At 39.6% G+C, this 124,723-nt stretch overlaps 1 protein-coding gene across 2 annotated transcripts; it reads left to right on the top strand.

The window, feature by feature from the left end:
* The first annotated feature begins 3,527 nt into the window (after window positions 1-3,527).
* On the top strand, window positions 3,528-109,451 carry xrn2 (5'-3' exoribonuclease 2). 2 transcript variants are annotated; one of them, XM_072265559.1, is made up of 30 exons: window positions 3,528-3,747; window positions 14,641-14,768; window positions 14,858-14,969; window positions 17,421-17,532; window positions 18,695-18,753; window positions 18,838-18,927; window positions 22,305-22,377; window positions 22,483-22,533; window positions 22,661-22,818; window positions 25,947-26,024; window positions 26,109-26,242; window positions 27,169-27,226; window positions 27,315-27,422; window positions 28,740-28,784; window positions 35,924-36,070; window positions 48,536-48,648; window positions 64,991-65,126; window positions 65,595-65,702; window positions 70,714-70,803; window positions 72,769-72,841; window positions 80,157-80,240; window positions 80,489-80,583; window positions 80,676-80,755; window positions 81,340-81,396; window positions 81,491-81,559; window positions 84,077-84,208; window positions 85,978-86,105; window positions 98,113-98,173; window positions 103,620-103,761; window positions 109,022-109,451. In XM_072265559.1, the coding sequence occupies exons 1-30, from the start codon at window positions 3,673-3,675 to the stop codon at window positions 109,079-109,081; spliced, it is 2,856 nt and encodes a 951-aa protein (XP_072121660.1). In that variant the 5' UTR covers window positions 3,528-3,672; the 3' UTR covers window positions 109,082-109,451. The 2 variants fall into 2 exon arrangements, with proteins under 2 accessions (XP_072121660.1, XP_072121661.1); XM_072265560.1 differs by lacking the exon at window positions 35,924-36,070.
* Window positions 109,452-124,723: the final 15,272 nt, after the last annotated feature.

The following is a 124,723-nucleotide window of genomic DNA, read 5'->3' as shown; positions in this document are numbered from 1 at the left end:
ACTACTGAGTTCAGGTATGCTCATGTGAAACATTCTAACACCAACCTCTATAAAGCATTAGTTAGGAAAATAATGAAATACTCTCTGCTTGCTGGGACAAGCACAAGAAACTCAACATCATCCAGGACAAAGCAGCCCGCTTGTTTGGCAATCTGTCTTGGACATTCATTCTCTCCACTCTTGGCATGCTGTTTCTCCAAACTGCATTGCGGTTATTTACCTAGGTTAACAAAATGTACTGTCACATGACTAGTTTTAGACCTTCCCCTCTACATGCAAGCCATGTTCCTGCATGCTTGAAAACGACCATGATCAGCAAATGTGAAAGCATGTGACTCATTCAATAGCTGTGGTTGTCAGAAGGGAAAGGGATGGCACTGACAGAGACATGGAATCAAGGAGAAACAGGCCCATCAAGTCTGTGCCAAACTGTTACTCTGCATAGGCTCATGGACTTGCACTTGGACTGTGGCCCTCTACTCCAAGCACTTATCCAAACTTCTGTTAAATTAATGAAATTAGAAGGCGGGAGAATGGGGTTGAGAGGAAGCCACGATGGAACGACAGAGCAGATTTGATGGACCAAGAGGCCTAATTCTGCTCCTGTGTCTTGTGGTCGAGATGAAGCAATCAAATCTGTTCCAAACACTCAGCACACTCTGAGTGAAGAAAATCCCCCTCAGTTCCCTTTCAAATATTTCCCTTTTCACTCTTAATGTATGACCTCTGGTCCAAGCCTCACCCAACCTCAATCCGGGTGTATTCTGCACCCTGGATTGACCTTTTCTCAAGGCGTATCATGGGAGGATTTTAGCCTTCAGGAACATGGCTTGCGTTCAGGCAGGAGGGCTGAAGTTGACAGTGCACTTGGAAGTGGGCCCAGACAGCCGACCCACACATATTACTGCAACACTGGGTGATCTTGAGAGGTGTAGTGCCTGTTAGCATTTCTCATTATCCAGTTAGGGTGGTATTAACACAGGTTGTGCCTGTGGTGACACCATTCAAAAGGAGCAGGTGCTGTCTTTGCAGCTCTGATTGAATTCCCATGGATCCGACTTTTCCCTGCGTAATAAACAAGCTCTGTTTCCACGGACATCCAAAAGGTCACTTCGCCCATCAGACTTTGAACTTAACAACATTATGGGAGCTTGTTCATTTATAGGGTCGTCCATAAGTCGGACGTTCATAACCCAGGGACAGCCTTTACAGAGTTGTCAGCTACAGTCGTTCGCAAGCAATCATGGCTCCAAGAATAAGGGCTTAAACTCTCTCCATGTGCAGCTGATGTACAATCACTCTGTCAGCAATCCAGATGCGTGCACAGGCTTTCTGAACCGCTTGCATATGCTGATTAAACCCACACCCCCAACCCATCAAAAATATCACATGTTGAAGGAGTGGCTGCTCAGGGGCAAATGAAATCATTCTGAGGATGCGTATCTGGATACCCCAGGCCAGATGGACATGAACTCATTGCAGTAAAGCTGTGATAACGTGCCATCTGATGATTTGGAAATTATGTGTTTCATGGTGCCGATTCATTCCAACATTCCCTTTAACACACCGTGGCCCAGTTCCTATGCTCTCTTTGTCACACTGAGCCCACATCTTTGCACTGCTGATAAACACACAAGGTTCTGTTTCCTATACTTCCTTAAAAGTCACCCGATTCTTCTTCCTATGCTGGCCTGAAACTATTTGTTCACGTTTCCCCACACTCACTTCAACTTTGTCGGGTTCATTGGAAAATTCTATTGAGTTACACCTAAAGGAAGTGAATTAAGGGTGCTTTGAAGTATTAATGACATGCATAGACTGGAAATGAGGTCACCTCTTTTTTCCCTTATGGGGGAGAGAGAGCCTGTGGTATGTCAAATTACCGGGTGAATGAGTAGTCTTTGGGGTTCTGCAAGTCAGTGTCTGAATTGATGCTTTGCTGCATGTTTGAGTACTCGGTGGAGGGTGCAGATTTTTTTTGCTGGTGGGGGAGGATTGTTGCCTTGCTGCTGCTTGTGGATGGGAGAGGAGGTGTGGGGGGGGTGCTTTGAGGTTCTAACATTTAACTGTCATTCATTCTTTGGAACACTCCTCTGATTTTGTGTATGTTTGCAAAGAAAAAGAATTTCAGAATGTGTATTGTATACATTTCCCTGACATTAAATATACTGTATCTATTGAATTTTGCTATTCTAGTACGACCTAAATTAATGTTGTTTTAATGCACTACTGTAATCAGGTAGGGCTCTGGTTAATGAGAAAAAGAGCGAGATATCTCATTTAAACCTGTAAAATTCTTCCCCAGCTGGGCTGTCTATGTAAAACTAAGAATTAGTCTCTAAGTTGCGGGTCAGATTTTCAGGACCAAAAATAAATCCCTTCATCTTGAGAGCATTGAATCTTTGGAATTGTCTCTCCAAAACTGTGGAGACTCAATGCTGAGTAAATTCAAGTTCAAGTTCATTGTTTTCATTGTACACATATAATCAACCAAACCATGCACCCACAATACAAAGGTCACACACAGCACATGAGATAAAATATTACCAGAAATAAGTTAATAACATACAATTCAAAATGCATGTGAAGTGAACAGCACAGGTGAACGTTAAACAGTAAACAGATGATTCAGCACAGACTAGATGGGCCGAATGACTCATTTCTGTGCTGTACTTCTCTATGGCTCTATGACTCAAAACAATGAATTGTCCTGGTGAAGAGACCTTGGTGGTGGCAGGGTATTCATTTATCTAACAGCCTGGGGGACGAAACTTCTATCCAGTTTGGCAGCCCTAGTCCCGATGCTCCTGTACCTCCTTCCGAACCATGGTGGGTCAAAGAGATTGTGGGTTGGGTGTATCCTCAACAATGCTTCAGGCCTTTCGTATACAACACGTAAAATGTCACAAATGGGGGAGGGGAGGCAGGAGACCCCAGTTTTTACTATCCTCTGTAGGGTCTTGCGGCCCAATGCCTTGCAGCTTCCGTGCTGATGCAGCCAGACGGGACGCTCTCGATGGTGGTCCTGCAGAATGGGGGCGTGGAGCCATGCACCGCCCCCATCTCCTCGGAAAATGCGGACGCTGCTGTGCCTTCTTGACTACTGAAAAAGTGTTGTGTGGATCCAGGTAAGATCGTCCGTTTTGTGCATACCAAGGAACTTTGTGCTCTTCACTATCTCCACGGCACAGTCATTGATCCGAAATGGCGAGTAGCCGGCCTACGCTTTCCTCAAGTCCACAATAATTTCTTTTACGAGTCAGTGAACAATATGTATTTTTATATGTTAAGGAAATCAAGATATAGTAATAGAGGAACGTAGTACTGATGTAAAGTTAACCCTATTGAATGTGGAGTTGGGACCGAGCACCATTTCATACGATCAAACATTCGCTGCACAGGCTTCAACATTGAGAGATGGCCGACTAGACAGGACCTTTATGACGTCACTAGAAAGCGCTCTATGTGGCCCGTTGCCGTTGCTGGGTTGCTCACGAATTTCTCGCTTCTCTATTGGTCGAGACAAGCCGGCCCAGAGTTCCTGGCATTCCTTGTCGTCTGAAGCCGCGGCGAGGACTTGGGTTTCGGTTGTCGATATCCCCCCACCATCTGTGGCCGACATTACTGCGTTCAGCGGCCGCGACCTGACTTAAATCGGGAGGGGGAAAGAAGATGGGAGTGCCAGCGTTTTTCCGCTGGCTCAGTCGGAAGTATCCGTCAATTGTGGTGCACTGCGTGGAGGAGAAGGTGCGTGTAGTGAGGCCTTGTTTCTTAGCCTGGGCCTATGTCAAGCTCCAACCGCTCTGCCGCTCCCCCCGCCTCCCCCAGCCACGAAGTCAGCGCTGTTGACTCTGGACTGAGACCACCTGGGTTGATGCTGTGTGTTGGAAACGGACCAGTTTCCAGGGGTGGGGGCTGTTTGGATTGTCTTGTGGTCGCCGATAAAATCGAGGAAACTCGAGTCACGTGGTAGGAAAGCCACTGGGGCTCCTCCTTCGTTTTGACACCGAGGTCCCCAAACTTTTCCTTGCTACCTTCAGTTATCAGTACCCCTTTGGTGATTTATAGTTTGAGTCCGCAGGTACAATTCTTATTTGTAGCTCTCCGTTCTTTTGTGCCTGCCACGAGTGCGTAGTTTCCTCCACCTTTCCGGTGGCTTATTTATCTCCTTTAAGTGAAACTCTGGCAAACTTGGTACCTCTTGTTCTGCAAAGCTCAAAGTATATATGTCATCTTATTCTACCTTGGTTCGTTTCCTTGTGGACATTCACAATAAATACAGAGAAATACAATAGAATCAATGATCAAGCGCACACAAGATGTGCAAATACAAAAAGAAAAACAAACAAACAAAATAATCGAGAACATGAGATGAAGTGCCCTTGAAAGTGAGTCTAGGGTTTGTGTGAACATTCAAGGGTTGGGGTGAGTGAAGTTTTCTGTCTGGTTCAAAAGCCTGATGATTCGGGGTAATAACTGTTCCTGAACCTAGTGGTGTGAGTTCTAAGGCTCTTGTACCTCTTTCCTGATGGCAACAGCGAGAATAGAGCATAGCCTGGATAGTTGGGGGTCTTTGATAATGGATGTTGCTTTCTTCCAACAGTGCTCCTTCTAGATGTACTTAGTGATGAAGAGGGCTTTATAGTAATAAACTATAAATAGTAATGGACTGGGCTGTATCCACTACTTTTTGTAGGCTTTTCTATTCAAGGGCATTGATTGTTTCCATACCAGGCTGTGATGCAACTAGTCTCCACTGTGCATCTATAGAAGCTTGTCAAAGTTTTAGGCCCTTTTAAACGTTATCAGGTCATCAAAAATGCTGTATTTTTTAAACATTGCTCACATGAAAATTGATGAAAGGTGATCAGCTGAGCATAATTTTTCTGACTTTCTTGGTAAGACTGTTTTAAGAGCATAGTGCACCTTGTGTTTTTTTAATGCAATTAATGGGGGAGAATATGGGATAATGAATATCAACATTTAGGGAAGCATAGGCAAATAAAAGTTTACCATAAATTTAGTGGAAGGTAGTGTCTGACTAGTTTTAAGCTCTTTTTAAGAATTAATAGTTTTAAGATCTTTTTAAGAGTTACTGTAACAGGATGATGAAGGTAGTGTATTTGATGTAGTCTTTGTGGATTTTCGGTGAGGAAATAATTGAAACTCCATCCAGCAGCTTTACAGAAAAGTAAAAACTTCTGCGATTTAAAGGTGAGTCATGAGTTGGGTTAAAATTGATTAGCTGTAAGAAAGGTCAGTGTGGTTGATTGAAATTTGCTTTTTATTATATGTGTTGACTTGGTCTCAAATGTAAGGTCCATGGTAAAGATGTTTGCTAGCGATTCCAACATTGGCATTGTAATGATTAAGGAAAGGTGAAGGTAACAATGGACTATTTGGGGGCAAATGGCACTTGGTCTTGGAAAGTCTGATGTAAAGCATTTGGAGAAGACACAAGATGAAGAAAACGTGATCTGTGGTTAAGCAGTGAGCAGCAAGGAACGGAATTTTACTTTCACTTTGAATTTTGGAATGTTTGTCACAGATCCTTAAAAGTAGTTGGGCTGAAAGGCATGGTGTTTAAAGAATGTAAGTGGGGTTCTCTAGTCACTGGGGGTGATGTTGAAAGAGTAAGGAAGTCCTGGAATTATTTGGAACTGATTCAGCCACAAGTGGAATACCATCTCCAGGTCTGGCTGTTGTAATAGAAAAGAAGAAAAAAAATATGCCACTGGAGAGGGTACAGAGGAGATTGAAGGATTGAAAAGTGACACCCTATTGGAGAGTTTGAGTTGGTTTCTTTGAAACAGAGGAAAAGGTCAAACTTACATCTGAGAGTTCTGTGGATAAACTTTGGCTAATGGGACAAAAAAAGAACTAAAGAGATTGGGTGCTTATTAATTGCTAGAAGGGTAGGCAGTCTGTTATTTGGGAGGAAAGGTTTTCAGATCAGTAGGAGTCTGAAATTTAGTACTTGAACAGATGCTGAAGGCCCAATCCCCCTTTACATTTGAATGGTGTATAAATAACCATTTGAACACCTGTAACCTAGAAGAGTACAAATGGAAAACTGGGAAGAAAGAGTGAGCCAATTTGTTTTTTGGCAGCAATGGATGTGATAATCTTAGCGGCCAGTTTTACCAAAAATTTCAATGCCTCTTGTCTATTGGTACGTGTTAGAAATTCTATCCTAAATAGTGTAGGAGGCCAGCATTTTTGGATTCACAGCTGATGGTAGTGACTTAAAGATTACAATGTAATTTGGTGTGTTTAATTAGATTCTCTATTCGACAGCTATTGACCTTGGACTTAAAACAAAAGAAAAACAAAATAAAGTTACTATATAAACAGTCTGTTGATATCAGGAATATTTCTACTCCAAGTTATTAGTGATCAAAAGGAAAATTGGATAATCAAAGGAAAAGGTATAGAGACAGCAATCTACTAAAACCCACCAACAACCAGAGCCAAATTGACTGATTTCTTTCTGCTCTACTTTTGTGTGAGGACACTCATTTCCTGTTTTGACTGTACCAACTCCTATGCTAGAACATCCTTTTCCTCATTTGGGAATTCCTTACCACCTCGGTCAATGGGACAATTACAGTATCTCCTCCAGTTCTTTTAATCCTTTTCTTTCATGAGTAACAGCTAGTTTCAGGTCTTCATCTTAAACCCTCTAATTGACAAATCACTGAAGTTCTAAGATTCAGGAATAAGGAAGTTGATAACAAAAAGAAAGGTTGAAACTTGGACTTTGATGCTGTCAATAAACATGTTTTCCCCTTTTGAAAGCATCTGGTTCTGAGGCAAGACTTGGGCTCATGTCTTGGTCGCCTCCAGTAGTTTCCCTTCCCATGGAATCTTCCTGTTCAGATGTAGGAGATGCAACATCTACCTTTTTACCTTTCCCTTCCCACTATGTGGGTTTCCAAATGCTTTCCAAACATATCAGCAGCTTTCTTGCATTTTCTGTTTGCTTTGGAATATTACCTATTCACAATGACATATTCTTTGCAATTGGGAAATGAAATAAGGATTGAGAATAATTGTGTAACACCTCTCCTCAATCTGTAAGTATGAGCCTGAAATTCTTGACTTTCCATCTCTGCCTAGCTCTCACTTCAGCCTCTGTCTTTGATAAATTGCTTATTCGTATTGAATGTTAATGCAAGCATGTGGAGAGCCTGTCATCTTTTGCTGGGGCTCATTATAGCCTGTTGCATTCAGATATCTCAGGTGGTTCTGCTCTTCCTGTTTAAACTTCCTCCCGACTCAATACTTACTTTAATTTGTGTCTCATGTTAATTTGCAGACCTTTTCTTTTGTTATCCATTCCCACATGTCTGAATCTTAAAACTTGTTTGCTCTTTTTTAATCCTATTTTAATGAAGCATCAACAACCTGGTATCCTAATTCTGTTTCTTTCTCCACAGATGCTGCCTGACTGCTGTATTTGCAGCATTTTCTGTTTTGATTTCAGATTTCTAGCATCTGCAATATTGTGTATTTTAGGAACATCATTGGATTGCTCTGGCAAGGTTCTAGTGCATTCAAGATGGGCTTAGTTATTCCACTATTTTGTAGGAAACAACATATGAATAACCTGTCTTCCATAATGTGACATCAATCTGTGAATGCACTGGTTCTGTCCTTTAGGTACTTTGTATTATTCATTGGTTTCAGTAATTCATTTATACTCATCTACAAACTTTATCTTGGTTTTTGAATCGGCATAGTTACTTTGAAATACCTGTATTGCTCGGGTTATTTGTCTAGCTTACATAACCATAGCTGCCAAACATAACCTGGTTGATTATTTTGAGACAGTTTGGTAATTTTATATCTGGAAATTTGTTCTTGCACTTTGTCACGGCAGTGACTACATTTCAAGATTGGTGATTCTTGAAACTAAGTATGCAGTCTATAAAATGGAAGTTCTTTTTAAATTTTAAGTTTGTAGTCAGTTGATTTTATTGTCGCTGACCTAGATTTTAAACAAATAAGAAATCACAATCAATTTAAACAAATCCGAGGTTACTGCTGGCATATGTGCCATTAATTGAATGGTTAGCTCTGCGTAGTTATTCTGTTGTATGTTATCAGAAGTTCATGGCACATTGCACTGTAGTATTTGAATGACTGGAATTGTGCAGTGTGGTTGAAGGTTATTAGCCCATTGAGCTTGTGTCCAGTGCTGTTTGGGTGCAAAGTAATATTGGACATGTGCCTGTCAAGTAGTTAATTGTTAGACTTGCAGCACATGTCAGGAGGTCCAGCTGGTTTTATAATCCAATTGTTTTGCAAGATGAAGGAAATGGCACCAGAAGGGAAAAGGAATTTTTACATGCAGTAAATGGTCCTATCAATAAAATATGTTTTGAGTGTCGGAGTAATTTGTTTTATTTGTTTTCAAGTTAGATTTTTTTTATTGCACTTTTGGCTTCATGACAGCAATCACTAATCACTCCTACTTGTAATTTTGAACTCTGAGACATTTTGATGCGGTCTGTGTGACATCATTCTCTGATGCAGCGATAAACCAGTATATATAGAGAAATGGGCTTGTACTGACCACAAGTGCAATGCATTGCAATGGCAGATTTAAAGGTTAACCACAAATCGCATGTAATTGAGAATGTTTGGTTCAGTATGGACATCCCATACAAAAAGACATGTTTATCAGAATGCTGATTTAGTTTTTAAACTGTGAAACAAGTGAGTCTGATCAAAGCTAAGTATATTGGGGTGGTGAGTTTGTTCCAGTCACCTGTGCGTGCACATTACAAAGCAAAAGTCTGAAATGAGCTGGAGGTTAAGTACCAATGTCCAAGGCCAAGTCACTGCAGCAGCTGGACAATGAGGCTAATTAAACCACTGGGCTACAGTAGTAGTGCAGGCAATGAGCCAGACTGTCAAAAATCGTAAATGTTTTTGTTGCATCTTTTGTGTATTATTGTAATTCTACAGTTGCAGATTTCTGAATTTATTCCTTCATTCTGACTTCCATTCACTTAAGCTACAGGACTATTGAAAATGTTCATCCCCGCAACTGTTTCTAGGTTCTGCCCATCATGATAGATATTGGTATCATTCTTATTTTAAACAGAAATGTCCCTATGATGAGCAGTGCCTCAGAAAATTAGGCAAGTTTGGTGGGGTGGGGGGAGGAAGGTTACAGAATAGTTGACATATAAAGCTTAACTTTTTAAACAATTGCTGATTTACATAGCATAACAATATTTGTCAAATGCATATTTGAGTTTACTTTGCTTGTGTAACAGTGTATTAAATTAGCAAATTTCTCAATAGTATCACTATCAGGGTTCTCACTTGTATCTCGATTATAAATGTTAACCTTAATTCTGGATGCATGCTTGTATTTGAGACAAAGGTTTCAAGTTCCACTTGAGAGACTTAAGAGTAAGAAATCTTCCAGTCGTTTCGAGAAAATGCTGGCCACTTTTTTCAAAACCCCATGAGAAAAATTAATTCTTATATATTTGAGATGTAACTAAGCGTTTTATCAATGTTTTGGGATACAATTGTCACTGGTTTAAACTGATTTCATGTAGTTATATCCAGCTCTTGGAAAATTAATTCTAGTCCACTACATTACCCATCCTCGAAATAAAATAGGAGCGCAGGAAAAAAAACAGGTTGTATTGTTTGTGCTAAATGATTGTCTCTATTCATTTTTGAGGTCCTTGCTATCAAAGAAGCTCATCTTCAATCATTTTGATTATTTTATGTGATAGCAAGAAGTAACCAAGTGAACTGGATACAACAAAGGTGTTGGCCTCTAACAGTACACTGCCTTGAGTCACATTGTTCCAGTACAGCCACAATGCCATCAGCTACTTAATAAAATGGAAGAATGAGCAGCAATGGGCTGTCCAAAGAAATAGGGCACCTCCACTCTGCCAATTACTGTCCCATCAGTCAGAAGAGTGATAGAAGGCATTGTCAACAGTGTTCATGGGCATCACTTAGTCTCTTGCTTAATAACTTGTTCTCTGCCCGTTTGGATTTCCCCAAGAGACATTTAGCTCCTGTCTGTTCTGCACTATTAGTCCAAAGACAGATTTGGCCTCAGTTCTAGAGATGAGAATTATTGTTCATATAAACTTACAAAGCAATATTTGACCAACATTGGGGTTGATGTATGACCATGGATAGAGGATTGGTTATCTAAAGAAAGGAGAGAGTTGGGATACAAGAGTGTTACTCTGGTTGGCAATCAGTGGTGAGCGGTGTGCTGCAGGGGTCGGTGCTGGGCCTGCAGCTGTTCATGGTATGCATTAACGATCTAGAAGAGGGGACCGAGTGTAAGGTATCTAAATTTACTGATGACACTAATTTGAGTGGAAATGCAAATTGTGTAGAGGATCTGGAAAGTCTGCAGAGAGATATAGATAGGTTAAGTGAGTGGGCAAAGGTCTGGCAGATGGAGTACAATGTTGATAAATGCGAGGTCATTCACTTTGGAAGGAAAACTGAAAGAACAGATTATCATTTAAATGGTAAAAGACTGCAGCATGCTGCTGTGCAGAGGGTCTTGGGAGTGCTTGTGGATGAATCACAGAAGTTTGGTTTGCAGGTGCAGCAGGCTGTCAAGAAGGCAAATGGAATGATGGCCATTGCTAGAGGGATTGAATTTAAGAGCAGGGGGGTTATGCTGGAACTGTGCAGGGTACTGGTGAGGCCACACCTGGAGTACCACGTGCAGTTGTGGTCTCCTTACTTGAGAAAGGATATACTACTGCCTTTGGAGGCGGAACAGAAAAGGTTCACTAGGTTGATTCCAGAGATGAGGGGCCAGACTATGAGGAGAGATTGAGCCACCTGGGACTGTACTGATTGAAATTCAGAAGAATGAGAGGAGATCTTATAGAAACATATAAAATTATGAAAGGGATAGATAAGATGGAAGCTGGAAAGCTGTTTCCACTGCTAGGGGAGACTAGAACAAGGGGACATAGCCTCAAGATTCAGAGGAGTAGATTTAGGACGGAGATGAGGAGGAACTGCTTTTCCCAGAGAGTGGTGAATCTGTGGAATTCTCTGCCCAATGAAGCACTGGGGGCTACTCAGGTAGGTGGAGATGAGTCCTTGGTCAGATCAGCAATGATCTTATTGAATGGTGGATCAGGCTTAACAGGCCAGATGGCCTACTCCTGCTCCTATTTCTTATGTTATGTTCTTAAAGGGGCGGCATGGTAGTGTAGTGGTTAGCGCAAAGCTTCACAGTACCAGCAACCTGGGTTCAATCCTGCTGCTGCCTATAAGGAGTTTGTTGGTTTTCTGCCACAGTCCAAAGACATACTGTTTGGTAAATTAATTAGTCATTGTAAGTTGTTCCATGCTTAGGCTAGGATTAAATTGGTGGATTTGCTAGGTGGTGTGACTCAAAGTGCCGGAAGGGCCTGTTTCACACTGTTGACAATATGTAAATAAATATGCTGATAAGAAATTATAATTAAAATTGAAGGACAAACAGAGATGAATTCTGTTAGCTGAATAACAGCAATTTAAATACAAGGGGTGATTGATAAGTTGGTGGCCTAAGGTAGAAGGAGTCAATTTTAGAAAACCTAGCACATTCATTTTTCCTACGTTTACACACCTAGTCCAGTGGTTTTAGAGCATACGGATCCCTCCTTTGTAGAAGTTGGCGTCTTGGACCTCCAGGAAGTGGTCCACAGCAGGGGTAATTCATAAGTTTGTGGCCTAAGGAGAAGGAGATGAGTTACTAACTTCAAACTTTCTGCATTTTCACTCAGAGTTGAACTGCATAGGCATGTAATGAGAGCGGTATAACTCATCCCGTTCTACCTTAGGCCATGAACTTATTAATCGCCCCTGCTTTGCACCACCTGGAGGTCCAAGATGCTCTCGTTACATGCACGTGCAGTTCAACTCTGAGTGATAATGCAGAAAGTTTGAAGTTAATAACTCATCTCCTTCTACCTTAGGCCACGGACTTATCAATCACCCCTGCTGTGGGTCGCTTCTACAAAGAAGGGATCAGTATGCTCCATGACCGCTGGACTAAGTGTGTACATGTAGGGGGGGGACTATGTTGAAAAATAAATGTTCTAGGTTTTCTAAAATTGACTCCTACCTTAGGCCACAAACTTATCAATCACCCCTCGTAATTCCATGTAGCCTAACATACCAAGGTGCCTATTGCAGCATTACCAAATCAAACCTTTCCTAGGCATCTGAAAACAGATAAACAAAGGCGTGTTTGAGGTGGCAGATTTTAAGCAGTGTTGGAAGGAGGAAATAAGTGGAAAGGTCCCTGGAAATATTGAGTGCTTGAGGCTTTACCTGTGGTGGAGTTAAATGTGGAGACCATTGTGAGATGAAATTGTTGGAAGACAGGAAGCTTGTGCTTTTGTAAGGCTGAAGTCAATTTGAGAGGGAAGAGTGAGAGCACAGTGATATGGGGGGAAAATAGCTAAATTGGATTTAGTTCCAGTTCAGACTTCAGCCATGTAATGCTGGATACTGAGCACAAATCAAGATGCTGGTTGGTACTGGTCATTTCACCCCATGGACACATCTGTAGGAGTTCCTTGGATAAACTTTACTTTCTACCAAATTAGAGGCAAAGACAGGAATGTGATTTGATCTTCTGTGCTTGCTACCTGAGTATAGCTGTAATAACTTCCCAGTTCAACACTCATCCTCAAAACTCATTCCTTTTCTTTTTTGTACACCAGCTATACTGCGTACAAGATGCAGTGCAGCAACCCCCAAACTGGAAATGTCTGACCTCTGCAAGGACAATGACACCAAAAGCATGCGATTACTATTAACTCATGTTCTCCTCCAAATCACATACTGTCAGTATTATAAAAGTACTGGTCGTTGTTGTTTAGAAGTTGGGAGTGGATGGTGGTGCCCAAGCAATACTATGGGATTGCCTTCGGTGTTCTGATTCCATTGTACAAATAGGCAACTCTCAATTTTCTCAAGGGTAGGTAAGAATGAGCAGTAATTGATTGGTTCGCCAATGATATCCACATCCTTTGAATTACTACAAGAACTAAAACAGCCTTTAATGGAAGTGCTTTTCGAGATCTGTTATTCTGTATGTGAAGAGATACTTGGCATCTTCACCCCTGGTTATCCAAACTCTAATTTTAAATTATTCCCCTAACAGAAGAAATAGTTTCTTCTGACCATTTTGGTTCATCTTTAGAAACATACTTTTGATATCATTCCTTAAGCTTCTACAAGCCCAGTGTATATATCTATTCAATTAACCCTAGAATCATTCTACTTTGTGCTGCTCTCTCAGAGGCAATGTCTACTGAGGTGTGTCCAGAACTGAAGGTCCATCTTTACATTACGCCCAAAGGGAGCTTTGCATAATTGTAATGTCATTTTGACGCCATAGCCAAGGCCATTTCAAATCAGTTAATTTTTTTCTATTAGATTTTGAGATACATAGCTCACTAAATTCTGACCTTTTTTGGTGATTAGCTTTATTTGAAGAATATTTCAAGAATACTCTAATCCATGTGTGTTAGGTTCAAGTTAATGACCTTGTTAACTCCCTATTTTGAATTCCAAGCTACCACCCAACTCAACCCAACAATGATCTATTGCAGGCCTTTTCCCTTCCAAGCCATTTACTTGGCATTAATGAATGACTTTAGTACACTTTGAGACAATATTTTGTGCAGATGATAGGCCAGGAGACGTTTCTTGCTTGTCTTGTATAAAAAGCCTGCCACTCGAAGTGGTTAGAAGCAGAACTCATCTTATTTCCTTGTCTATTAAAGAAAGCAAGATTATTAAATAGTGAGGGTTGTTATAATTTGGACAAGAAAGCCAGACATTTCCACTCAGCATCTGACATTCAGCTTGAAGAGAATTTGATTACTGACAGGGCACACCATAATCATTTCATGCTATATTTCAAGGGCTACAACTGCACCATAGGTAGGGTAGTCCATGAATGTGATGCACTGTAATCTTGCTGCATCATGTACACCTTTAACCTGACTTAAACAAAACCAAGCAGTCTGGTAGTTTTAAAATAGTTTAGGAAGTATGGCAATGGTTTTATTGAAGACTGGGATGAGTGTGCTAATGACTAAGTGGATGGGAAGTCTGCCCTCTAGTGTGAGGACCTTAAGAATTTAACTCCTGTGCATGATCTACACTCTTGGAATGTGGCTCAGTGCATCCTGGGCCAAGGATAGATAAAGTATTTGGTAATTGGGTGGGGAGAGGAATAATTTCTACATAAGTGCATAACTTTAGAAAAGATGATTAGAGGGGGAAAAGAACCTTGGAAAGGGCCAGACTGCAGATTCTTTGTGATGATCTAAGTGCCAAAACCAGTCTTTTAATAAAGTGTTACATCTTCAATTGTCTCTGCCTGTTTGACACTCTTGCCAGTTACCCACTGATGTTGCCAAGCTCGTTCTGCTCCTTAAATATTCATAATACCAATAATAGTTTGATGTCAGGAGCTGTCAGGATAATTTGTACTGATCATGATCTCTATTAAGGAGGTCTAATTTTAATTTAAATCAGTAGCTTTATTAAACTAAGGGGTAACTATGAAAATTTTCAAAACTTATTTTTATATTTATGATTTTATTCAATCTTGTGCAGGCAAAGGAAGTCAATGGAGTCAAAGTTCCAGTGGATTGCAGCAAGCCTAATCCAAATGAAGTGGAGTTTGATAATCTGTACTTGGACATGAATGGCATTATTCATCCTTGCACACATCCTGAAAACAAGTAATGTTAATGTTAGCTTTTATTTCTGTGCCTTTCCCTCTTTCTTTCCTTTTACAAAACTCTGATCTTTGTTTGAATGCATCTTGCAGGCCAGCTCCCAAGAATGAAGATGAAATGATGGTGGCCATATTTGAATATATTGATCGTTTATTTAACATCATTAGACCAAGGCGCTTGCTTTATATGGCAATAGATGGAGTTGTAAGTACTATGTTTCCATGTTTGAGAACTAAGTTAAATAAGGTTTATGGAAGTACCAACTGATATTTGACATTTTCATGCAAGGGTATTTTCTTCAATGTATTTGATGTGATGTACTTTAAAAGCAGACTGTACTGAAAGCATTAGACAAATTAATATTCATACAAAAATAACTTACTCCCATTGATCTAGATCTGTCTGGGTTTAAAAGTTCAGGCTCTAGCATGAAAGATTCCATGTTACAATCAATGTGTGACCTCTTTCATGCGTTAGTAGTAACATCAGAAATTTTCATTTTTATGATAAATTCACCTGAGTGGTTGAAGATGTAGAAACAGATATTTTATATCTTTTTTTATGTGTTAAAATGTGTCTGCATCTGTCACTTTGTCAATAAAGTCTGGAATGACAAGATATATAAAAAGTGTTTTGGAGTGCAAAACATTTTATAACACGTGTCACCTTTTACACATTATTATGCCAAAAATTATCTAGTCATGTTGTAAGAGAATGTGGATTAAGCTATACAACTGATCCTGTAATTGTTGTGGACATAATGCACAAAAGAGAAATTGTTGCTAAATTATAGGAAGTGGAGATGCAGTCAAGCATGCGTATGTATTGCTAGAAAAAATATGTAATCCAAACAATAGTACAACTACATTAATTAATAAATATAGTAGCCTTTAATTCACAAATTGTTTTTTTTTGTTTTGGTGGGGGATTTATTATTCAAACTTTAGACTTTTGGGTAGTTCAAATTGTGATGGTATTGGGTTTGCTTACCGTGAAGTTCTAAACACAAATGAAGATCTTAAGCCCTATCCAATATAGATAGATATGGCGTATCCTCGTTAAAGGGAAGTTGTACTGTAACTACCCAATCTTCAAAGGCTAGCTCACTTCCTTGTTTATCCTTTATGGGTGAGTTTAGCTGCCAATACCCATTAATTGAGTGTGGGTATCTCCCACCAAGGAGGAGATGCTTCCAGCTAACAATGTAGTTCATTTATTCTCAGTGATAAAAGTTTAAATCCAGTCAAAATTGTTAAAACACATTGAAAACTCAGAGGATTTCAACCTTAAAAGAGATTTCCAAATTACAAACCATTTCTAAGACAGAAAGAATTCCTGAAGCACAGGCATTGTTCCTGTAAGCTAAAAAGATGTACTAATGAATTAGTCGCATAAGTTGAAGACAGAGCTATGGATTCTACTCCACGCCATGTTTCTGTCATTCTTCATGATGTTCCTGGCCATTCCTAATAAACCTGACTGCACTCTGCATTTATTCTTTTTTTTCTCCCACTTGGATGACTTCCCACATGTGATATTTTTTCAGATACCTTTTCACACAGGTGGTCTAAAAGCTTCTGGAGACAGAGTTCCCCGGTACCACAATTAAAGCTTGAACGCTGACTCCATGAATACCCAAATCTTCCAACTATTAATAAATCAGTTACTTGATATGCTAAGTGATTATATCAATCTGGTCTGTAAATAACTTAGTCAGCCTTGATACAATCCCATTTAACATAACATTTTTGGCTTATACAGCTTCTCTTGAGTGTTTAGCCCAGGTGCTGTGGGCCAGCAAGTCTGCTGTATAGACAATACTGTTTGTAAAGCTGTCCTTTTAAATTCAATCTGATTATTGCTTGCTATTTACATTAAGAACTGAAAACTTGCTCCCATTTAGGACAGAAAGCTAAACAAAGAATACTTGGTTGGAGTTTTAACTTAAAGATGACACTTTTTTTTCTCTAGAAATGTCAGCTGCTCTGTTTAGAAAACTGAGCTTGGCAAAAAGAGACTAGACCCCCTAGCCCTGGACAGAGAATATCCATCTCAAAATTAAAAGCCCAAATCGGTTGAATGTTTAGTGGGTCACAAATTTCCATGGAAATGCTTTTTACGTTAAAGAGATCCTGAACTATTAATTAACAATTATAAATTGTATTTTGAACTTGTTGAACTTGATTTGACTGAACAGTTAATTTAGTTTCAAAAAGAATATTTCATACGTACTCAGTTGAATTGATTCTAAGTAATAGAAGCTATGGTGAAAATTAAATACTGAATACTATATTGTATACACTTTATGCTATATATCGCCATATCTAACTTCAATTATTTTGACTCTGAGCTTCTATCCCTGTGACCTTCTTATTTCTTAAGCATTAATCTATGTAACTAAGTTCTGGATTTACTTAATCTTCAGTCTTAATATACAACTAATAATACAGACAGTGCATGGCAATCATGCAGGCACACTGTATCTAAGGGATGTCAGAATATAAAGTTAATAGTAATCAAATAATTACAGCTAAAAGCTGCAAGTTATTCAGCATAAATATAATACAATAGCTTAAGTAAATAAACCTCTTTCCCCACCTTTTACTAGCTAGAAATGAATGTAACATATCTCTTAAAAATACATACGTGTTCTAGGCTCCCCGTGCCAAAATGAACCAACAGCGATCCAGACGTTTCCGTGCATCCAAAGAGGGAATGGAGCTAGCTGAGGAGAAGATAAAAATGAGGAAAGAAGTGCTTTCTAAAGGTATGCTGTAATTCTGTTATGAGCAATGAAATCTGGAATAGGCCATGTCCACAACATCTGCTCTGTCATTTAGTAAATGACGACTTGTCAATGATAATTTTAGCCTCAGCTTTGAACATCCATCATCTTCTGTAATAGAGATCTTGGCAGATTCCCAGTCAGATTGTTGAATTTCTCTTGAATGCATCTGGAATGGAATATTCCTTGTCTTTGTCACTGAATTGCAAGTTCTCTGTCCTGACTGTGTAGCTCATCAGCATCTAGACAAATGCTCTCAGATTCTGCTGACTTTCACGAGTTTGCCTTTTCTATGAATTCCAGTAGATCTCATACTTAATCTCTTCTCATAAGACAACTAACTCTCTTAAGCAAACTGCTCATCTGAATTGATCGTGGTATTTATGATTATGAGGACACGCAGTCCCCTTTTATTTATAGTGTTATTTCACTAACAATGCCCAACTAAATTGGAAATGCCCCATGTATTTCTACAGTGTGCTGCTCTTTAATTTGTTCCACACTCATACTGTGCACATGTGTATTCAAATCTACATACGTCTGTGCACCCGTGTGTGTGCTTGTATATACATCCACTTGCGTTTGTAAAGAGAGCAACAAATTAATGAATAAGCGTTCATGTGTTGGTTCATCGTCCATTCAGAAATCTGATGGCATAGGGGATGAAACTGTTGATAAAACATTTAGTGTGTGTTTTCAGGTTCCTATACTTCTTCCTTGGTAGTAATAAGAAGGGGGCATGTTATGGGTGATGGGGCTCTTTAATGATGAGTGCTGCCTTTTTGAGGGATCGCCTTTTGAAGATGTCCTCAATGCTGGGGAGACCAGTGCCCATGATGAAGTTGGCTGAGTTTGCATCCCTCTGCAACTCTTCCAATCCTGTGCGGTGACCCCTCCATATCAGATGGTGATGCAACCAGTTTCTTGTCAAAACCCTTGTAATCTGCTACTGATGGTTGCATGTATTTTTCTCCCCTGTTTGATACTGATCCCATTTGCAATGGCAACAGTTAATCAAGCTGTAAAGTGGAAATTAATGTGACGAAACTCCGAGTAGCAAAACAAAGTAACTAGATCATTCCATAGAATTTTAGGAAATAAATATTGAATACATACTGTGATTTATTTATTTTTGCATTTGCAGGTGGATATCTACCTCCAGAGACAGTAAAAGAAAGATTTGACAGCAACTGCATTACTCCCGTAGGTATTATTTATTGGAGAATGGACATGAAATTTCAGCATACATATGATTTTCAGATGTTAATGTTGAGATCTTCATTCTAGGGAACAGAATTCATGGACAACCTAGCACAATGCCTTAGATACTACGTTGCTGATCGCTTAAATAGTGATCCTGGTTGGAAAAACTTAACAGTAAGTGTTCACTCATTTTACTTTTAAAGTTGATTTATAAAATGCACTCGTGTAAGAAACCCATTCAGTTTACTTGTCGTACCAGTCAAATTCATCTATCATCTGGCGGCCTTCATTCTTCTTTACTTTGTATTTGTGATTCTCTTTAAATCAGAAAACCGACGATAAGTAGGAATAAGAATAAGCCATTCATCCCCTTGGCAGCTCTGCTATTCAGTAAGATGGCATTTATTGACCCATGATCACTGCTGAAAAGGCCTCTATCCTAGGTGCAAAATGTGTTATACATTGTTGTAACCTTTCTTCATTCTAACTTACATCCAAGTGTTCCGGGGGGGAAAAAAACAAAACGTGCAAACAATAAAAGTAAGCAAATAGCATTCAGAACTGAAGTGCAGAAAAGTGTGTCTGCACTTTGATAGGTACAAGCCACAGCTCGGTGCAGAGATGAGCAAACCTCGCGGAGAAGCGAACTGAAGTTCAGTGCAGAGTCGAGTAAAACTCATGGAGCAGTGATTGAACAGCTCTGGACACCCTGACCTTTTTCAGTCTGGCCCAGTGCTTAAACCATTCAAAACTCAGGTCATTCCTTGCTCTCGGACCTTGCGCTTTAATGTATCACACCTTGGGTCTTTCTTTGCTCTCACGCTTGGGCCTGGGCGCTGTCATCTTGACTCTGCATTGCCTCCGCTCTTCTCACCTCGGTTCTGCTGAATCGATTTGCCTCCCGGCCCACACCAGCCATTCCCCACTTTCTGGCTTGGACGTCGTAGCATTGATTCAGCCCGTACACCCCACACTGCAACCATTCTGCACCTTCAGGACTTCATTTCCCACTGCAAAAATGCCAGGCAGTTTAAAAGCTCAACTCCAACATGGAAGTTACGGTCTTTTGTTTGCAGTGATCGTTTACAACTAAATTTAATGAAGTATTTAGTTGTTTTAGTTGGCACCAGCAAGTACTCACTGGCGTTCACCCGCGCTATCTTAAACTGGTTATTGCATTATGATTGTTAGTTTGCCTGCTTTTGAGCCAAATGGTTGGCTTCACATTTACAGTCCGGAAAGTGAAGCACTGAGGTTTGTGGTGGCAGTTAGTGGACTGATGAGAATGTGCTGCTTTGTAGTTGACGCAAAAAGAACTTACGATAGCCTTTTTGCCTCTCAGGTAGTGACCTGTGACTTGGACAGGGAGTTATTCCAGGTCTCCTGGCCAGCATCTGTTGTGTTCAGCCAATGCCTGTTGAAAACCATTACCTGGTTATTATTAAATTGTGGTTTTGTTGATACTTGGTGTGTGCAAAGGTTGCTACATTTCCTGCATTATAACGAAAGCTTGCGTTTAGCTGAGGGGTCCATGTTAATGGGTTAATCGTTGGAGTCCATGGTATAAAAAGGTTGTGAACCTCTGTTTTATACCAATTCCATTGACGAAAATACTTCAGTTTGTACAAATCGCTGTACAGCTGCAAGTCTGATTGAAACTATCGTTACAGGTCCACAATTCCTTATCCGAAATCCTTGGGGCCAGTTGCATTTCGGAATTCAGAATTTTTCGGATTTCAGACACCGCCCCTCCCACCCCCCCCCCCCCCCGATACCAAAAAAACACATATGCTCAAGTCCCTTATTTAACCTGTCTCAGTGTGGTGAACTTTAGGACCCGGTGGCGTACCAAACCTACGCACATCCTCCCGTATACTTTAAATCATCTCTAGATTACTTATAACGCCTAATACAATGTAAATGCTATGTAAATAATTGTTATACTGTATTGTTTAGGAAATAATGACAAGAAAAAACTTTATTCCCAACAAAAACATTCAATAAAACATAAAAAGATACAGCTTCAAACGAACCAAATCAAACACATGGTAAATTATTTATTGGAATAAATGTAGAACGTCACTGTCACTGTCACTATAAAACTTCAGTAACTTGTCTTTCTGTTTATTTAAGTCATATACAGTGGTAGTTCCGACACTATTTTCTTCAGTAAGATGCCGCACAGACACACCATGATCAAGCTTCTGCAATAACTCTACTTGCTGCGTTATTGATAATGATAGATGCTTCCTTCTCTTTTTCTCATTGTTACCCATAGGGGTATCTGCAGCTGTTTTTGACATTTTCACAGTGAAATTAAACACAAAGTCAACAGTGAACACAAAATACCAGCGAACATCAAATGCACGTGTAACCAGTACGAGCAATGAACCACAACTGATGTCTGGCGGCCTCTGCTAGTGCTGCCACGTCACACCTGAGTGATGTCAGCTGTTGGCGAAAAAAAACCTTTGGTTTTTGGAGCTTTTTGGATTTCAGAATTTGGGATAAAGGAATGTGCATCTGTATTTTGTTGGCAAATAGCAGTGGAAATACCACATGACTATAGAGTCCTGCATTTCTAAATGATCAAGTTATCATTGGAGTTCATTTGGAAGCTATTTTATTTTTCCTAATAGGTTTTGCTCTGATACTACATCTTCTTCCATGTTTCCTTGAACTTCTATTTCCTTAAACTTAATAGCTTAATAACTATGTTAAACTTCCTCTTTGCACAATTGCCATGGCTTGCCTTTTTCTAATTGAGCTATAAAACCTGTGCACCTCATTCACTTCCCACCACACTGATAAGTTCCATAATTACACAAACCAAATAACTAAAATAGACTAGCACAATAATGAATTTCCATTATTGTGCTAGTCATTGCAAGATCCCACAAATGTCAATTTCAGTAAGCCAGTTTCACTATTTGTGTGGATTTTCATGCATTTGAGCTAGTTAGAGTGCAGAATCAGAATTGGGTTTCAGATCACTGTCATACAGTATGTTATGAACTCTGTTGTTTTGCGGCTGTAGTACAGTGCAGAACAAAAAATTATAAATTACAGTAAGAAATAAAAATTACATTGTGCAAAAAGAGAATGAAATTATTTAGGTAGTGTTTATAGTTTGATTTAATGTCCATTCAGAAATCTGATAGTGGAAGGGAAGAAGCTGTTCCCAAAATGCTGAATGTGTGTCTTCAGGCTCCTATATGTTCTGTCAGCTGCCATGTAGCATCTAAACAAATGATCTTGATTCAAAATCATTCTTTTTTTTTGTCTGCCTAGCCATTTTTAAACAGCCGGTACTAAATTTTGACTGGCTTTCAAAAATTACACTGAATTTTGATCAATACTGTTCATGTCTGTTTAAAAATTTTGCACGGTGCTTTCAGTGTTTTAAATTGTGCACTGCTTTAGAATGAAAACACCATTCTCAATGGTTATTTGTCTTTTACAATAAAATATCTTCTGTGGACTAGTAATCTAGCATTAATCTAGTTTTTGTTGGAGCGTAACTATTTAATTCCTTTTTAAAAATTTACTAGGTTATTTTGTCAGACGCCAGTGTTCCTGGTGAGGGTGAACACAAGATCATGGATTACATAAGAAGGCAACGAGGTATATATCTTACATTTTTGTCAGGGTTGTTAGCGTGGGAGGGACAGAGTGAAAAATGCAAGAATTGATATTATTTTATTACAACTTTTAATTTTTATCTTGCAGCTCAACCAAACCATGATCCAAACACTCGGCATTGCTTGTGTGGGGCTGATGGTCAGTAGTTCTGATTCACCTCATGTTGTGAACAATATTGATTTAATTCTGTTAAGGACCACATTTATTTCTCATACAAATAGCTAGTAAAACAATCCAAATCCTGTGTGGTTTTTTTTTCCCACAGCTGATCTTATCATGTTAGGATTGGCAACTCATGAAGTGAACTTCACCATAATCAGAGAAGAGTTCAAGCCAAACCAGCCAAAACCATGTCCTCTTTGTGGCCAGATAGGTCATGAAATCAACGAATGCCAGGGCTTGCCAAAAGAGAAGCAGGGAGAGGTACATTGCTGAATTTTTATGATAATTTGCTATCATTTGCACTTAATAAATAATCACTTTCAATATAATAGGTAGCTGGTGATAGGAAATGGTGGGTTTCTAAAATATGAGATGACTTCTTATTGAAGATATGGTGGATATTTGAGATTCTCTTTCTGTCTGCTATAGATTTCCAAGATTATGTTCATAGCTATTTCAAGATACTTTTTTTTTCAAAATTTCCAGATATTTGATCTTGCTCCCAGCCTTTAGGAATTGAGAAAATCTGCAGGATGTGTTACATACAGTTTTAATTACACATACTTATTCTTCCAAAGAGGGTCCATTCTTAAAATTGCAGAAAATAATGACTCTGTATATTTTTAGATTTGGTTAATTTTTCAATTAGAAGAACTTTCCCATCATTCTCCATCTTTGCCTTTTACAACATTGTTATATTTTTCAAACAAATCTCTATAATCTCTGCTCAGATAAAGGGTCTTCAACCTGTGTGAACTGTTTCTACAGATGTTCCTTGGGTAACTGTTTTGTGGCATGGTAGCATAGTGATTAGCACAACGCTTTGCGGTACAGGTGACCCAGGTTCAATTCCCACTGCTGTTTGTTAGGAGTTTCTACGTTCTCCCCGTGATCGCGTGGCTTTCCTCCCACAGTCCAAAGACCTACTGGTTGGTAGGTTGATTGGTCATTGTAAATTGTCCCTTGATTAGGCCAGGATTAAATAGGGGGATTGCTGGCCAGCGTGGCTGGAAGGGCCTGTATCTCAATAAAATAAAAAAAAGCATTTTCTGTTTTTGTTTCAGAATTCCAGCACCTGCCTTTTTAATTTTGTTTTCTTTTTCATTTAAAAACTTTATTCATTGCTATGTCTCTAACTTTAATCTTATAACTTGCTGCTACTTTCTTGGGCATTAAATATCGCTCATTGCAAGTCTGCTTGATTTTCACAGATTGTAAATGCCAAATAAGAACAAGCTAAGTATTATCAAGGAGTAACAGTTTCTCAAGCCAGTTTTGCCTTTCAGTAAGATCATGGAGTCTCTTACCTTTAGCTTCAGTCCCCTTTCCTTTCTGGTTTTCCCCATTCTTTGTGACTCCAAACATCTTTTTGTTCCCTAGTCTTGTGGAGAATAGCATGGGACTACAAAACAGTATGCACAGGTTAAATGAGCAGGCATAAATAGCAATGGGCTACATAATCCATTTGCTGTAATACAACATTAAAAGATGAGTTTTTCTGTACTTCCCAACAAAGTAGATAAGCAGAATATGATATAAATAGTGTAGTATTATTATTAAATGTCGCCATTATACAACCCACTGAGTTTGGAGTTCCATAGATGGACTACACTTTGGGGTGGGGAAGGAGTGTAGATTCCACTATGTGGTCTCAAGTAATTTTGTCCTCATGCTGAAATGTTGCCCTTTAATCCTAAAATGTGCTACCCTAGGGAATATCCTCATACCTAATCTTCAAGCACCTGATGAATAGTAAATTTTATTGTGAATACTGTTCCAATTTTTCTAAATTGAATATAAACCCCTATTTGATCTGTCCTGAGAAGACAAACATCTTATCCCAGATATCAGTGAGTCTTCACCTCATGACTTCCAAGGCGTGTAGCTCTACTGAACTGAGGATATCTAAACTCTTATCCTGTAGCATAATTGTGGCTTATTGAAACCCCAATAAATTCAAACAGTATCCCTGCAGGCTACTTGCATATTTCATGTATAGGGCTGTAGATATCTCAGTACACTATTTACTAATGTCTCACTGTTTGAATAATCTATTTATCCACTATGTTGGGAAGCATGGCAAACCTCATTCCTTGCTGTAACTTGTGTTCATATTGTTTTGCTGTTTCTTGCTCTTCTCATAGATTTCCATTTCTGTCTTTGTATATCAGCAAGTATGGATGTGTTTCATTCTGACCTTTATCCAGTTTATTAATATCAATTATAAAAACACTGATCCTTGAAATTTCATGAGCTTGCATATCTGAAAATGACCTTTCTAACCATACTGTATTGTTTGTCTATTAAATTCTCTCTTCATATTCATATTACACTCTGTCTCATGGGACTTTTTCTGTGGTATCTCATGGCTGTTTTTTGGAAATCAGATGTATTGCATCCATTACATCTTGGCTTCAAAGAGCACTGATAAAAATAGGTTAACATTATTTGTCTTTCGTAGAAGAGTGTTGACTAATACAGTTGAGCTTTGTGTTATAACTTCCTTGGTATTATTTATTCTTGTTAAACTATATGGCTGTAATTTCCTTTTTTTCCCCCACTCCTTGAACATCGATGTTAAGTTTGTTGTTTTTCAGTCCACTGGGATCTTCTCAGAATTTGGGAAACTTTGGAAGGTTACATTTAATGCAACCACCATTTCTCTTGTCCATTTAGAGCACAGGGTGCAGGATATTTATCAGCCTCCATTTGGTATTTTTAGTGATGTTATTTGTTTAATTCTTTAATTTTAATTTCCCCCTTTATCCAACTATGTGTGTTTCAGCTGTTTTTTGAACATACAATTTGAGCACATCCAATAGGTTTTCTCAGAATTGTGCTCAATTTAGCAGTTCGAAGAACTCTGCTATCTCTGAAAGGTCAAAGAACTACATTTAAGAAAAGCTGACTGTACTTAGTCTATTTTGCTATGAATTTGTTGCAGCATTTAGTGCAAAATGGTATTTCAAAAGGTGCATTAATTTATAGTCTATTTGTATTATTTGCTGCAAGTCATAGTAAAGGCCAGTTGGGCCATAAAATTCGTGCTAAAATGTGAAACCACATAAACTGTCTTTTATGTAATATCTAATGCTCCTATGAAGCATCTTGAAGACCTCTACAGATGGGTAAAATGTCAAATTGGGCTGTTAACAATCCATTGAGAGAAAGTAGAATTCAGCTGAAAGCTCTGCAATCAAAGTTTGAGACCATAGATGTCAATGAAAATTCAAGATGTGAGTGAGAGCAACCCTGAGAGATCAGCAGTTTGCACTTGGCAGTCTTCTAGTGGGTGGAGTAAAAATAGCTGAAATAACCTTGGTCTTTACTGGAGAAGTTTTTAAAGTGGACTTTTAGTTTCAAACACGTTTTCATTTGTTTCTCCTCAGTTTGATCAGTTTGCAGGCAGTGCTCCTTCTGGTTCAGAAGTTGAGTTCATATTTATCCGATTGACTGTATTGCGTGAGGTAAGTTAATTCAAGAATTATTTAAACTGTTCAAGTATTTGATGTTTGATATGGCACAGTGATTTTTTTACTTTGAATTACCAGTACTTGGAAAGAGAATTGACAATGGCAAGCCTCCCTTTTCCATTTGACTTTGAGAGGAGCATTGATGACTGGGTATTTATGTGCTTCTTTGTGGGAAATGATTTCCTGCCTCATCTGCCCTCACTGGAAATCAGGTATGATGACTTAAGTATGGAGTATCTCATGTCTGTTTTGCTGTTGAAATCGGTTATAAATAATCCCCAGCAACCAGGAAGGCAAACAGCAACAAGTGCATCTAGATCCTGGAGATCCAAGAGGATGGTAGGATTACTTTCAGCAGAAAGGTTATAGCATTTTAAGGGGATGGTCTTCCACTGTATGCTCAAGGGCAATAAGCTGTAAATGTTTCTCTTTCTGGCCATGCCAATATTTGAAGCAACAATAAATGAATTAAAACAAAAAGTCCTCATTATAAATTTATGATGTGGGGTTACCGATTTATAGCATCAATGGGAAGCCACAGTCGGAGACCAAAAGCTATGGCCAAGAACTAGTGCTTTTAAAAGCACAAATCTGCCTGAGCTATGATTCTCTGCTCACCATTTTGCTTTGAGATTTCCTGACCCCTGGGATATACCAAAATTTTAATCATGCTCCCATCTGTAAGAAGAGAAATTCGCATGCTCTGCTCTGAGTTACCAGAGGAATGGCAGTGTACTTTGTGCAAAGTTGACGAGTTTTCTTTGATTGTTAATTTCAACTTGATGGCTGCATGTTGTGGGAAGGGCTAATGTTAATAATAGTCTTGTGAATAATATGAACTGACATTTTCTTTTGCAATTAATGTTGAAATGTTACAAATTCAGTTAGTACATGGGACCCATGAGTACTGCAGTCACATTGAAATGTATTCTTCACATTTAAATGAAAAATGCTCTTGAACAACATTTCCATGCACTGTGAACACTTGAGTATTTCATGGATTGCATTGATTTACAGAGTGGGACAAAATTTTGGAAATGCAACAGTTCTGTAATCAGAGTTCAGATCCGGTAGCTAACATCTTGATCTTTAGCAACTAGTTCTTGAAACTGAACTGGGTACTCTACTTACTACTTAGGGAAGGTGCGATTGATCGGCTGGTTGGCATTTACAAGAATGTAGTACACAAGACTGGAGTAAGTAAAAACAAAAGTGTTGACGAACAGTGTATTTCATTCCAAAAACAAAAATCAGATAAAAGTCAAAGATTTCTCTTCTCTTCAGGGCTATCTTACAGAGAATGGTTTCGTAAATTTGGAACGAGTTCAGATGATTATGACTGCAGTTGGAGAGGCTGAGGATAACATTTTTAAGAAGAGAAGAGAGGATGATGTAAGTCATCTCAAGTTTTGAAATCTATTATATGTTAAGATATGATATTTAATAGTTGTATCTACAGTAAAATCACAAGTTATATCCAACCTAACTACTGCATATGGTAGAAATTATTCTGATATTCTGACATAGAATTGAACAGTAAATGCATGTTACCAATCAAAAGTTAGAAAATCTAATTGAAATAAGACTTCTAATGGATGTAATTGCAGTGGTGGATTCATGTCACAAACAAGAGAAAATCTGCAGATGGTGGAAATCTGAGCAACATACAAAATGCTGGAGGAACTTAGCAGGCCAGGCACCATCTAGGAAAACAGTACAGTGGACTGTATTCTCTGTTTTTCCCTAGATTATGCCTGGCCTGCTGAGTTGCTCCATCATTTTGTGTGTGTTGGTGGATTCATGTAGTGTTATTGGCTGTGTCATTGTCACTAAACTTGAATGTAAATTGTATGTCGATGCTTGAACAGTACAGGATAGATGAGATTGCTGCTTCCATGAGTCTAAGTTCTTTTTCGCTTTTCTGGATTTAGGCCATTCTAGTGTGAACACATTTTGAATTCAAATGCAAATTATAAGGCAAAGGAGCTTTGGAAGAATTAAGCTTCATTAAATAGCTGTTTTCAAATCAGCTGCAGAGATTCAGCATGCCATCCGAAGCTTTGACAAACTTCTATAAATGTGTAGTGGAGAGTATATTGACTGGCTGCATCATGGCCTGGCATGGAAACGCCAATGGTTTTGAACAGAAAATCCTACAAAAGATAGTGGATTTGGCCCAGTACATCATGGGTACTGGGTCAAATCAACTATTGAGCACATCTACATGAAATGCTTTCGTAGGAAAGCAGCATCCATCAACAGAGATCCCCACCACCCAGGTTATGTTCTCTTCTTGTTGCTGCCATCGGCCATCAGGTAGAAGGTACAAGGATGCTAGGACTTGCATCACCAGGTTCAAGAACAGTTACAGTACTGCCCCTCAAATATCAGCCTCTTGAATTAACTACACTCACTTGCCCCATCATTGAAATGTTCCCACAACCAATGATCTCACTTTAAGATCTCATTATCTCATATTCCTGTTATTTATTGCTATTTTTATTTGCATTTGCACAGTTTGTTGTCTTCTGCACTTTTTCCTTCATTGATCCTGTTGCAGTTATTTTGTAGATTTGCTGAGTATGCCCTCAAGAAAATGAATCTCAGGGTTGAATATGATGACATATATGTACCATAATAAAATTTACTTTGAAATTTAAAATTAGAGCTGTTGAACTTGCGAGTGTAACACTGGAAATCTTCTTGCAGGTGTCATTCAGAAAAAGGCAGAAGGAAAAGAATAAAAGGATGAAAGTAAGTCACTTCCAGATTCTGTCACAGAAGTACATGTTACAATTTGTTGGATTTCTAGAAGATTAATAAGATATCAAAAGACATAGATTTGAATGGCTAAAGGTTTCTCAGAACTACTGCTGATAATAGATGTTTTAATTTTGATTGGATATATTGAAAACATCCAAATATGTCCATCATTTGTTTAACTTCTGTTTTTTTTTCCTCGATTATAAGTTTTTAAGAATTCTTCAAGGCAGAGGTAGCTAGAGTCTGGATAAACAAGGAAATATAAGTTATTGGAGATGGGCAGGAATTTGGACTGTAATCATATTAAATGGTGGAGCAAGCTTGCAGAGTGCACTCATAATTTGTTTCTTCATAATCCCCACTTGCCTCACCAAGCAGCACATCACCTCAAGGATAATTGTAGTCTTCTCCTTTCGAACTCGCCCAGTGTCATGCTGACCATTGGGACTTCACTCTCTGACTAACTTATGAGGCTTTTGAAATTCATGCCATTATTGTGGATGGTTGTCTTGGAGTCATGACATTAATGGAAACTAGGCTGGCGAGCGAAATATTGGCCCCTCTTACCTTCCAGCTTATCAGCCTTCTCTGTCTTGCTCCAGCCAGAATTTTACATGGGAAATATACACCACATTATACCCTGATCTGGTTTGTATTTCTTTCTTTGAATATATGGTATTTCATCCTTTTTATTTAACTTTCCATTTGTTCATTCGCTACCTCTTACATTATACAAAAAAATGGTCTTCATGCTACCACTTGGCAACCTAATTGAAAATAACAGCCATGTTCCCCACATACTTGCTGATGACATCCAGCTCTACCTCACCATCCCTTTATTTGGCAAATGTCTGAACTTGAGCCAGCATGATATCATGGATAATGCTAAGATGAATTTTGGACTGCACCTCTCTGACCTCTTTCAACTCTAAACTTGACTCTTTCAGTGCAATCTTAGCTGGTCTTATTCTGTCCACCATGAACCCGAGGTCTTCCAAAACTATGCCACTCACTAATCCACCCAAACCCTGATGCACTTGTTAAACTATTGTTTGCTAACCCAGTTTAAAAAAATGATTCTATTTTAAGCTTTCCTTCTGTCTTTACAAATTTCTCCATTACTTTACCCTTTGGGTTAATGCAGTCTCCTCTGGTATGATCACCTTGAAGATATCCATGACTCGGATCATTTTATGAAGTCCATTGACTGAACCCTGCCACATCTCAATTGTCTCTGCTTAGGTTGCTTCTTAGAACCCAACTCTTCCCCACTATTTCATTGTTTTCCTCAATAGTATTCCGATGAAACCCCAATGTTTTAAAAATACTAAATGCAAGTTGCCTTATTGTGCAGTCTAGTGAGAACTTCTCATAAGTGTCTGTCTATACAGGTGAAATTTAGCAGTTTATTCAGGAGGCGCCAAGTTTTCTTGTAATGTTTTAACATCAGTAGAGTTGCAAAAACCGTGTTTGTAATCTAATGGGATTATCATGGGTTCAGATGTTAGTTTGGAAGTTGATCATTTTGGGAAAAACATGATTCAAACACTAAAAGGACTGAAAGTTTTTTTTTATTTGGCCTAAGACTGGCTGCACAAAGATTGCTTGGTTTGGTTTGTGCGTGTTTTATATATAATGCCTTGTAAAAATATTCAGCCCACAACCCTTTGTTCACATAAGTAAGTATTACAACCAGGAATTTTGATCAATTTAACTGATAACTTTTATTACATGTTCCTTTTTTCACAGCAGAGTCCCAAAAAATGGAAATTTGTAAAGCATGAAAAACTAAAAATTCAAAAACTTAAATGTCAGCAGTATAAAGTATTCATCCCCCTTTGCTCAGCGCTTAGTTGAACCACCTCTCGCAGCTATTAGAGTCAGTAGTCTTTTTGGATAAGTCGCTATCAGCTTTACACAATGCGATGGAACAAGATTTGCCCATTCCTCCTTGCAAAATTGCTCAAGCTGTGCCAGGTTAGTTGGGGAGTGGTGTTGGACAGCAGTCTTGAGGTCTTGCCAGAGGAGTTAGATTGGGTTAAGGTCAAGACTCTGACTGGGTCACTCAAGGGCATAAATTTTCTTTATTTTAAGCCACTGCATGGTTGCTCTGGCTGTGGGATTGGGTTGTTGTCCTGCTGAAAGACGAACTTCCTCCCCAGCTTGTGCTTTCTGGCACAGGCTAGCAAGTTTTTATATGGGATCCCTCTGTATATCCTTCTCATCAATCTTGACCAGATTTCCAGTTCCTGCTGCTGAAAAGCATCCCCATGGCTGAATACTACCTCCATCATACTTTACAGTGGGGATGATGTTACCTGGCTGATATGCAGTATTATATTTATACTACATGTACCATTTAGTTGAGACCTAATGTTACGTACCCTGTTAATGGGTTAAAGAACCAGCAGAAATGGAACACACCTGGCAGTCTGATTTTGCTGTTAACTAATTCTCGTTTATTAGTAACTACGCAATACAGTAAAGTAAAATCAAATAAATCAAACAGGTTAACAGTGTTACATGTATATATGTGTGTAATTATAACTCCCAAACTATTGAGCTTGGGGGAAACGAGGCTTAGAGTCTTGAGATGGTAAAGTATGAAAGTTCAGTTCATCCACAGAATAGGTGATGAGAGAGAGAGATTTGTAATCCAGGGTAAATGTCTAGAGAAGGCAGTTACATCGATATTCCACAGATTCCACGACAGCAGTACAAGATAACAATAGTAGTAGGTTTTATCTCTGAAGTTGTTCCACTCCACACACAAAATATCACCGACAGTGATCTTCAACAAATATCCTTTCAACACATTGATTCAAAGGGGCAGCAATCATTCCGGTGCCCAAGAAGAGTGAGTTGAGCTTCCTCAACAACTAATGTTTGGTAGCACTCGCATCTATGCAATGAAGTGCTTCAAGAGGCTGGTTATGTCTAGAATTAACTAAGGAACTGATTCTGGACTTCAGGAAGGGGAAGTTTAGAGAATGTGCACCAGTCCTCATTGAGGGACAAGTGTTGTAAGTGGTTGCATCACACCCTGGTATGGAGACACCAGTGTACAGGATCACAAGAAGCTGCAGAAGTTTATAGAGTGTGACAGCTCCATCACGGGCATGGGCATGACCCTCCTCAATCACAGGTATTTTTAAGAGGTGGTCCGTCAAGAATGCGGTATCCATTATTAAGGGCTCCCACCATCAGGGGTGCATGCCCTCTTCTCATTACTGCTGTCAGGGAAGAGGTACTGAAGCCTGTAGATCGGCACTCAATGATTCTATTGTCAGGTTTATGAATGGCCCATGAGCATGACCTCATTATTGTCTCCCAGATACTACTTCCTTATTTTGTTAATTTTGCCTCGCGCAAAGTGAAGTGAATCAAGCGGTGTCAGGCCACTCGTTTGCAGAATCTTGCACAGTGCAGCCAGTTCATCAAATACATCACTTAAAACCTGTAAAGCTACTTTTTATGTGATGTTTATCAATTTCTTGTGACAGTATTTAGCCACTGGGTTATTTGACTGATCTTTTTCAATAAAAACTTAGTAAGCTATCTACAGAATTTGAAACAGATTTTTGTAAGCTTTACGATATGAACACTGTCTGCCAAAGGTGACTGCCTCCGTGATGCAGCTGTACAAACCGAAACAGGAAAGGTGAGGTAATGTAAATTAGTGACGTGTATTGTGGTATTTGAAAAACCAACTAACTAGTTAACAGAAACATTTAGCTAAATTATTATTTTCAGTCAGTATAATTATTAATTACTACATTATTTTAGGTAACTTAACCTTTTGTATGCATATCAATTTCCATTGTGCGCTGGTTGAAAATCGTGTGCACGCGCACAGCTTTGAGGGAACATAGCTGTACAGTATTTTTCAAAATAATGAAATGGCTTTACAGGCATTGCAAACTTTTTCATGTCAATTTCATCAATATATATTTTTTCAGATTGCTTGTGCTCTTGGGACACAACGTGCTCAAGGTGCTTTTTAAATTGCGTCCAGGTAACTTGTCCATCTCCAAGGCATAAACTTCCGGAATCCTCTATCCCATTGTGCAGAAATCCTGATGATTTGATTTCTGGCACAACACAGCTACTTCCCACTCTCCCTTTAAACTTGTGGGATTCGCTGGAAAGTTTATTATACCATGTGTTAGTTACATCCAAAGGAAGTGAATTGATAATATGTTGGGTATTATTAATAAAATATCCAATCAACCAGAGAAGTTGCTAGTGAGGCACTGCCAACAGCTTAGGATACTAGATTAATGGAGTTGCAGTGATTGAAATATAAACATAGAAACATAGAAAATAGGTGCAGGAGTAGGCCATTCGGCCCTTCGAGCCTGCACCGCCATTTATTATGATCATGGCTGATCATCCAACTTAGAACCCCGTCCCAGCCTTCCCTCCATACCCCCTGATCCCCGTAGCCACAAGGGCCATAACTAACTCCCTCTTAAATATAGCCAATGAACTGGCCTCAACTGTTTCCTGTGGCAGAGAATTCCACAGATTCACCACTCTCTGTGTGAAGAAGTTTTTCCTAATCTCGGTCCTAAAAGGCTTCCCCTTTATCCTCAAACTGTGACCCCTCGTTCTGGACTTCCCCAACATCGGGAACAATCTTCCTGCATCTAGCCTGTCCAATCCCTTTAGGATTTTATACGTTTCAATCAGATCCCCCCTCAATCTTCTAAATTTCAACGAGTACAAGCCCAGTTCATCCAGTCTTTCTTCATATGAAAGTCCTGCCATCCCAGGAATCAATCTGGTGAACCTTCTTTGTACTCCCTCTATGGCAAGGATGTCATATTGAACCTGGACATACTTGAAATATGTAATCCTGTTTCACCTAGTGGATTTCAGGACTTTTTTTAAAGCAAGAAATCCTGCTCAAATACTATTTTCAGTGAGATTACTGCCAGTTTTGAGAAATGTGTATGTTCATGCATTTCTAAAATGGAGAAAACATTGGTCTTTCTATACTTCTACTTTAACAGTATGGCTTTAGATCAGTGTGATTGAGCATTCAATACAATATCACCAATAACTTCCAAAAAAAAGTGCAATCAATTGTGCACTGTGTATTGAGTAAAAAGTTATGTCAATTGCCTCAGTACTATGTAGTATTTACTCTATCATTTGCTTTATTGCTGCTGTTCTAGTTTTAAGACATATTCCTACACCAGATCGGTGTGCATCATTCTCGTGGTGGTGTGGTCCATCCGTGAAGGTGTTTCCATTTTGATTCGCCCTGCCCTGCCCTGCCCCTTTACAGTGGGGTTCCGATGGAGTTAAGATTTGCTGCAGCAGTTTAGGATGATGCTATTCAGTGAATACCAATGATGGAGATATTGCAAATGAACATGTCTGCAGGGGTGAGAGGAATAAATTGCTGAGGTGTTGGGACTGGTTATGGGCAAGTGAATGTGTACATATTCGTTTACCAGATCTGGAGTCAGTACCCTTTGGGAAAGATTTAAACCACTTCCTCGGGGGTTTATTGAGAGCTACAGTTTTCAGAATGGAGCAGGACACAGTTAAATGTGAACATTAATGCATTAGAAGCATGTTTTGAAGCTGGTAGGAAATGAAGGGTGTGGATGGAAAGGCAGCAAAGAAGGGTATATACTTGGATTCAAGGAATCCAAGAAATATGGCTGATTCACTGAAATAAAAAATGGAAATGTGCATGTCATATCTGTTAAGGATGAACGACTTAAAGGGAAACGTTTTGGATGGAATTGAGAGGGAGAGGAAGAAGAGGCAGGTGAGGAAACAGTGGTTTTAAACCAACAACGATTGCATTTCTGAGAAGGGATGATATGCAGTGAGGATATACAATTGGGAACATCTCGGTGTTCTTTTTTTAATGTGTCAGCAAAATTCCATACATGGAAAGCCATTTGCCTTTGAAACTCTAGCTATTGAATTATATTTTACTTGATTTTGTCGGATATTTGGAAATTTATTGTGTCATGACTTAGTGTAACAAAAAATAGTTGTTTATTACAAATAATAAGGCTGCTTGCACAAGGTTCTCTACTTCCAATGAAGCGTATGTTTCCATCATAATGCAAACACCTCTTGTTAGGGTAAAGAAAGTTGCATAGTTTTTCCAGAAGCTTCTGGCATTGAAAGGAAAGTGCTTTCAATATGGTTATCAACTATATAGCTTTCAAGCTGTCACATGGTTGGATTTGGGAACCTTTGTGACTATACCTCCAGAATGGGTTAAGTCATTGCTGTCAGATGCACAAGGAAAATGTTTGGGTTTGTGCAGGAAGTTTAATGCGAATACTTATTTTAAATAAATGGGTTTGTATTGAAATCTTACATTTTAATTAATTTCCTGAATTGCTGGTGTCAGGGCTCAGTAATTTTCCTAAATTCTGTTGGAACTGTTAGAAGAATTTCCTATATTTAAAAAAAAATGCAATTCCCCCCCCCCCCCCCGGCAATCGATTACCTTATGCGCAAAATGCAACAGTTCACTCTGATTCGGTGTTGTGCAGACTGTCATTAAGAAGCGTTGTTCGTTGTTCAAACTAAATATTTCTAAGATCCAAATTTACCAATGCCATGTTTGCATGAAAGCAAAATTGTTAACTATAAAACTAAAAATTAAAGTTTTATAAAATAATCCAAAACCCACATTTGTCAAAGAATATCAGAAAACTTTGCATTTATGTAATTTTTGCATCTTTCACAATGTCTCAGAAGTTAGTAACCAATCGTGTATACAAACTTGTGACTTCTAGTTCAGAAAAGAAACAGTTTTAGGAAGTGTAATGTAACTTGTATTTAATAATGAAATATGGTTCTGTAAAATATTTTGGTATCTATAGATCACTGTTGATTCAGGATACGTTTTTAAAAAATATATATCGAAGATTTTGGGATAATATTGCTGCTTTTGTTAGGTGATATTGATCTAATCTATCTGTCCCTCTGAACTTCAACTTGCATGTTTTTTGGGGAAAGTAGACATGGAAATTTGAGCTTTGTGATTCTGTTGCATTCTGTTCATCTATCTTGAAATTGTGTTGATTATTGGTTTCTTGTATTTTCATTTTTTTAATGCTGTATCTGTGACTTTTTTTTCTTTTCATCAGACCGATGCACCATCCTTTATTCCAGGTGGACAGCTTGCTCCACAACCTTTGGGCCAGCGAAGTGGTGGAAGTAAACCAGAGGCCATTCAGAGTCCAAGGCAGACAGCTTATGAAATGAGAGTACAGAGTAAAGATCAACAAAATAGGGTGAGATTATGATAGGCTTTAGGAACAAAAGCAAAAAAAAAAAAAATTTGCATGATGATCAGATGTTCATGTGAAATTTGTTACCAATTAAGGAAATGGCCTTTATATCAGAAGAGTGATTGAATTATTTTCTAAGATGCTGAAGTTCTTGTATAACTCTTGTGAGCTGAATTAGGGAGGTAGCTTAGTGTTGAATTTGTCCTGTTAGTTTGCAAAATATTTTAAAGAAAAAGACTGAAGAAAAGTTACTTTTCTTCAATGGGTTAAGCCAACATACAAAATTTATTCGAAAATCAAAGATCTGCAGATGCGTGGAATCTGGAATAAAAACAGAAAATGCTGAACAGGTGTTCTGAGTTGATGTATCAACAAGATGGAGTAGTCTGGATAGGGGTTGCAAACAGAAGGACATATAAAAGCTGTAAAATTGGGGTCAGAATTATAGAAAATGACCACCATGTCAGGGAACACCAGTGGGAAAGAAAAAAAAGAGCTGGGTTATCATACAGCTAAAAGTGCATAATGGTACAGAAAGGTAAAAATGTGAGTGGGGTTAAAGTATGGGCAACTGAAAGCTCCAGACTAAATGGAGTTGTTTGACAATGGTCACCCAGTTGTATTTGGTTTTTTGTATATGGAAGTGACTACACTGTGAGCACCAAATGCAATTCACAACATTGGCAAAAATAAGTCAACGAACTGTTACGAGCCGTGGATGATAGAAGGGATGAGGTAAAAGAGCTGGTGTTGTACCTTTGATGGTTGCATAAGAAAGTATTGTGAGGAAAAGAGTGGTTAGTGGAGATTGAACTGGCAAAGAACAAAACACTTTCAGAATGCAGTAAGGAGACCGGCAGGTATGTCTGGTGCTGGACTCTGGTGGAGCCAGATGAATATTCTAGAGGATGGTTTACTGATTGCAGAGGCTAAGTGAGCAGCAAGGGTTATGAGCAGAGGTATCCAAAATACATAAAGACATAGTAGATGGCTCTGTGAGGTATGGGTAATAGAGGAGATGCAGTTGTGGGCTTTGTCATTTTTCATAGCTAGAAGCTGGTGGACATTGGAATTCACCTCAGAGTTGCCTGTGTGTAAAACCTTGTCGCTGAATGGGTGCTAGAGGACTCCGGAGAATGTAATGGACCCCTATGGCAGGCAGGAGTAAGTATCATTACCATCACTAGGGAGAAGATTCTTAGAAAACTGAAAGGTCTGAAGACAGATAAGTCACCTGGGCCAGATGGTGTACACCCTAGAGTTCTGAAAGAGGTGGCTGAAGAGATCGTGGAGGCATTAGCAATGATCTTTCAAGAATCACTAGATTCTGGAATGGTTCCGGAAAACTGGAAAATTGCAAATTTCATTCCACTCTTCAAGAAGGGAGAGAGGCAGAAGAAAGGAAATTATAGGCTATTTATCTGACCTCAGTGGTTGTGAAGCTGTTGGATTTGATTATTAAGGATGAGGTCTTAGGGTACTTGAAGTCACATGATAAAACAGGCTGTAGTCAGCATGGTTTCCTCAAGGGAAAATCTTGCCTGGCAAGTCTGTTACAATTTTTTGAGTAAATAAAAAAGCAGGATATACTAAGGAGAATTGTTGATGATGTGGAAGGCCTTTGACAAGGTGCCCCACATGAGGCTGCTTAACAAGGAAAGATTCTAGCATGAATAAAACAGTGGCTGATTGGCAAGAGGCAAAGAATAGGAATAAAGGGAGCCGTTTTTGGTTGGCTGTCAGGGAATAGTGGTGTTCTGCAGGGGTCTGTGTTGAGATTGATTCTTTTTATGTTATATGTCAATGATTTAGATGACGGTTTTGTTGCACGATTTGTGGATGATATGAAGATAGGTGGAGGGGCAGGTAATTTTGAGGCAATTGAGGCTACAGAAGGACTTAGGTTAGAATTGGCAAAGAAGTGGCAGATGGAATACAGTGTTGGGAAGTGTATGGACGTGCACTTTATTAGGAGAAATGAAAGGGTTGACTGTTTTCTAAGTGGAGAGAAAACACAAAATTTGAGGCGCAAAGGGACTTGGGAGCCCTTTTGCAGGATTCCCTAAAGGTTAATTTGCAGATTGAGTCTGTAGTGAGGAAGGCAAATGTGATGTTAACATTCATTTCAAGAGGACATTAATATAAAAGCAAGGATGTAATGTTCAGACTTTATAAGCACTGGTGAGGTGAGGCCTCACTTGGAGTATTATGAGCAGTTCTGGGCCCCTTATTTTAGAACGGATGTGCTGAAACTGGAGAGGTTTCAAAGCAGGTTCTCAAAAATGATTACAGGATTAAATGGGGTGTTGTATGAAGCCCTTTTGATGGCTGTGGGCCTGTATTCACTGGAATTCAGAAGAATGAGGGGTGACCTAATTGAAACCTATTGAATGGTGAAAGGCCTTGAAAGAGTGGATGTGGAGAGGATGTTTCCTTTGGAGAGAGTGTGTAAGACCAGGGGACACAGCTTCAGAATTGAGGGGTGTCCTTTTAGAACATAGGTGAGGAGGAATTTATCCAGAGATTGGTGAATCTGTGGAATTATTTGCCATAGGCAGTTGTGAAGGCCAAATCTTTATCTATAATTAAGACAGAGGTTGTTACATGTTTGATTGTACAGGGCATGAATGGATATGGTGGGGGGGGAAGGTAGGCGATTTTGTGGCTGAGGGAAAATGGAAGAGCTATGAAGAAATGGTGGAACAGACTCTGGGCCAGATGCACCTATTGTTTATGGTCTTGTGGTATCACGTAGCTAACTGTGATCAGAGTAGGGAGCTTTAGGCTTCAATGGGTGTTGGTTGCTAGCCTATCCCTTAAGACGACAACAGAGAAATTTAGAAAGGGAAGTCTCAGATGGGCCGTGTGATGGTGAGAGCAAAAGTATTGAAATGTTCAAGTTCTGTCTGAATGTAGGAAGCGGCATCACTAAATTCAGTTTACTGGAAAAGGAGTTAAAGGATGAGACCTGGGGCAACTATGGGAGTTGCCATAGATAAATATTTGACCTAGAGAAGGTGCATTGAGTTGAAAGAGTTACTATCCAAGTGGGTACAAATTTCATCTTTCAAATGAATGTGTTGATGGAGGGGATCTTGTTTAAGAAAGCACCTGTACCCTCAGTTGGAGGTGCTGATTGTTTAATCTTCACGGTGAGCTGGTAATAGAAGACATTGGAAATATCAGTAATTTATGAGGATAGGGATTGGACTGTGGAGAACAGATAATGAGCAGGAACAGGCTGAAATAACAAGTCTTTTAGATAATATTGCCTGTGGGACTTGGGCTTTGACTGAAAGATATGAGACTGGTGGCTACGAAGGGAAGATGTGAAGAAATGAGATCAGAATCCTTTCTTTCTCTCCAATAGCATTCACTAATCTATTAACCAAAGAACTCTAAGGGTCTTGCTTGCTCTAATCAGAAATTTCCCCTTTGTCTTATCCGTCCATTCCCATCCACTCCAACTTAAAACTAACTTGTTTTCTCACTTTCTCAACTCTGAAGAGTCTTTGAACTGAAATATTTACTATGTTGCTCTTTTCACAAATGCTGCTTGACCTGCTCAGTGTTTCCAGCATTTTCTGTTTTTATTGTATATTTTTACTTCTGGGAAATCCTGTGTAAAATCTTAAAGTTGAGAACAATCCACATAAAGGGTGATGTTATTTACTGTTTTCAGATTTTATTTAGTGTATGTCCTTAAATTCTTAAACTCTATTGTATGTTTTCTTAATAGAGTATTCTCATGCAATTTCATCCTGCTGCACTTCATCCTGATGCGTTCTTCTTGCAAGGTTACTGAGCTTTGCTCAGCTCTTTTAAAGAAAGCCAGTAAAAGATGTTAATTCTAATACTGGATTGGTAAATCCAAGCAGTCGAAAATCTTCATTGTGATGGTTTTTACCATGTTATTAGTTCAATTGTATATTTGTTTAAATGGATTACAGCCTTCACATCTCCTTTCTTTCCATTCCCGCCCTTTATGTGTCAAAAATAGTTTTTTATTTGACATTTTGATCATTATTTCATACACCTTTACTGCATTTTTTAAAAATTCTGGCTCTTAAGTATTTCAATGACCTTGTTGCTATAGTTGTTGAAGATTGTTACCTGCATTTGTTTCTCTTCTAACTTTGTATTCCAGACTTCCTTTGTAGCCTAGTTAAAAACTTATTGGTGGGCAAAACAAGTTTGTGTTGCTTACAGCAAACATAATTCCCATGTCTGAATTCTTAACCAGAAGTACATTGTAGGTGAAAAGTTTTGAAATCTGATAATTTTTTTAAATTAACAGCTTAAAGCCCAAATTTTTTGATTTTTTTTTCTTTTTCTTCTTCTTTCTTTACACCCGCCATGTTTCATTCAACTTACGGTCACTTCTGGTCAATTGCGACACATCGGGACCAATACATATTGGCCCAATTATCCAGCTGTCCCATTTAGCCAAAGTTTCATACAAATAGTTTTTAAAAAACAAAGTATATTTTGTTAAAAACTACCATATAACTGAGTAACAAATTATGTATTTAAATGAAATACAGAATAAATTAGAACACATTTAATATTACCATGCCATTATAAAAATGTGTATTAGTTCTTAAAATAGTTTTTGGAGGAATTTATCCAGTGTATGTTGCTGTATTCTTTTGATTGACTTTAAATGAACAGAATCAGCACAGGCATCTAGTGCAGATAATGGTGTCTTCATGTAATGCTTTCAACGATTGCATCCTCTTCAGTTTCATTGTAACATTCAAGAAGATTGTTGATACCTTCAAATCTTGGTTGTGCCTAACTTGTTGAAGGAGTGAAGTCGTTTCATTTACTCTCGGCCATTTCTGCCATCTCTAAGTCTGAATGCTTGAAACTCCAGTGAGTAGAACAATTCTGAATTGTCTTAAGCAACACACACAAAATGCTGGAGGAACCCAGCAGGTCAAACAGCATCTAAGGAAAAGAATAAACGGTCAACATTTTGGACTAAGACTCTTCTGGCCAGCTTTTTGTGGGCGTTGCTTTAGATTTACAGCATCTACAGATTTTTGCATGTTTCTGAATTACTGCTGATTTCTCGTCAGCTATCAATGACAAAAATCACTGCTTTTTGAACACAAGCCAACGCAAATGATGCTATTTAAAAGTTATTCACTCTAAGCACAGTGTAGTGCCTTAACAGCCACACAAGTTAGAGCTGTTCGGCAATAATTTTCTGCCCCAGTTAAGCGGCATAGTGTCCCAAATAAGCAAAGGACTGTTTTCTTGATTAGTTTTTGTTATTTAAGAGTTGTCTCAAATAAGCGGCTGACCCAATTAACCAGAATCCACTGTATTTGCTACCAGCTGGGAGAGAGTCAGATGTAATTTACCTAACTGTAGTCTCAGAGATTTGAAACTCCAGGTCACCTTTAAAGTATTCATTTGCTGTTTGCAAAAGTATTGAGCATTTTAGAAGTGTCTCAATTTTTTTTTAATATAGCGAAGTGAAATGAAATGGACGCGAATAGCTAATTTCACAACTTGTACAGGGAAATATGAATGTAGTTTCAACAAGGAAATGGTGTGAAGCAATGATACCAAAGCAGATTTGCTGAAAAGTTGATGAATGGCTAAATAGTGGGTTTCAAACTTTTTAAACTTTTGACTCTTGCTCACTTGATCGTCATTATTTTACTGAATTGACAGAAAATATGTTGTAGCAACTCCACAATTTTATGCACATTTTCAAACTTACTTTAGCAAGGTCTTGTACAGTGGTAGGATGAGAATTAGAATATGTGCATTGGTTTCATAGGAACAACGTTGAAGCTGTTTTAGAAATACAGGTTGAGTGGCCTTCATCCGAAAATTTTGAGCGCTGCCGTGACATCACAAATGGAAACTTACTCAAGTTGCTCGGAAGATTTCTGTGCATCACAGACAGTTCTGGGAAGTGACTTTGTGTAATGTCATTGTGTTAATGAAGAATAGAAAAAACTACATAAAGCGAAAAATGAAGCTCTTGGTCATGTATTTAAAGAGCAGCTATGTCAGCGATCGGGTGAACATGTGCAGCTTAGCACTATGCTGATCATGAAACAAGAAAAGATCTATCACAATGAACTGAATTGTGAATATTCAGCAGGCTAGTTGCAGAAATTTAAGAAAAGGCACAGCATTACATTTTTAAAGATTTTTTTAAAAAAGTAAAGATAAAAGTGTCTGCTGATCATGAAGCAGCAGAGAAATTCATTGACTGGTTTGTGAAGATTTTCCATCAGATGATCTAACTCTATAACAAGTCTACAATGCTGATTGTTTTTATACCTTGCATAAGACCTTGATAAAATACAAATACAAATACATTGTACTGTAACCTTTTAATCAAAACACGGCATCGTAGTTGGAGACTGAAAGCCTGCCATTTTCTGTTGTTCAACAGCTGACTCAGGTATTCTCTGGATGCTGTTGTACTGCTTTTGTTACCCTGCACACATTATATTTTCATTAAATCAGTAGTATGTAATAATTTTTATTTTTAAGTACATATGTGTGAGACTGCTTACTGGTAATACATAAATTCAGAGTCGGAAATGATGGCAGTCCTAAGCTATCTCATTATATATTCCAAAATCTGAAACACTTCTGGTCCCAAGCATTTTGGATAAAGGGTGCTCAACCTGTACTGTAATATTAGACTCCCAAAGTGCTTGGGAGTGGGATGAACAAACAAGTAAGTCTTCTCATTCTATCAAAGCCCATACATTATTTTAAGTCATATAAATAAGTACCCTATATATAAACTTAGAGAACACAGGATATACAAGGGGGAAAAGAAAAATTGTGCATGCAGTGAACACACACTTGAGTTGATCTTCCCAGAATAGAGCACAGGGAAAACTTTGATTGTTGAAGTACATTTGTAGTAGCTTCCTTTCCAGGAGTCATAGGTCTATGATTTTATTCTTTTAAAATTTTTGTAGAAATTCTGTTGTCAAGAATTGCATATTCTGAGAAGCCATTGAACTAAGTTTTTTAATAAGAATGGATCTTCTGTCTGGAAATGTCATGATTTTGTAACAAGGACAATCTCAGGTGTAGTATTGTTGACTTGAATGGGCCATGTGACCATGTGCTTTTCAGAAAAGCAGCCGCTGCTTCACCGACATAACAGGATTTTAGTAATATTATTCTAGAGCTGCACAACTGGTTTTGCTGTTTTTAAAGAACAAAGAATCAAATCAAGAAGACCATGCAAATACATGTTTTCTTGTGCCAGAATGTTGAATGACAGAATCAGCCTGACTGTTCAGGCGGCTTTTGTGTTTGCTGGCTTGATCTGTGTTTTTTTTTATCAGACACTTGAGAAACAGATTGCTATTAACATTAACACTGAAAATTCAAAAGCTGCTGTATGGTTTGCTGCTTGAATGATCATGAAAAATAAATGCACAAGAAGCACTATTTGTAAAAGACCAGATGGTCCAGTACTCCACAAGTAGATTCCAAGGTGCTGGATTTGTCTCAATTTGCAAAGAGAAGAATGAGTGACAGTGAACAAATGGAAAAAGCAACAGATTATTCTGAAAAAAATTCAAGCACACGATGAAATACACGTGTTAAGGGTTTTGTGACGCATGATGCCAGTTTTCAAACGGTTGCATGAAAATTCTTAAATGTGTATTATCTTGACATTTTTAATGGGGAAAAAAAACTTTTGGAACCTAAGAAGTAATTTCTTGGTATCTAGAAAAACTGGCAAGTAAGGATTTTGCTTTCAAAGATTGTGCAATGTGGATCTGTTGGAATTCTTTCTGTATACAGTGATTAGTAGCTGAGGGGAAAATGGAATTTGCCTTTTGGAAAATATTTGATGTTGTTCAGTATTGAGATTATATTCATTTATCTCCAAAAGGCATGCCAACTTGTCCATTGCTTAAAACTAGGCTCCTAAATGGGTTTGAACTCCCATCAAATCAAAAAAAAAATGAAAAAGCTGGAACAGCTCAATGGGTCAAGCAGCATCTGTGGAACAAGAAGGGTTCAGAACTGAACTTCAGCAGTTTCTCTCTCCACAGGTGCAACCTGACCTGCTCAGTTTTCAACATTTTTTATTTTTTATTTCTGATTTCCAGCATCTACATTTTTTTTTTAAATTTTCAAGTCAGAAGTTTACTAGGTGGACTGTGGAAAAGGTTGAGGGGAGTCCTCAAATTCTCCAAGGAAAAGTAATAGCATCACCACAGGTCGCTGGACACTGACCACTCAAAATGGAAATTAAGTGTTCAGGATGATATTGAGAGCCTGGAATTCATTTGTCAGGAGTACCCAAAGCCCACTACAATTAGAAAGAATAACCACCTCATCAAGTACCTCCTTCCATACCTGTAGCAGTCTACAGGTCCTAAATTGTCCTCACTGGGCACCTCTGAGTGCATAGAACTGAAGTGGTAATAGATCAGCTGCTGGGGAGAAGAGTAGGAAGCAAGATGGTGCGACTTGTATTTAGAGCTTCAGAAAGAATTGAAGAAATAGCAAGACAGGCAGTAATCAAAGAGTTTTGTTAAACGAGTTGTCAAAGTGAGAGTGTTAAATTTTCATGAAGGTCCCAAGGAAGTTCAAATCCAGTGGCATCAAATTTCTTGTATTTTGAGCAAATTTCTGTGACAATATAAATCTTAAATAAAAAAGTGTTAAACGTAACATTAACTTGTCAGTAATTTAATACAAAAGGGGCCATCTAGCTGACCATTATGAAACCATAGGAAACTTCAATGTTAGATTTAGGAGGGGAACAAATTCTGTCCATTTTATTTTAAAAATGTATTTATTGAGTGCTGAATTTAAATAGCACAGTAAATTCTAGTTGTAATTTTTATTCATTTGTTATGTCTGACAAAGAAAATGTGGCTGAGTAGTAAGTGGTGCACTGAATAAAATGATAGCAACAGAAAGTGACTGGAAACCATCAGCAAATCAGACAGTATAGTCCATGCTTTACATAGGCATTTGATCTTCTGTACAAATGTGAATGGTACTTTAGTGGGATGTGAACCCATCTTTCCTTGTTTTCCCCTCCTAAAATAGCCAAAAATAAGTATTGTAAGATGCTTGTTCTTTTAATACAGCACGAAGAAAGATTATTTTCAATGAATAGTGCTGAGCATCTACAGAGTATTTCCTGGAGACATTGAGTATTATGTTCTTTTTACATATAGTTGCAAATTCCTTTATGCCTCAGGTTTTACACAATTATTCTAATGCAGTACAGTTCCACAATGGAGAGTGGCCTCTGGCATTTGTATAGATATTATTTGTACAGCTTAGACATATGAGTGTTGTCAGACATAGTGCTTTGGGAGCATTTCAACGTGATGCCTCAGGAAACATTTCAACACTGGTTCCTGATGAGCTAAGAGCAACATTATCTTCCTGTTCACCTTAGATGAAAAGTTTTCTTTTTAAACAAATGTCCAGTAAAGAGTACTCTCCAAATTTATAAGTCTAGAAATGAGTGTTGCGAAGCACTGTAATGCAACTGTAGTGAGTTGTTCATATCATCAGCCGAGAATCTTTTTGCCCTGGAGGAACCCTTGAAATAATTTTCAGGTCTCAGGGGACCCCTGCGTTAAAAAAAAAAATTATATCTACAGCTCTCGCTGCATTAGTATGTTGTGGATGTAATCTAAAAATAATTGTCAATGCTGCTTTTATTCTAGAGAATGAATTTTTAGCCAACCTTTCTTGAAATTAATCTCTTTCTTTCCTTTCATAAATTTTAAAAACTCGGGATTTCTATCCTTGCTCTTGATGCTTGTTAAACAAGAAAAAACTTGCTCACACATGTAAGAAATTGAAAACTGCAGCAAAATGTCTATTTGCTTTCCTATGAATGGCAGGATATTCTTCTTTCCCAGAAATCCAGAACTTGTCCAGGGGCAGGTCACTAAATCATATCTTGAGTGCATGATCAGACTACATCTCCCAAAGTTCTTCCTCTTCTCTCAATGTCAAGTTCTTAGGCTGAGCAAAAGATTTGGAGAAAGGGTCCCTCACCCAGTCGTAGAGTTGTGTTGAAAGGGAGGAAAAATGCTGTTCAATGTTGTTCTGTAGTTCTTCCAGGTGGTTTTCAATAAGACTTTGAGATTTTCTGATATCCTTCCTCACTCTCAAGCCCAAACAGCTGTGGAAATATTTCAAGGTTTCCTTTTGCAACATGATTTTTTCAGAGATTCACGTTCCTTTCAAATCCAAGAACCTTGTCACTTAAACTCAAAACATTTTCGCCAAGGCCTTGCAGAAACTTGTTCAACTGGTTCATATGATGAAAATTATCTGCTAAGTAGGCTAGTTTCTGCAGCCATTTTTCATCTTCAAAGCATTCGACAAAGTCTGGCCTACTATTTTCTTGAAAGTACACCTTTCCGCTCAAACACCCTGTCGGGAAGTCTTCCTCTGCTCAGCCACTGGATTTCTGTATGTAGCAGGAGATTGGTGTGCTCTATTTGTCCAAGTTTTCACACAGTTTTTAAAACATTCTTTATTAAACAAAGACCAGTTTACTCTAAAGTTAACAATTGTTGTAGCATCATTCAGAACTTTATTCATTTCATCTCTTAAGAGTTTTTTATATTAGCACCTCTCTGAAGAGAGCAGAGTGTTGTGACAATCTCAGGATTTTCTTTTTTAACATGAAAAAACAAAACCTCTCATGGAGCTAAGTATTTATGGGGCACATCGGTACAGATGCCAACACCATTCCTCCAAGACAGACCTTTTGTGGTCAGATATGAGGACAAAACATTAAATATATCTTGGTCTTTGCTTGCTTCGGGCAGCTCTGTGCAGCAGAAAAAGTGTTCTTGAACTTCACCATCATTTACAAATCTTACAAATGCTTACAACATGACATTTATTGGTGAAATCTGTTGACTCATCAACCTGGGTAGAGAATCTTGTTTTTTCAGTATCACACAAAACCTCTTCAGCGTCATATGTCATGTTATCAATACGTCAACTTAGCATACTGCTCGAGATATTTTTCCATTTCTCATACTGCGTCTTGTCCATACATTTCACCGACTATAACTACATGTTGGCATTATTAGATTCGCACCAACTGTGTGCCTTCCTTTCTGAGTAATAAGTCTGCTACTGAATAACTTGCTTCCCTGAGCCTTTTACTTGGATCACCAGTCCAAGTAAAACCCACTGATAAGTAGCTTTCATTGTAAAGATGGACTCTTTTTTTTGTCCACTGTTGCACTAGTGTAGTGAAATGACTCAGAAGATCGTAATTCTTCATCATTAACCTTATCAGAATTGACCATAAGCCCAGGTTTAGGATCCTCCTCTTCAATATTTGCCACATTGAACTGTCTTTAGAATGAAAATTTCCCTCCAATTTTCTACTACACCGGTAGAATTTGTTTTCTCTCATAAATCAGTCAGTGGAGCATAAGGGGAAGTTGAAAGAGTAATTTGGGAGGGAGAGGTTAACATCACAACCAAGTTGGGCAAATCCATTCAATGCCTGGAAAACATACTTGACGCTCCTTATCAGCGTTCTGTTCTCCCCTCCTCCCCTCCATGCAATACAGTGCTCACCAATTATCAATGGCCTCCTCTATCTCGCGTCAAAAACCTAGAATGGATTTAACTGAATAAACATGGTCCAACTGCACACTGCCATACTGGGCTGACATTGCAAACACAGCTGCTCGGTCGCTGTCCACCACTGCGAGCACTAGAATTACACGTTGAGCGAAGTTCAAAAATGACAGGGTTTTTTAATCATGACCCCTCACGGAATCCTAGGGGTACCATGGTACCCTGGCTGAGAAACCCTGACCTGGAAGAATAGTGAACTGGCACTCTTAAACTTTAAGAACAACCGAATGAAAAAAAATTGACTTGATGCCCTTGGATAGTAGCAGCTGTGTTTAAGGCAACTGCTGGGACTAACACAGCTGCTAGCAGTAGCTTTATCTTGCATCTAACTAATTTAATGCTACAAAGTATGTGGTGCTGACTTTGTGTTGGTGTCTGCTTTTGCTGTCTTATGTTTTGAAGAAGCGCTATACAGATGCATAAAATTAATGCAAGCTCTGCTATTCAGATGCAATAGTTCTTAGTACGGAATACGACAATCTTATGAAAAGAGGCTTTCAAAAATTGAGGGATGATAATGTATATGAGTCATTAGAAGCACCAAATTAGTTAATTCAAAAAAAGTAACAATGTGGCTTGTTCGTTATGTGATATCTATTCTAATGACTTCCTTTAGATTGTGAACTATGTACTGTTTTACTGTACTTTTTATTTCTTGATTACAGTAGTAATGGCAATGACTGATCTGCCACAGCTCTAATGAGAGTAACATAGAACTCCAGCATCATTGCAGCAGATCCCACTCTAAGTTGTTCTTTGAGTTAGAAATTCTCTTTTGTAAGGCAATTATTAAAATTTATTTTCCATTTTAATTTCTAGACTGAAACACAGAATAGCAGTTCAAATTCAGATGGGAGTCCACTTCCACTAGGAATGAAGAGGAAGAATGGGGATAATGATGATGATGACGACGAGCCACCAGATAATATCAGGTTTGTTTAATCCTTGTTCAGCTATTCAATATATTCCTAAAATAGACGCTAATTAGTACCACTTAATTTGAAGTTGCTAATGCCATAATCTCTTCATCACTGCTTTTACAGTTGTTGAGCACTAATTAATATGGAAAAGACAGGAATGTTGAGAAGTATTTGGAGATACCGGAGCTATTGATTTTGAGTATGAGATTAATATGCAAGCAGGTTGTCCAATTAAAACTTCCTTCTCCCACTGAGATCAAACTGCAAATTAGGTGGACATATATCCATTTTATGCATACGTGATTATATAATCTGAATGCATGTATAGATGCTAACTGGTTGTATTAATTTCTTCTGCATTATCACCTTAGCACCACAAAAGCTATACTGGTGCTGCAGACAAATACTTCAAAGCTAAATATTATTTGAATTCTACTGGTGTGAATGGTAATGTTTTTAGAATTATCTAATTGTCTCGAAGTAGTGAGTAGAAAAGTGTTGTCAATTTATACTGAAGACTTATTTTATACTTGGATTCCTGCATCAAAGTAATTATAATTTTTTGATTTCTTTTTAAATAATCTGCTACAGTTCTAAGCAATGCATAGCTTCAAATAATCCTGAGTTAATGATGTACTGTTGAGTGAAGGTGTCTGAATGCTTTTATTAGCCAGCTGTCATGACATGTCAATGCAAATTGTTTTTTTTGTCCAGTTAGAATTGTAGAGCTTTATTATTTCCCCTTGAGCCTGCTATGAACAACAAAAGAAAATGGGAGACCATTGTCCCTGAAACATTGCCTCAGTCACTGTACACATTTTCTTTTAATTTTCACAGTGAATTTCATCACTGGCTTTCTGGATTCGCTATGCTGGAAAAAATCATGTTTCCCTGTATCTATATAAAACTTGATTTACATCTTTTATAGATTCTAGTTTAAATAAAAACGTCAATAATTGGCTCTTTGGGAAATATTTGAATTTGTGATGGCTGATGAGTTTATAAACTGATACCTGAGCCTTGACTGGCAGCATTGAGTAGTTAGTTTAGAACAGGTAAGACAGAGCTATAGTCCCAACTCAAGTGCCCAGATTTTGTACTGCATCTTGTTTTAATGTTGTTCTTGGGTATTAAATTAGTTGTTTGAAAATAATTCTAGTAAATTTTGTTCACTGCTTTCAGGCCTGGATTAGCTAAGCATAGCATTTTTAGCATTTAGCTTAGCATTTTTCTTAAAGCTTTAATGACTTGGATTCACATGCCTGTGCTTTGGTAAAACAAAACTCATAGCTTGACTGCCTAGGTAAATATTATGTCATGAACATTCAAGTCAATACATATTTTTTTTTTAATGTGGATTGTGAAAAATGTTTTTAAGGCTTCATTTTGTGTTAGCAAGGAGAAAGCATTCTTTTTCTTCCTTCAGTATTTTTACTGTTTGAATAAAAATAACCGTAAGGAACAGGAGGTGTTTGCACTATATACTGGGCTTTTGGTATGGTGACTGAAGTCTTGCTCAGAACTATACAGAAGCAAGGTGAAACTTGACAGTTTTTTTTTGTCTTGTGCCTTTGGACATCAGATTAAGTTCTGTATTCATTAAATTTGTTTCAGTTTTGAATGCTTTCAAGAGGTTTGGTTTAACAGTTCATTCAGAATATTGCTTTGTCCCATGGTTGCTTACTTTTTCAATCACATGTATTTTTAAGCTTCACTGCTTTAGCAAAACAAATTATTATAGAACATTGCTAAAATCAGAATCATTTTTAATGTAATTGACTTGTATGACATGAAATTTGTTGTTCTGCTGCACCAGTACAGTGCAAAAACAGAATTACTATAAATTGCAAAACTTAATAGTGGGGAGAGAGAGAAAGGAATAACAAAGTAGTGTTTTTGGAGCATTCAGAAATATAGTGGTGGGGGCAAAGCCATTTTTGAATTGTTGAGTATGGCTCTTTGTACCATATAGCCTACTGTATATTATGGGACTACTTTATGTTGTAGTAACACGTCGTTGCGTGCGCTATTAGGCGCGTATTGAGCATGTGCTATTAGGCACGTATTGATCTGTACGTGTGTGTTCAGTTCGGTTTCGCCACATACACAACAAATTGGCGACAAGGTTAATGAACCTACATGGTATCGGAATGCTGTGTTTTAATTGATAACGACACTCGGAAGAAGAGCGCAATGTACAAGCCAAGGCAGAGGGAGGCTGCGAGTCCGAAAGGAAACAGAAGCACAGCCGCAGGTTGGGAGACCAAGAGACACAGTTGGAGCCGCAACATGTCCAGCCGAGACCACAGCCCGCGCTGACCCCAGGGACTGAGGGTCTGCCTGCCCCAGAAGGGAGATACAAAGAAGTGACACACACACATCTAGACAGAGTGCGCTTGTGGAACTAGCAAAAAGGACACGTGAGTCAAAAAGGAAAATAAGGGGAGAATGGGGCTTAATTAACATAACAAAGATGGCGATGATTGGAACCATTACAGCATTTGATAGTGGCATTGAAGACTGGGCAACTTACATTGAAAGAGTGGAGTTATATTATGATTTATACTAAAGACTGATTTATACTAATGCGTAGGCTCTGCGGCTTAGCCTGTGCAAGTGGCCTACGTCGTTGTGAGCATTTATACTTGTGTGTTGGTGTGGCTGCATCGCTGTGCAATTCACGGCCAAAATGCTAGTTGGTGGTGGGGTTTCTATGCCACTGTGTTGAGTTTCTCTGTGTACTTCAAACAATGGTGACTGAAACCGAGCACATCATGCTGGAGTTGGAGCTAATAAATGTTGAACAAGAGTTAATTTTATTGAAATTACTGCAATGCAGAAAGGAGAGAAGACATCAGAGGAGATGGTGTGTACGACCATTGAATGGATTGAGGCAGAAGGAGGGTGAATTTTCTGTGCTTGTCCGGCCACTGAGAGACATGGACGAGGAAATGCATTTCAAATATTTTCTGATGTCGGCAGGTAGATTTGACGAGAAGAAGCAACCAGAAATGCGATGCTGCCAAGTAGACCAATCACAGTCATTGCGGTCTGTATCGCTGGGACACGTAGTTACATTTTTGGGGAGGTGCCCATCAGGCTACGGTGTAGGGTACGATTCGATGCAGAAGTATAAATTAGCCTTAATGGTGTTAATGATAAAAAGAAAGCCAGCGTCTTACTCAGTATTATGGGGGTAAAAACATACGGGCTGCTATGGAGCTTGTTAACCCCTGAAAAGCCAGCTGACCAAAACGTTCAAGCAAATAGTAGACACCCCCAACAGCACTTAAACACCAAACCACTGGTCATTGCTGAAAGATTTAAATTTCAGAAATGGAATCAGAGCAAAAATGAAAGCATTTCTGAATATTGTGCTAAATTGGGCAAATTATCAGAACATTGTCAATTTGGAGCTGGTCTATCGGGATGCATTGAGGGACAGGTTAGTGTGTGGCATGCACTGTGAAACCACACAGAAGAAGCTCCTGTGTGAAAAAGACCTTATGTTGGAGAAAGCGCTAAACATCTCAATATCAACGGAAACAGCGGCACGGGGTGCTTCCAAGATACAACAAAAATCTCTGGAATATGCCACAAATAAAACGTCACTGAACAGAAATGAAGGAAAGAAATGTTACCGTTGTGAGAACAGGTCACATGACCCTGATAATTGTTGGTTTAAAGATAAAGAATGCAGAAACTGTGGCAAATAGGGCCACATTGGCAGAGTATGCAAAGCTAGTAAACAGCAGAAAAAGGACAAAATACAAAAAAACAAGAAACCCCAGAAAAGAAAATACAATAATGTGCACAAAATGAAAGAAAGCAATTCTGATGAAAACAACTCAGACAAAAGTGAACTGTCTTGTCTGCAGCTTCACAGCACGAAAGAGGCAGATGATTGAAGGGTAGTACGGATCACTGCACAAGTGGCAGGCATGAGCCTGAAAGTGGAGTTGGACTCAGGCTCAGCTTTAACGGTGATCTCTCTACACGACTGCAAATGACTGTTTTCTCACATACCTCTGAAACGAACTAAACTACTGCTAAAGACTTGCACAGGACAGAGTGTGCGTCCCAAATGTAAAATTAAAGTGACAGTAACCTACGGAGACAAAACACAGCAGCTGAACCTCTATGTACTGAAAAATGGAGGACCACCGTTGCTGGGACATGAATGGCTCAAGAAAATCCAGTTGGATTGGCACACCATCAAGGCACTAGTTGTTCAGCAAGGCTACATCTGAGAGACTGTCACAAATACTTGCTGACTCTGAGGAAGTGTTCGTGAAAGGAATAGGAACACTTCAGGGCATGCAGGCAAAGATTGAATTGGAGGAAAATGCATGTACAAAATTTCACAAGGCCAGACCAGTGCCATATGCAATCCGTCCTACAGTGACTGGGGTCCTGTCAAAGGTGGATTGGAGTGAGTGGGCCATGCCTATTGTTCCAGTGATGATGAAAACCCCCAGCACAAAACCAGGAAAACCAAACAAGGTGCGCATATCTGGTGACTTTAAAGTGACTGTTAACCCAGTTCTCCGCACAGTACAGTATCCCCTGCCCTGAATTGAGGACATCTTTGCTTCCCTGTCGGGAGGGGAACATTTCACAAAAATCGATTTGACCCAGGTTTACCACCCAATGGAAATCGATGAAGCATCCAAGAAATACCTGACAATAAATAAACACAACGGACTTTATCAGTACGACAGGTTGGTGTTTGGGATAGCATCGGTGCCTGCAATCTGGCAAAGGGCAATGGACCAGGTCCTGCAGGGGATTCCAGGGACTCAGTGTTACCTAGATGACATCATTGTCACCGGCAAAGATGACGACGAACATCTTTCTAACCTAAAACAAGTGCTCACCAGGTTACGAGAATATGGGCTCAGAGCTAATTGACAGAAATATGAGTTTTTCAAAAAGGAAATCTCATACTGTGGGCATGTGATCAACAAGGATGGCTTACACTTGTCTCAAGACAAGATAGAAGCGGTGCTTAAGGCACCACCACCTGAAAATGTGTCTCAGCTGAGAGCATATCTTGGTCTAGTGAACTATTACCACAAGTTCTTGTCTAACCTATCCACAGTCCTACACCCACTGAATGCACTATTACAGACAGGGACACAATGGAAGTGGACTGAGAGCTGTGAGAAAGCGTTTCAAGAAACTAAATGGCTCATAACTTCGAAGAGGTGTGCACACACTTTGACCCCTCCTTACCAATCCAACTAGCTTGTGATGCCTCGCCCCATGGGATAGGAGCTGTGTTATCGCACAAGTTTCCAGATTGACATAGAGGCCCTAAGCCTCATGTAGGGAGTCAAGACATTCAGTCACTACCTGTATGGCCAAAAGTTTACTCTGTTGACTGACCATCAGCCTCTCATGTCAAACTTCAATCCATGAAAAGGCATTCCAGTGATGACAGCACAAAGGCTGCAGCGATGGTCCCTTTTCGTAGGAGGTCACAGGTATGACATTGAATACAAGGGGGCGAAGCAACATGGCAACACAGGTGGTTTGTCATGTTTACCACTGCCCACTTCCGAGATAACTATGCAAATGAATTCAGCAGAGGTCTTTCACATAATAGTTGAACAATTACCAGTAACAAACAGCCTCATTGAAAGACCCTGTTGTCAAAAGTATATGACATCACGGTAAAGGGATGGCCAGCGCAAGATGGACAGCTTCCTCCTTGCCTGTCGTAATGCAGTACACACAACCACTATTCAAACCCCAGCGATGATGTTTCTGAACAGGAACCTGAGGTCCCGCATGGATCTTCTTAAACTAGATGTATGGCGTGATGTGGAAAACAGACAGTTCAAAAACTTGAATGCTAAGCTAACACAGAGCTTCATTGTGGGACAGTCAGCTCTTGCTCGTGATTACCGGACTGAAAAGTGGCAACCGGGTATAATTTCAGCCATAGACGGGCCACTGATGTATAGAGTAAAAGTGGGAGAGAATGTATAGAGACGTCACGTGGATCAGTTCCTGGATGCTCAGGTGAAAAACACAACAACACCTTGCCTGGACTCCCATGACGTAGAAGCACATCACGTGGATCAAATCCTGAAGGCTCGGGTGAAAATCACAACAACACTTTACCCTGACTCCCCGGACATAGAAGCAAACACTCCTGATATAACCACATCAGCCTCATCCACAGATAAGCCTGTCATTAGTGCTGATGATCGACCTGATGTATCTGTGGAGACTAATTCCCCAAAGCAAATGTTTCAGGGCAGACGTTACCTGGAGTGGCAGAGAAGACCCCTGCGCCCCCCCCCCCCCGAGACTTGAGTTACAATTATTATAATTATTATTGTTATTACGTTACTTTGTTATAATTTGATATTAAGTTGCTAAGTAAACAATTGATGGGAGTTTCTATGTTAAGGGTACACATATTTGTTTAGCATAGTGCCGTAGAAAAAAAAAGTTGATACACTATTAAAATAAAAGGGGAGGAGTGTACTATATAGTCTACTGTATATTATAGGACTACTATATGTTGTAGTAACACGTCGTTGTATGCGCCATTAAGCACATATTGAGCATGCGCTATGAGACAGGTATTGATCTGTACGTGTGTGTTCAGTTCGGTTGCAGTCAATAAAGAACCCTGTTAACTTAGCTCCCGTCTCCAGCGTTTTTATTTATAGTTTTGTTGTGTAACCTGGCCACATACACAACACTGTTCAATCTCCTTGATCAACTACCCAATGGTGGTCACAAAAGGGCATGTTCTGGATGGTGAGGGTCCTGAATAAATCACTTGTGGGCTACAAACACCACGGGGCACAAATACCACCGTCAACCCGAATGGCAGATTTCATTGAAAATGATGGAAAACATCAAATATTCTTGTTTAGCTTATTACTATTGAGAACCATAACTGCATCTATAATGTGTGCAGTCAGTGATGAAGTTTTAATGCGATTGAACTATCTATCGCTGCTTAAAGCCAATGGAAATAGACTGGACGGTGGCCAGCACACTGCCCCTTTATGAAGCTGCCGGCAAAAGAAGAGTCGACGTGTTGATCTGATGGTGTGCTTAAAAAAAAATAATAAAATGAGGTTTTTGACTTCCAATATCAACTATTTTGCTGGCAAATGTACAGTCTCTGGTAAATAAAATTGTCAGTCGCAGAGCTAGGGTGCTGTATCAGAGGGATGTTAGGAACACGTGCGTCCTTTATTTTGCGGAATTTTGGTTAACTCCTTCCATGCAGGATACAGCGATTTGAATAGACGGGTTCACAATACATTGTCAAGATAGGTCAGTCGAGCCTCTCAAAAGCAGAGGTGGAGGTGTATGGCTCATGATCAACTCCTCGTGCTGTACAAGTATGTCGGTGATGTCCCAATAATGCTTATTGGAATACCTTGTAATTAAGTGCCATCCATTTTACCTGCCGCGGGAGATTTCAGTAATTATTTTGTTTAGCGGTGTACATTCCACCTCAGGCTGATATCAAACAGGCTGTAGATGAACTGAACGATGTAATCAACAGGCATAAACCAGCATATCCTGATGCTTTCACCATCATTCTGGGGAATTTTAACCAGGCAAGCTTGATAAAGTCACTAAATAATTATCATCAACAGATCATCTATAGTACCAAAGGAAGTGAGACACTGGACTACTTTATACTAAGTTCAAGAGTGCCTACTGGGCTAACCCATGCCCACACTTTGGAAAGTCTGATCACCTGGCTGTGTTTTTAGTCCCTGAGTACAGGCAGAGATTGAGAAGACTGCAGCACCAGTAGTGAGGACCAACAGGGTATGGACCAGGGAGGAACAAGAGGGCTTACCTGACTGCTTTGAATTCAGTGGACTGTTCTGTGTTCAGGGAGTCATCTTTGAGCCTGGATGAGTGTGTCACAGTTGTCACCAACTTCACTTAAACCTGTTGGATGAGTGTGCGCCTACGAAAACTTACTGTACATTCCCAAACCAAGAGCCGTGAATGAACCAGGAGGTTTGTGGTCTGCTGAAGGATCTGTGGCATTTAAGTCTGTATAAGGAAACCAGCTATGACTTGCAAGGGGCTGTTTCAAGAACCAAGAAACAATTCCAGGAGAAGTTAGAGGCAAAATCTAATGCTTGTCAACACTGGCACGGTTTGCAGACTGTTAATTCCTACAGAGCAAAACCCAACATCATGAATGGCCAACGTCGGGCTTTCTTTCAAGTGGGTGAACTGTCACAAATCAGCATGGCCAGGTAAGGCTCTGAAAACCTGTGCCAACCAACTGGCGGGAGTATTCAAAGATATTTTCAATCTCTACTGCAGTCAGAAGTTCCCACCTACTTCAAAAAGGCGACAATTATACCAGTGCCCAAGGAGAGCAGCATGAGCTGCTCAATGACTATCATCCAATAGCATTCATATCTACAGAGGTGAAATGCTTTGAGAGATTGATCATGGTTAGAATCAACACCTCTTTCAGCAAGGACCCACTGCAATTTGCCTATTGCTACAATAGGTCTACAGCAGATGTGATCTCACTGGCTCTCCACGCAGCCTTGGGTCACCTGGACAATGCAAATACCTATGTCAGGATGCTGTTTATTGACTATCTCAGCATTTAACACCATCATTCCTACAATCCTGATTGAAAAGCTACAGAACCTAGGCCTCTGCAAATGGATCTTTGACTTCCTAACTGGAAGACCACAATCTGTGTGAATTGGAAGTGGCGTCTCCACCTTGCTGGTGTTCTACAGCTATATGTGCTTAGCCCACTGTTCTACTCCATCTATACCTGTGACTGTGTGGCTAGGCATAGCTCAAATGCCATCTATAAATTTGCTGATGATACATCCATTGTTGGCAGAATTTCAGATGATGTCGAAAGGGCATACAGGAGCAAGATATATCAGTTAGTTGAGTAGTGTCACAGCAACAACCTGGCACTCATTGTCAGCAAGACAAAAGAGCTGATAGTAGACTTAAGAAAAGGTAAGACAGGAATATAAACCAATCCTCAAAGGGATCAGAAGTAGAGAGAGTGAGCAATTTCAAGGTTGTGGGTATCAATATCTCTGAGGATCTAATCTGGACGCAACATATTGATGCAGCTATAAAGAAGGCAAGACAGCAGCTATATTTCACTAGAAGTTGAGGATATTTGGTTTGTCAACTAAACACTCAAACTATGAATGTACGCTGGAGAGCATTCTGACAGGCCGCATCACCATCTGCTATGGCGGGGGGGGGGTGCGGGGTGGCCACTGCGCAGGATTGAAATAAGTTGCAGAAACTTGTAAAGTCAGCTCTATCATGGATACCAGCATCTGTAGGTCCCAATACATCTCCAAGGAGTGGTGCCTTAGGAAGGCGGCATTCATCACTAAAGATTCTCACCACCTAGGATATGCACTCTTCACACTGATACCTTTGGGAAGGAGGTACAGAAGCCTGAAGGTGCATACTCTGTGATTCAGAAACAGCTTCTTCTCTTCTCTCGTACGATTTCTAAATGGACATTGAACCCATGAACACTACCTCACTACTTTCTTATTTTTATTTTGCCCTACTTATTTTAACTTGACTATTTAATAGATATATATACTTAATGTAACTCAATTTTTTCTCTATCATGTACTTTGTACTGTTACAGTAAAGTTAAATTTCACGACATATGCCGGTGATATTAAATCTGATGCTGATTAATGATAGATGCCTCTTTCTTGAGTCTCCGGCTCATGAAGATGTTACCTATGGTCTTGGGGGGGGGGGGGGGGTGTGAGGAGGTAGTGGATTGTACCTGTGATGGAACTGCAGTCTCTTGCAAACCTGTGCATTGAAACCTCCATACCGTACTGTGATGCAACCAGTCAGAATGCTCTTCACTGTACTTTGTTAGGATTTAGTACGTCACGAATAGTTTTACAAATTTCTACAGATGTAGTGTTACAACCATGCCTTGTTTGTGGTTCAATCAGTGTGTTGAGCCCGGGGTAGATCCTCTAAGATGTTGACACCCAGAAACTTGAAGCTGCTCACCCTTTCCACCACTGACATCTTAAAAACGTATCAGTATTGCTCCATGTAGTTGAGGTTATGGCTGGAGGAATAATTCCATAGGCTAAATCAGGAGTTCTCAAACTGGGGTCCATAGACCCTTTGCATAATAGCATTTGTCCATGGTATGAAAAAGGTTGTGAATCCCCTGGGCTAAGTGAATTCTTCAGTGAGGGCTTGTCCATACTCAGATTCAGAAATCATAGATTCCTTTATCTCTTCACTTGTAAACGGTTGTGATTGATGAATTTCTGAACTATCTATAATAGGAAAATAGAGTGACTTAAAAGTTCAACTCGAATCTTGAATGATGGCGCAGGCTTGAGATTTGACCTAATTATACCCATTTTTCTTATGTTCCTGGAGCGCATTTTGAAATCCCACTCAGCCAGTTTGTGAATTTAACTTCAGTTTGTGAAAATCTATAAAATATGTTTCAGAAAAATTATTATTAATCTCAAATGGTTGTAGAGGTTCATCAGGAAGCATGCCTTCCTTGTGTAATCACTTTCACGTATTTGTGGTTTCATGTTCACTCTAGTATGTGCTGACACTTGAAGTGTTCAACATAATGGCATTCTTTTGTAGTTGCTGATCTTGATGGTGTGAATTCAGGATGGAAGGGACCACTGAAGCAAGAACTCCTTCATTGCACTAGAATGTTCACTAAATCGGACTAAAGTGCTTGTCAAAGATGTGCATATAATGTTATTTCCAGTGATTGGTTTAATTCTGCTGAGAGGTTCATCAGGGTCTCTTTCTCCACCCCCACCCCATCAGAGATCTTTATCGAGAAGGCTGCATATGCCATATCCTTGACATTGTCCATGAATACTCTCATCCGTCCAATAATCTTTCAACCCTCTCTCTTCCCCCCTCCCCCCCCCCCCCCCCCACCACCACCACCACCACTGCTATCAGGCAGGAGGTACCATAGCATTAGGACAACGACCCTTAGGATGAGGAACAGCTGCTTCCCCCAACTCATAGGACTTCTGCATTCCCTGCCACCACCCAGGTCTTATCACTTATCAAGCACCAGTAGTGTTATACTACTTATTTATTAAACTTGTGTTATAAATGCACCTTATTATTTCTTAATTTATTTGTCGAGATATTGCTTTGTGTTGTGTACTGTGTTGTGCACATTAGTCCAGAAGAGTGTTGTTTCATTTGGCGACATACATGTGTATGGTTGAATGACAATAAACTGAACTTGAACTTGGTTGTGTGCCATCATTTAAATGAGATGATTAGGGAACTGGAGGTGCAGCTCGATGACCTTCGTGTGGTCAGGGAGAGTGAGGAGGTAATAGAGAGGAGCTATGGGCAGGTAGTCACTCTGGGGCCTGGGGAGACATATAAGTGGGTAACAGTCAGGAGAGGGAAGGGCAAGAGGCAGATGCTAGAAAGCACCCCTGTGGCTATACCCCTTAATAAGTACACCTGTTTGAGTACTGTTGGGGGAGATGGCCTACCTGGGGGAAGCAACAGTGGTCACGCCTCTGGGACAGAGTGTGGCCTTGTGGCTCAGAAGGGTAGGGAAAGGAAGAGGATGGCAGCAGTGATAGGGGACTGTAGTTAGACAGGCGATTCTGTGGACGCCGGAAAGAAATGCGGATGGTAGTTTGCCTCCTAGGTGCCAAGGTATGCGATGTTTCTGACCCTGTCCACCGTATCTTGAAGTGGAAAGGAGAACAGCTAGAGGTCGTGGTACATATTGGTACAAATGACATAGGTAAGAAAAGGGAGGAGGTCCTGAAAGCAGACTATAGGAAGTTAGGAAGGAATTTGAGAAGCAGGACCTCAAAGGTAGTAATCTCAGGATTACTGCCTGTGCCACGTGACAGTGAGTATAGGAATAGAATGAGGTGGAGGATAAATGCATGGCTGAGGGATTGGAGCAGGGGGCAGAAATTCAGATTTCTGGATCATTGGGACCTCTTTGGGGGTAGGTGTGACCTGTACAAAAAGGATGGGTTGCACTTGACTCCCAGGGAGACCAATATCCTGGTGGGGAGGTTTGCTAAAGCTATTGGAGAGAGTTTAAACTAGAATTGCTGGGGGGTGGGAACCGTACTGATGTGACAGAGGAAAGGGAGGTTGGCACACAAATAGAGAAAGCTTAGAGATGGTGCGAAAGAGAGGATAGGCAGGCGATAGAGAAAGGTACGCACTCAGACTGATGGTTTGAGATGTGTCTACTTTAATGCGAGGAGTATTATGAACAAAGCGTATGAGCTTAGAGCGTGGATCAGCACTTGGAGCTATGATGTTGTGGCCGTTACAGAGACTTGGATGATGCAGGGGCAGCAATGGCTACTTCAAGTACCAGGCTTTAGATATTTCAGAAAGAACAGGGAGGGAGGCAAAAGAGCTGGGAGTGTGGCACTGTTGATCAGCGATGGTGTCACGGCTGCAGAAAAGGAGGAAGTCATGGAGGGGTTGTCTACGGAATCTCTGAGTGGAAGTTAGGAATAGGAAGGGGTCAGTAACTCTACTGGGTGGTTTTTATAGACCACCCAATAGTAACAGGGACATCGAGAAGCAGATAGGGAGACAGATTCTGCCAAGGTGTAATAATAACAGGATTGTTGTGGTGAGAGATTTAAATTTCCCAACTATTGATTGGCATCTCCCTGGTGTGAGGGGTTTAGATGGGGTGGAGTTTATAGTGATCACAATTTTATCTCCTTCACCATAGCATTGGAGAAGGATAGGAACAGACAAGTTAGGGAAATGTTTAATTGGAGTAAGGGGAAATGTGAGGCTATCAGGCAAGAACTTGGAAGCATAAATTGGAAATAGATGTTCTCAGGGAAACGTACAGGAGAAATGTGGCAAATGCTCAGAGGATACTTGGGGTTCTGCACAGGTACGTTCCAATGAGATGGAAAGATTGGTAGAGTACAGGAACCATGGTGTACAAAGGCTGTTGTAAATCTAGTCAAGAGGAAAAGAAGAGCTTACGAAAGGTTCGAAAAACTAGGTAATGTAGAGATCTAGAAGATTATAAGGCTAATAGGAAGGAGCTTAAGAAAGAAATTAAAAGAGCCAGAAGGGGCCATGAGAAGGCCTTGGCGGACAGGATTGAGGAAAACTCCAAGGCATTCTACAAGTATGTGAAGAGCAAGAGGATAAGGTGCAAGAGAATAGGAACAATCAAGTCTGATAGTGGAAAAGTGTGTATGGGGCCAGAGGAGATAAGAGGTGCTTAGTGAATGCTTTGCTTCAGTATTCACTGAGGAAAAGGATCTTGGCGATTGTAGGGATGACTTGCAGTGGACTGAAAAGCTTGAGCATGTAGATATTAAGGAAGAGGATGTGCTGGAGCTTTTGGGAAGCATCAAGTTGGGATAAGTCATCAGGACCAGACAGGATGTACTCCAGGCTACTGTGGGAAGCGAGGGAGGAGATTGCTGAGCCTCTGGCGATGATCTTTGCATCATCAATGAGGACGGGAGAGGTTCCGGAGGATTGGAGGGTTGCGGATGTTGTTCCTTTATTCAAGAAAGGGAGTAGGGATAGCCCAGGAAATTATAGGCCAGTGAGTCTTCAGTGGTTGGTAAGTTGATGGAGAAGATCCTGAGAGGCAGGATTAATGAACATTTGGAAAGGCATAATATGATTAGGAATAGTCAGCATAGCTTTGTCAAGGGCAGGTCGTGCCTTCCGAGCCTGATTTGAATTTTTTGGGGATGTGACTAAACACATTGATGAAGGTAGAGCCGTAGATATATATGGATTTCAGCAAGGCATTTGATAAGGTACTCCATGCCAGGCTTATTGAGAAAGTTAAGAGGCATGGGATCCAAGGGGACATTGCTTGTGGATCAAGAACTGACTTGCCCACAGAAGGCAAAGAGTGGTTGTAGATGGATCATATTCTGCATGGAGGCCAGTGACCAGTGGTGTGCCTCAGGGATCTCTTCTGGGACCCCAACTCTTTGTGAATTTTATAAGTGACCTGGATGAGGAAGTGGAGGGATGGGGTTAGTAAATTTGCTGATGACACAAAGGTTGGGGGTGTTGTGGATCGTGTGGAGGGCTTTCAGAGGTTACAGCGGGACATTGATAGGATGCAGAACTGGGCTGAGAAATGGCAGATGGAATTCAACCCAGCTAAGTGTGAGGTGGTTCATTTTGGTAGGTCAAATATGATGGCAGAATATAGCATTAATGGTAAGAATCTTAGTTGTGTGGAGGATCAGTGGGATCTTGGGGTCTGAGTCCATAGAACACTCAAAGCTGCTACGCAGGTTGACTCCGTGTTTAAGAAGGCATACAATGCAGTGGCCTTCATCAACCGTGGGATTGAGTTTAAGAGCCGAGAGGTAATATTGCAGCTATATAGGACCCTGGTCAGACCCCACTTGGAGTACTGTGCTCAATTCTGGTCGCCTCACTACAGGAAGGGTACAAAGGAGATTTACAAGGATGTTGCCTGGATTGGGGAGCATACCTTATGAGAATGGGTTGAGTGAACTTGGCCTTTTCTCCTTGGAGCAACAGAGGATGAGAGGTGACCTGATAGAGGTGTACAAGATGATGAGAGGCATTGATCATGTGGATAGTAAGAGGCTTTTTTCCAGGGCTGAAATGGCTAGCATGAGAGGGCATAGTTTTAATGTGCTTGGAAGTAGGTACAGAGGAGATGTCAGGGGTAAATTTTTTTACGCAGAGAGTGATGAGTGCGTGGAATGAACTGCCGACGGCAGTGGTGGAGGCAGAAATGATAGTCTTTTAAGAGACTCCTGGGTAGGTACATGGAGCTTAGAAAAATAGAGGGCTTTGGGTAAGCCTGGGAAGTTCTAGGGTAAGGACATGATCGACACAGCTTTGTGTGCCGAAGGGCTTGTATTGTGCTGTAGGTTTTCTATGTTTCTATTAGTTGTTCAGAATGTTTCCTTTTTTCCTGAGCATAGCTGCATTGTCACCCCGGTGAGGCAGTTAGCAGATTCAAATGTGGAACTTCAACCACATTAATTGAATCATAATCAGCTCATTGCTGAGGAAGGGTATATTTACATTCCAGGAATGGGGTCCCAGTTCCTTAGTAAGGATGCCTAACTTGAAAGAATGGCAAAGGAGTCCAAGTTGCTCTATACTGTTCTGCTTAGTGTAACAGTCCAGTGAGATGGTAAATGTTTCAGTCTTCATTTTTAGATCACTCTGACATGGACTGCAGGAAAGGCTGTTGCATGCAGATATAGTTACTATTAGTTGTTAGAATAGGGCTAGTAGGGGATGTTGGAATGGAATAACTGGAGGCAGTACCTGTTCCCTGGCATTAGAAATGAATATGGTGGTGATGATGAATTGGGAACACAGCTGAAATAGATTTTTACCTGATTTCCTGTCTCATTTACTGCAATGTTCAAGGTGTCATTTTATGAGGGAATAGTTTCTGCCTGTGGCTATTTACCAGTTGCTAGAAATTCCAACTAGAGACAGTCAGATATGAAACTGCATTGTTACTGTGATCTAGATTATCTGGGTCTAGTATCAAATATTTAATTGCAAAGAGAAATGCAGAAATTATGCAATGCCAAATTTGTGAATTCAGGATAGGTTTTATTATCATGGTCTTGTATGATGTGAGATTTATTGCTTTGTGGTAGCAGAACAATGCAAAGATACTTTAAAATGTTGTAAGTAACAAAATAAGTAGTGCAAAACAAACAGGAATTACATGGAAGCTTGTGGGTCATGGACTGTTCAGAAATCAGTTGATAAGAAACTGTTACTGAATCCTTGCATGTGTGTTTAAGCCCTTGTATCTTTTAAACCTTTTGAAATTGATTGTTTCACCCCTGGCTTTTTCAAATTATAAACAACATTTGTACACTGGGTAACAGGTAGAACGTGCGCATAGTGATTCTTACAATGTGAAGGTGGCAAGCCTTTGGACTTTGAATAAAAATTCAGTGTTAGTGGAGGGAATTTAAATCTGCAGTGGTGTAGTCATATGGGTTTAAAGTCAAATGCGTTGGTAGATGAGCAATTTCCTTATTGGGGATCAGTTGGTTTTAAGTTGAGAAAGCTCCAAAATGCAGGAAAAACTTTCTGGAAAATAGCAATGTTACACTATTGTAATAATGAGTAGTCTGTTGAAATGAGATGTTTTAACTGATTGCCAGTGCTTAATGGATTGTAGGTAGAGCACTCTTCATCAGGTAAAGAGAGGATAAATTGAGAATAAGGAAAGCAATTGAAACTAGAAAGGTATTTTGGAGATGTGTTAAATTGTTTTGCTGAAAGGTTTGTTCGCTAAATTTTATTTTTTATATTGCAGGCTTTGGGAAGAGGGTTGGAAGCAACGTTACTATAAAAACAAGTTTGATGTTGATGCTTCTGATGAAAAATTCCGCAGAAAAGTTGTAGAAACATATGTTGAAGGTTTGTGTTGGGTTCTTCAGTATTATTATCAGGTATGTAAAATTTTTGCTTTAGTCCTATTTATAGAAGTATGTGTTACAGTGGATTCCAAATAGAGGTTTATTAGATAATGCATTTTAAAATTACTTACCATTTTACTGAAATATCCCAATCTAATCAAGAATGCCTGTATCTTAATTTTTTTAAGGATGTGTGCTGTAGCACTCTTTTGCAAATAGTGCAAGGAGAGAAGGAATTTCAAGTAATCTTGAAAGCTATTCAGCAGTTTTTTAAAAAGTCATTAGCAGTTTGTACTAGATTCTTGTGGGTGTTTTAGCTTGGAGACAATGCTTAAATGTAGAATTGTCTATTTTGTCACTGTATGTTATAGCCATAGCTCAGAATGGATGTCCTTATGTTGAAATCTAAAAATAAATGATTTTGTACCGTGAGTAATTTGGTTCCATTTTCAAGATGATCTTTAAAAGGGATTGTTTTAAAAAGATATATTCTATTTGCAGGGGTGTGCTTCCTGGAAATGGTTCTACCCGTTCCACTATGCACCATTTGCTTCAGACTTCTCAGACATAAAAGATATGCCTTCCACATTTGAAAAGGGAACCCAGCCGGTGAGAATTTACAAGATTATACTTGGCACTCAACAGAAGTGTAGACTACACAGCTTGCTTTTATGTAATGCAAAATGCCTGCTGATAATTTTGTAGCCTTGATACAAAAGTTAATGAAAACTATCGATAGTGAATAATCCATGTTGTGATTAAAGGCTTTTTGTATTGATATTTAAAGTTCAGGGCAAGTTTAAGATGTATCAGTCCCAGTGTAAACTGAATTGAAGATTTTGGTTGCTTGTGGTATCTAGTTGACAACCTGCAGTCTTCGATACGTATAGGTTATGAGAGTAGTTGGTGTTATATTGAACTTATGGCCTTAACAAGAATGGACTTGATGGCTTTGTATAGAAGTATAATTATATGTTTCATAGCTCTATGTTTATGTCTGCATCAGTTCTCCTGTTATCACTTGCCACCTCTACTTTCTGTGTGCGGCCTGCAGAGTTACTGAGCTGTGATTAAGCATGTATCAAGTTGGTGTCCTGTGTAGGAGTCCTATTCCTAGCCAGCCCTTATAGGCTTTTAGCATTTGGATGAAGGAAATGAATTCTTTGTCAGATCCCTCTCAATATTCTGATCTCCACTTCAAACAGATGGTGTTCTGCGAAATTAAAATAGCACATTGAACATAGAATAGTACACCACAGTATTGACCCTTCAGCCCACAATGTTGTGCTGACCCTTAAACCCTGCCACCCATATAACCCCCCCCAGCTTAATTTCCTGCATATACCTGTCTAGTAGTCTCTTAAATTTCACTAGTGTATCTGTCTCCACCACTGACTCAGGCAGTGCATTCCATGCACCAACCACTGTCTGGGGGGAAAAAAAAACCTTCCTCTAATATCCCCCTTGAACTTCCCACCCCTTACCTTAAAGCCATGTCCTCTTCTACTGAGCAGTGGTGCCTTGGGGATGAGGCATTGGCTGTTCACTCTATCTATTCCTCTTAATATCTTGAATACCTCTATCATGTCTCCTCTCATCCTCCTCCTCTCCAAAGAGTAAAGCCCTAGCTCCCTTAATCTCTGATCATAATGCATACTCTGTAAACCAGGCAGCATTCTGGTTAATCTCCTCTATACCCTTTCCAATGCTTCCACATTCTTCCTATAGTGAGGTGACCAGAACTGGACACAGTACTCCAAGTGTGGCCTAACCAGAGTTTTATAGAGCTGCATCATGACTCTTAAACTCTATTCCTCGACTTATTAAAGCTAACACCCCATAAGCTTTCTTAACTACCCTATCTACCTGTGAGGCAACTTTCAGGGATCTGTGGACATGTACATCCAGATCCCTCTGCTCTTCCACACTACCAAGTATCCTGCTATTTATTTTGTACTCTGCCTTGGAGTTTGTCCTTCCAAAGTGTACCACCTCACACTTCTCCGGGTTGAACTCCATCTGCCACTTATCAGCCCACTTCTGCGCCCACTTCTGCATCCTATCAGTGTCTCTCTGCAATCTTCGACAATCCTCTACACTATCTACAACACCACCAACCTTTGTGTCGTCTGCAAACTTGCCAACCCACCTTTCTACCGCCACATCCAGGTCGTTAATAAAAATCACGAAAAGTAGAGGTCCCAGAACAGATCCTTGTGGGACACCACTAGTCACAACCCTCCAATCCAAATCTACTCCCTCCACCACGACCCTCTGCCTTCTGCAGACAAGCCAATTCTGATTCCACCTGGCCAAACTTCCCTGGATGCCATGCCTTCTGTCTTTCTGAATAAGCCTACCGTGTGGAACCTTGTCAAATGCCTTACTAAAACCCATATAGATCACATCCACTGCACTACCCTCATCTATCTGCCTGGTCACCTCCTCAAAGAACTCTTATCAGGCTTGTTAGACACGATCTGCCCTTCACAAAGCCATGCTGACTGTCCCTGATCAGACCATGATTCTCTAAATGCCCAGAGATCCTATCTCTAAGAATCTTTTCCAACAGCTTTCCCACCACAGACGTAAGGCTCACTGGTCTATAATTACCCGGACTATCCCTACTACCTTTTTTGAACAAGGGGACAACATTTGTCTCCCTCCAATCCTCCGGTACCATTCCCGTGGACAACGAGGACATAAAGGTCCTAGACAGAGGCTCAGCAATCTCTTCTCTCGCCTCGTGGAGCTGCCTGGGGAATATTCCATCCGGCCCCAGGGACTTATCTGTCCTAATGTATTTTAAGAACTCCATCACCTCCTCTCCCTTAATATTAACATGCTTCAGAGCATCAACCTCACTCATATTGTCCTCAGCATCATCAAGTTCCCTCTCACTGGTGAATACCAAAGAGAAGAATTCATTTAGGACCTCGCTCACTTCCACAGCCTCCAGGCATATCTTCCCACCTTTATCTCTAATCGGTCCTACCTTCATTCCTGTCATCCTTTTGTTCTTCACATAAGTGAAGAGCGCCTTGGGGTTTTCCTTTATCCTACTCGCCAAGGCCTTCGCATGCCCCCTTCTTGCTCTTCTCAGCCCCTTTTTAAGCTCCTTTCTTGCTACCCTATATTCGTCAATAGACCCATCTGATCCTTGCTTCCTAAACCTTATGTATGCTGCCTCCTTCCACCTGACTAGATTTTCCACCTCACTTGTCACCCATGGTTCCTTCACCCTACCATTCTTTATCTTCCTCACCAGGACAAATTTATCCCTAACATCCTGCAAGAGATCCCTAACCATCGACCACATGTCCATAGTACATTTCCCTGCAAAAACATCATCCCAATTCACACCCGCAAGTTCTAGCCTTATAGCCTCATAACTTGCCCTTCCCCAATTAAAAATTTTCCTGTCCTCTCTGATTCTATCCTTTTCCATGATAATGCTAAAGGCCAGGGAGTGGTGGTCACTATCCCCCAGATGCTCACCCACCGAGAGATCTGTGACCTGACCCGGTTCATTACCTAATACTAGATCTGGTATGGCATTCCCCCTAGTCGGCCTATCAACATACTGTGACAGGAATCTGTCCTGGACACACTTAACAAATTCTGTCCCATCTAAACCCCTGGAACTAATCAGGTGCCAATCAATATTAGGGAAGTTAAAGTCACCCATGATAACAACCCTGTTATTTTTGCACCTTTCCAAAATCTGCCTCCCAATTTGCTCCATGGTATCTCTGCTGCTCCCAGGGGGCCTATAGAATACCCCCAGTAGAGTAACTGCTCCCTTCCTGTTCCTGACTTCCACCCATACTGACTCAAAAGAGGATCCTGCTACATTACCCACCCTTTCTGTAGTTGCAATAGTATCCCTGGCCAGTAATGCCACTCCTCCTCCGCTCTCCCCCCCCCCCCCCCCCTTGCCATCCCTTTTAAAGCACTGAAATCCAGGAATATTGAGAATCCATTCCTGCCCTGGTGCTAGCCAAGTCTCTGCAATGTCCACCACCTCATAATTCCATGCATGTATCCAAGCTCTCAGTTCATCACCTTTGTTCCTGATGCTTCTTGCATTGAAGAACACGCACTTCAGCCCTTCTACCTTACTACCTTTACACCCTTTATTCTGCTTCTCTTTCTTCAAAGCCTCTTTATATGTTTGATCTGGCTTTACTGCATGCATTATACTTGCGGTTCTCGCATGACCTTTATCCTTCTCCACCTCACTATCTGCTCTAACACTCTGGTTCCCCTCCCCCTGCAAATCTAGTTTAACCCCCCCCCCAAGAGCAGCACGAGCAAACCTTCCCGCAAGGATGTTAGTCCCCCTCCGGTTCAGGTGCAACCTGTCCCATTGGAACAAGTTCCACCTTCCCTAGAACAAGGCCCAGTTGTCCAGAAACATGAAGCCCTCCCTCCTGCACCAACTCCTTAGCCACATATTTAGCTGCATTATCTTCCTGTTCCTAGCCTCACTAGCACGTGGCACAGGTAGCAATCCTGAGATTGCAACCCTGGAGGTCCTGTCCTTCAACTTTGCATCTAACTCCCTAAATTCTCTTTGCAGGACCTCCTCCTCCTTCCTATCCACGTCATTGGTCCCTACATGGACCACGACATCTGGCTGCTCACCCTCCCTCTTGAGAATGCTGAGAACTCGATCTGAGATATCGTGAACCCTGGCACCAGGGAGGCAACAGACCATCCGGAATTCTCGATCTCTTCCACAGAACCTCTTATCTGTCCCCCAAACTATCGAATCTCCTATCACTACTGCGGTCCTCTTTTCCATCCTTCCCTTCTGAGCTGAGGGTCCAGTCTCCGTGCCAGAGACACAACCACTGCAGTTGGTCCCTGATAGGTCGTCCCCACCAACAGTATTCAAAACGGTATACTTATTATTGATGGGAATGGCCACAAGGGTGCTCTGCTCATTCTGTCTATTCCCCTTACCTCTCCTGACAGTGATCCAGCTACCTGTCTCCTGATTTAGGGGTGACTATCTCCCTGAAACTCCTGTCTGTTTCTGCCTCTGCCTCATGAATGATCCAAAGTTCATCCAGCTCCAGCTCTAGTTCCCTGAACTGTTCTGTTGATCTCTCAGTACAGACTTTCTAAAAGCATATTTGTTTCTTATTTATCAAATAGAGACGATTCATTCTTGCTTGATACCGAATTTCCACAAACCAAGTGCACAAAGTACCCTTCATGATCCAAATATAAACTTTTGGATCGTCTCATCCTCCTTAGTTTTTTCCTCCACTCTTTATAACATATTTGTTTTCAAAGCAACATACACAAAATGCTGGAGGAACTCAGCAGGTCAGGCAGCATCCATGGAAATAAATCGATAGTTGATATTTTTGGCCAAGACCCTTCCTCAGGACTGAGAAGGAAGAGGGAAGATGCCAGAATAAAAAGGTGGGGGGGAGGGGAAGGAAGCGCACTGGAAAATGATTGGTGAAGCCATGTGGGTGGGGAAAGGTCAAGGGCTAGAGAAGAAGGCATCTGATAGGAGTAAAGAGTGGACCATACTTAGTTTCATTGTTAGGTGGGTTGTTTCAGCAGATTGAGTTGTTGCCACATGGATACATTTTTTTTGCAGTTCAAACCACTGGAACAACTGATGGGAGTATTTCCTGCAGCAAGTGGTAACTTCCTCCCAAAGACCTGGCGGACATTGATGGAAGATCCAGTGAGTTATTAATTAGAAAATGTTGGCAAGACTTGCTCAAAACAGATACCCGCATGAGATTGTCATCAAATTATCAGGGTTTCAAATAGTGGAAGTTAATGAAACTATTTTAATATTTTGGCAAGATTTATCATTTAAATTATTCATGTTGTAGAATATGAAACTTATCTTTCACGGATCATTTCCTAAATATACATTTTCATTACGTCATCTTTCACTCCAATGGAGGATTTTCCTTCCCTATTACTATGATTATTTTTGTTGTTACACGGGATGTGCCGGCACATCTCAAGTTCTTTGTCAATCCCTGCTTGAGGCTGTTGTGATAAACCTAATTAGATTATTGTTGTAATAACCTTGTTAGATTGAGTAATTTCAGATTGCAGATAAGTGTCAATTAGTTTGCTTGAAAGTCTAGGGACCCGTATAAGACTTTGTTACGCATCAGGGAACACAGCAGATTTCCTTATCTGAATGACATTACTGAGACATAAGTTTTAACAATTAGGTGATTTCCTGGTTGCCATTACTAGTGTTAATTTGAGATCTTTTTTAAACTACCCCGCTCCTTTGAGATTTGAATTTTTGGCTCTGAATTGTCAGTCCAGACCTGTGGTTCACTGGTTCAGTCATTTAACTGCATCTTTCATGCGGAGGTATTTAAACTAGCTTAAAATATGAATACAGATTGTAATGTGTTGTGAGAAGAGTTTAGATAACAAACATCTTAATATGTGAGGGGTGATTGATAAGTTCGTAGCCTAAGGTCAGAGTCAATTTTAGTAAACCTAACACATTTATTTTTCCTACATTTGCATACTTAGTCCAGCGGTCGTGGAGCATACGGATCCTTTCTTTGTAGAAGTTAGCGTCTTGGACCTCCAGAAGTGGTCCACAGCAGGGGTGATTGATAAGTTCGTGGCCTAAGGTAGACGGAGATGAGTTATTAACTTCAAACTTTCTGCATTTTCATTTAAAGAGTTGAACTGCACGTTCATGTAAGAAGAGCTGTATAACTCATCTCCTTCTACCCAAGGCCACGAACTAATCAATCACCCTTGCTGTGGACCACCTGGAGGTTCAAGACGTGCTCGTTACTTGCACGTGCAGTTCGACTCTTTGAGTGATAATATACTTAAGGCCACGAACTTATCGATCACCCCGCTGTGGACCACTTCTACAAAGAAGGGATCCGTATGCTCCACGACTGCTGGACTAAGTGTGTACATGTAGGAGGGGACTATGTTGAAAAATAAATGTGCTAGGTTTTCTAAAATTGACTAGTCCTACCTTAGGCCATGAACTTATCAATCACCCCTCGTATTTATTGTGCCAGTATCCTAAGGTAGATTTAAAACCAAGTTTTAACAAGTTGCTATGGTTGACCAAGGTATAACTAATCAATTAAACATTTTAAATCAGTTTTAAAAAGATTTCAACATACATGAAAGTTTAAAGGTGGCCCCTTATTTTTATGAACTGTCCATTACTTTCTGCGTCTATAATCTCAAGCAAGCTAACTGTATTGATGGCAAATCTGGTTCAAAGGGCTCATGCATACTTTAATGTAATGACAAATTAAATGATTTTCCCGTCCCACAATGTTAGATTAAAGTGCTGTTTTTTTTGAAAGCTAAGTGAAACATTTTCTTTTTAATTTGCCTTTCTTGATCATTTGATTTTCATATGAAAATAGTAAATCTGGAACTAATGTACCCCCATGAAATAAAGATGAATATAAATAGCCTTTTTAAATGCATATTTTTAATTACTGAACAAATGAATGAAGCTTACTATGAATATATTTGCTGTAAATATTCACAAAATAGGCTATAAATTTGACAATAACCTACATAAAGCAGATCGAGATTGTGGTTTTTTTCTTGAAGGAAAATTGTATCTCGTATTTTTTGTATAAACTGAGGATCCTCAGGGTACAGATGAAATATGTATCTTATTTAACAGGACTCTTCAATCATTGACTTCTATCCTGATGATTTCGCTATTGATTTAAATGGAAAGAAATATGCTTGGCAAGGTAGGAATTTCAAATTTTCATCTATATTCTTTCATATCTGATTGTATTTCTATGGTTATTAGTTTTAAATCAGAATTGGAGACCACTGCTTTTTTTCTCGTTTATACGTACGAGCAGCCTGATATGCAAAACCCAGTGTATAGGTTAAAAGCTGAACTCGATGTGAGAAGGGATCTCTTGTGCCGGAAGCAATTTAACTGTATTATGATTCAGAAGCTGAGCAAGGATCAGCAATGAGAGGGTAATTTTTGTTGTCATTAGTAACATGAATAAGTATGAATCAGATTATAGTAGTCCAGCTATTTCTTCCTTGACAGCATTGTATTATAATTAGATTTTTTATTTTTTAATATTCAGCCTTGGAAATAAATATTGAACTCTGGGGTGCGATCTAGAATCTTTTATGTTTCAAAGTTAATACAGGAAAATAGACTTTATTTAAAGAGGACTGTGAACGGTTTTGATCACCATATTTTAAAACGGGCACTGGAGAATGTCAAAAATGATTTACTAGTATGATCACTAGTATTAGGTTGTACCTTACAGGAAGGTTAATGGAGGTCTTCAGGGTTGTGGAAAGGTAGATGCAGAGAAAATATTATCACAAGCAGGCAAGATCACAGTAAGAGACTGTGGATGCAAGGTTATAATAGTTGTGAATGAAATGTCAATCTACACAGTTATAATACATCTGGTTTGCTTTCTTTGTGTTAAGCAGCCTCTCCTGCAGACTTCTGCAAACAATGATATATTGTTGGGCTAAAGCTTCAAAGAATCCTGACAATGATGATCTAACTTTTTGTAAATCAATGCCACAGAAGGAAGGGGCAACTAATGCTTTCAACAGAATGGAAAATCCTCGAGGATGCTTCCTGAATGGATAGAAGAATTCCAGATAAGAAGCAATCCCAGGATTGTGCTGAATGTACAAAGTTCAAAGTACATATACAGTGCCTATAAAAAGTATTCAATCTCCCCCACCCCGGAAGTTTTCATGTTTTATTGTTTTACAATAATTGAATCACAGTGGATTTAATTTGGCTTTTCATTACACTGATCAACAGGAAAAGACTGACGTGTCAAAAGTGAAAACAGATCTCTACAAAGTGATCTAAATTAATTATAAACAAAACATAAAATAAGTACTCACTCCTTTAATATGACACATCAAATCGTCACTGGTGCAACCAATTTGTTTTTTTGTGTCACATAATTAGATAAATGGAGATACATTTTTCGAGACCTGTGTGTAGTCAAGGTGTTTCAAATGATTGTAGTTAAAATAAACCTGTATCTGGAAGGTCCAACTGCTGGTGAGTCAGTATCCTGGCACAAACCACACTATGAAGTCAAAACACTCCAAACAACTCCAAAAAGGTTATTGAAAAGCACAAGTCAGGAGATTGATGCAAGAAAATTTTCATGTCACTGAATATCCCTTGGAGTACAGTTAAGTCAATCAAGAAATGGGAAGAATATGACACAGCTGTAAATCTACGTAGAGCAGGCCGTCCTCAGAAACTGAGTGACCATACAAGAAGGGGTCTAGTAAGGGAGGCCACCAAAAGACCTATGACAACTCTGGAGGAGTTGCCAACTTCAGAGGCTGAGATGGGAGAGACTGTGCATGCAACAACTTTTGCCCGGATGCCTCACCAGTCGCTGCTTTATGGGAGAGTGGCAAAGAGAAGCCACTGTTGGGGGAAAAATACTCAGATGAAATCTCAGCTAGAATCCCATGTAGGAGATTCTAAAGTCAGCTAGAAGAAGGTTCTATGTTGCAGTGAAACTAAAATTGAGCTTTTAGGCCGTCAAACTAAATGCCATCTCTGGCATAAGCCAAACATCATACCATGAAGCTTGGTGGTGGCTGCATCATGCTGTGAGGCTGCTTCACTGCAGCAGGTCCTGGAAGGCTTGTGAAGGTAGAAGGTAAAATGTAGCAAATTACAGGGTGGTCTTGGAGGAAAACATGATGCAGTCTGCAAGAAAACTGCAACTTGGGATATTTGTCTTCCAGCAAGACAATGACTCCAAGCGTAAAGCCAACGCTAAGCAGAATGGCTTAAAAGCACAAAGTTAGTGTCCTGGAGTGGCCAAGTCAAGAGTCCAGACCTCAATCCAATTGAGACTTTGTGGCTGGACTTCACTCATGATCCTCATGCAGCCTGACAGTGCTCGAGCAGTTTTGTAAGAAAGAATGGGACAAAATTGCAGTGTCCAAATGTGCAGATAGAGAGCTACCCATACAGACTCAAGCCTGTAATTCTGCCAAAGGTGCGTCTACTTAAATACTGACTTGAAGGAGGTGAGTAATCAAAATAATTTTGTGTTTTATATCTGTAATTAATTTAGATCACTTTGTAGAGATCTGTTTTCACTTTGACATGAAAGTCTTTTTCTGTTGATCGGTATCAAAAAAGCCAAATTAAATCTACTGTGATTCAATGTTGTAAAACAATAAAAAACCCCAAGGTGGAGTGAATACTTTTTATAGGCACTGTATATCACCATATACAATCTTGAGATTTGTTTTCTTATGGGCATACTCAGTAAATCTAAGAACCATAATAAAATCAATGAAAGATTGTACCTAATAGGATGGACCAAGTAACCAATGTGCAAAAGGCAACAAACTGAAAATACAAAAGAAAAATAAAAGAAATGACAATAAATAAATAAGCAATAAATATTGAAAACACAAGATTAAGAGTCCTTGAAAGTAAGTCCGTATTATATGGGAATAATTCAGTGATGGACACCTGAAGTTGACCCATTGGTTCAAGAGCCTGATGTTTGACGGGTAATAACTGTTTCTGAACCTGATGGTGTGAGTCCTGAGGCCCTCATATCACCTTCCTGTTGGCAGCAACATGACCTGAGTGGCAGGACTCTCAGATGATGGATGCTGTTTTTCTGCTACGTACTCCGTGGTAGGGAAAGTTTTACCTGTGACTGACTGGGCCATATCCACTACTTTTTGTAGAATTTTCCATTCAAGGGCATTGGTGTACCATAGCAAGCTGTGATGCAACCAGTCAATGTACTCTCCACCACACATCCTTAGAAGTTTGTCAAAGCTTTCATGGCAAATCTTCACAAACTTCTAAGGAAGTAGAGGCGTTGCTGTGCTTTCTTCGTAATTTCACATACGTGCTGGGCCCAGCATGGTCCTCTGAAATGATAACACTGAGAAATTTAAAGTTGCTGTCCCTCTCCACCTCTGATGCCCTGATGCAGACTGGCTCATGGACCTCTGGTTTCTTCTTCCTGAAGTCAATAATCAACTTCTTGGTATTGCTGACACATAATGAGAGGTGTTGTTGGTGCACTACTCAGCCAGATTTTCAATCTCCCTCCTATATGCTGATTTGTCACCACTTTTGATTCAGCCAATGACAGTGGTGTCGTCAGTAACTATGGCATTGGAGCTGTGCTCAGCCACACAGCTATAGAGTAAAGTGAGTAGAGCAGGGGGATAAGCAAACAGCCTTGTGGTGCACCTGTGCAGATGGAGTTTGTGAAGGAGATGCTGTCACCAATCTGAACTTACTGGGTTCTGCAAGTTAGGAAATCGAGGATCCAGTTGCACATGGAGGTATTGAGGCCAAGGTCTTGAAGTTTATTGATTAGTTTTGATGGGAAGATAATGTAGTTATTATCAGTAAGAGCATCCTGATGTATGTATCTTCGCTGTCCAGATGTTCCAGGGTTGAGCGAAGAACCAATGAAATAGCATCTGCTGTTGTGCTGTTAGGCAAATTGAAGCAGACCCAAGTTGCTCTGCAGGCAGGAGTTGAGGTATATCATCAGCAGCCTCTCAAAGCACTTCATCACAGTGGACAATAGTCATTGAGGAAGGTTGCCACATTTGTCTTTTGAAGCCTGATTAAAGCAGTTGGATACCTCAAACTGCTGAAGCAAGCAGTTAAAGGTGCCAGTGACCCTCCAGCCAGTTGATCAGCACAAGTCTTTTGTACTGCGCCAGTTACCCCATCTGGGTGGATGCTTTATGTGGGTTCACCCTCCCGAAGGATGCTGTCACACCGACCTTGGACTGAAATCACAGGGTCATCAGAGTCTGTGGGAGTTCGTGAAGCAAATCCCTGCTGCATGTTAAATGTAGCAGGGTTTCCTGTAAAGTACGCATTGCACGATTCCTAGATCTCTCATTATTACAGTATCCAAAACAGTTTCTTCAACTCAGATCAATGAGAATGATCTGAATCACTAAAATGTTCTATCAGCCAAATAAAAGATGGCAGAAAAGGGGTTAAAGATGAGTGCATCAATTTTCCAAATACTTTGCGCTGCATGCCTTGCCAATCTTGAGTGTGTGGAAACAGATGGTTACAGATTGCCTAGGACATTAGTTGAAATTTTAAAACATAAGAACTGAGCCCAAGAGTGTCAAATAAAACTCAATATATGTAGCAATGCTAAATCAATGAGGTAGAACAAGCCACTGATCTGTTCATATAAATCGGGAGAAAATGAGTAAATGTGATTTGTTTACTTCCTGTTGTAACAAACCTGGAACAAATACAAAGTTGCTTATCTCTCCTGGAGGTTTGGGCACAAATTTGCAACCCAATGGAGCGGTCAGTAGAATTGGGCAAGGAATGAGAAGAAAAGTGATAGCATTCATTCTGCACGTGGGCAGAGAATATATTGGAAAATCAGTTTAAGAGGTAGTCACACAAGAATTAGAGTAGTACTTCCATTTTTGCCATGGTATTGGTAAAAGAATTGGCAATCTGTTTAAATGTGGATCTTGCCAATGTAGATGACTTCCACTGGGAATCCAAAAGTGGTAGAAATAACAAGTGGAACTGGAAGAAAGTGTGAAATTTGAAAGTTCTGGTTGATTGCAACCAAACACAGGAAGTAATAGTACCAAGGTGAAATTGTTAACATATACAAATACTGATGGTGAAGGTTAGTTAATAAGGATTGCAGACTAATCCATAATGGTAGTATCACAGCAAGAGCCATTGAACATGGATTTAATCTAATATTTTATAGATATGGATATTGTGCTTGAAATGGCCACCGTCAATGTTCAAAAGATAATGTTGAATATCAAGAAGAGGCATGGAGGTAGAGCAGCAAACTTTTGGAGTGGAAGAGGAAGAAAAGAGATTACCGGAAAAATCAGATACGGAACTGTTCAGATGTAGTGTGTCATGTCATGAGTCTGTCAGCCACAAAGGAGAGCAGGAAATGCTCTTCCGCAACGTGAACACCAGTAAATACTTTGAGTAAGCCACTCATGATGGTAAAAGATTAACATGGTATTTAAACGTGAAAAGGAGGAGTGCAGATCGGCTGAACAGAAGTCTTCAAAACATAGAAGAAATTGATTAAATTTACTCCCATAGCTCCAGCTCAATGCAACCACTCTTCAGGGACAAAAGAACAGTTGGGCCCATAATGTTTGTACTAGGGTCACAGGAAAATGCCATTCTCTCATTAATTTTCCATACAACCTATTCTCCTGACAGTCACATCAATTCACCTGAGATTCTACCAGTTCCTTAAACAACACAGGCACCTAAAAGTGGCCAATTAATATCCATTCTGCACACTTTTGGGATGTGAGCAAAAAAAGACTGGAACTCCAGGGGAAACCCTTGTGGTTGGAGGAGCAGTGTGTCCCTCTGAAAATGCAATAGCACAGTGAGACTCTAAGGATGTTCTGAATTCGGACCCTGTGCTGATGAAGAAACAGTGATAGATTTCTAGGTCAAGATGGTGAACAGCTTGGAGTGGAACTACATACAGTGATATTTTTGTGCATTTCATGCCTTTGATTTCTATGATAGAAGAGACAACAAATTTTGAAGATACTGTTGGAATGTCCAGACTTTTTCCATTTAGCCACCATTTGCCATTCCAGCTATTGTTTTGTAAACCACCTTAAATTTGCTTCCAGCGCATTAACATACTTCCTTAAATATAATGTTCCAGATGTTACCAATGCCCAATGTATTAGAATCACAACCTTGCTAATTTGAATTTGATTTCTTCTTGCAAAATACACTAACATGCTGCTAGCTTTCTTAATTACACAGCACCTGCATTCTTGCCTTTTGCAAACCATTCATTAGGACGCCCACATCCTTTACACTCTCATACTGATGATAGTGACTGTTTTATATTCAGCCAGCTGATGATGTTATGCATAATGTTCATTTGAGCTTCCATCTGATTTAAGAGAATCAGGTGATTCATCTGGTCTTGTTCGGAAATCCTACAAATGTAAACAAATGGACTGATGATAGTGGATACAATTGATAACTTCAAGGGTGTTGAAATGTTAAAGCAAGCTTACAACATTGAAGAGGAATCTTGTATTCATGCAGGCAAGCCCCTTATATTCAGTTTTAGAGATGAGCAGACTCTAATGTAGGTAAAAATTTGTCTTCTCCCTGTGTTGAATATGAAGCATGTGAAAAGATTCCAGCACAGCATCCAATTGCATTATGATTATCATTTTGTTTATTTGATTTATCCTTTATTCTGATTCACTGTGAAGAGAGTTTTGTATGTCACATACCCTTTTTACTCTGGCATCTTCCTCCTTCCTTTCCAGTCTTGAAGAAGTTTTCTGTAGCCGAAACTTCAAGTGTTTATTCCCTTATTTAGATCCTCCCTGTACTGCTGAGTTCCTCCAGCATTTTGTATTGTGTAGCTTTGGATTTTCAACATCTGCAGAATTTCTCGTGTTTATGATTAGTAGCAGTACCTGTTTGAAAAGTTTCAGTTGGACTTGAATGTCTTATTTAATTTCTGTTTTGGATCTTGGGACGAAATGTTTCTATTAAATGAGCATTCATCCAGATCTCACAAAGAATTGTTTTGAGGAGCAGATGTTATTGTTTCGTCGTGTCTCAATGACTACATTTGCTCAAGTAGTAAAAGACGATTAAGTGTTGATTATGTCCGTGCCAGGTTGCACAGAATAATGTACAAGAATAATGTTAGCCTGTGCAACTTTAGAAATAATATTAGAATATCGTGAAAGAATCGGGGTGATACATTAATAGATTCCCTGACACCTACTCACTCGCTGAGCATATAAAATGGTGTATAATCACTGATGGATACCCAAAAGTTGTATTCTAAGTGGTTAAATATTAATGCTGTAAAGTTTTTTTTGCCTTGATTTCCTGTGAAGACACCTTGTATCTTGCTTGGATTGCAAGTTTGTTTAAAGTGGCAAGGTTAACAATTCAATTACTTATGCAAGCCCAATCAAAATTTATTACCTAGTTATTTCCCGCATTAATGGAGATCTTGTGTGCGTCTTTAGGTGTTGCACTTCTACCATTTGTTGATGAACGGCGGCTTAGAGCAGCTCTGGAAAACGTTTACCCTGATCTCACCCCTGATGAAAGTAAGTATGGTTATACAAGTTTCTTGGTACCTAAAGCTCAAAAAGCCAAAAATAATGAATGTGGATAATTGGTTTAATGATTTTACATAATTATTTAAAAGAAATTTCTGCTTTAACTAAGAAAATAATTTATTTTGGTACACTGTTCAGTACTAATTGTAGCAATTAGATTTAGCATAGCTTAATTGAATTGAGAAAAGATGCTGGAAATATCTATAGAACTAAATTCTGGGATATCTTAATTGCAGTTCGACGGAATAGTCTTGGAAGTGATATTTTGTTTGTTGGAAAACACCACAAAATGTTCGACTTTATTGTTGAGTTGCAAAATGGTGATGATAAGGTAAGTGTGCGACAGTGAATTTGTATTTTTGCTTACTGACCCCCCCCCCCCCCCGCATTCTTCACCGTACAAAATTAAACTTGTTGTTCTAGGGTGTAGAAATGTCTCCTGAACTTTGCCATGGTATAAAAGGCCTACTAACAACACAGAGTGATTTAATAAAGCCAGGGAAGTAAGTACTCATTTTTTTCTTCTAAATTGAAATATCCTTATTGTGTACTGAAGTAAATAATGTGATATATGTACATACATCATAATTGTGGATTTAAGTGCTAGAAAAGGTGTGCCTTTCATAATTTTTTTGTGAGATTCATTTGGTAAGCGTAATATTCTGTTTCAGGAGAAGGTGAAAGGTGTAGTAGAAAGATGAATGTGATTCAGGGAAAATGCATTTGATTTGTAAGAGAAGTCTCATAGCTCAATGCTAGATTGTGATTTGAAAAGTTGAGATGTAAAATTGCCAACAGTTAAAACCTGTTTTCAGTTTCTTCATTGTGACATTCTGCATCCCGTTTTGAAAGGAAATGCTGCTTCTAAGTGTGTGGGGTGGGTGTTTACAGGATATGGGAAAGAGGAAGGATGAAAATTTGCAACTGCTTTGTATTTGCCTTATGCATAAAACTTTACTGATGAATAGAAAAGGTTAGTAACTTGGGGTGTTGCAATTTTGATTGAATTTGAATGAATAAGTTAAAAGATCAAACTGGCTTTGTGGGACACATGTTTGTTATTTCATTAAATTTACTTTTCCTTTAGGAAGGTAGTTTCTCCTATACCAGCACTGAATGACATTATTGAGAATAATGTATGCAGGTGAGTTTAGTTTCTGGTCGCATGTTCAAAATGTTTTGATGTAAATAATAAAAACAAATTGTTCTAATGCAAACTTTTCCCTACCTGCTTATAGTATACTATTCAAGGATCCTCAGTTTGAAGACAGCTTTATTTTCAAGGCTGCTTTGTTATCTGCAGCAGTGTAAGTTTTTTTTTCAAAATGCATTTTTTTTCTGGGGCTTTAGCTTTTATTGTAGCACTCATAAAGTGTTTTCCAATAATCATCTGTTTAAGGGCGTTGTCAGTACATGTAAGTGATCACAAAATTTCCTGTCTTCACAGCCTGTAAGCAACACACACAAAATGCTATAAGAACTCAGCAGCCCAGGCAGCATCTATGGAAAAGAGTACAGTAAAACACTTAAGGCCCACTGAAGGGACTGAGAGAAAAAAGTTGAAGAGTAAAAGGGAAGGGAGAAGCACAAGGTGATATGTAAAACGGGTGGGGAGGGGGGGGAAGAGGAGTGAAGTAAAGAGCTGGGAAATTAATGGGTGAAACAGATATGGGGCTGGAGAAGGGGGAATCTGATAGAGGACAGAAGGCCATGGAAGAAAGAAGAGGGCAGAGGAGCACCAGAGGGAGATGATAGGGAAGCAAGGAGATAAGGTGAGAGAGGGAAAAGGGGATAGGAAATGAAGAAGGGGTGGTGGACATTACCAGAAGTTCGAGAAATCGATGTTCATGTCATCAGGTTGGAGACTACCCAGGTGGAATATAGGGTGTTGTTCAACCTGAGTGTGGCTTCATTGTGACAGTAGAGGAGGCCATGGATGGATGTATTGGAATGGGAAGTAGCATTAAAATAAGTGGTCACTGAGAGATCCCACTTCCTCTGGCAGATGGAGCGTAGGTACTCAGCGAAGTGGTCTCACTAATATACGGGAGGCCACACCACGAGCACCGGATACTGTATATGATCCCGACAAACTCACAGGTGAAGTGTTAGTTCACTGGAAGGATTCTTTGGGGCCCTGAATGGGAGTGAAGGAGGAGGTGTAGGGGCAGGAATGCGGTATTTAGGCCTGTAAGCAGTTAGCTAATTTGAGTTAGGGTGGAAGTGGATCCTTTGATACCTTAGGGTAATTAAAATGTGTTGTATTTTTTTAATAATTGTCAATTCTGGTGTGCACTGGTCTGAACACCATATCTCCTGCTATTGGAGTCATATAACACAGTACTACTGCTCATGGCATATTGAAAAAATAAACTGCTTCAGTGTTGGGAAAGAGGGAACATATTTCTGCAGAAAGTGCTGAAGGGAGAAATACTAAATAATTCTAAAATTTTACATGATTTCATTTTCAACCCGCCCTGCTGAGGTTAATTACAGACCTATAGGCAGATTGCGACGTGCTGGGCTAATTAATGGATAGAAAATGGTTAAAGAGTGTATAAAGAGTTCATTAACCCAAACGGAAACCAGAAGTCCTATCTAGAGATGAAAATAGAGGAGATCTGTAAGTGAGAGGGAAGAATGAGTGATGTGAAAGAGCTAGGAAATTCTAGGCAGAGGACAATGAGGTTAAAAAAAAATGCAAGAGTTAGAGCAGGTCAGGCAACATCTTTTGATAAGATTTCCAGATTAAGTTCTTTCACCAGATCTGAAATATGAACTTTGCCTCTCGCTTTCCCCTCTCCCAGCAGATGTTATTTCATGAGAATTTTTTTCAGGCATTTTCTATTTTTATGTCAGTCTTCCAGCATTGTTTTGTTTTCTTGTCAAATGACTGAGCTACTTTGCAAAAGGTGAAGAGATTAATTCCTGAACAGCAGAGGCATAAGTAGGTTTATTGCAATTATTACTCTTTGCTTTCCGCAAATAGAGGAGTCATGATTCTAAAGTCATTAATCCAGTGTTACTGATGGGGAAAATTACTAGAGACCCTTGTCAGTGGCATTATTTCTCACCTGATGATTTTTTTTTTAAGAAGTTACTGAGCAGCTAGTTTGGATATGTTAAAGAGAAATTGTATATGAATCCATTTGAGTTTTGTTAACGAATTGGATGGGTGGCTATGCGGATGTTGAAGATGGTTATGCTGCTGAATACAGTGAAGTTGGTGTTGCATGGATAGATTTGTAAGAGGTATTTAATGAAGTGGCAAATAAATTGATCTGTTACCACTTCAAGGAATTGAAGCAATTGCAAAAGTATATTGGTACTAGGCTTTGTAAGAAGTGCATTGGATACAATAAAAAATTGTGTTGAATCTCAACTGTTATACTCTGATTTAGATCAGGCCCTTTGATAAACAAAAAAGTGCTGAGGCTCTGGCAAGGGAATGAGGGTGATGTGACTGTAGAGAAATTATGTTAAGGGATTGAAGAAACTGTGATTATTTTATTCTGGAGCAAAGTCAATCAAGGGGAAACCTAATTAGAGGTACAAAAATTGGGGGATTTTTGTTCAATTGCAGAGAAGTTATTTCTGTTAGCAAAAACTAGAGGGAAATTGAGAGTTTGTTAAGATATAGAAAAGATTACCTGCAAAGTGATATAGTTAAATTAACTAAGTGCTTCAGGAAACTATCTTCAAGAATTATGAAGAAAAACCTGAAGTGTGAAATAAATTGAATTATCCTTTCCCAAAGCCAAATGGTTACCTGAACTGTTGGATGTATAATCATTAACTTGCTTAGTGTCTCCTTTCTATTTCAGGAAGCCTCCAAAGGTATTAAAACCAGGTGATTGGGAGCAGTCAAATCCAAAACAGCCTTGGCGGCCTAGACTTGGCTTTAATCCCAATCGGCAGCAGGTCCATCTGGACCAGTCAGCTTTTAGAACGTTGGGGTAAGTGACCTATTAGGTCATCAGAGTTAAAAGGTTTGGTGAATTTCTTTGATCAGCAAGATCATTTCCACCCTTCCAAGGCTCTCAAATTTTGAGTTTACCTGTTAATGTACATGAGACTAAAAATGGGGATTATTTTGAGGTTGATGGAATATCTCTACATGTCTCCCATTCTGAAGAGTTCATTTGGAGTTAAAGTTGTTCTTTTTCTACACAGAATACTATCCTTTGAGAAAGTATACCACCTGGAGTGTTGAGCAATCTGTAGCCCATTCAGATTGTTGCACACTCAAGCTAGTATATATCAGTCAGTTTTCAGTTGTTGCTTTGTTATTGTAGCTCTTACCCAATATGAATCCTAATTTTCAAAATTTGTCTGAACTGTAGAGACGTTCTTGCATTTGACATTAATGATGTCTGGCTTGGATTGGTTTCATTATTTCACAACTTGGGGTGCCACGGTAGCATAGCTGGTTAGTGGGACACTATTACAGTTTGGGGCATTGAAGTTCAAATCCTGTAAGGAATTTGTACATCTTTCCCATGAGTGAGCGTGTGAGTTTCCTTCTGGTGCTCAGGTTTTCTCACACATTCCAAAAGCCATCTGGTTAGTAGGTTAATTGGCCATTGTAAATTGTCCTGAGGGTTAAATAGGTGCGTTGCTGGGTGCAGCTCATTGGGCCAGAAGGGCCTGTTCCATGTTGTATATCTAAAATAAAATGAAGTGAAGCTTATTCTGGATCTAATGCAATTAATTGTTGGTTGGAAATAGTGCTTTCAGTGTGTGTGTTTGATTTTGGATTTGTTCCTTTTCCACCAGCTTGGACAGAAATTAGATTGCAAATAAGGTATATTTTGGAAAGAGACTATTGCTGCATAATCATTCCCAACACTGAGAGTGTATTAATCACGTTGTTGATCCATTTCCATTCTGGCCATAGAAATAGATCATAGAAATCATTATTGTCAACCAGGTAATTGCTATTGATACAGATTTTAGTGCAGCCTGGAGTAACTCACTAGCTCCTGTAATTGTTGGTGTGTTATATAGTTTAGATTTGTGTGGAACTTCTTTGCTCCCATGCATTCAATGATGATTAATCTACATGCCGGTACCTCCAGCAAATAACACTATATTTCATTACAAAGTTTTTGCATGAGATCACGGTCCACAGAAGTTCCTTCCCGCCCTTCTAGCTTCACTAATATTCCCCTTTCTCCCTTATTTATGTATTGAGCCTCCCCTTGAGTATGTTTAACTGTCCAGGTAAAGGTGTCTCCTGAATTCCCTATTAGACTTGTTAAGGGACTACCTAATCTTTATGGTACCCAGTTCTGGCCTCCCTAGCAATTGGGAAAATCTATTCTAATTATGTGGCATCAAATGAGAACTCCTTAAGACCTTTACCATGTCATTTCTCAATCTTTATAATATTAAGTTATTACAGAAGGTCCAGACATTCCTAACAAAAATGTACTCTCTTAATTTGGTTTTCAGTTAGGAAGCAGAAAAAGAGTCCACTGCTTTGTGAAGTACTTCTGTAAAAATTGTATTTTACATTTGACTGAGCTTGGCACCCAGACCATGAGGTGAAGTTTTGGGAGAAGGACAGAGATAATGCAGGGGTGGAAGATTTAGACCAGTGTGGAAGCTGTTGACTTCAATTCCCACCACTCAAATCAAAACACACCTAATTAGTTAAAGATACAATAACCTGGTTTGTATTATATGCATAAGTGTACATACTGTTTCTTTAATTTTGTTTTAGCCATGTTATGTCAAAAGACCGCTCTCAGGGTGTTTACAGTTACACTCCTCCGCCTAGTTATCAACAAGCGAAAAATTCACGGCCCCCACTGATGAGAGCACCACCATCTCTTACTGTCCCACTGCCAAGTAAGTTATTTGATGAACTTGATTGACAGAGTAAGTAGTAAACTTGTCATAAACTAAGGCCTAAAATTGGAGAAATACAGTTACAAATGAAAGTAAAATGGGAGTAGTTGAATAAGTTACAAAGTTATAGTCTAGCTGCTGTATTTATTCTCCATTATAGAAATTAATTGTAAAACTGAAAAAAATATTTAATTTCCTTTCCTGACCTGCTAGCTGACATGTAAATTTTTTTTTTTGTCCATCACCCCACCTCAGTAAATCCATTTTAGATACCTCAGTTCTTGCAAATTACACCCAGTGCCCCTTCATTTTCAAAGACTTCAAATATATTTGCTCCCTCTTGCTTTAATCCACATATCTTTCCAACCAGTAATAGCTGGAGCCACTAAGCAATATTCTTTCTTCTCATCCTGACACTATGACCTCAGGGACCCTTGGACTGCCTACTAGTCCTTGTGTTCATTCTACCCTTTGGAAATATAAAGTAGCTCTTCGCCAACTCTTGGCAATTGGTGAATATCTGAGCAGTTCACGAGAAGAAATGGTTTACACCGCAGAATGGAAGGGGAAGTCAAAGTGCAATGGCTATGTTGATTTTTTAAAAATTCTGCCTTTCGGTAGTTCAAGGGCTCAGCTTTCCTATTGTTGGAGCAGTAATGTTAGAACTTTTCAAAGCCTTCATACTGCCTGTACTGTAAACTCAGGGTCTCTCCTTGACACAGTTTTGCTCTCTGTTGGTATATGCGTTTATGATTATTTAGTATCTTGGTGATGTGGCAGCCTGTCCTTAAATGTATTGAATATAAAACAAATACTGCTGCAATGTTTGATTATCCTGCAACTGCTGTGTGTGCTTTTTATCTTTAAAATTAACATTCAGATGAAATTTATCTTGGGTAAGAGGTGGTGTAAAATGTTTTACGAACCATTGTCTCCTGGCTTGCATTCTCACTAATTTGGACAAGTGGTGAAAAGCTTGGACCTGAGATTAATTTTATCTATCACTTTTTATCTTCTCCGCCCCAGCCACCATTTCTTGCTTATATAAGCAACTTATATAACCAGGAGGAGAAAAATAAGTTTTAAAAGCAAGGACAAGGGGGAAAATGGCAGGGAAAAGCATCTTGCAGGGCAAAAGTAAGTCATAGTTTGAAGTAGCAAGTGAAAGAGCGATATCTCGCACGGGAGAAGCCATTTGAGAACTGCAAGTCTCATTGGGGGTGAGTCATTGTCATTGTTAGTCAATAAGGAAGAAAGGAGGTGCAAGTGGAGTGGCTATTGTAAGTGGTGCAGAGTTAGAGTGGTGGAGCTTTGGCTTGGACAAGCAGAGAATCAGGCTGTAAGCAAGTTTCCAGTAAGAGTTGTTGTTTTTCGTGTTCGTACATAGTGCGCTGAGAATGGATCCAGAGTTAGTGGTATGTGCCTTGTGTAAGAAATGGAAACTTTGGGAGACCCCCCAGTCTCCCTGATAATTACGTCTGCTCGAAGTGCATTAAGCTGCAGCTTCGGCTCACACGGGAGAATAGATAGGAGCTACAAGGAGGTAATCTCAGAGTAGCAGGAGGTGGGTATTTGGATGGCTATCTAGACGGAAAGGAAATAGGCAGCCAGTGGAGAGCACCCTGTGGCCTTTCCACTTAATAATAAGTATAGCACTTTGGATACTGCTGAGGTGGGGAAAACGGCCTTCCAGGAAGAATCTGCAGTGAGCAGGTCTCTAGCACTAAGTCTGGTTTTGTGGCTTAGAAGGGAAGGTGGGGGAGAAGCTGACCTTGTAGGGTTTTGTTGGTGAGGGGAACAGAAGGGAGGTTGTGTGGAAGTGGACGGGATTTCCAGATGGTTTGTTGCCTCCCGGGTGCCGGAGTCAGGGACATATCAGATTGAGTCCATGGCATTCTTAAGTGGGAGGGTGAGCAGCCAGAGGTTGTGGTCCACGTCAGTACCAATCATATGGATAGGATGGGTGATGAGGTCCTACAAAGTGAGTTCAGGGAGTTAGGTGCTGAGCTAAAGAACAGCACCTCCAAGGTTGTGTTCACAGGATTATTACCTGTACTGCATGCTAGTGAGGCCAGAAATAGGACAATCATACAGTTTAACACATGGCTAAGGAGTTGGTGCAGGAGGGAGGGCTTCAGGTTTTAGGATCATTGGCCTCTCTTCCAGGGAAGGTGGGATCTGTACAGAAGGAGTGGTTTGCACCTGAACTGGAGAGGACTAATAGCTTAGTGGGAAGGTTTGCTAGTGCTGCATGAGGGAGTTTAAACTAGAGTTGCATGGGGGTGGGAATCGGTGCTAGAACAGACAAGGTCAGGAAACAAAATGTTGAGCATGGTGGGACCAATGTTCTGAGCTGCGTATATCTCAATTGCAAGGATTATTGTAGGAAGGGCTACAATACTCATGGCATGGGTCACCACATGGAACTACGATGTTGCAGCCATTCGTGAGACTTGGTGGCAAGAGGGGCAAGTCTGGCAACTTAATGTTCCAATTATGCTGTTTTAGACATGATAAAGAGGGAGGGGTGGCATTACTGGTCAGGGAAAATGTCGTGGAAGTGCTTAGTCAGGACAGGTTGGAGAACTCATCTAATGAGGCTTCTTATGGGTAGAAGTGAGGAATAAGAAAAACCGTGTTAATTATAGACCACCCACCTATAAGTCTGCAGGATTTAGAAGAGCAAATTTATAGAGAGATCACAGACTGTGTTGCAAGAAACTTAAGGTTGTGATAGTAGGTGATTTAAACTTTCCACATAGTGACTGGGACTCCCATATTGCAAAAGGGCTGGATGGGAAATAGTTTGTCAAGTCTGTTCAGGAAAGTTTCTTTAATCAATACATTGAAATTCCAATGAGAGAATACAATTGTAGATCTCCTATTAGTGAATGAGACAGCAGGTGACAGAAGTTTGTGTAAAGGAGTAATTTGCATCCAATGATCCTAATGCCATTAGTTTCAAAGTAAATATGGAAAAATATAGGTCTGGTCCATGGGTTGAGATTCTGAATTGGAGAAAGGCCAATTTTGATGATATCAGAAAGAATCTTTCAAGTGTAGTTTCGGATCAGTTGTTTTCTGGCTTGGAATCGGGTGTTTTCTGGCAAAGGTGTACTTGGGAAGTGGGAGGCCTTAAAGTCAAATTTTAAGAGTACAGAGTTTGTACATTCCTGTCAGAATAAAAGACGAGGTTAACAGGTTTATGGAACCTTGGTCTTTGAGAGATATTGAGTCTCTGATTATGAAAAGAGAGGTGCCGAGCAGGTATATTATAGACAGGAAGGAATAAATGAGGTACTTGAGTGCAAGAAATGCAAGAGAACATTTAAGAAAGATATCGGTAGGGTTAAAACAAGATATAAGGTTGCTCAAGCAGACAAGGTGAAGGAGAATCCTAAGGGCTTCTACAGGTATATTAAGAGCAAAAGGACAGCAAGTACAAAATTGGTCCTCTGGAAGATCAAAATGGTAATCTATACGTGGAACCAAAAGAGATAGAGGAAAAATTAAATGGATTTTTTGTATCTGTATTTACTCGGGAGACAGACAAAAAGTCTATATATGTGAGACAATGCAGCAGTGAGGTTATTTACACTACAGGTTACAAAGGAGGTGGTGTTTGCTGACTCAAGGCAAATTAGGGTGGATAATTCCCCAGGGCCTGACAAGGTGTTCCCTTGCACCCTGTGGGAGGCTACCTCAAGAAATTTCAGGGGCTCTAGCAGAGATAGTTAAAACATCCTTAGCCACAGGTGAGGAATGGAGGATAGCTAATATTGTTCATTGCTTAAGAAAAGCTCTAAGAATAAGCAAAGAAATTATAGGCTGGTGAACCTGAAATCAATAGTGGGGAAAAGTTATTGGAAGGTACTCAAAGGAACAAGATATACAAGTATTTCGATATATGGAGAGTGATTTGAGATGGCCAACATGGCTTTATGTGTGGTAAGTCATGTCTAGCTAATCTAACAGTTTACCAGGAAAGTTGATGAAGGCAAGGCAGTGAATGTTGTCTAAATGTACTTTAGCCAGGCCTTCAACAAGATTCCCACATGGGAGGTTGGTCAAGGAAGTTAGATCACTTTGCATTCAGGATGAGGTAGTAAATTGGATTAGACATTGACTTCATGAAAGAAGCCAGAGAGTGGCTGTAGATGGTTGTCTCTGACTGGTGGCCTATGACTAGTGGTGTGTCGCAGGGATTTGTGCTGAGTCCATTGTTGTCTGTTATTTATATCAGCAATCTGGATGATAATATGGTAAACTGGATCAGCAAATCTCCAAATGACACCAAGATTGAGGATAGCGAAGAAGACTATCAAAGCTTGCAGCGGGATTTGTCCCAGCTGGAAGAATAGGCTGAAAAATGGAAGTTGGAATTTAATCCATACGAGTGTGAAGTGTTGCCCTCTGGGAGGGCCAAACAGAGTAGGTCTTACATGGTGAGTGCTAGGGTAGTAAAGTGTGTTGTAGACCAGAGGGATCTAGAAATACCGATCCATAATTCCTTGAAAGTGGTGGCATAGGTGACATGTCATAAAGAAAGCTTTTTGGCATGTTGGCCTTCATAAGTCAATTTCTTCAGAAGTTGGGATGTTATTGTATAACACATTGACGAGGCCTAATTTCTTTAGCCAGAGGGTAGTAACTTTGTGTGATTTGTTACCACAGGCAGTTGTGGAGGCCAGGTCTGTGGGTGTAGTTAAGGCAGAGATTGATAGGTTCTTGATTGGACACGGCATCAAAGGTTACAGGGAGAGAAAAGGCTGGGGAGTGGGGCTGGGAAGGGGATAAAAGGATCAGCCATGAGTGTGTAACCTCTCTAACCCCACCTGACTCCCGTTGTCTAGGGTGAATAGCCATCGACCCCCGCCCAACAGTGTAAACGCTTGGTGCGGATACGGTGTGAGACCCCCAAATATCAGCAGCGACACCAATATCAAACAATAGACAAAGTGCGAGTAACGAAATATACTTTATAGCAATTCGTAAGGATGGGTTGGTAGAAACAGCTAAAAGAAAATGCACCAAATAAGTAAATTTATCAGTCTTGTACACATAATATTTTAATACGTTGGAGCTCACGCCTCCGATTCCATCCACAATGTCCTTCCGAGACTTCGGCTGCCCTCCGAACTGCGGAGGCCCGGTATCCGCCGCCCTGGAACCGCGGTCCATTCCCACACATTTGTCCTCTCCGCTCACCTCCCAAAAAGACCCGCGATCCTCAGCTCAGCACACACATACAAGATAGCATAACATGACTTCCATTGGCTAGCAAATGAATACAATTTCCATTATCACTAATTATAACCCAAACATGCTGCCACAGAGAACCCCTTAATCAGTGGTTAACAGTATGAGAAGCCATTTTATTATAACACTTCACTTCAGAGAAGCCAACTTATAATAAGCATTTAACAGTTAACAGTCCAGCTAATATTACTGAAAACCCTACAAGTGATTAGTGGAACAGACTTGATGGGCCAAATGGCCTAATTCTGCTCCTCTGTCTTATGGTCCAATTTGGAGCATTGTGTACAGTATTGTGCACCAATCTAAAGAAAAGATGTAAATAAGATTGAAAGAGTGCAGAGAAAATTTACAAGGATGTTGCAGGGCTTGAGGTCCTGAGTTAAAGGGAAAGGTTAAATAGGCCAAGTCTTTATTCCCTAGAACGTAAAAGATCGAAGGAGGTATGGTGTACAAAAATATGAGGGGTAAAGATAAGCTAAATGCACATAACTTTTTCCACTGAGATTGGGTGAAAATGCATCTTGAGGTCATGGGTTAAGGGCGAAGGGTGCATGTTTAATCAAACATGAGGGGGACTACCTTCACTCAAATGGTGGTGAGAGTGTGGAGTGGGCCATCAGTGCAAGTGGTGGATGTAGTGTCGATTTTAACATTTGAGAGAAATTTGGATTTGGTACATGATGAGAAGGATAGAGAGGGCTGTGGTCCAGGTGTGGGATGATGGGATTAGGCAGATTAACTAGATGGGCCGACAGGCTGATTTCTGTCCTGTAGTGTTCTATGACTATAAAAGATCAAATACTTGCAAGTGTAAGATGGTAGAAATTCCCCTGAATCCCTCAGCCCTTTCCTACCCATTCAGCTGTCTTCACCTGCTAACAGGTCCTGTTTTTCCTGCCCTTGTTCCCTTGTACGTGAGCTGGAAGTAGTCTGGTACACCAGATTTGTAGTATAGCATCTTAAATAAATCGAAGATTTTGTATACCACTTTTAGTCTTTCTCTCTTTGTTTTCTTATGACTAATCCATTTCTTATTTTGTGAAGAAATTCTAGCAATTTGATGTACAGGTTGTCAAAATGACCAGCTGCATTTTTGTGTGGATATGCTAATATACATTTCTATGTTCCTGATGTCTCTGTAGAAGATTTAATTGATTGACTTGGCCTCCACAACAGCCTGTGGCAATGAATTCCATAGATTCACTACCGTCTGACTAAAATTCTTCCTAAAGGAAGGTTCCTTTTATTTTGAGGCTATGCCCTCTCATCCTAGATTCTCCCATTATTGGAAACATCCTGTCCACATCCACTCTATCTAGACCTTTCAGTATTCAGGAGGTTTCAGTGAGAATCCCCTCATTCTTCTAAACTCCAGTACTGGCCAGAGCCATCAAACACTCCTCATACGTTAAGCCTTTCATTCTGGGGTCATTCTTGTAAACCTCCTCTGAACCCTCTCTGATGCTACCATATCCATTCTTAAATAAGAGGCCCAAAACTGCTCACAATATTCCAAATGTGGTCTGAGCAATGCTGTGTAAAGCCTCAGCATTATATCCTTGCTTTTATATTCTAGAAATGAATGCAAATATTGCATTTGCCTTACTACTGACTGAACCTCCAAGTTAACCTTCAGGGAAATGCTGCACATGTTCCCAAGTCCATTTGTATCTCTTATTTTTGTATATACTCCCTGTTTAGAGAATTGTCTCTACCTTTATTCCTGCTACCAAAGTGCATGACCTTACACTTCTCTACACTGTATTCTGTCTGCCACTTTTTTGCCCACACTCCTTGCTTTCTGAATGCTATTTGCATTTCCCCCTGTCTTTGTAATAACCACAGACTTGGCCACAATGCACTAATTCTGTCATCCAGAACATTAATATATAGCGTGAAAAGTAGAGGATCCTACAACGACCCCTACAAAATGCCAGTAGTTTTTACTCCCACTCTTAGCCATCTGCCATTCAGCCAATCTTCTATCCATGCTAGTATCTTTCCGGGAAGACCAAGGGCTGTTATCTTGTTTAGCAGCCTCATGTATAGTGCCTTGTCAGAGGCCATCTGAAAATCCAAGTAAACAACATCCACTGACTCTCATTTGTCTATCCTGCTTTTTATTTCGTCAAATGATTCTGGCAAGCCTTATGGCCACTATTGACATGTTAAGAATTCACAGCAGTAAGTATGTTTTTTTTTAATGGAGATGGAGTCCAGGTTTGTCTGTTTACAACTAGTTATATCAGCTAATGATTCTCAGCATATTTACTTGAAATTTCTTCCACTCGCAATCCACTTAATGCGATCTTTTGTTAAATCTTACTTAACGTTGTATTTTCTGGTGACTGTTAAATCTTACTTTCTAAAACCTGTTCAGACAATAGGATGATCATTAAAGCTATTGTTTTGTTATGCCAATCATAGTTGTCAGTTCAATGTAGTTGCTTTTATTTTAATTTGAAAAAAGGAATTCTGAATGTAATGGCTATATTAAATGAGATAATTAACTTGTAGACCAGCACATCTGTCCCTTTTCAACAAACCGCATCTTAAAACCTATCGCATTTAATTTGTATACAGTACAGAATATTGCATCTTCAGTAAAATGTCATTTGGGAAAGGGAGCATTCAAAAGCTTCCACAGTTGGGCATATTTGACAGTTCTGTTAAATGGTTTTTCTGATTTCAACACTTGCAGGAATTTGTGTTACCATATACCAGTGTCCCATTTTCTCCTATGGTAGCCGCTGCAAAAAAGCTAAGTTTTAAAATACTTGTTTTGTAGATGTAGGCATACATGGCTATACAATCTTTATGCAGGTTTCCTTTTTGATGTGTGCATTAGGCTCATTTCATGTTTTGTTGTGTAATTCTGAGAATTGATGCATCTTTCCCAGTTTTTAATTTTTATTCCTTTGTAGATTCAGAAAATTGCCCGATCAGTTGGATCATGTTTTAGTGTTATAAAACATTTAAATGTGAATTATTAGTGCAATAATATAATTGCATTTATTCCACTGTCATCCAATCCCACCCCCACAGTCTCATTTCATCTGTAGAAAAACATGTCAAAGGTTAGTAGTGCTGAGAATTGATTATAGATAGTGAAAGGTCAATGTAGTCAATCAGAAGCTACTTTTTCCCCCCCTTCTACCCTAAAATATATGTTGTAGGTGTTTCCATCAGCAGTCTTTGATTTGATTGGGATAGTTCAGTCTACGTACTGCTGATGAATTGTCTGAGTGCTGATAACTTGTGGGAGTCAAGTGCAGTCTGCAGGCACTCAATGTGAATAGCATATTTGGTTTTTGCAATCCAAAACTGAATCTGATTTATGACATGTTTTCCATGTCATTGTAAGCTGACCAATTAAGTGCATTTGAAAATTGGTTTTGATTAGTGCAATCAGTAAACACCAAGGCCTGCCTTGATTGTCACACTGATTAGAAGAGTTCTCACTTCAGTTCACAGTGGAAATATTAACAAGCATCTAAAAATGGCCTAATAGGGTTGAAAAGTGGAAAGCTTTCCTTTCTGCAATTTGATCTTCAATCATATGAAGGAATAAATTCCGTTTATTTAAATGAAATGCTGCTTTTAGGTATATCATCATATTTTCTTGCAATATATCCTATCTGTTCAAGTTAAAGCAACATATTAATTTTGCTGATTGATAGCTTGATTTCCCTCTCAAGATCCCCAAAACCTGTGGCTAACTATTCAAGAAAAGTGCAGTGATTCTACACAAACCAAGAAGCCTTCATGACTTACAATGAAGACAGAGTTCTCACTCAAACATATCTGAATCTTGAATCTTGTGTACGTAGGTGATCAAAACCATGAATATAGCTTCTGCAAATAGGAAACACTGTTAGAAATTTAGTTCATTATCCTCTGAAATGGTGACTTCAATTTTCATAATGTTATTAAAAATTTTATACCCCATCTTCATGACCACAGTATTTCCTTTACAGAAATGTATATTTTTGTATGTTGGATCTGATGGATCTGATATCTAATTAAAATAACTGATATCAAAGGTATCAAGTATATTTATCCGTTGCAGGACCATGCAGTGTAATGTCAGTAAAAGAGTTCAGTTGGCTGAGCAGCATCTAAGGGTGGTGGTGAGGAGAGGAGTAAAGGTTTTTGCACTGAGGGCCCGTATCAGGAGTGAGAGCACAGTATGATAGCCTGTATAAAGAATGGGTGGAACAAAATGGAATGCCTGGAGAACAATTGATTTGAAATTCTTCGTTCAGTTTTTAAGCTGTATATAATGATTTATTTGTAGCATAATTTGCATAGCAACATATTTGCTCTGAAGACGTGTAAAATAAGTAAGTAATTGGGTCTTCTCTCACTTAATATCCTCTTGCTATTTTTGGAAAGTAGCTTTATGTAGAAGATCCTGAGATGCCTCTGAATTTCAATGGAAAGAGATGGAGAGTTTTGTTAACTTGGAAAAAATCATAGTGATATCAGACCTAGCAGATCATGGTCAGTTAACTAGCTTATACCATCTGCAGTGGGGAGAAAAACTATGTGCTCCCACAACAGTTCGAGTTGGACCACCTGGACAGATGCATTTCAGCCAGGGTTCTTTGAAGTAAAATTTGAAGTCTGAGTTCCCTGACTGAGGTAGGCTCCCAAACCTATGCCTCATTGGAAAATGATACCTTACAGGAGTTTGCTTAAAGTGTCGTTATTTAATCAGTGTTCTGGAAACACAACAGGAGATCATTTATATAATTGTACTTGTGTAACATGAGAATAGTAAAATTTATTTCTCTGAGCACCCCAATTGCTGCCTTTGAAAATGATTTGCTCTGTCCTTTCCAAGGCTGTCATCATTAATGCTTTATTTTAAATCACGCCTGACTTTAAAAGTATCCCTTAATTGCATTAATTTACTTTGATGTAAAAGTTTTTTTGTGAAGTAATAGATTAAGAGATACTTCTGCAGAGCTACCAAGTAGATGGTCAGCACTTCCCATGTTTAATGATTTTCTTTACAAATAGTTTTGTGATGAAGTACCATGTGTGTATCTCTAGTAGGAAGATTTATTTGTGGAAGCAATGTTATCTATCCCTGATGCCAGGCATGGGCTCCAGGTTTGAAGATATAGCAAGAGAGAAATGTAGGATAAGGAATTATGACAGCATACTTGTATCTTGGAGTGTACCTGACATTGATTCTGCAGTATTGCAAGGCATATAAAAGGATCGGACAAATGATTTCAGGTTTCAGATGGTTTGTATTAAGGATCCAGGTTCTCCTCTTGTAATTGCAGTTTGTGAACATCAAGATTGTTCAATGCTTAACCACTGAGCTAACTTCAGATAATTAACATGGAATATTGCATACATTCATTTAACTCTCATGAGCAGGGTCAGGCAAAATTAACTTGTGTGTTGAATGTCTAGTAGCAAGGATAAATAATTGAAAGCAAATTCAAACCTTTTATCTGAATTTCTACACATCAAGGTAAGAGATGATTGAGGTGGAAGTTGAACACTTACTATTTTGGAAACCTGGTACTAGCATAGAGTCCTTTCCAGTCATTATAGAATAACAAGTTGTGGAGCAGTGTTTCGGTGTGGTGATTCAGACATAACCTGGGAAGTATCCACTTATCGCTATTGAGCTTTATCCAACTCCCACACTGAAGAGCTAATGGTTTTAGATTCGCATTACTAATAACTAGCTACATCACCAGTGCCATACATGTTGAATTTAAAAACTGAACTGAGACAATGCACATTTTGTAGTGCTTTTGCATATTGCTAAGTTTGAACAAAATCTCAAGGAAGATAGGACTACAAAGTGCACCAATGCTTTTTGAGTAAATTAATGTAAAACTTTAAAAATATTATTTAAAATCCAACAGATTAAAGAGGAAAATACTTCCCAGTTATGCTATTTTGAAATTTTAAATGAGCTCTAAGGGAAAGGTAGGTAATAAATGGCATTGTATGCCAGAAGATGGGCTCAATAAGTTAATGTGTCTCTTGTGACTGTGGGTGTTTGTGGGAAATGAAATTAAGTAATTGAGAAAGAAAAGCAGCATTTTCTAGTTCATGAAACCTGACCATTGAAGCCAACATCCAAGTTATTCATGAAAATCCATAAAAGGTAAGTTTTTAAAAGCTGGCTGTTAACTATTAAACCTCAAACATTTCCAGCTCCTCAATGTCAGGTAGTTGAAGGCACTTCTTCTTTACCCATCCTGTAAAACCACTCAGGTATTGGATGATCTACGGGTGCTGGAAATACACAGCAAGTTGTCAGAAGCTGTGAGGCGCCTGCAGTCACTGTGCCGTAGTAGTGGGGATGACATCTTCTTTTAGACATGGGAAGTCCCATTCAATACAGGATTGTTGACAATCCACCTGTGAATCCTGCAGCAATGCAGTTACATTAACTAGTTGCTGAAATGGTCTTGCAAGTCATTAAGTTAGCTGTAAATATTGGCCATACTAACAGCATGTATACTGTGGATGAGTTTTAGAATCAACAGAAGAGCTGATGAAAAAAACTAAAAGCATCACTCGCTTTGTGCAATTTTTGAACTTTTATTTGACTCTTAGATACCTGATTTTCTGCAAAGTGGTTTGCATGAAACACAAAATATGGATGTTTATTTTTAAAGTCCTGGTGGTGGCAGTTCATTTGGAATGGCACAAATTATGGAATAGTTTTGAAAGTAATTATTGTAACTAATAATAGTTATATCATTTACAGGCCTGAGACCGCAAGATTGGCGAGGTCCACAACCACTTTTTCAGCAACTTATACCTCAGCGGTAAGACCAGTAATGTAATTAAATGCCTGTTTTAATTGTCTATATAATAATGCACTTTGTTACTTTATTGTCTTTCATTAATTAATAACAACAAAAACAGATTAATCATTTGCTAATCACTTCTGTTAATAAAACTGTGCATTTGCAGACTATTTTGGATGTTTTATCAGCAGCCTTTTGCAAGTAATTTGAAAAGCATTATATCAATGGACATTCTTTACTTGTGTATAACAGACATAAATGACTTATCTAAAAAACTTGTAAAAAAAATTAATCTTTTAAAAAGACAACATTATTTCTAAGTAATATTGTAACAGTTTACTATCCAAAACCTATGTGTACGCCAGATCTGCAAGTATTTCAATATGTGTCATCCAATGTCACATGTTCTTGCAATCATCTAAGCTGGTGCCAAGCTGTTTCCTGTGGAAAACCTCTCACTGCTCTTGTAAAAATTCATTCACTGCTTCATTTTACAGTAAAGATGATCATTATTTGTCTTTTTATTATGGATAGATTTAAAGGATCAAGGGACAAAGCTGCATTACATATGCCAACAAAAATTTTGCCTGTGTCATTTTGGGCCCATGTGACATAGATTTGCTACACATGGCATATTCAGTTGTGTTCAGTAAGAAGTGTGCATTTACAACATTGGCAACGGCCAAACAGTGTAGAAGATTGCCAAGTTATTCACCCTAGCTAATTAATGCCCAAGAAATTTCCGTTTAGTCAGCAACAAAAGGATGAATGATGTCATCAACAGTGCTTTTGAATGTCACCTGATCACTTATGTCCATTGTCATCACCGTACCTCACTACAGCCTTGTTCCGAACATGGTCCTAAAATTGAATTCTAAAGATAAGTGACTGTGTTTAATGTCAAGGGATTGCTGAGTTAAATGATCCATAAGCATAAAATTGAAGCCAATGGCTGCAATTGTAGATTACTCCAAGGAGGTGGTTGTTGGAGGTCAATCATCCTAGATCCAGGACACCTCTACATATGTTCCTCTGGCTAGTATCCTCAGACTAACCATCTTCAAATGTTTCATCAGTGACATTCCATCAAAAACAGGGATACTTACCAATGATTGATTTCACAATATTCATTTCCAGTCACTGCTATTCAGGAAATGAAGCTCTCCACACTTGAATGCAGCAAGACCCAGACAGGATTCATATTTGGAGTGTAGACTAATAAGTGGCAATGAAATCCTCATTCAAAAGTGCTACACAATGGCTATCTTTACCAGACAATCGTATTCCAATTGTTTAAATAATGTGTGCATCTTTTTTTTTTGAGTGCCATCTCATTTAAAGAACTCAGACCATTGCATAAGATATATTTTCTAATGGAGGTTTCCACTCTGCAAATGCAAATGATGTGCAGATCACCCTGACGTATTTACAAACGTAGTAGACACATAAAATTTCTTTCAGCTTTGCTATATTGTGTACTTCTGGATGCAACTACTGTAGTAGACTTTTCAGATTGGCTTGGTTAGTAAAATTACATATGTCTCATTGGCCTGGACTTGGTCTTTTAGGAAATCCAGAAACTATCTCCTTTGCTGCTGCTATCTTGCAACCCTCAATGACAGACATAACGTGGGTACTGATGGCTGGATGCTTTCGGGTGTGTGCTTTTAAGAGCTATTGCCCTTCTCTGGTTGATAGATGGCAAAGTGTTGGAGGGTGTGTTAAATTGAACTTGAATCACTAAACCTCCTCTTGATGGAGATTGCATTGTTTTCCCTTTTTACTACACGTGTTTGTGGTGGACACACGGAAGGCACTCCGGTTAGTAGGTTAATTGGCTACTGTGGATAAACACAAATATAGGTTGGAGAAAGATGGGTGATTTGGACTGGAGATGGGTAATGTGATGAGGATAATTGATGGGCAAGTGAGTAAGAATTGGGTTCTGTTTAAAAAAAAAAAATGGGGAATGGGGTTGCTAGAATCTTAAAAGGAATGAGAGAGGTGTTTTTTTTTAACCTCTTACTGCTTTAGGGTTTTTGAACAATTTTTGGGAATTTTGCTTTCAAATGTAATCATGCTTTGCCTCACCAATTTATAAACACCTGTCTTTTAGACTGTCATTAAAGTATATAAATGGTGTAATTGTATCTTTTTAATGGCAAATTTTTAAAAATTCCTTTTCATTAGAATCTATTTCCTCTAAGGCCTGTTAGCCATGACTTTATTTTACATTGTGTCATTATAAATTCAGGATTGGAAGCTTAAATCTGTATTAGATTTTTGTGAAGGCCAAACAAATTTCTTTTGAGGATCATGGACCTTAATGAGGCATAACTAATGTGTTCCAGTGTTATCACTTTGTGCTGGATCCACTGTATTAGTACAGACAAACCATTGATTCTTGCTACAAGCCACTTCAAGTACTAATCAGCTTCTTTGGTACAACTTTTCAGGCTGGCAAGCCTATTGTGGAGCAGTGTCACTGTAGGTCAGTAGTTATTAGTGGCAACTGAAAACAGTTTCTTTAACTACTTAAGATTGAACTGAATTAAATGCAGAAGAAACCTGAAGGCGGATTACTGAATTTGTAAAGTTCAATAGTACTGTGCAGTAGAATGAATGTGACATGTTTTTGTAATAAAGGATTTTGCTAGGGATTTGTGTGAATGTGAAATTTTTGTACTAAAAATTGTTTTAATTTTATTGGTTTATTTGAAAATACTCCCAGAGTGAGTTCAGTTTCAAATGATGTCCCTGTACTGAAGGACACTTGAATGAACTTTAAAGTTACTGGTTTTAAGGTAGTTCTGCTGTATTTTATTTTGACACAGTATAGCGATCTTCAGGTGAAGGCTGCTTGCATTTCTTTCTCACACCGTAATTTGAAAATTAACACATTCTATCATTGATTCTTCTATAGAGAGGTTGGTCCAGCAATGCCTGCAGGTTTATTTAATTTATTTCTGTAGTACATCAACAAAAGTGATTCAACTACATATCAGACTTTAATTGTACTGGGCCAAGGCCTTTAATGTTGGACGTAGCTTTTTTTTTTGTAAGAAGTAATTTACAAACCATCTAAATATTGATGCAGTTTGTCCTTTTTTCTTGGTGGGGGGGGTGCTACTTAATAGCTCTGGGCATACATTATGTTCATGGCCAGCTTGAATTTATTGAACTAAGTTGATTATTGCACTTCTTGTATCCTGCCTTTAAGTGGATAGTTATATTGATAACAGTATCGTGGGACAAATTGTACTTTTTCCATATCTTTTATTGTTTTCTACAAAATAGGTTTTAATTTGTTTTTTTGGTTCTCTCAAAGGAAGTACTTGTCTATTAATTGTGCGTCAAGTGAGAACAAGGGAGGTTCCCTGGTATGAACATAAAGTGGAGGGGGAGGGTAGCATGTACACACCATCTTCCTCAAATCTGGAGATTTGTTTATTCTAAAGGAGGGGATCTTTGTCGAGGAGAATGCAACTCCTTAAGTAACATTAAATTGTATGTGGTTGTTATGTTTGCTTATTCCCAAATAAATAGGAATGGCTGAATAATTATGAAAACAAGGTGAAAATACTGTTTTCAACTGTGAACTTGTTTTTACAGGCAACAGTTTAAAGATCTTGAATGTTCAGTACAAGTTTTGCGGACTAAATTTAGTCCTTAATTTCATGTTATAGCCATTTCAGAATCAGGTTGAGACAGTTTGACTGCTTGGGATTCTTCCAGTGCTTATCCTACCTGTTCCTTTACATTTATTTTAAGAATAATATGATAGTTTGGAATTTCTTCCTGTCGGGAAGCCAAGCAAACAAGTTGTGTTATAATTGATGCAGATTCTTGTTCCCATATAAACTGTACATCAAATGTCAGCCAGTCTGTGCTAATTAGTGCTTGTGTTGCTAGGTCACCATGGTCAATTGAAACTGCATCAATAGGACTTGAAAAGGTTTCTTCCCGATCAGACCTTCTGACATATTGAGTAGAATAATGGATGGGAAAATACAGCCATAGCCCTACCCTAGATTCAAAATACTCAGCAGTAAGAATTCAGTTACAACCTGCAATTAACTCAAAAGAATAGGCTTCATGAAAGTGTCTAGCTATTTAGAAAATAAAGCTCCCTGCTGCGGGTAGATTTGTTTAACACTTGTATGGATCTTCTTTCTTGGATTTAGCCAAATCAGCTTTTTTCCTCCTTGACATAACAGAAAGAGCTGGAATCTGTGTTGTTGATATGTTGATCTGAGTGTTTTGGTTTTAAAAATTACTGGATAAAAATACAGTTTAATCACAACCAAAGTAGATTACTGTTTTTTCATCTTACTAATATAAAGGCTACTATGAATCTTAAAAACTAGAATTTTAGTCTACCAGTGTATTTCTACAATGGTTTTAGCCTAATTGTATGTTTAGACTTTATATGCACTTTGTAGTTTCTAAGCTTTCAAAAAGGGATAACATGCACATTAGGAAAACCAGTATATAAATATTCATGAAACAGTTGATATATGTATAACTGTGTCATGGTAATTTTTGAGTGTCAGAAATCATCTTTGTTTAAAGTGAGCATTAAAGGCACAGTATAAGTAGGATGTCCTAATTCAGCAAGTGGAGAATTTAAAAATTTTGAATATTAACCAAGTTGAACAAGAATGCTAACAACAGGAATGGAAGTTCAAGCAATATACGTCAAAGTTGCTGGTGAACGCAGCAGGCTGGGCAGCATCTCTAGGAAGAGGTACAGTCGATGTTTCAGGCCGAGACCCTTCGTCAGGACTAACTGAAGGAAGAGTTAGTAAGAGATTTCCCTCCCACTTTCAAATCTCTTACTAACTCTTCCTTCAGTTAGTCCTGACGAAGGGTCTCTGCCTGAAACGTCAACTGTACCTCTTCCTAGAGATGCTGCCTGACCTGCTGCGTTCACGAGCAACTTTGATGTGAACAAGAATGCTATTTGTAGGAAGTAGTTTGAAGAAAATATGTAATTTAGTTTTCCCTATGTTAAGGGTGTTTTCTATCCTATTGTGAACAAGAAATCAGCAGTCATAGTCATACTTTATTGATCCCGAGGGAAATTGGTATGAATGCTCATACTTAGAGTATGTATATTGGTGTGGCATATATTTAGTCTAAAACTGCGTGTACATCTTCAAGCAGTTAAAATGTTGTAAGAGGGCTAACTGCAGCTGTCTATATTGAAATGGGATGATTAGGTACATTTAAAAATACTTCTTAATGTAATATTTAAGCAGAATGTCCCTGAAGTGGAGTAATGAGTAAATAAGTTTTCCCAGTCTACGCTGTATGTCTGCAGCTAATGTTATGTATTGTCTTATATTGTCTCTCCTGATCCTTCAGCTGGTTTGAATGACATGCACAGGATGTATTGTGATTTTAAACAATGCAGTTACATTCAGGCTAGTTATTAACAGCAAATAACTTTTCTATTCTATAGAAACCAGGGGGTTGAGCAGCAGTTGGCATGGAACCGTATCATGCAATCACAGGGTGGTTTATTCCAGCAGAATCACCACAGGCTTGGAGCAGGAATGCCAACCTATTTTCAACAGAGGCAAGATGATCGTCGAGGGCGCCAGGTAACCGAATGGATTGAATTAACCAATTGCTTTCATTTGATTAAAAATACTGTACAGTTGAAGCTGCATTGTTACTTAAATGCAGCTGGGCATCATGGTAGCGTAGTGGTTAGTGCAACGCTTTATAGTACAGGCAACACAGGTTCAATTCCTGTAAGGAGTTTATCCATTCTCCCCATGGCCACGTGGTTTTCCTCTGGGTGCTCCATTTTTCTTTCACGGCCCAAAGACATAACGGTTAGTAGTTTAATTGGTCATCGTAAATTGTCCCGTGATTAGGCTGAGATGAGTTCGGGGGATTGCTAGGCGGCATGGCTCGAAGGGCCAGAAGGGCCTAATCTGCATTGTATCTCAATAAATTAATTTGAAATAATATTTTATTCTTTTGAATAAGCAAGCTGAAGTAGCTGTATTCAACAGTTTCCAAGGTTGACGTCCAAATCCTGCACGTTTTTAAAATTAAAAACAACTACATTTGTTCTCTTATAATTTGCAGTGACAAAAGATCTATTTATTTCAGTTCTCTTTGCAATACAGTTTTGAGCCTTTCAAGAAAGCTGCCAACGCGAGAAATCTTTTGTTTTAAGAAAAACAATGTGTGAATTTAAAGGTTTCGTACTCATTGTTTTGGTAGGTCTTGTGTTCTGAACTGGAAATCTCAAGAAGTGATGGGACACAAAGTCTGACCAATTCCATAGTTGATTTCTAGGATATTGCTAATCACTCTAATTTGGCCTTGCTGTTTGGAACTGTTTTCAGACCTGCTTTGATAAACTAAAGAAGAACTTCCTCAGGTTTGTCAGTCACCTTTGCTTTCAACTGTCTGACATAACTTGGCAATTTCCAGTGTTGAACATTCCTCTGAACCTGAGGATGGACAGAGAAAGCATTTGCCTGATAGTAGACCATAAGACATAGGAGCTGAATTAAGCCAGTCTTCAGGGAATACTCTTTGAATTAATGATGCTGATTAACATGTATATCTGGGCAGTGTTTTACTGGTGGTGAAAAAGATAATGGCATTGGCTGCTGGTGAATAGAGCTCAATATATATTTCAAGATAATTGGCATCTTACTACAGACCAAAATTAGAATTCTGCATACATTTTGTGCTTGTCCATCAGGTGGTGCCATTTTTGAAGTTAATGAGTAAAGTAATTTCCTTTGTTTTTGTGGGGAGATTTAAGGAAAAGAGAAACAAATAGGAAAGTGATGAGCTTGAGCTCAGTAGACCTTGCTAGTTTGCCTAAAATGTGTATTATCTTGTAGTTTAATTTGTTCAGCTTTTCAAAATTAAAATAATAAAAACAGGGCTGTCCTAATTGTAAGTTCTTTCATGTAATAGATATTAGGGTCCTTTAAAACAATTAAAAAGGAAAGATTGTGACTTGAAAATGCACAGTTTTAGAAAAAAATAGGATGCATCCAGATAATTATCTCTCTATGTATGATGGCTGGATGATATAACAAACATTTAAAATGGTTGTCAGGCTTGTAAATTTTAACCTGGATAATTTACATTATGCACTGTGTTGGGTTGTTTTACTTATGTTCAATCACTTGTTTACATGTATTCCATCACTTTGCTCCTTTCAGCAAAGTGGGCTTCTCTCTCTTGATTGACACAGCAATTTGAATGAGTTCACTGTTTTCATAACAGCCATGCACTGTAGTGTAGTATTAATATGCCAGCTGTGAAGCTCATTTTATTTTTCTGGTGTCTGGCTCAGCAATTTGGAGGTGGGGCTTTTCATTATACAGTCATTTCTCTACTCATAGCAATTGCATTTGAGTGAGAAACTCCTGGGTTCAAGCCTGTACCATTTGTTGAGGGAGTGCTGTGTTAAATATGCAGTCTCTTGGATGAAACAATAGCCGAGACTCTCAGCTGAGTGCAAACAACCCTATGGCATTATAATGGATGGATAGATAAGTTATTCCTTGCATCTTGTCCAAGTATATCCCCCAGTCAATATCTCGAAAATAGACATAGCCCAAAATTTGCATTTAGAACCCAGGATGATCTTGATAAAGCTCCCTGCAGATATCTAGTGACAAGAGGTACACTTTGCATGAAAATTTCTGTCGGGCATTGTTTTGATTCCCTGGTGCTCAACAGCCGTCTTGTAATAAAGGTGATAGCACAGCCAGTATCATTTTTAAAAATTAAGAGGACATAATTTTTAGCTAACATCATGCAAAAAAATGCAACATAGGTGATTTAAAGATAAATTCATAATTAAAAAATACAGCATATAAACTTTTGAAATATTTTTGCATTGAAGTTATGATAGACAAAATCTTTAAGATCTAATAATTTGCTTAGTCATAATTATAGCTTACTATACAATTGAAACTCAGCAATTATTAGTAATTGGTAGTTGGTTTATTATGGTCACATATCGTGAGATACAGTAAAAAGCTTTGTTTTACATGCCATCCGTATAGGTCATTCCAAACACAAGTACATCAGGGTAGTACAAAAGGTAAAACGTAACAACAAATTGCAGAATATAGTGTTACAGAGAATTTGAAGTGCGGTTAAGCAGGTAAGGTGTATGGGCCATGCCAAAGTAGAATGAGAGCTCAAGTTTATTGTACAAGGCGTTATTTCAAGAGTTAGAATTGAAGCTGTGCTTGAGCCCCGGAGTACATGCTTAAAGCCTTTGTATCTTTTGCCTGATGAAAGGGAGGGAGAAGAGAGAATGAATAGGTTGGGCAGTGTCTTTGGTTATGTTGGCTATTTTCTGAGGCAGTGGGAAATATGGATAGAGACATTGAAGGGGATATTTAACCAAGAGCAGTACTTTTTTGATTTAAATATTGTAAAGTGATGAAGTGCACACAAGGATAAGTCATTCACCCTTTTGTGCTTGCTCTGTCATTCAAAAGATTGTGGCTTGTCCTTGACCTTGGTGCCACTTTCCTGCACTGTATAACTCCCATATCACATGGTGCTCTGAATATCCAAAAACCTCTCTACTACTTTCATGAATGTTACCACTTTTTATATGCCGGTTCAAGTTACCTCCAAGTCAAATTATTTCACCTTTTTATGGCAGGCATGGTTTCAAATTATGAGCCGCTCAAGGCATATGAAATCACTTTCGCCACTCTTTTTTGTTGCATAAAAAGGCAGACATGGACAATTTCTTTAAACAGTAATAACTCTGTTTCAGATTAAATACTACCTCAAAACCCTGTCATACCTTTGATTACCATTCCATTGCAGTCTGACAGAGCATACTATGAGCTAATTAGATTTAGTTCCTGGATAATAATAGAAGGTTACACTTCAACAGCATTGTAAGTACTATGGGATACCATAGAGAAAGGCACAATATAAGTAAGTTGAGTAAATATCACTCCACTTCTTTTAAGAAGGGAGGGAGGCAGAAGAAAAAAGAAGTATTGGCCAGTTAGCATGACTTCAGTGGTTGGGAACATGTTGGGAGTCCATTGCTAAGGTTGAGGTTTCAGGGTATTTGGAGGCACATGATAAAGTAGGCCAGAGTCAGCATGGTTTGCCTAAGGGGAAATCTTGCCTGACAAATCTGTTGGAATTCTTTGAAGAAGTAACAAGTAGGATAGACAAAGGAGAATGGGTAGATGTTGTTTACTTGCATTTTCAGAAGGCTTTTGACAAAGTACCACAGATGAGGTTGCTTAACAAGATACGAACAGTGATATTACAGTAAAAATGCTGTTATGGATTGAAAATTGACTGAGAGGAGGCAAAGAGCAGGAATAAAGACAGTCTTTTCTGGTAGGCTGCTGGGGACTAGTGTTGTTCCACAGGGGTGAATGTTGAGACCACTTTGTTTCATGTTATGTACCAATAATTTGGGTGACTGAAATTACGGCTTGGTGTTCAGGTTTGCAGATGATATAAAAGTAGGTGGAGGGCAGGTAGTGTTGGGAAAGCAGTGTGTCTGCAGAAGGACCTAAGCGGATCGGGAGAATGGCAAAGTGGCAGATGAAATATGGTGTAGGGAACTGTCATGCACTTTGATAGAAGGAATAAGTATGTAGACTATTTTCTAAAGGAAAAAAAAATTCAAAAATCTGAGTGTGAGGGAACTTGGGAGTCCTTGTGCAGGATTCCATAATGGTTAACTTGCAGGTTGAGTCAGTGGTAAGGAAAGCAAATGTAATGATGGCATTCATTTCGAGAGGACTACGGTATAAGAGCAAGGATGTGATGCTGAGTCTTTATAAGGCATTGATCAGACTGCATTAGGTGTATTTTAAGCAGTTTTGGGCCCCTTATCTAAGAAAAGATGCTGACATTGGAGAGAATTTAGAGGAGGTTCATAAGAATGATTGTAGGAATGAAAGAGTTAACATGAGCATTTGTTCTGGGTCTGCACTTGCTGGAGTTTAGAAGAATGAGTAGGGGATCTCACCGAAACCTATCAAATACTGAAAGGTCTAAATAGAGTGGATGTGGAGAGGATGTTTCCTATAGTGGGGGAGTCTAAGACCAGAAGGCACAACCTCAAACTAGAGGGGCATCCATTTAGAACAGACATGAGGAATTGCTTTAGTCAGAGGGTGGTGAATCTGGAATTCAGTGCCATGGATGGCTGTGGAGGTCAAGTCATTATATTTAAAACTGAGGTTGATTGCTTTGGTTAGTCAGGGTGTCAGGTGAAGGCAGGCAAATGGGGTTGAGAGGAATAATAAATATGACATGATGGAATGGTTGAGTAGACTCAGTGGACTGAGTCCTTAATTCTCTTTTGGATATTCTATTATCTCAATTGGGTGTTAGATAATTGGATAACTTGCTCTCTGCCCATTGACTAATCATGCAAAAGTGGATCAGTGTGATGGACTTAAAATTTGAAAAAGAACCTTGTTCAGATTTTGCCTTTCATATATGCACTTGTGTAGTTTTGTAATTCAAGTAGTAGACTACAAATTCTGTCAGACAAACTGGTTACCTCCTTCCAAAGGCCTGCTGCTGGTGCCCCAAGATGGTCTTGTGATTCAGATTATCAACAGGTCATGTACATGTGTCTACGGTCACTTTGTCTAAGGACTCTTGGATCTGCATGAATTTAAAATGTATCACTTGAAAGCACTTGTACTGTTCCTATAGAAAACTGGACAAATAAAACCTCAATCGTGACAGTTCTGTCAGCCATTTAAATGAATTGGATCATTCATTATTCGAAACATGCTTCTACGCACTGTTCTGATTATTGCTATTGATTATATTGTTGTGTAAAATATTGGGTAACATTATATTTTTCAGGGATTTCCTGGGAGACATTACCCATTGCCACCAGATTCTGGAAGATTTGGTTGGAATTAAAAGCCTCTCCTGGCTCTGCTGCACAGGCTGTGCCTTACAGGGTCCAGTTAATTGATCAGCGCGCATCCAAGCTGAATTTTAACATTGTACCTGTAAAGAGTCCTGACTTAATTTTTAATGTGATAATGTAATACTTGTTTCTATGTATTTTTGTGCTTCATTTTTCACTTGCTGTTGTATGGATTCTGCAGTTACCATTTTTTTAACGAAACACTTGGAATACGGTGTGGTAAATAGATTGCAGAACGGCTACAGGCAAGGCTTACTGTTGACATTGTAATGGTTTAGCATCTATAAAAATTGGGAAACCAAATTGGGTTTTTATTTGTGTACATCAAAAGTGATCTTTAGTAAAATGTATTACCATTTTCGGTTTAGTTTCCTGTTTCATTTCTTTCCCTTCAATTTTCATGAAGCCAATTCATCTGCAATAAACCAAATGCAATCACATTTATAAATTTATTTTGTTTACAGTAGAAGTTTTAAAATTACCATTTTTTCCAAATGCAGGAGACTCTTCAAGCTTTATGGAAAAAGTAAAATGATTATTCCTGGAAGCTTTCATATACACCACTATGCAGATCTACACAGTTAAAGAAATTTGACTGACATTTTTGTCATTCTGCCAATTTGCTACATAGTTTCTACATACCAATGCCATCAAATTGTTTTTTGTTACATTACAGTTGGGTGGCTATTATTTGTTTACTTACCTCCTTTTGTAAGGACAACTATCTGTTCTCAGGGTCCTTTACAGTCACTGAATAGGAGACATTGTGCCTTGGCACAAAGAATTTTAAAAAGATGGTGGTTTTTAAATTTCACTACCAGTGATCATTGGGGATTATCCACCCAGAACATAGATTTTCCTTTTATGGACAGAGGACAGCCAGTCAATTGACTAAATCTTCTGGCGGTGAGAAAATGTGAAACTTTTAATGTTGGTTGTCCACTGTTTCATGAAAGGAAAATCTATTCTGAGTGGATAGTCTCCAATTGTCACCGTCAGGGACATTTTTAATCCACCAAAGTATATACCAGCAAATTATAATTACAGTCGAGTTGATTAATTACTATTGAATAAGGAGATTGCTACAAGCAGAGCAACTGTTGTTAATTTTGAGGAATAAACTGTTATTAGTGTGTTGTTCTTCACTTTCAAGACCATTGCCAGTGTGGGAGATGGGGTAATGTTAGCACAATGGCATTTGATCTGAAGGAAGTCTTTGCCAGGTGATTTAGGTCAGCCAACCAATATTGGTGTCATAGGGTTGTACAACACACAAATCTGCCCTTCATATCCATGCCACCATTTTGCACATCCTGTTTGCCTGCATTAAATATGTATCCTCCTGTGCCTTGTCTTTCCAACTGCTTGTTTAAATGCCTCTAAAATATAGTGATTGTACATATATGACAAGCTCCAGATTTTAGCCACTCTCCATACAATTTTAAAAAAACCTTCCCCTGCTTCTCCTTACCTTAAACCTAGCCCTTTTCTTTGATACCCTTACCATGGGAGGAAAAGATTATGTTTACCCAGTTTTTGTCTGTGATTAATTTTATGTATCTTCCATCGGATAACCCCTTGTCTGTTGCTCCAGGAAAAGTAAATCCATCCTATCGATCTTCTTCCCCTTAACTGAAGTCCTCCAGTCCAGGCAACGTTCCTGAAGAACCTCTTCTGCACTGATTCCAGTGTATCACATAGGATGTTGGCTCTGGCGTTTTAATTTAATATTTGGTAAATATCAATGAATGGATTGTGTTTAACTCCTCTTTAGATGCACAGTGAAACTATGTTTCAAACTTTTTTTATAATTTTAGAACACATCTTGTTGGGTATAACTCGGTTCCAGTTAACTGGACTAGTACTCAGTCATTGAATCTACAATAAGACCAGGATTTTGGTATGCCCTTTTAGACACTACTAGTCTGGGAGTTACTGACAGGTTCAGAAAGTTGAACCTGCTACTTCACAACTATCTGTTGTAGACATCCAACTTGTCGGAATCTGCCAGCATTTCTGTGGGTTATGCATTTTGAATCCTATGTCATGTCCTGGTGGAGGATCCAATGTTCCTGTAATTTCAAAGGGAGTTGTAAGGCAAAAGATTCAAAGGAATAGGTAATTTATTTTTCTTTTTTTTTTAATTATGAAGCACAGGTTTTCAATATTTTTGTATATATAGTTATGTATTTTCATATCAGGTATTTAAGTAGATTGCTGCCTACTGTTAAAGTCTGTCAGAGAAATTTCAAAGACAGGCTATTTAGACCCTATTCCCACTCTTGGAATCAGAGATACAGTGACTCAGGGACAAGGCTCACATATCCACACCGATTAGATAATCGGTGTGGATATGTAAGTTACTGTTTTAGGTCGATAATCTTTCATCCGAACAGTGAAATGTTAAGAAGGAAAACATGAGTTAGCAGTTCCTATACACTCGAATTTAATTTAACAATTTTCTTGTCTTTTGAAAATGCTTATTTATAGATTTGTGCATTTTATCTTCAGTAAAAACAATGTACAATTCTCAATTTTTCCTGGATCATTCCTAAATACTATTGATTGAATTGTAAAAGTGCTGAAGTAATTACAGTGAAAAGTAATATCCTGCATTACTGCCTGATCAACATGGTTCTCCTTTGGTAGGTGAAGTCCTATTCCATTACTGTGCACTCTTTTAGTGTATTGCCTGATGCATCAATCCAGAGATTTAAGTGTAGTACTGTACTGAACAAAACACATCAGCGATGCCCTCCTTCAAAGAATGGGGTTCCCTTTCTCCACACCATTAATGCTACCCTGATCTGCATCGCCTCCATTTCTGGGACATTCCTACTTGCGCCATCTTCCCATTGCCTTAACAGTGATAGAGTTCCTCTTCCTCGCCTACCACCCCATGAGCTGCATCCAGTATATCATTCTCCACAACTTCCACTATGTTTGGCAAGATCCTACCACTAAACACATCTTTACCTCCCCAGCACTCTCCGTTTTCCACATGGATCGCTCCCTCCCACTAATCTCCTTCCTGGCACTTATCCCTGCAAATGGAAGAAGTGCTACATACACTCATCCATTTCCTCTCTCTCACCTCCATTCAGGACTGTAGACCTTTCGGGTGAAGCAACACCTCACCTATGAATCTGTGAGTCGCCTACTGTACCCAGTGCTTCCGATGCGGCCTCTACATTGGATGTAGATTGGGGGGGCCACTTAGTCAAGCACCTTCGCTTTATCTAAAACAATAGTATTTCCCAGTGCCCAACCACTTTAATTCCAATTCACTTTCACATTCTGACATGTCGGTGTATGGCCTCCTCTACTGCCATTATGACACCTCATATTCTGTCTGATACCCTCTAACCTGATGGCATGAGCATCAATTTCTCAAACTTCCAGTAACTTTTCCCCCTCCGCCCTCCCTCTTCTTCATTTCCCCACTCTGGCTCCCCTCTTACCTTGCCTCCTAGCCTGCCTATCGCCTCCCCTGGTGACCCTCAACCTTCCCTTTCTCCTATGGTCCATTCCCCTCTCCCATCAGATACTTTCTACTCTAGCCCTTTACCTTTTCTACCTATCACCTTCCAGCTTTCTTATCGCCCACACCCCCACCCACCTGGCTTCATCTATCACATTCTAGCTTGTACTCCTTCCCTTTCCCTACCACCTAACTCTGGCTTCTTCTCCCTTCCTTTCCAGTGCTGATGAAGGGTTTTAGCCTGAAATATCAACTGTTTATTCTTTTCCATTGATGCTGCCTGGCCTGCTTAGTTTCTCCTGCATTTTGTGTGTAATGCTCACTTCTGAACTAGATCTCGATAGAGGAAGTGTGAAGATGAGATTCTGTCTGCCTGCACACATTATGCTGTTGGTAGAGTTTACAATTTCACTCTTCCCATCAATTACAGATGCATGTATTAGTTGTTTTCTGCTCCAGCCACAAAACTTTCTAATACTAATGTGAAATTTTATTTTGCAGCAATCAAAAGTCTAATTATTTGCTCATTGGAGAAACATGGAGTGTGTATGTTGTCTGTTTAGGCATCATTGCAATCCTGGTGAATTATAAAAATAAGGAATACCATGCTTTATCCAAGACTTGGGTAATGTTTACCCTGAAAGTGTTAGTAGTTTGAGGGCTTTGTGGGCCTTGTAAATGTATTTCGGGATGGGAACACCTCACCCTATCTCACATAGGTAAATAAAGTATATATGGGAATACCCACTTTATTTAGACTATAAGACATACGAGCAGAATTGGGCCACTTCACCCATCGAGTCTGCTCCAATAAATAAGTACAGGGTGGAATAGGCCCTTCCAGGCCTTCAAACAACACTGCCATCAACCTCTGATTTAACTGTAGCCTCATCACGGGAGGATTTACAATGACCAATTCATCTACCAACAGATACATCATTGGTCTGCGGGAGGACATACCATCCTTACAGATGACATCGGAATTGAACTCCAAACTATGACATCCCAAGCTGTAATAGCGTTGTTCTACCATACACCTATAGCTAGACTGCTAGAGCATCTGTGGCACAAATTAGTGCCTTTCTCTTTTGTAGATTGTGTAACGTATTGTCAGAAGTGGCATCTTAGCATATGTACAGTTACATATCAGAGGGAAAAGAGGAATTGCTGCATTCATGGAGAATTGGCGCATCCTGGCCTAGAGTATTTAAGACCTAAGGGCTTCTCAAAAAAACCAAATAGACTGGACTGCAGATCTGGAGATAAATTCTTGTGCTGCTCGGACACAGCAGTCTTGTCGCACACTTGTTCCCCCAACCTATTGTAGGCCTCCGTTAGTCTCGTGGAGACTATGGATTTGCACCTTGGAAGGTTTCTAGGGCGTAAGCCTGGGCAAGGTTGTATGGAGGACAGGCAGTTGCCCATGCTGCAAGTCTCCCCTCTCCATGCCACCGATGTTGTCCATGGGAAGGGTATTAGGACCCATACAGCTTGGCACCGGTGTCGTCGCAGAGCAATGTGTGGTTAAGTCCTCCAAACTAGAACATCTAATAATTAAGTATGGACTGTTCTGCTTACCAAGAGAGTGATCCTGACCACAGTTTACGTACCACCAAAGGCCGACATTAAACAGGCACTCGAGGTAGTGAGTTCTACCATCAGCAAACAAGATACAGCCTAACCTGATGCCTTTAAAATCAAGAGATGTCAATCAGGCTTGTTTGAAGAAATCCCTGCCCAATTATCATCAATGTATAACCTGCAGCACCAAGAGTCCCAACACACTTGACCACTGCTGCACTACGATTAGGAATGTCTACCGTTCCAATCGTAGACTGCATTTTGAGCAATCTGATCATTTGTCTGTCCTACCTGCATACAGACAAACTAAAAAGCAATACTCCGGAGATAAAGACAGCAAAGAGGAGGTCGTGGGAGGCAGAAGAGCGGCTACAGGATTGGTTCAATTTGGTGGACTGGGTGGTGTTCAGGGACTCATTGGAGGATCTGAACAAATAGGCAGTTATCATGGACTAACTAAAAACAGTTGCAGAGGAGTGTGTTCGCACAAAATCATTCAGAGTCTTCCCCAACCAGAAGCCCTGAATGGACTGAGATCTGCAGTGTGCTGAGGGCCAGGTCAGTAGAACTCAGGCCTGGCAACAAAGTAATATACGAGAGGTCCAGGTATGATCTCTGGAAAGCCATTGCATGTGTGAAATGGCAATTCTGGACCAAACTTGAATCACTGAAGAATGCCCGACAGCTGTCATAGAGCCTGAATGCTATCATCTCCTACAAAGCCAAGCAACATAGATGAGAACAAAGTTTTGCTCCCAGATGAGCTCAATGCCTTTATGCTCACTTTGGCTGTCTAAACGTGGAACACCTTCATTTACAATAACCCTGTGATTTCAGTCTCTAAGGAAGCCATAAAAGCATCTTTCAGGAGGGTAAACCCACGGAAAGCATCCAGCCCAATCGGGCTACCTGGCTGATTACTAAAGACCTGTATTGATAACTGCCTGGAATGTCCACTGGTATCTTTAATCTCTAGCTTCACCAGTCTGAGGTACCCACCTGCTTCAAATAGGTATCAATTATACAGACGCCCCCTAAGAAGAATGTGGTAACCTGCCTAAATGATTATCGTCCTATAGCACTCACATCCACCATGGTGAAGTGCTTTGAGGGGTTAGTAATAAAACATCTCCAGCCTGAGAAGTGACTGGCATCCACTCTAATTTACCTATTATCACAACAGTCCAACAACAGATACTATTTCATTGGCTCTTCACTCAACCCTGCAACATCTGGACAGCAAAGATGCATACATCAGGATGCTCTTCATTTACTACAGCTCGGCACTCATTACTATTATCCCCTCAATGAGTTACTAAGCTTCAAGACCTCGACCTCAATTCCTCCTTATACAACTGGATCCTTGATTTCCTCAATTGCAAACCCTAGTCAGTTGGGATTGGCAGAATCTCTTCCACAATCTCCATCAACACAGGTGTACCATAAGGCTGCGCAAGCCAGACTTCTTCAAGGGATTAGAGGTGTTATCATTTCAGCATGTAAGTGCCATTACGAAGAAAGCACAGCAGTGCTTCTACTTTATTAGAAGTTTGCTATGATGCAGCATGTAATCTAAAGCTCTGACAATTTCTATAGATTTGTGGTGGAGAATATACGAAGGCCTGGTAAGGAAACACCTATGCCCTTGTACAGAAAAGCCTGCAAAATAATGGATACATCATGGGTAAAGCCCTCCCCACCATTGAGAATGTTTACATGGAGCACTGTCACAGGAAAGTAGCAGCCATCATCAAGGACCCCCACTGTCCAGGCCATGCCCTCTTCTCACTGCTGCCATCAGGAAGTAGGTACAGGAGCCACAACCCCCCCCCCCCCACTGGGTGCAGAAACAGTTATTACCCCTCAACCATCTGGATCTTGAACTAGAGGGGATATCTGCATTTAACTTCATTTGCCCCCATCACTGAACTATTCACACAACCTCTGGACTCACTTTCATGGATGCTTCATCTCATGTTCTTGATATTTATTGCTTATCATTTATTGTTTTTTCTTTTTATATTTGCACAGTGCATTTTTTGCACACTGCTTGTTTGTCCATCTTGTGTGTAGTTTTTCATTTATTCTATTGTGTTTCTTGCATTTACTGTGAATGCCAGCAAGAAAATGAATCTCAGGGTTGGAAATGGTAATGTATATGTTCTTTCATAATAAATTGAACTTTGAAATATGGGATTCAGCAATTAAATGAATCACATTTTTTATTTCATTCTCAAATATTTGAATGCTTTGACCACCATGCTCATTTTTTTTGGCCCTGCCATTGGTTTTTAGTTTAGACACCATGTTGAAGGTTGCTGTTGTGTTTCAAATGTTCATACTTCAAACATTTTCAGATAATTAGCTTTTAGGATGTGGTCAATACTACAACTGCAGGAATTAGTTGTATTAGCAGTAAGAGTAGTCACTAAGCAGGAGTCTGGAGTAACAATTTGGGGTTTTAAATACAATCTGGATAGTTTCATAATTCACATTTTAGCTGTGCATTAAAAAATACCATTGGACATACTGTAATTAGTTTCACTTTACCCATAGGATGACACAAAGAGAATGTGAGAAAGCAAAAGATGTGTTGGTCTTTACAGATTGCATACAATCACCTTGAAGCAGATCAGTTTTAGAAAAGTCCAAAAAAATGTTGGAAATGTTTTGGTAGTTCAGATAGGATCTGTGGAGACACAAATAGTTAATATTTCAGGATGATGCATTTTCATCAGAACTAGGAAATGTTTGATTTCTGACCTGTGGCTTTATGGCCAAGTTTGCAATGATTACAAAGATAGGTGGCAGGGTAGGTAATTTTGAGAAAGTAGAGAGGATACAGAACAAATTAGACAGATATGGAGAATGGGCACACAAGTGACAGAATACAGTGACGGGAAGTGTATGGTCATGCACTTCGGTAGAAGAAATAAAAATGTAGTCTATTTTCTAAATGGAGAGGAGAATTTAAACATCATGTGTGCAAAGGGACTTGGGAATCATCAAGCAACACACACAAAAGTTGCTGGTGAACACAGCAGGCCAGGCAGCAACTTTTATGTGTGTTGTTTGAAATTCCAGCATCTGCAGATTTCCTCGTGTTTGCATTGGGAATCATCATACAGGATTCCATAAAGGTTAATTTGCAAGTGGAGTTTGGTGAGGAGAAAGGTAAATGCAATGTTAGTATTCATTTCAAGAGGACTAGAATATAAAAGCAAGGATGTAGTGTTGAGGTTTTATTAAGCACTGGCGAGGCCTCACTTGGAGTATTGTGAGCAGTTTTGGGCCCCGTATCTAAGAAAGGATGTGCTGATGTTGGAGAGGGTTCAAAGGAGGCTCACGAAAATGATTCCAGGATTGAAAGGCTTGTCATGTGAGGAGCATTTGATAGCTCTAGACCCTCTACTTACTGGAATTTAGAAGAATATGTGTCCTCATTGAAACCCATCGAATGTTGAAAAGCGTCAATAGAGTGGATGTGGAGATGGTCTTTCCTATGGTGGGGGAGTCTAAGACCAGAGGGCACAGCTTCAGAATAGAGAGGCTTCCTTTTAGAATGGATATGAGGAAGAATAACTTTAGCTGGACAGTGTTGAATCTGTGAAATTAATTGCCATGGGTGGCTGTGGAGGCCATGTCATTGTGTATATTTAAGGGTAAGGTTGACAGATTCTTGATTCGTCCGGCCATGAAGGAAAGTGGGGAGAACACAGGAGATTAGAGCTGAGAGGAAAAATGGATCAGCCACGATGAACAGACTCAATGGGCCAAATGGCCTAATTCTGCTCCTATATCTTATGGTCTATATTCCATGTTGCAATAGAAAGGACTACAGAGAACTAAGGTGTGTCTGTTGTGGGGTGGTGACTAAGAGATACAACACAAATAGTAGTGATGCTGACTGGGAAAGAGTAGTGAAGGCTTTTTGAAAGTGATCAATGAGAATACAAGGATGGTGGTGGGGAGGGAGGATGGGGGTGGGAATATAATGCCAGTCCTGTGTAGTAGAAAACACTGTGATTGGAAATGGCGGTAGAGATTACTAGAAACATTCAACAGCAATTCAACGTCCATGGAGAGAAACAGGTTTGTATTGTATTGATCCTTCAACAAAACAGGCCAGCTATAATATAAGAAGATGGTTATCTGAGGTGGTTGAATTCATTGCCTTTGAAGGATGTTACTTAACCATACCAAAGGGGTGTAGCTCCTGTAGAGTTGTGATTAGAATCTGATTTTAGGACTATTTGTGCAGTTGCAGACAAAAACCTGTGAAGAGAATAAAGGAACTTGCATTTAAATTTAACTTTCCCATGCCTTTCAGAATGTGCTAAAGTGTTTAACATCTGATGGCATAATGGGAATTAGTCTTTGTGATGTTGGAGATACAGCAGCAAATTTGCACAGCAGCCTCCTATACATACTTGAGCCACTCACTCCTAATGGGCAATAGGTGCCAACAGTAGCTTGCCAGAGCCCTCTATCCTGAGCTAGTTTTTCAGGTTGTCCAAGTGTAGTACATCATCTTAGTGTATCCTTCTCTCAGGGTTGAATTAGACAATATCCTGTATTTTAAGAGCCTCTGTTAAAAAACCTTAAAGCTTTCAATTGTCCAGATTTTTAGTATTCAAAACAAAACTCACCTTTCTTTCATAGTGACAGTAAAATAGCAGCTGCAGCCAGGAACTTTTGTCCTTGTCCTTTTTGCTGATGATGTGTACAGTTTCATACCATTGCAGTTATTAAACAAACACATAATGTCCATGAACTTTGTGATGGCCTAAATGGTGTAGACGAGGAGCTACAGCAATTTGTAAATCCCTCCCTCTCCTGGGTCTGTACTTGCTTGAATTTAGAAGGATGGGGGGAGAGGGAGAGTGATCTCATTGAAACCTCTTGAATATTGAAAGACCTAGACAGAGCAGATTTGGAAAGGACGTTTCCCATGATAGGGAGCCTAGGGCAGGAGGGCACAGCCTCAGGATAGAAGGGTGTCCATTTAAAACAAATGTGGAGAAATTTCTTTACCCAGAGGGTGGTGAATTTGTGACCACAGGCAGCTGTGGGAGGCCAAGTCGCTGGGTGTATTTAAGGTGGAGATTGGCCGTGGCATCAAATGTTACAGGGAGGCGGCCAGGAACTGGGGCTGAGGAGGGAAGGAAAAAGAATCAGCCATGATTGAATGATCGAGCAGACTCGATGGGCAAAATGGCCCAATTTGGCTCCTTCGTTTTATGTGTGCTTAGTCTAGTGCTCTGCCCTTAGCTTCGCTCACGACTGAGGCTAAGCGCAGTTGAAATGTCATCTTTCAATTGCACATGATACCATTGTTGTCTAAGGCATTCAGGAGTGAGATAGATTGTCTGATTGTCACAGCAACAATCTTGTATTCAAAGTCAACAAGATGGAATGATTGATTGTGGACTTCAGAAAGGGGAAATTGGGAGAATATATTGATGAATGCAAAGCAGGAGATGTGGTGTGTATGAATTTTAGTAAGACATCTGATAAGGTTCCCTTGGAGGGCTCATCCAAAAATTCAGGAGACGTGGGATCCAAGGAAACTTGGGGGCATGGATTCAGAATTGGCTTGGCCACAGATGGTAGAGAGTGATGATAGATAGAATATATTGTGCCTGGCAGTTGCTGACCAATGGTGTTCAACAGAGCTCTGTTCTGGAACACCTGCTGTTTATGATTTTCATAAATGACTTGGTTGAGAAAGTGGAAGGGTGGTTCACGGTCCAGTCCATCAATCTGTTTTCTGGTTTTCCCTTGTCCTGTTGTTTGCCTTAATTGAGGCGCATGATTCTGATTTTGGACTGGCTACATAAACAGCTCCTGGGGTTCAGCTTCAGTTGCTGGACTGTTCCCTTCCCTTCACCTTCCTCCTGAAGCCTTGCCTGCAACCTCCGCCTGAAGCCTTGGCCCGAAGAGTTACCTGCGTCCTCGTCTGTATTGCTGTCAAGTTCTACTGCCAGAGCAAGACTGGAGCCTTGCTGTGCCTAGATAAGGAACTGTCTTTCGTTGTTTGGAACTGTGTCTCTGTCCATGCCTTCGCTAGATAGGTCTGGCCGTTTGCCGCTACCTAGTGATAGGAACTGTCTCTGTGTCCATGCCTTTGCTAGGTAGGTCTGGCCATTTGACGCTACCTAGTGTTGGGACCCGTCTCTGTGTCCATGCCTTTGCTAGGTAGGTCTGGCCGTTTGCCGCTACCTAGTGTTGGGAACTGTCTCTGTGTCCGTACCTTCGCTAGGTAGGTCCGGCTGTTTGCCGCTACCTAGTGTTGGGAACTGTCTCATCATGTTCAGCATTCTGTATATGAGTCCTGGCCCTACGTCCTGTTCCCATGGAGGAGTCCCGGCTCTGTGTTCCATGTTCCTGTTCTCCCTCGACCAAGGCTCTATGTTCCTGTCTTCCTCGACCTAGTCAAGGTTTCGTGTTCTTGTCCTGTCCATGTGCCTCGCCCAGCCCGGTGCTGGGGTTCCCTCATCCTGTATATAAGCTCGTCCTGTCCAAGTCAAGGCTTTGCATTCTCATCCTATCCATGTGCCTCGTCCTGTCCATGTGCTTCATTCTGTGCTGGAGTTCCCTCATCTTGCCCAGGAGTCTTTTATTCTGTCCTGTAGCCTCTCCTAGTCCTGTCTCCCAAGACCATGTCATGGCTTCGCCTAGTTCCGGAGTCCGAGCCCGAGTCAAGACCTAGGTTCTGGGTCCTTGTCCAGTCTCTGGCTTGGAGTCCGAACCCAAGCCTCGTCAATTCCTGGCCTTGAGGAACCCAAGCCTCGTCAAGTCCTGGTCTCGAGGAACCCAAACCATGTCCAGTCCTGTAGCCACGTCATGTCCTTGCCTAGTTCCGGGGTCTGAGACCGAGTCAAGATCCAGGTTCTGGGTCCTTGTCCAGTCTCTGGCTCGGAGTCCAAGCCCAGGCTCCTAGTTCACAGTTCCTAGTCCTGGTCCCACTTGACTAGCCAATGTCCTAGCTCTAGTCTGTGTTCTTGTTCCAGCTCCTAGTCTGCATCCAGTCACATCTCTAACTCTAGTCCTGTCCTGTTCCTATTACTTCAGTGTCTGTGTCTTGTATGTGGGTTTGCTCCCAGCACCCCCATTATGACAGTTCAACCTAGAAAAGTGTGAAGTGATTCACTTTGGAAGGTCGAACTTGAAGGCAGAATGCAGGATTAATCGCAGGATTCTTAACAGTGTGGATGAACAAAAGGATCTTGGGGTCCACATCAATAGATCCCTCAAAGTTGCAGTACAAGTTGATAAGGTGGGTAAGAAGGCATATGGTCTGTTGGCCTTCATTAGTCAGGGGATTGAGTTCAAGAGAAGCGACATAATGTTGCAGCTCTATAAAACTCTGGTTTAACCAAAGTATTGTGTTCAGTTTTGGTTGCCTCGTTATTGAAAGAATGTGGAAGCTTTAGAGAGGGTGAAGAGGAGATTTACCAGGATGTTGCCTGGTTTAGAAAGAATGTCTTATGAGGATAGATGAACAAGCTAGGGGTTTTCTCCTTGGAGAGAATGTCAATGAGAGGTGACTTGACAGATGTACAAGCTAATAAGAGACATAGATGGAGTGAACAGCAAGACACTTTTTCCTCAGGGCAGGAATGGCTAATGCAAGACAACTTACTTTGAGGGTGTTGGGAGGACAGTATAGGTGGGGATGTCAGGGGTACATATTTTATACAGAGAGTGGCACGTGCTTGGAATGCGCTGCCAGAAGTGGTGGTAGAGGTTGATACATTAGAGACATTGAAGAAACTTTTAGGTAGGCACATGGATGAAAGAAAAATAGAGGGTAATGCCGGATGGAGGGGTTAGTTTGATCTTACAGGAGGTTAAAGGGTTGCACAACATCATGGGCCAAAGGGCATGCACTATGCTTTAGTTAACACTCACTAGTCAACATGCACTGGTCTTTATTGAGGGATCAGCAGTGGAAAGAAAGCGTGAGCAATCTTAAGTTCCAGGGTGTCAATATCTATCTTGACTAAGACTCTTACAAATTTCTACAGATGTACAGTGAAGAGAATTCTGGCAATTTGCATCACAGCCTGGTTTGGAAGCTCCAAAGCACAAGTTTGCAAGAGGTTGCAGCTCTGTCACAGGGAAACCCACCACCACCTCCTCAAGGCGGCAGCATTCATCGCCAAGGACCCGCACCATCTGGGACCCATCTTCTTCCTGTTACTGCCTAGCAGGGAGGAGATACAGAAGCCTGAAGACTCTCACTCAGCGATTCAGAAACAGCTTCTTCCTCTCCACCACCAGATGACTGAATGGACCATGAACACTACCTTTATTGTTCCTTTTAAAAATTGTATTATTTATTTATTTATTTTGTAATTTATTATAATTTTGTCTTTGTACTGCTGTTACAAAACAGAAATTTCTCATCAAATAGGACATGATAATGATTCTATTTATGGAGATTTTCATTTGTTTTCTTATCATGACATAGATTTTTATAATAAGTTGAGCTCCCCATTTAGTCCTAAAATTGAAGGTAATTATATTTAAATAAGACTAATATTTGGGTCAAAAGTGGTGAAGTGTCAGGGTATTTGGGGTTCATTAGAATGTGAACATGTTTAATATCAGCTTCTGGACATCAACAAACACTCAGTAGCCACTTTATTAGGTGCCGCCTGTACCTAATAAAGTGGCCACTCAGCGTATATTCATGATCTCCTGCTGTAGCTCATTCACTTCAAGGATTGGTATGTTGTGCATTCAGAGATGCTCTTCTGCACATCATGGCTGTAACACGTGGTTATTGAATTTACTCTTGCCTTCCTGTCAGCTTGAATCAGTCAGACTATTCTCCCCGACCTCTCTCATTAACAAGGCCTTTTCGCCTACAGAACTGCTGCTCACTGTATGTCCTTTTTTTTGCACCATTCTCTGTAAACTCTAGAGACTGTTGTGCGTGAAAATCCCAGGGGAATCAGCAGTTTCTGAGATACTCAGGCTACTCCCTCTGCCTCCATGTTCCATCTTCAAAGTCACTTAAATCACATTTCTTCCCTAATCTGGTGTTTGACTTGAACAACAACTGAACCTCTTTTTTTGCAATGAGTTGCTGCCACATCACTGGTTGATTAGATATTTGCATTAATGAGCAGGTAGCCACTGTGTGTGTATATGTTTCATGATTTCCACATTTACAATTTGTATAATTTGATGAATCTACAACATTTGAATGTAATATGGGTATAATTATACTTCAGGAATGAGTAAAATCTGGAAAAATATGTCAAATGGCAGAACAGAAGATGCAAAAGAGTGTCAGCAGGAGACAGCTGAATGGTGCACAATAAATTTTAAATAAAGTTCAAAGAAAGGTTAAATTAAATGATCCATACAAAACAGCACACAAAGTAATTCACACCTCTTAGCTAAATGTAGTTTAAATTCTTTGAAGGGGAATACATAATTTAAAAGTATTAGATTTTGTTTTAATGGAACATCTGTCTGCAATTGCTTAAACTATTACTATTTTAACTGAAATTTGCATGTGAAATGTAATGGTGGGATAAACTTGGGTACCTGGGATTTCAAACAGGAAAGCTATCCTTTTAACCTAAGAATTTGGAGGAATGCTAATTTAATTGTAGAATGAAAGAACAGGTGGTGTAAGTTAGGATATTAATGTAAAATAAAGCACAGATTAAATAAAGAAAAGGAAGCCTGGATTTATTGACAGATTCAGAAAAGAACAGTGTTAGCTTTGTAAATTCTCAAACAGCAATTCCCCAAGGAATAAGATTTTTACATTTAATAGTCACCTCTGAATGTCAAAAATAATTTGTCAATGTTATAATATTGTCATAATAACTATATTTTTGTGCAGGATCTTATGACAATCTGCTTGCTACTGGAAATGTGGAACCAATTGGCAGATTTGGTAATACCTAAGCAGTGCAGGAGGAAGCTTTCCAATACACTGTTGTTGATTAAGCAATCACTTGAGTCACTCTCCCAGAGTTAAATTCTAGATTTGAGGTGTATCTCAAAGATGCTAGGAAAATACAAATCACCTCAATGTGTTCCTGTTTAGCTTTGATTTCAAACCTTTAAACATGATGATGAGTTTCAATTGGTGGCAGATGCTAGATCTAGAATGCCCTTTCTTCTTTCCATGTTCTTATGAATCTTTGCCTCACTTATACTTTTGTAAATTACCAAATATGGATATAAATCATTTCAGTCATAATATTGACTATCCCACAGAAAACATGTCAAAAGGCAAAGTGCACATTATGTAGTTTAAGCCGTTAGTAGCATACAATTTTAGGCAATGCAATTATTAATATGAAGCGTTAAGTCTTCTATGCTCAACGCATATGTATCCTCGACTGGCTAAAATAGTTTTTGTTTTCTTTTTCTTTTTTTGGCTAGGGTTGAGTTGTACCGACTCCCTTGAAATAACAAGTGCCACATGTTTAACGAAGGCGTAGTAGAGACTTGTTTCTCTAATATATATTTTAAAACAATTAAACCTTCGGCGTGTTAATCTTAGTTAACAAGGAAATTGAGTTAAAACTTCGGAGTT

This window comes from Mobula birostris, chromosome 8 (genome assembly GCF_030028105.1).
Source record: "Mobula birostris isolate sMobBir1 chromosome 8, sMobBir1.hap1, whole genome shotgun sequence".
NCBI lineage: Eukaryota > Metazoa > Chordata > Chondrichthyes > Myliobatiformes > Myliobatidae > Mobula > Mobula birostris.
This window is presented reverse-complemented; position numbering and strand designations above follow the sequence as displayed.

What these genes read in the sequence shown, in the direction of transcription:
- xrn2 (XM_072265559.1), top strand. Translation starts at nt 3,673, where the DNA reads ATGGGAGTGCCAGCGTTTTTCCGCTGGCTCAGTCGGAAGTATCCGTCA. An exon ending in TGCACACATCCTGAAAACAA is followed by an intron (nt 14,769 to 14,857) that starts GTAATGTTAATG and finishes TGCATCTTGCAG; the next exon opens with GCCAGCTCCCAAGAATGAAG. An exon ending in GAAAGAAGTGCTTTCTAAAG is followed by an intron (nt 17,533 to 18,694) that starts GTATGCTGTAAT and finishes TTGCATTTGCAG; the next exon opens with GTGGATATCTACCTCCAGAG.